Here is a 143035-nt window from a genome sequence, read left to right on the forward strand (position 1 = left end):
TGCAGGGCCTCACGGTAAGCAGAGGGAACAGCACCTGCAGAGCCCACGTGGAGCACTCGCCATCCCAGGAATGAGAGTGAAGTGTAAGATGGCCCAGCAGCAGGGAATCTCCCCTGGACTAGTGGAAGGCACATAGAGCTCCCTTCTCCTCCCTGTTCACTTCCTAAAGGCTTTCAAAATGTTGCATTTTTAAAATTGTGTGAGTGTCAGTGTCCTCAGAGGCCAGAGAGGGCAGCCACAGATCCTTGGAACAGGAGTTGTAGGCAATTCTGAGCTGCTTGACATGGGCCTGAGAACCTACCTCAGGTCCTCTGCAAAAGCAGTGTGGGCCCTTAACTGCTGAGCTGGCTCTCGGTCTCTTAAACCTTTCTCCTACCTATGAAATGAGGACCACACGCATCATTACGGCACTGAAAGGTCCCTGTAACTTGACCTGGAGTGACGTCACTGTGCTTGTTCTTTTACCAACCCCCCCTCCCTGGAATTTCATTTTAAACAGTGAAAATGTTTTGTCTGTGACCTTTTGTGTAGTCAAAGAGTGTTCTCTGAGGGCTCTGTCCCTGGCACTTTAGACATGATTGCCATGATTCATAACCCCAGGCGGCTCCTGGAAGTGGCAGAAAGGATCACAATCCTCAGAGCCACAGGGAGGAATAACACTCGCAACACTCCTTAGAAGTGAGCTCTCAGCTGTGATGCGGGTTTGAATTGTGCAGGACATAAACAGTGTTAGTACTGGGGGGGGGGGTTCTGTCTGTCTGTCTGTCCTTGTGTTCATGTGTCATATCTGTGTAGTGTGTGTGTCTGTCTGTCTGTCTGTCTGTCTGTCTTTGTGTTCATGTGTGATGTCTGTGTAGTATGTGTGTGTCTCTGCATGTGTCTGTGTGTCTGTGTGTCTGTGTTTGTGTCGTGTGCGTGTGTGTGTGTGTGTGTGTGTGTGTGTGTGTGTGTGTGTATCTGTGTGTCTGTCTGTCTCTCTCTCTCACTGTGTATATGTGTCATGTCTGTGTCTGTGTAGTCTCTCTGTCTCTCTCTCTGTCTCTGTGTGTTTGTCTGTGTGTGTGTGTGTGTGTGTGTGTGTGTGTGTGTGTGTGTATGTTCTGCTCATGTCTGCTGAGACCCACAGGTGAGGCCCATCTCAATAGCCCTCCCCTGCTGACACAGAGGCTGAAGACCAGGCTCGGGCGGAAGAAACAGTTTACAAAGGACCCCATGAGGATGCAAAACATGTTTCTCCAAATACACCATAGGAACTGACCCTGGCAGGTCCAGAAGTCTGACACTAAGCTTTGTCCCATTCCCACACATCGGCCACCTCTCACTGCTTTTATCCCATATGGCACACTTCCTGTTTGTTTTTGAGACAGGGTCTCAAATAGCTCAGGACTAGTCTCCTTTACACATAGTTGAGGGTCCCTGAACTCCTGATCCTCCTGCCTCCACCTCCCAAGTGCCCCCAGGCTTAGGCAATGCTCCAGATTGAACCCTGGGCCTTGCGTATGCTAGGCAATCTCTCTACCAACGGAGCCACATGCCCAGGCTCTCCGCCTCCCCACCCTAGCACACTGAGTCTTTCTTGGTTTGCAAACTCCAGCATGTTTGCCATTTCCCCTGTTTAGAATGCCCGCTCCTCCCCTGAAGACCTCCCAACTGCAAGACCCACTCAGCTGTGACCTCCCTCCCTGACTGCTCTGCACACCCCCAGTACTATGTTCACACTCCTGTCACAGGCCCATCACAGTCCCATTGCCCATCCTGAGCCAGAAAAGCGATGATGCTTAGAGGTTGGGAATTCAAAATCTGGAGTCAGGCAAACTAGATTCAATTCCTGGATCTGCCTTTCCCAAGTTCTGTGCCCTGGCTAATTTGAGTCTTGAGTTCTTCATCTGTAGAAGGCAGCTATAATACCAGATACTTCCTAGAACCACAGTGACAAAGGGAACTGATATGAGGGAAGGGCCTAGGCCAATAAGCAGCCAGTCAACAGCAGCTGTTGTATCGGCCATTTCTGTCCATGTTGGCTCTTTTCCTAGGTTTGGAGCTTTCTGAGGAGCCAGCAACCACATCTGGTTTGCTGCTGCATCTCAGCCTGGTGCTCAGTAAATACATAAAGGGAATGGCTCGGCTGTTGGTCTCTAGTGACACTGTGCCCTGCCTCTGAACCCTATGCACCATGGGAGTTCTTCTCTGTCCATGTCATGTTGATGTCTGACTGCTTCCCAAGTGTCCTTACTAAGTCCATCTTTATCATTGCATGCTCAGAAAGACCCTAGCTTTTATGGCCGTTTCCTGGCATCTCAGCTCATCCACCTCCATCGTGGAAGTCGTGAGGACCTTCTCTATGAAAATGAACACAGGGTATGAACAGCATTTAGCCCTGCACAGTGCTGGTATTTCCATGGTGGGTTTTCTGAGGTGATTCTATTTATTTATTTTTGAGGCAGGGCTTCATGTAGCCCAGGCTGGCCCCCAACTTCCTAGGTAGCCAAAGATGATGCCTGGTCCTTGTGTCTTGACCTCCAAAGAAGGATGACAGGCCTGTACAACCATAATACTTGGCTCTGTGTGTGTGTGTGTGTGTGTGTGTGTGTGTGTGTGTGTGTGTGTGTGTGTGTGTGTCTCCCATCTGTTCTGATGTCAAAGGTTTTGTTCACCTAAGTCTCATCAGTGCTCTGCCCTAAACAGGACATCTGTATCAACCCTCTTCCAAGGTCCTGGGAACACTGTAGGAAAGGAAGCAGAAAGAATGTAAAAGCCAGAAGACGGGAGTAGAGCCATGAAATGCTGTCTTCTGGACACACATAGCCATCTCACTCACGAACTCACAGCGGCTACGGTTACCTGCACAAACCAAGCCAATCTAGCCAGGTGTGGTGGTGCACACCTTTAATGCTAGCACTTAGGAGGCAGAGGCAGACTGGTCTCTGAGTTCGAGGCCAGCCTGGTCTGCAGATCAAGTTCAAGGACAGCCAGGGCTACACAGAGGAACCCTGTCTTGAAAAACAAACAACAGCAAAATATCAAGCCAGCCAGCATTCCAGCCTGGGGTGGGGATGTCAGTGGGATGTCACTAGGCTCCATGCCTAGCAGAAGAGATATTGAAAAATTGATGGTTTATAAAGAAGGGAGATGGTTTTTATCTTTCTTTGGGGTGCAGCCACTGATAGGTTGCCTATGCTCTGTTGAGTGATTCTACACAGCATGTACACACAGGCAACATGCATAGTCCTAGGCGGTTATTAAGAAAACAAAAGGACATGAAATAAAAGAAAATGTAGGGGAAAATGGAAGTATGGGGGACCGAGATCTGAGGTGAGTGGAAGAGGAATTTGAGGTAGTTATGAGCAAGATATATTGTGTACGCATACCAAGTAGACAAAGAATACATTTTAAACATTCATAAAAATGGGTCGGTGTAGCCTCTCAGTTAGGATGCTGCCTGCACCTGATGGGCTTTCAGGCAGTCTATATTCTCTCTCCCCTCATCTGGCTTTTCCTTTGAAGGAAGGTTCCTCTGCCCTGCGTGTCTTGTTTGTGCTTGGGACATATTTCTTTCCTTTGATATCTTTCCTGCAAATGCTGAACATATTTGTGGCTTGGGAAAATGGAGATCTCAGAATGACTCCCTGGAGAGAGTGTGTGCAGGGCTTACTCCTTGCCCTTCGCAGTGGCAACACAACTGGGACGGGATTTTGGGGAGAGCTGGCACCCACCTGGCCCAACAGGTAAGAATAGACTTTGAAGCAGGAGCAGCTTCAGTGACACGCCTGCTGGGGTCCGTGCTGTCTTGAAAGAAGTCTTGTTCTCTTTATTGTTGGTGATGAGACCTGGTGGGAGACACAAGGGAGTCCTCCAGGGCTATCTGTGCATAAGAAATTTAGTCACCTCCCACCACACAAATATTATCCCAGAGCTGCGGTGTGTCACTAACCTGCAGCTAACAAATGCAGTATGGTGGCTTGTTGCGGGAGGGAGAGGGGTGTGGGGAGCTTCGGAATTTATCGGCTTCAGGATTTATCTTTTTTTTTTTTTTTTTTTAACTAGAATGAATCTTCCCAGGAAATTTGCACGAGTTTATTTTGAAAAAAAAAAAAAAAAAAAAACCAGAATCTGCCTTTTCTAAACACATATCAACTGATGATAGAGGGATGGGAGGCCACATCTGCAGGAGGTGACTGGGTTGCAGAAAAAGGCCTGGAACCCAGGGAGTGCCTCCAAGGAGGTTCCTAGCCTATATAGAGACTGGCTGCACTGGGGATGTGGGGGCGGGAACACCCTGGAACAGAGGAGATGGGTAACCAGGAGAGTCTAGGACAGAGACTTGGAGAAGAGCTGGAGGAAGTGCTGGAGAAAATAAAGTGATGATTCAAGAAGATGGGTGAGTGTGTGTGTGTGTGTGTGTGTGTGTGTGTGTGTGTATGCGGGCATGTGTGTGTATGCGTGCATGTGTGTGTATGTGTGTGTGCGCGTGCGTGTGTGTGTGTGTATGCGTGCATGTGTGTGTATGTGTGTGTGCGCGCATGCATGCGTGTGTGTGTGTGTGTGTGTGTGTGTGTGTGTGCGCGCGCGCGCGCGCGTGTGTTGTATAACATGGTCTCACAGCTTAGGCTGACTTACAGCTCTCCTGCCTCTGGCTCCCAAGCACTGAGAACACAGGCTCGCACCACCATGCCCTGTCGTCTTCCCAATTTTCACTCGGAACACCCAACAACCTGGGAAATCCCTCAGTTCAAAGCAAACCAGCACTGGTGGTCATAGTCCCAGAAGTGAAAAGGAGGAGAAGGAAGGAGGCCCCTCGTCAAAGCAAAAGTAGACCAGGCTCCCCCAGGTACCTCCCCAGAAGAGTGCAACAGTCCTAGAGAACTCCGGCCCCCACCGTTGGCGCCCTGCCCACTACAAGCTTACTCTTAGAGAAGCACCCATGGGACCCTCCTTCAGGCTACCCAGGCTCCTGCAGTCCCGGTGTGGAATGGCTTCCTGTTCCTTCCAGAGGAGATGCTGCGACAAGTTCTGAATCTCCTGGCAGAATCCTCAGGCTCCCATCACTGCTCTACTTGTAGATGCTGTGGGGACTTGCGGGACTTTCTTGCTGCTGCTTGGAGCATAGCTCTTTGTAGAGGCTTTGGCAATTATGGACTGGGTGTCCAGCGGGTCTTACCACCTCCCCCCACCCCTTTTAGAGAATTCCTATCCTATAATATGTAGTCCCGGCGGAACTGTCAGTCATTGTGCCATCTCCTCCCAAGTCCCCAGGGATGGGTGTGTGTCCCAGACTGGGCTAGCTATAATATCATGTCCTTCAGACACTATGATTTGTTCAATGGAGGGTGTGAGCCCAAACGCTGGGCTTCTCTGCTGGATCTAAGAGGGAAAATTGTTACTCTTCCTTTCGAAGCAGTGAAGACAAAGCTTGGGAAAGCTGCCTTCCATCTTTCCAGAAAGGCAGAGAAACATTTGCTGTAGGAAAGGAGGACAAAAGGAAACAAAACTAAGAGAAGACAGAGAAGAAAGGAGGGGCATTTGTTTGAGACTCTTGATCCTGCAGCTAGCCCAGTGCTTGCAGCTAGTCCTGCGTGACATTTTCTTTTCTTTTCTTTCTTTCTTTTTTTTGTTTTTGATAAGTTGGAAAATAACTTTATTTGCTCTGAGGAGCAGGCCAGCGCCCCCTCAGAACTTCTGAAACTGCTTCTTGGTGCCAGCAGCCTTGGTGACCTTGAGCACATTGAATCAAACAGTCTTGCTCAGGGGCCTGCACTCTCCCACGGTGACGATGTCGCTGATCTGCACATCCCTGAAACAGGGGGACAGGTGCACAGACATGTTCCTGTGGAGCTTTTCAAAGCGATTGTACTTCCGGATGTAATGGAGGTAGTCCCGGCCGATGACAATGGTCCTCTGCATCTTCATCTTTGGCGTGACATTTTCTTACATGAGGATTTTCACATTGCTTTTCTGCTTCTTTCAGCGGGTATTGAGTTTCTATACCTTGCGACTGGAAGACTTCCTAACTACATAATGTCTTTATCTACAAAAAAGTGATCCAATGCCCTTGCAGGACCATCGGAGGGATGAAGTGAGGTCATGGATGCAAGGCAGACTTCAAAAGGGAAAAACACTACACACAGCTGTTGTGTGTAGCTGGTGGGAACACAAAAATGACACAGAGAAAGTGGAAACAGTTTGAGAGTTCCTCGAGCAATCAAATATGAAGTTATTCCATGACTCAGCAGGGCTACTGCTGAGTGCAGCCATGCATCGCTTAATGACAGGGACGCACTGACAGAAGTGAATTGCTGGGCTTTGTCACTTCTGTACCGGAATCACAAAATATCCTTAGGCAAACCCAGATAGCATGGTCTACCATATGGCCAGACTTCGTGGAACCAACTTAGCCTGACTCATTGTCACACTGTGTGTGGCTGTATGTCACCCAGAGAAGTGAAGATATATGTCCAGATGAGAACTTGTCCCCAGACATCTGTGGCAGCATTGTTCACCGTAAGCCAGAGTGGAAACACCCCAAAGAGCACCCTTCACCTGCAGAATGCATAGACACTGTGGTGTCGTCACCCAGCGGAATGCCGTCTGTGACAAACAGAAACAAAATGTGGACACTGCTATGTCAAGCATGGATGTCGGAGACATTACTGAATGGGAGAAGCCAGACAGAGAGGCCACATTCTGGATGATTCCATTTACATGAAATGCCCAGAACATGAAAATCCGCAGAGACAGATTAGTGGTTGCCAGGGGCTGGGATGAGGCAACTAGTGGCTTATGGGTACAGGGATTCTTCGGGGGATGATGACGACATTATGAAATTAGTGGTCATGGTGACACAACTACTCAAATATGGTTGAACTATATGGTAGAATACACGGCATGTGTTTCGATCAAAATTGCAGATAAATGTGAGCGTCCTCCATGTAGAGTTGGTAGGTGCCATGGTACTGCTAATCAACTCAAACCCCAGCTCCCATAAAAGCCCTCGTAGTCTTGGAATCCACATCACGAATTTCTCACATACCCACTGCTGACTTGTGTGATGTGACTAATTCTTAATGGGCTGCGGCAATGGCTCAGTCTGTAAGGTGTCTGCCACACAAGCCTGAGGACCTACTTCAGATCCCCACCATCAACATAGAAGCTGGACATGGTGGAGCACGTCAGTAACCTTAGCACTTGGAAGGTAGAGACAGCAGGATCCTGGGAGCTGGCTATCCAGTCAGTCTAGCTTAGCTGGTTCAGAGAGAGAGAGATCCTATCTCAAAAAATATAATGGCGATGGGCAGGAAAGATGGCTCAGGAGTTAAGAGTGCATTATGTTCTTCCAGAGGACATGGGTTTAGCTCCCAGCATTCATGTCAGGTGGCTCACAACCACCTGTATACAGACCCAGGGGCCCCAGTGCCTCCATGGGTACCTGCACTCACATGGGCATACCCACATAGAGACATACACACATACACATATTTTTAAAAAACTTTTTATTGGTTCTTCGTGAATTTCACATCATGCTCCCTAATCCCATTCATCTCCCCCTCCCCTCGTACCCACCCTCCACCATTGCAACCTCCACCCACAATGGAGAAAGAAATATCACCATGGAAACTGTAGAGTGTCACAGTGTGTCCCACAGTATACTCTTTTGTCTACAGTTTTTTTGCTTGCAAATGTTCATTGCAAAGAGTCACTAGTCTGGTACGAGGGCCCTGGCTTCTGCTACACGATCAATACTGAATCTTCACTGGGACTCCTCTCAGATGTCCTGTTGTTGCCCTGTGTCATGGAGATCCTGTAGTTTTGGATCTGAAGGACCAGCCCCTTCATGCACTCCAACAGTTCATCGATGGGGCAGATGTTGGAGTGGACCAACTCAAAGCCCTGGATCTGCACATGAGAGGTATCTGAGCTGGTCAGCCTGCATGCTTTCCCACTCCCACTCCCACACCACTAGAGTGAGACCTCCAGCATGGTCCCAGATGGCCCATCCAATGCCACAGCCATCAAGAGGTGGGGCCAGCTCTCCCACTGTCATGATTTAGGGCTGGCTTACCCATGCCCACACCATTAGGGCCAGTTCCACTGTGCTGCCCAGGCAAAGTGCAGGGCCTGATCTCTGCTCTCCTGAGTGTTGCAGTAGTCTAGGACCCGGGACAGCTCTCCTGCTCTTACACCTTCAGGGTGACTCACCTGCAACCTTTGCAACCCCTGCAACCCGGGTCAGCTCTTCCCTGATGCCCAGGTAAGGTGTGGGGCTCATTATCCTGAGTGCTGCAGTACATGAGGGGTAGGAACAGCTCTCCTGCACTCATGACCTCAGGACCAGCTCTCCTGCCTGCCATATGTGACAAGGGGTGAAGAAGGGGCCATCTCTCTCTCACCCATGTCACTGAATAGGCAGACAAGTGATGGGGGCAGCTCTCACACATCACACCCTTGGGGTCTGCTCACCAGGGTGAGGTCTACTGTACTGCCCAGGCAAGGGACAGGGCCCACCCTCCCAAGTGCTGCAGCTGGTGAGGGTCAGGGCCAGCTCTCCTGCTCTCATGACCCCAGGGCCAGGTTTCCCACCTCTACAGGTGACAAGGGGGAGAAAGGAGGAAGGTGTCTCTCCATCATCTATGCCACCATATGGGAGAAGAGTGGGAGGGTCAGCTCTCCTATGCTCATACCCTCAGGGCCAACTCACCTGCAACTCCTGCCACCAGGGCCAACTCTACTGTGCTTCCTGGGTAATGGCCAACCACTCTCCCAAGTACTCCAACTGACTAGAGGTAGGTCAGCTCTCCTGATTTCACAACCACAGGGCCAGTTCTCCCATGATGCTCAGACAAGGGGTAGAGCCAGTTCTGCACAGCCACCAGACATCAACATGGCCTCCCAGACAGCAGCCCATACCGGGGATGTCTGCCTGGCCTTTGGTAGTAACAGACCCCTGCTGTTTCAGGGCCATGGACCCACATGTGGCTTCTGGTGGCAGCACAGGCCAGGACCCCACCATGGTCTCAGGAGGTGTTTCTAGCTCCTCACATCAGGCTGCTCCTCACTACCCTCAAGCCTCCAATTCTGCCTTTCTTCATTGTGTCCACACCCTTCCGTGTCTCTTTGTTTTCCATTTTTCCACCAATTACTTGCTCTTCTTAGTGGCACCCAAGGTCTCTAAGTGTCTAGGAGTGGTCTTAGGAGTGCTATGCCCCACTAGTGCATTATAGCACTTGGCAGATGTCCTCTCAGGCATGGTCTGCACTCACAGGCACTCCCTAGTGCATGACTGGTGGCCGTCTCAGGCTAGCTCCCTATCTGGCTTCCATGGCTCCCAGACTGGTGGCTATCTCAGCTTACTGCTTGCTTTCACCCAGGTTGGATGGGGGTAGTATCTGTCTTGGGCCCACAGTCCCAGGCAGAGTTCATCTCATCTCTGGTCCACTCCCTCCTACCCTCAGCCTGTCGGGACTGGTGTCATCTCAGGCTTACTTTTTTCAAGGAGTGTTAGGCTACTAATCATCCAGATGGTCCCAGGTCAGAACACTAAGCATAGACATAGCCTCTCCCGCCTCTGCCACCTACTGACACGTGGCACAGCAGCCATACCTGCAATGCCTCTATAAGCAGGCACACATAATATTTTTAAATAATAAAATATAATGGAGGTAGATCAAGGAAGATTCTCGAAGTTGCCTTCTGGCTCCACAGGTGCATGTGCACATGCAAGCGTGTGCACAGACATATACAAAAATAAAGTGCCATAGTGAAGGGTTATGGATGTGGCCCAGTGGCAGAGCACTTGCCCAGCATGCTTGAGACCCTCAGTTCGGTTCCCAGCACCACAAAGCAAATGGAAAAGAATGCTAAATAACAGTCGATGACAATCACCTAAACATTAAAGCAGACACTACAAGGGTCAAATTGTTACCAGCAAGCCCCCAGTATTTTTCCCCTGTGAGGCCAACCAGAGTCACACGCATCCCAAGGCAGATCCTGCTTCCTCCAGCCCACACCTGCCGGAGTCTTTGTCCTATCCTGGCAGATGACAAAGGGAGGAAAGAGGCAAAGAGAGAGAGAGACATTGGTTCTTTTGATCTACTGGCTCTTTTAGAAGAGCAAGAAAGCCTGTCCCTTTATCATGCCCTCTTTTCTGAGACTTGACCCTGAGGGTGAGAACACTGGTGCGTTGCCTTCCAGACTCAGACCTGCGTCTCTTCTCCCTTTCCTTCTCTCCTCCACTCCTTTGGGTTTTTTTTTTTTTTTAATCTACCCTCTTCTTACCTCTCCTCTTCTCTCCTCCTTTTCTTTCCCCCTCTCCCTCCCTCCCTCCTTCTTTCTCTCCCTCTTTTTCTTTCTGTTTCCCCTACACACTCCCCCAGGATAAAAAAAAAAAAAAAAAAAAAAACAGTTTCCTCAGCCTTTGTAAATGGTGGACCTTCCCAACGTAGCCTCCAGAATCTTCCCTGAATGTCCGTCCTTCTGGGAAGGCCTCCCCATCTCTCCATGACACCCTCCCTCTGGGCTCCTCCACATCTTTTGTACTCATCCTTCCACTGCCCTCTTCTGCTCCTGAAGACAAGGGGTTAAGTGCCCTTACAAACCAAGGACACTTGAGGGGGGAGGGAAGGGAGGGTCAACAATTGTCGTTTAAAATTTCTGTGAAATACAGTGAAGACCAGGGGAGAAAGAGATTCTCACACGTCTGCAGACCTGTACAGTAGCCTTGGAAAAGCTGTTCTGTGAAAGTCAGGGGTTCTCTACTCTAATTTCCCCCCACCCACTGGCTACCCTGCTAGCTTCCTCTGCTGCCGCCCTTCTAGGAAGGCCAGCCACCACACCCACAGACTGTAGCCCAAAACCTGATTAAAAGCTCAGGCAATAAACGCGCATTGGAGTTAACTGTTCATGATTACAAGGGCTGGGGAGTAGTGCCTGGGTTCCAAAGAGAAGCTTCGTGAACCGTCAGACGTGGCCCCGGGTCCCCCTGGCAACTTTGGAATTGTTCAGGTTTGGAGGCTGGGGCTGTGGAAGTTGGAGATAGTTTCTATTTATTCCAGGGTCCCAAGAAACACTGTAGCCTTGACATTTTTAAGCCCAGGAAACAGAGAGATGAAAGTATACCAAAAATGATTGTTAGGGGAGGGAATCCATCCAACTTGTCCAAAGATCTGTCACAGAGTGGCCCTCGGTCATCTTGGGGTTTCCCTATGGTCTTTACAAGGTTCTTCCCAGCCCCCCAAATGAACACCATATCTCTCTTTTCCTGGACGAACCCTAATTTGGATGGGGATGGAAGAGAGGCAGGTGCCGCTCTGGCTAGGTGGCTGGCTCCCAGAAGCCGTCGTCTATCGTGACCCTGAGGTTAGATGGGGCTTGGAGTGGAAGAGGGCGACACAGAGAGGGCAGCAGCCTGCCGCCAGCCCAGGTGGCAGAGGGGCCGAGACTGGCGGGGAGCCAGAGCCGCCGCGGTGTCCGCCCCTCCCCGCCACCGGAGCCCTCCCACTTCCTCTGAGCCGCTGTCAGGGAGCTAGAGCCGGGAGCAGTGTAGGCTCCGGACGCCGCGGCGCGCAGACTGTGGCTGTCGCTCTGGCTCTCAGCCCCGCGACCACCACGACACCCACCGCCGCGCTGCGGGCCATGGACCTGCCCAGGGGCCTTCTGGTGGCCTGGACCCTCAGCCTCTGGCCAGGTACGTGTCCCCCTCGCCTCTTTTTGCTTCCGGGAGCCCCTCCCTAGTCCTCCAGGACCTTCGCTCCAGCTGTGAGGAGAGAGATGCGAAGCCCCTCCCTTGGCAGTACTTGGGGCACAGGTCTGCCGGGAACCAGCTGCTGCTAAATGGTCCCGCCAACACAGCAAAGGAGGGGGGTGTGCCTAGAAAACTCTTTCTAGGACTTTGGTGTGTTTGGGAAGAGGGGACTCGGGTTGCTGGAATCACTTAACACTAAGTTCCCACGTGTCCATCCGGACATCCCTCCATAGCCGAGAGCCCAAGTCTAGAGAGGGGGATCATGCCGAGCGAGTGTGACCTGAGCGAGTGTGGCCCTCTTGCCACCCGAGGAGGAGCATCTTGAAGTCTAGAGAGCCAGAGTGTGACGGCCCCTGAGACCTGGGAGCCCTAAGAGGTCCCGAGTCCCTCCAGTTTGTCTGCTAGGCGTTGGCAAGCCCTCTTCAGCCCAACCACAGGCAGTGGGCACAATCCCTCAGCCCAGAACCGGTGAGAATGATACTTAACAGTTGTGTAGGGACAGAGCAGCGTCCCCAGCTCGCGCTCGGAATTATGCAATAATCCAGTAATTCGGGAGAAGCCGCCACCATCACTGAAACGCGCGCCACTGCTTAATGCGCTCCAGGTGTGGGGGCGCAGCGGGAACCTCGGCACCCGCCGGGAGGAAAGAGAGGCGAGTCTTTGGACTCTCAGTCTGGGATATCCCGGCTCAGGCCTCCACGCGGCCGGTGCCCAGCACAGCATCAGCCAACCCGCACTTCTCAGCGTGCGGCTAGCGAAAGTTTTCCTGGCCCCTTCACAGCGTGGCAGAATGCTCCAGGCAGAGCCAGAGTCTCTGGAACCAACTGGCCGGGTACCGGCGGCCGGCCTTGACTCTCTTTCTGAGTGGCCCCTGCTCTAGCTGAGATCCATAGGAGAGGATAGAGGCGGTGACAACTGGACAGGTGCCCTGAGGTAGTGCAAGAGGAGACCCACCGCTACCAAGCTGTGGTCCCTTATTCCAGTCTGGGGACACATGTATGCCCTCCTGTCTTTTGCTGCTTCTGGGATCGCCTGCAGATGAAAGGCCTGTTGAAACTAGCTGTTTTTTTTTTCCCCCTGATCTCAGAGTCACAGTTGGAAACAAACATTCCTGCATGGGGTTTGGGGTTGGGGGAGGGGCAGGGGAAGCGTTACTGCCAGATCAGAAGCTTCCAGAAAGCTCCAGGCATACCCATTGGAGGTACACTTAAGCAGAGAAGGAACTGTCTGCAGTCACTAGAGATCCAGCCACAGGAAGATGAAAAAATAATCCTGGGTGGCTCCAGACAGGTGTCCCCAGAAAATGGCGACAGTCTAAGCATCCCCAAGCTGAGAGCAAGAGTTTGGAATCTGGCTCTGCACAGAGAACCTTGTGAGCTCCCTAAAAGTTGTTTTGTCATGGGGGACAATGGAGGCAGAATTCTGGGTTGTGGAGGCCCAGTGATTGAGGCTTGACGCACAGTGGGGCTCCATCAGTGGTTACTAATGTTGGTTCAACTGAAGGGGGAGGAGCCCTGAGGAATGGGGGCGCTGAAGGACTTCTCAAGACAGGATTTGTGACTCATTGCTCCCTTTATATGGAGAAAACCATTTCTGCGTTGTGTCTGGTCAGTTTGGGTTTTTTGAAATATGGGACTCATTAAACGTATCAGTCGATGTTAGCTGGGCATCTGCTCGCAAGAAGACAGAGGGCTCACGTGTCGGTTGGGCCTGCTGAGAAAGATAAGTAAAGGTGTAAGGAACTGAGCAGAGCAAATGTGTGCGCGTGTGTGCGCGTGTGTGTGTTCTGACAGGAGAGATTCAGTGTCCAGCAGACAAGCAAGGGAGGCTTCCTGGAGGAGGAATTGGATCCCCCAAAAAGCGTAGTCAGTGGGAGGGATATGACACTGTTCATATTTCTAGGGACTAAAGAAGAAAAGGGTGACAATGTGCCTGTGTGGGGGGTGCTGTTTGAGTGTGTGGGTTCTTGTGGGGAGAATGTGTGTATTTGGGTGTGAGAGTGTGGTGTTTTAGAAAGTGAAAAACCCAAATGTTTGATTTTACCAATAAAGACTCAGGAGCCAGATGCTGGGGTGAAAACCTGCCAGCTCAGAAAAGCAGAGAAAGCACCCCACTGACCTTCCTACTCAGCTCATGTCCCAGAGGGAAAGGCCATAAGCTAAAAGCCAAAGAGCTTGCTAGCTCAAAGCTCAGAAGCCTCTTCTTCTTATTCACACTGTCTTAAAATACTCTTCAACTCAAAGTGCCCCCTACTCTTTAATCCCTGTCAGCTGGTTTCTTGCTCTGTCTCTTGACCTAGGCTTGACTTTATCAAATCCTATGCACAGAAAGCTCTTGCATTAAAGGTGTGTGCTAGGGCTGAGCCACACCATAATCACCTGTTTACAATAAACAGAAAGTTCTTGGATTAAAGGTGTGTGTTAGGGCTCAGCCACACCAAATAAGAAATAGGATTTTATAGTTCACAATTTCGAGGTTCACAATGGGATCAAACATCCTGCCACAGGTGTGTGTGTGTGTGTGTGTGTGTGTGTGTGTGTGTGTGTGTGTGTAAGCATGTGCATGCACAGATGAGTGCGGAGGCCTTAGAACGGTTTCAGATGTTGTTCCAATATTATCCACCATTGTGAGACTGTCCCTCACTGACCTGGGACTTGCCAAGTAGGCCAGGCTAGCTGACCTCCATGAGCCCGAGGCCTGCCTGTCTCCACCTCCTCAGAACTAGGATTGCAAATGCAGGCCATAACACCAGTTTTCATTTTAAAAGCATAAAGGTGCCTGGCTAGTCTGGATTTGTGTACCGGAAGAGTTTGAGGGATCCCTGGGTCATTTCCCTGACCCTGGCACATAATTGACTTTGGTCTCTTACCTGTCAATCATACGGGATGGACGGGAGACATAAACAAGGCAAATCAGACAGTGTGGCCATGAAGACCCCAGAGTCCTGCTGTCCAGAATCAACCTGGACCCTGTATGTAGTTAGGCCTTACTGCTCATGACATATCGCTACCTGTGCCTCAGTTTCCTCTTCTACAAAGCGGGGATAGTAACAGAATTTGTAAAGACTGAAGAAGCAATTTTCCTAGTGTTTGGCCAGTGCCTCCATATTAAGCCAGCTTCCTCTCTAGCCCCTACTTCGTAGGTCACGACTCTGACCATTAAGTAAAGACCTAAAGTTGCTCAGAAGCAGCGCCCTCAAGCTCACGTCCACAACAGAAGTCCAGGGAGGTGTACTGGAGGCTCAGAGACATAAGTACCAGGACCCTAAGTAAACCAAGACACCCTCCCTCCCACTCCTCCCAGCAAAGGCCTGTCCCTAAGTCTTGGTCTCAGGACAGTCTGAAGGACTTAGTATTTGGGAGTGAGGTTGTCCTAATCGATTTGCTCTTGGTGAAGGCAGTTCTTTGTTGTTAGGGAGGGGAAGGACAGGCACACTTCTGTGTGATCCGCCTCAACAAGAAAACCAGGTGGCGTGCCAGCTCTGTGGCTATCAGAGACTGAAAAGGCTTGACTCCCTGCTCTCCAGACCCTCTCTTTCTGCTTAGCTGTCATACCTGTGGCCCCCCAAAGAAGAGATGAGAATCCCACCCTTCTTCTGGTTCCCAGCCACACAAGTACCCCTCAAGGAGCTCACTCAGCTCTCCCCTCCCACTTGCCCTCCCTGAATCTCGCTTTCTTCCTTTGAGGAGCAGACCCACCCTCCCCACCCCCCCACACACACTTTTATCTTCCCCATCCCAGTACATAGTCCCAGTGTCCTGTCCCTGTTGCTTGGACTAAAACTATACTCTGAGCTGATTGGCTTGGCTCTTGCTGTGTGGGCTGGAGTTCATTTGGGGAGTTTGAGGAACTCTCTTTCCTCTCCACAATACCCAATTTGGGGTATTAACTGTCTCTCCGCAAGCTTCAAGTTATTTTTAAGAGTCAAAGTTGGTCACTCCAGTGTAGCTTTAAGGGGAGCTGGGAAGAGGCTCATTTGGTAAAATGCTTGCCATGCAAGTCTGAGGACCCGAGTTCAGCACCTCAAAACCCGTGTTAAAAAAAAAAAAAAAAAAAAAAAAGCCAAGCACAGTAGGGCATGCCTGTTATCTCAGTGCTGGGAAGGCAGAGGCAGAGATCCCTGGGGTAAGCTGAATCTGAGAGCTCCACCTTCAGTGAGAGAGTTAGCCCCCGAAAAGTAAGGTAGCATGTGATTACATGACAGCTGACCTTGACCCACACATGAACATGTGTACACAACACACACACCATTGTCACAGACATGACATCTGTCCTGTCCACTTAATGTCCAGTCTGTCCCTAGCCTTTTTACCCCTATACCGAAGACTGTCACCAAGGAGACACAGCCTTGTGAAGTTACCTTCTCCCAAAGAGATTGTGAGCTCCAGAGACACCCACACACCCTTAGCATGGAGTGCCTGCTGTAGGGCGCACTGGTTAAAATGGGGACAGTCCCAGCACCAACATGTCCATCCTCATCACTCCCGTTCCCAGCCAAATGCCCAGAAGTTTGTCAGCGGCGAGGGAACAAAGCAGAAAGAGAGACTGGAGTCACCTATAAACTAAACGTCCGCAGGGACTTTTTGTAGGGTGTCCTTAAGACCTAAGTTAGAACATGTGTGAAATCTCACCTGCAGGGGGCAGTGCGTGCAGCCCCGTCCTGCCCCGCCCTGCTGCCTCTCATCTCTTTCACTGGAACATTAACTCTTTGTTATTTACAGAGCAATAACAGCCAGGATGTGCATGGGCTGGGAGCCAGACTGCCCAGATTCTGACCCCCTTTAGGTGGGTGAGCCTGGGCGGGACCCCGAGGGCATCATCTCCTGAAATGTAAAATGAAGAGAATAACCACTTCTCAGGCTGATGTTCTGGTTAGTGGCCCATATGCGATTCATCCATGTTCATTGTACCAAACGGTCCTGGGCAGCTCGTAAGCCTCCATCCATGCATGCACATGTACACATACACATAAAAATAAGTAAGTAAATAAAAATGTAATTAAGGGGGCTGGAGAGACGCCCCAGTGCTTAAGAGCTGCTCTTGGGTAAGAAACACATTTAGTTCCCAGTACCTACATTGGGAGGCTCACTACAAACTCTGACTCCAGCTCTGGGGGAATCCAGCGCCCTCTTCTGGCCTCCTCAGGCGCTGCACTCACATGCGCAAGCACACGCTCAGACTTACACATGTAAACATAATTAAAAATAAAATCTATAATTCTTGAATTTTTAAAAGATTTTTTTTTCTACTTGTGCACATATGCACCAGGCATGCTCGGCTCTGAGAAGTGGCTTCATGCCTCTATTTTTTATACTTGTTCAGGGCAAAAGCAGCTTAGACTCACATCTCTCCACATCCGTCCACTGTCTGAATACTAAAGAGCCATTCTAGGGTCTACATTCACCCTGACTCCCCAGGGTCCTGAGGACAGACCCCCTGAAGTTCTCAGGGCTCTGAAGACACATGCCGCAGGCCCATCTGAGCCAAAATAGGCCTTCACCATTTGGCACAGTTTCTTTCCTATTTTGATATCTTGCCTGTTCTTATGGGTATGGGTGTTCTGCATGCATGTACTACTGTGTGCCATATATGTGCCTTGAGCCAAAGGAACTAAGGGCCAGTGGTGGGCCTCAGGTAAAGCAGGGGATGTGCTGGCCATGGTCCAGCCCTTTAGCATCCTAGTCTGACAGGCCCTTCCCTAGCTACTGCCTGTGATGGAGAGAGCCTGATGCTCTAGGGAGGAAATTTTCAGCCAGGGCCTTGGATGCCGCTGCTCTAAAGTAGGCAGAGATTTTTTTTCCCCTCGTGGCATGTGGGGCAAGTTACATGAGTTACCATAGCAACACACTCCAGGATGCCAAACAGAATGATACAGGGAAGGTGTTTCTGCCTCTGCATTAGCGACTGACAGCTAGCTCTCTTCCCCAGCATCACCCAGCTAAGCCAGCCCTCCAGGACCCCCGAGACTGATTTCCAGGGCTCAGCTGCTCTTTGTGGGAAGGTTGCAAATGGATTCCCACTCCCAACAGCCTGAACAGAGCATTGCATATGTTTCTATCGTCTCTCAGGAGATGCGATGTGTCTCAGATGGATGGGAGAACTGAGATGCAATGGTTGAGAGGCCCCCCAGGACTTTCCCAGGATCACATGGGGACCAGACCAGGTCTTCTAGCCAAGGGTGAGATTTAGAACCTAATTAGCTGCACCTACCAGGAGAACTTAACAAAGTACACTACTTCATCCCAAGGACGGAGGCTTGTAGGTTTTCTGTATTTGTGGTAGGCAGGCAGTATAAGGCTACTCAAATGCCTCTCTGTAGACAGTTGAGGGGTATCTGTAGACTGCTGAGGTGTTCTCTGTACATCACTGGTGGTTCTCTGAAGACTACTTGGAGTTTTTTTGTAGACTGCTGGGGGTGGTCTGTAGACCACTAGGGGGGGGTCTCTGTAGATAACTAGGGAGGTCTCTGTAGATCACAGGGTTTTTCCTGTAGACCATGCGGTTCTCTGTAGACTATTGAGGATTCTCTGTAGATCACTGGGGGTCTCTGTAGGTCACGGGGGGGGCTCTCTGTAGACCTCTCTCAGTCTTCACCGCCCTCTTTCTCTGTCTTGTGCATTCCAAGCCCCTCACTATTTCCTCCTTCCAGGAAAGGAACCACAAAATCATCTTTATTTCCTCTCCACTTTCTGGAATTGCTCTTTTGCCCCCATCCACCCAGACCTCTCTCTCAATAGCAGAAAGCAAGCAAGCAAACAAACAAACAAACAAACCATGCTAAAATCTAAACTGAATCTGTCTGGTTCTGACCTTTAAGCCTTTACAGGCTGCCCACTGCTATTGGGTTATATGCAGACTATCAAATCCAGCCAGGTGCTGCATGATCAGCCTACACTCAGGACTCAACCCTAGCAGGAACACATGCGTGGGCACCTCACCACCCTCCAGCACACCTGCTGCCTCAGGATCCCGTGTTATGGTCCCCTGTGCCTTGCTCCCTTTCTCCCAGCTGTCTCTTGCATATTCTCAGGCCTCTTAAAAGCCTCCCCTAATCCCTGAAGACACAGTCTGGGGGCCCCACTTGTGTGATCCCAAGGCTAGAGCTTACTTACCACAGAGCATTCCAACTGCCTGGGCATCTTCTCTTGCTGCCTTGAAAGCACAACAGTGGTAGAAGGCACAACTCTGATTGCCTGTATCCCCAGCTTTTGCACAGTGCTACCATAGCATGCACCCAGTGATGCAGGGCAAAAGAAGAGCTATCTATCCCTCCACGAAAAAACTGAAAGATAGCTGGACAGATAGCTAGCTGGCTTTGTCACCAGAGAGCTTCTGGTTTCGTGGGAGTGAGCACACTTTGGTATAAATGACCATGATACAGTGAAAGATGTAAAAAAGGCTAAACGGGAACTTCAGATACAGGACTCAGGTTTCAGAGGCAAGAGGCAGACTGCGGTGAGCACCGGTCCACAAGCAGAAAAGGTGGGTGCTAGATGTGCAGCTGGGCAAACTCTTTAGTGTCCAGTCAGCAGGATGCTGGGTAATGCGCTGTGAGCAGCCATAGGGATGGAAAGGCCAGCTAAGGTCCCTGAGAAAGGACCTAAACGCCGACTAGGACACTTGGGTTGGTAGATGGAAGTCACAGAAGGGATCTGAGGGAGGGAAGGTAGACAGATGCTCTAATCTGTGTTTCCGGAAGCTTCCTGAGGGGGGTGGGTAGGGGGAAACTGATACCATAGGAAAGCGACAAGAAGGTAAAAGTGTAGGATGCCCACTGCCGTGACCCAGACAAGAAAACCAGAGCCTGAGATGAGGATGGGTGAAATGAAAGAGAAGTGAGGCCAGGAGATGATGTCTTATGGGGCTGGGTCCTAAGAGAAGGGACAGTGCAGGTGGCAAAGGGTCAGGGTCGCTGGGCTGTCTATGGAGGGTATGAGAGGAAAGGAGGTTCAAACAGGGGATCTTGGGTCAGCTCTGGGCTTGGTGGCCCTTGTGAGGTGGATGGAGGGGCACTTAGGGCCAGGGCAGCTAGAAGCTCAGAAGCTGGTAGGACCAATGTTTGAACTGGGATCCATCACACAGCTGGCCTCAGAGGCCTACAGACTGAGGCTGTTCTACATCACAGAGACTCTGCCCTCCATCCCCCTCCCAGGCCACAAGCAGTGATTCATGCCCCAAACTTAAAGAGAACTCCAATTCTGGTTTTTAAAGAGCAGAAGAAACCATTGAAAGAGCCAGGCCAGACCGCAAGCCAATCATCAGCCTTGGAATGTGCTTGCTGCTGATGGTGAAGCCAGCCAGGAACAGAGGCACTGGCAGACCTCGGAACAGGCCCTGCCCATCATCCCAAACAGGACCAAATTGACCTCCCAGATGTTCTCCGGTCTTTTCAGAATGGGCCGGCCTGAGTTCGATCCCACGCATCTTAAACCCAGCCCCTCACGCCACCTCTGCCCCCAGAGCCTGGTCCTGCATCACCCTGAACCTGTCACCCTGAACCTGAAGCCTCTCTTCAAGTTTTCATGCTCTGATCAATACAGAGGACTAAGGCTAGGAGGCAGGCAGAGCCTGGGGGCCTACCATGACGAGGCCTTGGGGAAGGAAGTCCCCATGGCTTGTGGTAATGGGTGTCTAACAGGTCTCCCTGACTTTTCTGTTGGCTTTAAGGCTTCTTTGCCTTACAACCAAGAGAATGCTGCTAGGTCAGATTGGGCCATGCCACAAACCCCGAAAGGACCCCTGCTTTTCTGACTCCATCTTCAGCTAGTCCCAGGGTCCCACTGCCCCAGACACCTTCCCCAAAGCATCAAACCATCTTGCCCAACCTCCAGCACATTCTTCTTGCTCTGGGCTCTCTAGTAGTTCCTGCCAGCCAGCACCCTCTTTTCCTCAGACCTGACTCTACTCTACCTGATACATAGGGAGCCATGTTTGACAGTGTCTCTGTTCCTGTCCCATCTCTGCTGATCACTCACCAGGACTGTGTGAAGTATTAGAGTTAGCCTAACAGAGCCTGTTGAAGCCAACTCTGAATGCTGTTGAGGCCAGGACTCCAGACCTCTGTTCACTTTTAAAGTAAACACCTGGCCTTCCTGTTTCTAAAAGCCCCTTGGAGTCTCTGCTGCTGACTTCTGACATCACTTCCTAGGCCTCAGTTCTGACTATAGCGCCTTGGAAGGAAGAAATTGACAACAGGGACTCGAGTGTGTGCACGTGTGCGTGCGTGCACATGTGTGGGTGCACATGTGCATGTGTGTGTGTGTGCGCGTGCACGTGTGTGTGTGTGTGTGTGTGTGTGTGTGTGTGTGTGTGTGTGTAAGTCTGTGTCTGTGTTTGCAGGTACATGTGCAGATATACACAGAGGCCAGAAGAGAAAGCCTTAGGTGTTACTTCTTGGGTGCCACCCACCTTGTTTGTTTGAGATAGGCTCTTTATTTGGCTTGGAACTTGCTGGAAGCTGAAGCTGACTGGCCAGTAAGCCTCATATTTCCACCTGACTCCATATCTTTAGCACCAGGATCACAAATACACACTCCAGCTGTGGTGGTTTGAATAGGTTTGGCCCCCACAGATTCATGTGTTTAAAAGCTTGGCCCATGGGGAGTGGCACTATTAGGAGGTGTGGCCTTGTCGGAGTAGGTGTGGCCTTGTTGAAGGAAGTGTGTCACTATGGGGGTGGTCTTTGAGGTCTCTTGCTCAAGCTCTGCCCAGTGAGGAACAGTCGCCTTCTGCTGCCTTGGGATTGAGATGCAGAACTCTCAGCTCCTGTTCCCGCACCATGTGTGCCTGCACGTTGCCACGCTTCTCACTGTGATGATAATGGAATGAGCCTCTGAAAACTGTAGGACAGCCCCAATTAAATGTCTGCCTTTATAAGAGTTGCCTTGGTCATCACAACAGTAAAACCTAAATAAGACACAGTCATATCTATTTTTTTTTTTTTTTAATTTCAAGGATCAAACTCAGGTCTTCATGCTTGGGAACACATTACCGGCTGAGCTATCACCCAGCCCTGGGAACTCTATTTCAACATAGCTCCCTCTAGCACCAGGGAGCAGGCTAGACTTTGATCTTGCTCACATTCATGAGAAATACTGGGTCCCAGATGCTCCCATGAGGCTCAGCAGTGAGACCTTCACAGAGTCTGAGCATCCAAGACAGGTGGCCCACCCTTGCTTTGCTCCAATGTCAAGATGCTCACTACTCTCCGGGCAGTTCTCTGTTTCCTAATGACAACAGATGGTCCATGGAAAAGTGCAGAGGAAAATAGAGATAATTTTGCTATCCTAAAAAGCTGACTATTCCTAGCACTCAGGAGGCAGAGGCAGGTGGATCTCTGAGTTTGAGGCCAAACTGGTCTACAGAACAAGTATTAGGACAGCCAAGGCTGTTATACAGAGAAACCCTGTCTCAAAAAAAAAACAAACAAACAAACAAACAAACAAACAAACAAAAAACACCTAACTTATGCCCAAACTCAGGAGGACTTCCACATGAGCCTCAAGGAGCCATCCTCAAAGTTTCCCATTCCCCAGCGAGCAAGCCAGTGGCATCTAGTGGATCTATGTTGAGCCCTATGCAGCCAGAGAATGTTCTGCGTGGGTGTGGGCATCCACTGCAGGGCGAGCCTCCTGTCTTGAAAGGGAAGGGCCCCCCACAACTCCTTTTTTTAGCTGACATTCAAAGAACCAGAACTGGGTGGCCCGGCAGTTCTCTGGGCCCTTGTTACCCTCCTTGCCCTTGTCCAAGGGAAAGCCCTGCCACAAATTGCACGTCCCCGGCTCTGCCCTGCTGTTTGCCCGGCTCTGCCCACTTCCCCGGCTGAGGCTAATCTGGGATACACTTATCTCTTTATTTACACACCCAAGGCAAAATGAGACCCAAGCCCAGGAGCTGGAAACCAAACCAATCTCTTAGAGCTAGAAGGATGCCAGAAAGGAGGAACACGGGACAGCTGCTGAGGCCAGATACTGTACCACTGACATCTGTGCAAACAGCACCTCAGCAGCTGTGCTGTACCATGACCCCAGGAGAGAAGAGATAAGTGAGCATGCCTGGATTTCTCCAAACCTTATGCCAGGGCACCTAGTCCAGCATGTACCTATTCCAGGAGAAGAAACTGGGGCCCAGGAAGAAGAGATCAGCCCCCAATTGCAGCACAAGCTAGAAGCCTCACTGCGATTGGAGCTAAGATTTCAGGGGCCGAATTCAGCACCCCAGGCTTCTCTCTTCCCTGAGACTGTAGCTATCACAGTACTGTTAACCTCTATTGGCAGGTTAGTGTCAGGTTAGTGTCTCACACTTGTGTGTGTGTGTGTGTGTGTGTGTCTGTCTGTCTGTCTGTCTGTCTTTCATAAGTGTACCGTGACCACATGTTGTATGCTAAGCATTGTCCTAGGTGCTAAGGATACAGAAGAAAAGACAAAGTCTCTTTCAGTGTTGTGCTGACGTGTTTATCGGTTGCTTTTGTCTCTTGGGATGAAGTAAAGGGAATTGGTGTGTGTGTGTGTGTGTGTGTGTGTGTGTGTGTGTGTGTGTACACAAGCGCACAGATGAGGATGACAGTAGGGTGCATGCATGCATGCATGGCACATGTGTGGAATCATGTGGAGGACAACCTTGGATGTCAGCCCTCAGGCACCTTCTACCCTGTTTGAAACAGGATCTCTAATGGGCCCAGAACTTGGCTAGCTGGCCTACAAGTTTGCAGGTCTCTGCCTCCCATAACAGCGCCTGGCTTTTTAACATGAGTTCTGTGCCTCTGAACTCAGGTGCCCACGTTTATGAGGCAGATGCTTTGTTGTGTGAGCCTTCTCCCCAGCCCTGGGGTGGAGAGTCCTTGGGTGAAGCAGGTGCCAATTACGCTGGTATAAATCTTCCAGTCCTGGCCAGTTTGAAAACTACCAAGACATCACTGTGAGCTTGAATACGACCAGCTCTTGTGAGGGCTCTCCAGCACACACTGGTCCCCTCCCTTGTGGGACTCAAACCACCTGCAATTGTTTTTGACTGTTGAAGGAAGGAAAGAAGATGCTATGAGGTGGAAGAACAGTTCTTCATAAGACGGTCAAACAATCTCAGAGGCTTGACATTTAAACTCGGTGTTGAGAAGGAGCCCCCAGCCGAGTAAATAGCCTTTGGAAAAGGGCCGGCTGATGGCTCAGTTAGTGAAGTGCTTGCTAGGGGAGTGGCTGAGTTAGTGAGGTGCTTGCTAGGAGGATGGCTCAGTTAATGAGGTGCTTGCTAGGGGAGTGGCTCAGTTAGTGAGGTGCTTGCTAGGGGAGTGGCTCAGTTAGTGAGGTGCTTGCTAGGGGAGTGGCTGAGTTAGTGAGGTGCTTGCTAGGGGAGTGGCTCAGTTAGTGAGGTGCTTGCTAGGGGAGTGGCTCAGTTAGTGAGGTGCTTGCTAGGGGAGTGGCTGAGTTAGTGAGGTGCTTGCTAGGGGAGTGGCTCAGTTAGTGAGGTGCTTGCTAGGGGAATGGCTCAGTTAGTGAGGTGCTTGCTAGGGGAGTGGCTCAGTTAGTGAGGTGCTTGCTAGGGGAATGGCTCAGTTAGTGAGGTGCTTGCTAGGGGAGTGGCTCAGTTAGTGAGGTGCTTGCTAGGGGAGTGGCTCAGTTAGTGAGGTGCTTGCTAGGGGAGTGGCTCAGTTAGTGAGGTGCTTGCTAGGGGAGTGGCTCAGTTAGTGAGGTGCTTGCTGGGGGAGTGGCTCAGTTAGTGAGGTGCTTGCTAGGGGAGTGCTCAGTTAGTGAGGTGCTTGCTAGGGGAAATGGCTCAGTTAGTGAGGTGCTTGCTAGGGGAATGGCTCAGTTAGTGAGGTGCTTGCTAGGGGAGTGGCTCAGTTAGTGAGGTCTTGCTAGGGGAGTGGCTCATTAGTGAGGTGCTTGCTAGGGGAGTGGCTCAGTTAGTGAGGTGCTTGCTAGGGGAGTGGCTCAGTTAGTGAGGTGCTTGCTGGGGGAGTGGCTCAGTTAGTGAGGTGCTTGCTAGGAGGACTGCTCTGTAAATGCTTGCTGTGGGGGCTGGAAGTGGCTCAGTTAGTGGAATGTTACCTTACGACTAGGAGGGCTTCAGTTTGATTTCTACCACCCATGTAAAGAAGTCAGAGGGTGTGGGCACACACTTGTAACCCCAGTTCTGGGCAATCGGTGACAGGTGGATCCCCAGGGCTTGCCTGCCAGCAGTCTAGCGTACTTGGTTAATGAACTCTTAAGTCAGTGAGAAACCCTGTCTCAGAAAACAAGGTGTACAGCATCCTGAGGAACAAAACTTCCAGACATGGACCCTGGAACGGTGATGCACAGCTCTCTCATTATTCATGAGACAGAGTGTTCAGACACCTGCTGTGTCTCTTCCCACATGCTGGACACTCAAATGGAGACAGGTCCATATAGAGCCAGGGGGCATGCCGCTGTCATCTCAGCCTTCCAGGAGCCAGGCTTTGCTTCTTCCTGCTGGCATGCTCAGGGATGCTGACTGCCAGAAGCATCAGAGGGTGTGGCCTGGGGACCTGCTGCTTCCTAGATGAGATAATGTCCCTGTGAGAACCCTCTAGAGCCAGGAGTGTGCTCACACAAGGTGCAGAGAGGCAACGCCTTTCCAAGGAAGCACGCCCCCTCAGCTTCACCCCTTCTTCCTCCCTTCAACAGTCTTCTTTAAGCCCCACCCCTTTCCCAGAACTTAACTGGGAGAAGTCATTTCTCCCTCCTGAGGAGCATGCCCTGACCTTGTTCCAACCCCTTGACTGTGTTCACACATATGCACACAGCCCACTTTCTATTAGAGCGGTACTCTGCACCTGCCTGAGGGAGGAAGCCTATGCAAGCCGTACCCAAAGACAAGAGAATGAAGAAGGGGAGGAGGAAGAGGAAATAAGGGATGGTGAGAAAAGGTGTGCTGTGGTTGGCTATTGACACTAACGTCGGGAGAAATATAAAGTTAGGTAGATCCCTTGGTGTGGCCTTCAAAGGGGAAAGCCAGGGTAATGCAGAGTTAGCAGAGGCAGGAGGTCCCTAAGAGCGTTGTTAGCTAAAGGAACGTGGCACTGCTCTCCATAGAATAAGAGAATGTGAGGTGGGCTTTGTAAGAACAGACAGGGGCTCCAGGCTCTCTGCTGGCAAGTTCCAAGTCTGGTCAAGTCTACTCTATAGAGCAGAAGGCCTGTGGTAGGAAGGGAACCTGCTGCCACAAAGCCATCACCCTACCTGACAGGTCAGTACCTTCCTGACTTCACTGCACCCTGTGACTCCAACAGCAGACAAGCCAGGCTAGGTGCTGAGGTGGGGGAGCAGTTCACCTTTGCCAGGAGCCCCAAGGCTGAGGGACACTTGTGTCAGACTCAAGTGCAAGCAGGAAAGGAAAGAACACCCCTGGAGAGTCCTGAGAGGAAAGCACCCATTTGCCCACAGAACTGACTGCTCCCAGGGCTGGTCTGCAAGCTTGCATCTCTGATGAGGACAGAGGAGCACACAGACTCAGGACATCAGGACCAGAAGTGGTTAGCCTGGTAGGAGACTGATGCCCAGAGAGAGCTAACACCTTGTTCAGGACCGCACAGCCAGGAAGCAACAGATGCATGGAAGAGACCAGGTCTCCTTACACACAGCCTAGCTCTTCCCCATAGCATATTCAGCTCCTAAGAAGGACAGACCCATTCTGTACCATGCGCCCTTCTCTCAGCCCCTTAACGAGCTGTTTCAGAGTTGGACCACTGCTGGGCCTTTGACTTTGGCTCTCCAGCCATCACTGCTTCCCACCCTCTCTGGATGCTCACATTCCCAGGAGAAGCCAGGGAAGGGACTCTCTAGCCACTCCAGCACCACACAGTCGTGTCCCGAGGGGTAATCGTAGGCAGTTTGGAATCTCGAGAGTTCTGACGGAAGCTGTGCAACGGTGGTTTGTTGCTGTGATGGAATTACTCAAGAAAAACAACTTAAGGAAAGAACTTGTAGTTCACAATGTGAGGATACAGTCTGTCATGATGGCAAAAGACTGAAGCAACTGGTCCGGTTGTACCCACAGTCAGGAGGTGGGGCGTGAAGAACGCTGGCGCTCACCTCGCTTTCCCCTCTTCACTTGGTTCAGAATGCCAGCCTAGGGAACGGCAACGCCAGCATTCAGGGTGTTGTCCTATCTCTGTTACCCTAATCTCGATAATCCTTATGTTCAGAGATTTGGCTCCAAGGTGACCCTGCATCCCACCAGGTCAGCAATCAGTATGAACCGTTACAGTGATGCTCTGCTTTCTCACTCTGGGACTCGCTGAGGTTTAGTAGCACCATCCAGCTCTGGGGTGAAGGCTAGGCTTTCTGTGGAAAGATGACCACACTCCCTTGTCACCCACCAAAGGCCTCCATCCTTCTGGTAGTCTGATGTGTCCAGAAGCTCCAGTCTGTCGCCAAGTCTCCACAGTGCAAACAAGCAGAGGGAGAGCCAACCCTGCATAGTCAGAGTTATGAACTGATGGTTTCCCTTTGGCTTGGGAATGCAAAACATTATCATTTCTGCCTGGAGATTTCCCTTCCCAGATGTGTTCAGCCAGCGCTCAGATGAGCTCGCATTCTTCCTGGCTGCCTGGTCTCCAGTTCTCAATTGTTTGCAGATTCAAGGCAGATGCTCGTGTGCTGACAACTGGGAGTTGACTATGTGTCTACCCCCAGAGAACCACAGACATGTGTGGGGCTGTGCCCACAATGTGGGACTGAATCCTCTCCTGTCACAGCACCTGGGGCCCAGGGAAGCAGAGATGTTCCTCAGACACACGGCCAAATTGCAGCAAAGCTGCGACTAGAACTCATATGACCCCACCCTACCAACACTTCTCTTGGCATCTTCAGACTCTTCTGACTTACAAACAAGTCTGTTGGCCCACTCGGCATGGCTGGGGACTCGGGCGACCTTGCGTCTTACGCAGGCAAGCATCCCTCCTCCCCAGAATGGGCCCCAAGCAGGTATTTTTCTGAAGTGAAGATCTGTAGGAAAAGTCACACCAAAGAAGTGATAGAGAGTAAGGAGGAGAGTTGGCTCTGCTCGGTAAAGCACTTGCCTCACACACATGAGGACCCGGGTTTGAATCCCCAGAAGCTGTGTGAAAAGCCAGGGGTGGCAGATGCTGTGTGTTTGTAATCCCAGTGAATGCAAGATGGGGAGGTGGAGACAGGTTGGTGCACAGAGCGACTGTAGCCTCCTGGTGGAGTTTCAGGCCAATGAGAGACTCTGTATCAAACCAAAGATAGAAGGCAGCTACAAAACAACATACATGACCTCCACATGCACTGACACATATATGTACACACACACATACACATACATTCATATATACATACATACATATACATGTATGTACACGCATGAAGAAAGGCTGGTGACTTTGAGGAAATAGCTCACAAAGAGCTTTCCAAGAATCCTCGCATTCTACGGACGCATCTCAGATCTGGCAGGAGGAAGAGGCACCACTCCCTGCCCTCACTATAGACATCAGCCTCTGCTGCTGAACCCTGTGCAGTAAGCGCTCCACCACCAGCTGAGCCAGTCCTGACCTCTCTGAGACTGTGGGCACCCTCCTGTAAGATCCCTGGGAAGCTATTTGGGAGAGTGAGGGGAGATGGTGAAGACTAGTGCATCACCGTGTGAACATTTGACACACATTCCTTGAGCTACCATGGAGCTACCAGTGTCACGTGGGCCATCTCCCTCAGCCCTGGAGAACTGACAGGAGGCAGTAGCTCCACGTCAGTCTTCACTAAGTGAGTCTGAGAACTGATCTCCCCGCTGACACTCAAGCTCGAGTCTGCGGTTCTGATCTCTCGGAACCAGCTGGTCATTTTCAAAAGCTAAGCAAGAATGTGGGGAAACAGAGCAGCCATCAGCCACAGAGTGAGAGCCATCAAGGAATTGTGGGTTCCCCCTATGTCACCAAACTTGGAGCAAAAGAGTGGCACCTTGCCCAGCCCACCTCCCGGCATCTCTACAGCCAGCCTATTGATTCCCATTCAAAATGACTTCTTGTTTTGTTTGTATCTGAGGTCAATAATCCCTGAGGAGGGTTGTATCTGCTCCCACATCACCACCGGGGAAAGAAAGCCATGGATTCTAGAACAATCAGAGATTAGCAAGAGCCAAGGTCAGAGGGACAGGCTCAATGTCATTTTTTAGGAAATCCACCCTCTGGTTAGTTTGGCTAGAGCAGGTCCACACAGTGACTGGATTCCGGTAACTTAAATGTCTCTTTCCAGTGGCCAAGCTTTTTTATTCCTCTCTTCCCCATGCAGACTGGGTGAGTGAGGGGGAGGCCCAGCCAGTTCTAGACAGAATTCCATGAAGGACACTGTGCTCTGACCCCAGGGTAAGACCTGATGTACAGAGAGAGATCCCCTTTTCTAGAAAGAGCCTTCTTGCTCCTCAGCCCTCCAGGTCTGGCCCTTAAAGAGGGCGACCCTACCCCAGGTCCCCAAGTTCTTTGATCCCCAAGCTCACTTGCTAAGCTCGTTCCACAGACTAACCTCAGAAAGATGCTGGGGCCCATTTCACAGGGCTGGTGAGAAACCAAGGCTTTCAATGTGGACGTAATGGCTGTTGCCAGCATCCTGGTCTCTAGCTTTTCTGTCAGCCACTATGTGTATACAAGACCTTGCCCCGGGGCGCTGAGACTCCAGCAGTGAGAGTAAAGGTCCTTCATTCAAACTGTAGCTCCCTAAAATGGGGTCTTTGCCTCCCGCGTTGAGGCCACACCTTTCCCATCAGACTATGGATTCTCCCACAGAGGCTAGTCAATCACCTCCCACAAGGGCTCCTCAAAGACTAGGGCCTCTCTGGGGCAGCCAGAGGGACCAGACACACCCCTAGGCAGTGCCTGCACCCTCCAGACTCACCTGTTTCTCTCCTCTGCTCCCACTCAGGATTCACGGACACTTTCAACATGGATACCAGGACTCCCCGGGTCATTGCTGGACCCAGTGCTGCCTTCTTTGGCTACACAGTACAGCAGCACGATATCAGTGGCAAGAAATGGTGAGTGAAAGCTGGGGTCACCTAGCCTAGCACTGTGTCGTACCACTGCCCTCCTTCCTACCCCTGGCCTGCCAGCTGCCCAGCCCGCCTGATTCCTGTGACTCCACTCTCCATCCCAGCAGGTCAAAATCTGGTAGGCTCTACACACAAGACCTGAGCAACCAATGAATGGCATAGGCTCTTCCATTGTCTCATCGGTGAAATGAGACATGCAGAAATCCCTTTTCAAGGTTATATGACCAAAGAGAGCAGGCACTGGGAGCTGCTGATAAGGCATCCTCAGAACTTTGGTGTCTGAACTGTGAAATGGTACCTCTGCCCTCATCCGCTTGGAGAGTGGCTGGGCTGTCTGCCGCTGGGTGTGAGGTTGTGCACAAGGTGCAGAGACAGCAGGGTGGGGCCAGAAAGAAGAAGAAAGTGGGGGTGGAGAGAAAGCCAGCCATAGCCCAGGACCCCCAGGTGAGGCAACAAAGGGGAAGCTTCAACTTCTAAGTTTTTAATAATTTTTGTTAAAAAACAGCTTTTTTGATCATATAATGTGTCAAGTGTACAAATCAATGGCAATTTTAGTAAATTTACTGGGTTACCAGGCCATGCCTAGAGGTCAGTGTTAGGACATTTCCATCGCCCCAGAGCATATTACACACACACACACACACACACACACACACACACACACACACACACACACACACACGCTGGCACAGTTCAACCCAGTTATTCCCATGTCGGGTTCAGCTGATAGGCTCTCAGAGCCTTCCCATGAGTACTGGCCACAGATGCTCCATGCCTGCTGACCCCAGCAAATCTGCTGACCCCTGCCTGCCCTTCCACCTCTGACCTTTCTACTCTCCTCCCCTTCTTCTGCTCAACACTCTCTCTAAATGGCACCATTCCCTGTAGCCACCCCACCCCACCCCCCAACCCCCACCGTGACTCCTCTCCTGCACCCCTGCTGTCTCTACCTCCACTTATCCTTGCTCCCTTCCATCCTCCTCCTCCACTACTACCTCTTGCTCTTCCTCTGCCTCAGTCCTCCCTTTTCCTCCCTCCCTCTTCCTCCTCCTCTTCATTCTTTCTTCCCCCCTCTTCCTTCTCCTTCATCCTCTTCCTCCTCCCAGCCCTCGTCCTATTTTTCCTCCTCCATACCCCTGTCCCCCCTCCCTCTTCCCTCTCCCTCCTCCTCTTCTTCCTTCCCTCTTCCCTTCCCCTACATTTCATTGTGTTTCTTCCCTCTTTGTCTTGCTCATCCTTCTGTTTAGGTCTAGCTGACACCGTGGTGTGATTATCTTGGGTGTAGAGCCCAGTGAACTTTTCCATCCATCTGCAGACAATCAGCTCCCAGTGTAGATGTAGACCGCACAGGTACCCAAAAGGCTCTTTTTTACCCCTCCCCAGTCAGTGGCCCTCCAGACAGGCCATGATTCTGACTCCTGTCACTATAGATTCATTAAGCCAGATTTCGTGCGTGCGTGCATGCATCTCTCTCTCTCTCTCTCTCTCTCTCTCTCTCTCTCTCTCTCTCTCTCTCTCTCTCTCTCTGTGTGTGTGTGTGTGTGTGTGTGCGCGCGCGCACGCGTGTGCGTGCGCGCGCACGCGATTCTGCAAGCACTCCTTTCCACCTGGGTTTTTAGGTTCAACCCCGTGTCTGTGCAGTTTGTCACACTGTCCTGAGTATTCCGCTTCATGCCTTTCATTGTAGAATTCCACTGTATCACTATGTCACTCACGATTTATTCTGCGACTGATGGATACTGGAACTGTTCCCCGATTTGGGCTACTCTAGTGGGGCCATTGCTCTCCTCCTTCTGCTGTTAGCCATGCATTTTGATGGCCATTCATCATCCTTTTGCTGGGCATGCACAGCTGGCTTAAATTGCAGAGGTAAAGCATGGGCATATGATTGACGTTATGAGGATCTGTTAAACGTTCCCTCCCCCACCAAAAGTGGCTTACTATTTAAACTGTCTCGTAAAATAAGAGCACCCCAGTCATCCCCCAGCCTCAGTAGCACAGGACATTACCGTTTCAGTTTTAGCCATCCCAGCTGCACGTGGTGCTGGTGTAGCTAGAATCCTCTGTTCTCTGTTTACTAATGGCTTCGAACAACTGTCTGTAAAGTCGGTGGATTCCCTGACGTTGTATCTAGTGAGGTTTCTGGTCAGGTCTTGTGCCCCTTTGAAGTATGGAGTGTGTGTGTGCATGTGTGTGTGTGTGTGTGTGCATGTGTGTGTGTGTGTGTGTGTGTGGTGTATGCATGTGTGTTCAGGTACACTTGCCACTACTTGTGCATGTGGAAAGCAGAAGGCAGCATCAAATGCCTTTCTCTGTTGCTCCCCACCTTATTTTTTTTTAAATACAGTCTCTTATTGAACCACAGCTCACCCTTTCAGCTAGGCTGACCTCCCAGTGAGCCCCTATCTCCATTCCCCAAGGCTGGTGGTACAGATAAAAGCTAGGTATATAGTTGACATCAGGAGGCTGCCAAGTATCTGCCATGTGCCTGGCTTTTACACGGGTGCTGGGGCTTTGAACTCAGGCCCTCACACTTGCACAGGAAACACTTCACCCACTGAGCCATCTCCCTAGCCTTTTGCCCATCTTAAGGACCGTTATGTGCATCTTTTACTATTGATTCACAGGACTTTTAAAAAACACATCACACACACAAACCCCATGTCAGAAAGATTGCAAATACTTTTTCCTGTTGTGTGGCTTGCCTCCTCAATGTCTCTTTATAAATCGAAGCTTTTGATCTTTTTGTTTTATTTTATTTGTATGCAGATATTTGTTTTTAATTTTTCTTTATTGAGAATTTCACCCACGTATACAATGAAATGTGATCACGTGGGGTGTGTATGAGCACACGTGTGTGTTGGGACAGTCTTGGATGGCCTTTGCTGGCCTGGAGCTCGTGTAACCCAAACTGCCCTCTTGCCTCCACCTTCTGACCAGCTTCTGGGATTACATCACATTCAGCTTAAGTTGTACACTTATCACCCATCTCTTGGTTAGTTCTTTTCATATTCCTCACTTAGGAAATCTATGCATTTCCTCACATTTTTATCATCACCTCTGCTTTATTGGAGAAGTTGTTCTCTCATTTATATCGCTAATTACATCACTAATTGGTTTTTGCATAAGCTGTGAGCTAAAGACAAAACATGAGTTTTTGTTTTTGTTGGTGGTGTTGGTGGTGGTGGTGGTGGTGCTGCTGCTGCTGCTGCTGCTGCTCCTGCTGCTGCTGCTGCTGCTGCTGCTGCTGTTGTTGTTTTGCTGCCAGGATTGATCTGGTAGCATCTGTGGAAAGTTCATTTTCTCCACTGAACTCCATTGTCACCTTTGTCAACCATTACATGACCACACACCTGCAGGTCAGTTGCTTACCTCACTTCTGTTCCATTTAGCTCTTTATCAAACTTGTATCAGTAAGAAAGCAGCTTTGGTCTGGGGCTGGGAATTTGGCTCAGCTAATATAACACTTCCCTACTGTGCACAAAGCGCTGGCTTCAGTCCCAAGCACCACAGAAACCGGGAGTGATGGTGCACACTGTAATCCTAGTGTTCCAGGAGGGAGATCCAGGAGGATCAGGAAATCAAGGGCATCATAAGCTATGTAGCAAGTTTGAGGCCATCCTGGGCAGTGCACGACAATCTCAAGAAATAAATTTTGTAGTCAGGCCTGTGAGTTCTCTGTATTTATTCATTTTGGGCACCATACTTCATTATGTTTTAAACCCTATGTCCTTCCTTCTACCAACTTTCCTCCAATCACATTCACTGATATTTTGATTATAGTAATACTAAATGTATAGATGCATTTGAGAATAAATGAAATCATAATAATAGCAAGTGTCCTGGTCCCCTAATTTATTTAGCTTTACATTTTTTCTCACAGTTTTCAATTTAAAGTCTTGACCATCTTTAGTTACACTACTTCCTACACATTTGTATTTCATGCTGCTGGAAATGAGACGTTTCCATTTTGTCTTCTAGTCTTGCTGCTACAGAGGAATGCAACTGATCTCTGTACAGATTTTATCTCACACTATATTGGATCTTTTATCACTTTTATAGCTTGCTTAGCTTGCTAGTGGGTTCTTTTACAAATTAGTTATTGTTATTATTACTATTATTATTATCATCATCATTATTATTATTGTGTGAGCGCGCGCGCGCGCGCGTGTGTGTGTGTGTGTGTGTGTGTGTGTGTGTGTGTGATAGGAGACATGCCACACCTGTGTACAGAGGTCAGAAGACAATTTTGGGGAGTCAGTTCTTTCCTTTCACTTTTATGTGGTTCTGGGCATCTGGCTTAAGCCAACAGCCTTGTGTGGCAAGCATCTTCGCCCAGTGAGTCATTTCACCCTATCCTGGCCTGTGGTTCTTTGAGGGTTTCTAAAAAGTCAGGTCATCTCATATTATCATGCTTTGTTTCTTCTTCCCAGTCTTCTACTTCTGGCTATTTTCTGTCTTATTGCAGTGCCTAGAGCTGTCAGTTTAAGGCTGGTTAGACAAAGTGACACCAAACAGTCTTAGTTTTTTCTTTTTCTTTTTTTCTTTCTTTCTTTATTGGTTGGTTGGTTGGTTGGTTGGTTTTTAAAACACAGATTCTCTGTGACACCTTGGCCGTCCTGGAACCCACTCTGTAGACCAGGCTGGCCTTGAACTCACAGAGATCCACCTGCCACTGCCTCCCGAATACTGGGATTAAAAGCCTGCACCTCTACACCCAGCCTGTTCAGCTTTCTGTTAAGTGTTTTGTTTTGTGTGTGATTAGCTCAACATGGCTGTATTGTTCTCATGTATACAAAGTCATTGTTTCTATTCGGTGGCTTTGTTTGGGGTGAGGACTCTCTCTGAGCTGCTTATGCCACGTTTCTGGGCGATGTGCTAAAATCTCCAGCTATTGCTGGGAACTCCCCATTTAGTTCCATCAGCTTTGCTTTATATCAAAGTTGTTAACTAGGTACGTGTGTTAATTCATTGCTAGGTACAGATACCAATTTAGCATTGCAGCCTAATATTCTATTTTCATTTGGTTGCTGTGACTCTAACCAAAGGCAACCTAGGGAGGAAAGAATTTGCTGGCCATGCTTCCAGGTCAAGGTCTATCAGAGGGGAGTCGGGACAAGAACCTGAAGGCAGGACACAGCATCACCTCTGACCTGGGGACTCAGGCACAACCAAGCAAAAACAGTGAAAACCCATGGGATAATGCTGCTTGGTACCCATTCTCAGGCTCAAGCCCAGCTAGCTTTCCCATACAGGTGAGAACCACCGGCCCAGGGAATAGTGCCACTCACAGTGGAGTGGGCCCGCCCACATCAGTTAACAATCAGGACAAACACCTCCCAAGATGCTGCCACAGGTCAGTCAGTGTGACCTGGCAATCCCCCTGTTGAGATTCTTCTATCAGATGATTCTGAACTGTGTGTGACAAATTGACAGTTAAAGTTGACTAGGGCACCTAATAAATCTTATGTTATATATTAATACTTTATATTGGAAGTACTCTATATTTATTACATATATGTGTGTGTATATATATATATATATGTCTGGACTACTGTGGCACAATAGCCCACAGTAAATTCTTGGGTACTCTTTTTTTTTTTAATCTTCTTGCATCCAACCTTTCTATATCCTCACTTCTTTTGAAGATTTATTTTTATCTTTAATTATGCATATATGTCTGTGTGGGGGTATATACACATGAGTGCAATTGCCTGCAGAGCTAGAAGAGGGCATTGGGTTCCCTGTAGCTGGAGCTGCAGGCAGTTGTAAGACTCCCGGTGTGGATTTGGGAACCAAACTCAGGTCCTTTGCAAGAGCAGTGTGTGCTCATAACCACTGAGTCATGTCTTCAGCCTGCTGTGTCCTTATATTTAAAGCATTCCTTTTCTAAATGATCCATTCTGATAAGCTTTGCCTTTTGATTGGATAATTCTCATTGATAAATCTTGCTGCCTTGTTGTTGTTGTTGTTGTTTGAGACAGGGTTTCTCTGTGTAGCCTTGGCTGTCCTGGACTTGCTTTGTAGACCAGGCTGGTCTCGAACTCACAGCGATCCGCCTGCCTCTGCCTCCCGAGTTCTGGGATTAAAGGTGTGCGCCACCACGCCCAGCTGATAAACCTTGCCTTTTAGTTGGACATTTAACGTAAGAACATAGCTGAACTGATAACATAGTCTCTTCAAGGGGCATGCCTGCTGTCTAATGGCTTCTTCTTCCTCTTCCTCCTCCCCCTCCTCCCTCTCCTCCTCCTCCTCCTCCTCCTCTTCTTCTCCTTCTTCTTCTCTGCTTTTTCTTGTTCCTGTTATTTGTTGTCCTATTGTTTCCAGTGCTGGGGACTCATCCAAGGTCTCATCAAGTGTCTCATGTATGCAAGGCAGGACTCTGCCACTGAGCTACTCCCCTGGCTTTACACAGCTCTTCTTTCACATAGATTTTACAGTTCAACCTAGAAATTAAAGTGTGCATTAATGATTCACTATGGTCTATTTTTAAAATTACATTTATTTGTTTGTTTGGGAGAGGTTACTAAAGCAGGCATGTGAAGGTCAGAGCTCAACTAGTTCATCTAATATAACTTCTGTCATATCTTAATATTTTATGTCATAATTATATAACTACATATGGGTTTTGTTTTGTTTCTTGGTTTTGGAGACAGGGTTTCTCTGTGTAGCCTTGGCTGTCCTGGACTCACTTTGTAGGCTAGGCTGGCTTCAAACTCATAGAGATCTGCCTGCCTCTGCCTCCTTGAGTGCTGGGATCACAGGCGTGCGCCACTGTGCCTGGCTGCTAGACATAATTTTAATTGGGAGTTGTTTTCTTTCCTTCCCCCATGTAGGCTCCAGGGGTGGAGCTCAGGTTGTCAGGCTTGGCAGCACTGAGCCATCTCACAGACTCAAGATCTCCCGTTTTTGTCACTGACTTTTACTTCTGCATAGTTATAAATTCCACAAGGCCTTTAAACTGCTGGCCTCCCTATCTGGTGACTCACATAATTGTCTTCATATAATTCTGTGCCTGCGTTTGCTATAATTTTCTTTATAGAAAATAGAAGACAACAGCTTTAGTATGTCTTATCTTTAAGCTGTTAGACTTGGTGTTTTTTCATCTTGGAGCCTGCAGAAGAGCACCAAGCATTCCTTTTTGTCCTGGACTCACTTTGTAGACCAGACTGACCTCAAACTCACAGAGACCGCCTGCCTCTGCCTCCCTAAATGCTGGGATTACAGGCGTGTGCCACTGGTGCCTGGTCACTAAGCATTCTTAACCACTGAGCTATCCCTCCAGCTGTCCAGTATGCTTTGTCTTTACGAGGTATAATGTTGAGGGGCTGAGGAGATAGCTCGGTTGATAAACCTCCTGTTGTGCAAGCACAAGAAACCAAGTGTGCACCCCCAGCACACACACTAAAAGCTGGCCATGATGGTAAATGCCTGTAATCCTAGTGCTGAGGAGGCAGAGACAGGATCCCTGCAGCTCATCGGTAAAGCCATGCGTTCAGTCCCTAACACTACATAAACTGGCTATGGTGGCACCAGCTGCAACCTCAGCACCCAAGAGGCAGAGGCAAGAGGATCAGAAGTTCAAGGTTGTCCTGGCTGCGTAATCTGCGGACAGCCTGGGCTACAGAAAAACCAAGTCTCAAAAAAGAAAAAACTGGGTTGAATGGACTTTTTCAAGCTATAACTTATTTTGACCAATATTTGTTAAACATCTGTTAATAAATCTGCAGGCTCTGCACAGTATTGGAATGCTAAAAGCATGGTTTCACTCTGGTAAGCCTTAACCCCATTGAGGAGACAATGACTCAGTGATTTAAAAAACAATGCAAGACAAAAGATGACCTGGCAGGATTTATACCCCATCTTTGTGGGGTCACTTTCTCCATTGCAACTCTCTGGAGGCCTTTCCTGTCCTGGAATGACCTTTCCCTCCCTGGGCCTTCCCTCTGACATATCGCTTCCAAGATAACAAGGAACAAGGGAGCCTTTCACCCCCCCCCATGTCTCCTGTCCCCCATGAGATACCAGAGTCCCATCCGTGCAGCCCGAGAGCAGGCAGCACAGCATCTTGCTCAAGGCGGAAGCTCGGCCAGGTTCTAAAAGCAGGGAGCCTCGGCCAGGGTCCCTGGGAGGTCTTTGAATAGCAGCTGCCACCGAGGAGGTCAGGAGATGTATGTGTCTAAAGTTACAGACTTGACTTCTCAGATGCTTTTGCTGATCTGAGCATGGCCCAAAGCCTTGTGGGAAGGAGTGTGTACCTTAGGCGGGATGGGCAGGGCCACACCCACTGGAGCCCCTAGACCTGGACTTATTTACAGCCACTACCGAGAGAGGCAACCTTGGGAACTCAGCCTTGGGAACTACATGTGAGGTGGACCACAGTACCCTGAGCCTTTCAGGGAGTCCTGTCCCCAGTGATAGGAACCTCATTCATTATCCTGTTTAATTATTCCCTATGTTAGCGGCTTGTCTTGTTACTGTGACACTATACCTGAGGAAAACAACTTAAGGGAGGGATCAAGCATTTGTTTTGGCTCACAGTTTGAAGACACAGTCCAGCATAGCAGGGGAGGCATGGCATCAGAGACGGCTGGCCCATTGCATCTGGTCAGAAAGCTGAGTGGCAAATGCTGCAGCTCAGGTCAATTTTTGCTGTTAGTGCAGTAGGTGAGAGGAGGTCCCAGCCCGTGGAATGGTGCCACCCACACTGAGGGTGGGTCTTGCCGCCTCCATTAACCTAGTCTATCTAGATAATCCCTCATAGACTCGCCCAGAGCTTTGTTGCCATGGTGATTCTAACCCATAGCAAAGTGGCAAGAACGACTGACCTTCACATTCCTGTCTCTGCTTCTTCCTGTCACCCTGCAGGTAGCTTTCTGGGGGTCTTATCACAGAGAAGACCCCTGGGTATTGATCGTGGGGTGAGAGGCTGATGGCAGTGTCACTTGAGGGGGACACTGGCTGGTCACTATGCCCGCCTCTGTGGCAGGTGTAGATGTGGCTGTATGCTAGGGAGGTGCCTCAAAGCAGGGTCAAGAGAGGGTCTGAAGCACAAAGCTCTCCCACTTGGAGACAGGCCTTGGAAGATGAGGCTCCTTTCACTCATGTGTCAAGTGGGGCTGGACCATCCCCCACTCCATCTGGGAGCGTTGGGCAAGGTTAGAGCGCTGCAAGTGCGCATGCGTTTCTTAATCAGCAAAGCAGGAAGGGACTTGCAGCTGGAGGCAGAGAACCCTGAGATCAAGACAGTGGCTGAGGGTTGCGGGGCTCCTCGGCATCCAGCCCTTGGCACAGCTCATGCCCGCCGCAGGCTATGTCTCCCCGGGTCAGACCCAGGGGATCTGTGTCACACACTCTCCAGGTGTCTCCAGCAGAGACAGGCCTCTAGGGTTCACCAGAGGGGGGGATGTGTGGCTCCCAGTGTGGCCCACCCACTGCGAACACCCACAGGAAAGCCATCTTGCTGGAGCTTTGTGGGGTCTCAGGGGCACAGGACCCTGACTGAGAGGTAGAGGGCACAGGCCTGGTGGGGTAGCCAGTGCTTTTCACTCCTAGTCCTTCACCTTTTTTTGCCCACCGTGCCTGACTTAGAACCCTCCACGGGCTCTGCCGAGCACCGAGGGATGCCGTGGCCATCTTGAACCGTTTCTGACATGCTTCTGTCTCAGCAACAACAACACTCACAGGCACACAGAAAGGAAAGGGAAAACAAATTCCTCTGGGGCTGAGTGTCCTACCCCTCCAACCCCCCCCCCCAACCCCGCTCCTTAAGCCCTTGTGTGTTTTCAGAGAAATTCAATCCACATGACTTGAGAGTGCGTTTACATTGAAGTGATTAAGACCATTTGATGTCCCCAAGCTCCAGTGTCGGCTTGCAGGAGGCTTTGACTGCATCCTCTGGAGCAGGAAGCCTCCTGATGCTCAGAAGAAAGAGAGCTGGGCCCCATAAGGTCCCAGTTTGTTCTTGAAGCTCTGCCCCTGGCCAGAGAAACCCCAGCTCTCTACAAGGCAGAACACTCTGCTAAAGGAGACGCTGTTAGGGCTATGTGGACTTCCATGACACAAGGCTATGGTAAGCTGCCTGGGTGCGTGTATTAGTTACGTTTTCAGTGCTAGGACGAAACAGCTAGCAAACCAATCGGAGCAGGGGGTGGGGGTGGGTGATTATCTAGATTCCCAGTGAGAGGGGAAAGTCCATCATGGTACAGAGGGCATGGTGGCAGGGGTGTGAGGCAGCTAGTCACAGTGCATCTGCAATCAGGGAGCAGAAAGCGATGAACACAGGTGCTCAGCTGTCTGGGGTCCCAGCCCATGACATGGTGCAGGCCATATTTGGGGGGCAGGGGGGAAGGTTATTCCCTCCTCAGGCAAAACTTTCTGGAAAGATCCTCATAGACACACGGAGAGACTGGTTTCCATTGCAACTCTAAATCCCAGCAGGTTAACAGTCAAGACTAACAATTGTGGTGCAGGTGCAGAGAATCAGGCAACCTAAAGGTGAAGTGAGCTTGCCCCCACTTTACAGGAGAGGCAACAGAGGACACAGCCGGTGTCAGAAGGAGCGGAGGTGGGGGTAGGGGGAGCCCAGATCTCCCCAGGCATGGTCCTGCCTAGGCCCAAAGGGACACAACAGAAGCAGCTCCGCCCCGAGCCTAGCCCAAGTCCTACATCTGCCTTCCCCTGTCCTGAGTTCCACTCCTGGCTTTTGGGAGCCAGAGCTGGCGATTCTAGTACTGAGAAGATGCAGGAGGAGCAGGAGCCAAGCCCAGCTAGGAAGAGGAAGGCATGCTCACAGAACACAGATTCCAGTTCACAGGTACCTAGAGAGGGCCACACGAAAGGCCCTGGGGTTCCTATGAAGGAATCAGTTCCCAACACGGCAGGGAAGGGCTGTAGAAGAATCAGAGGAAGATGGTAAAGGTGGGATTTTCACGTCAAAACCTCCTTCTGTCCGCTCTGCCTCAATCCTCCTTCCCCTCCCTGTCTCTCCAGCTTCCTCCCTCACTTTCCCCAGCTCCCTTCTCCTTCCCACCTTCCTCCTTCCTCTTCCTCTCTCTCCTCCTCCCCCTCTTTCTCCTCCTTTTGCCTTCCTCACTTTCCTTCACCCCATTCTCTCTACCATCCTCTCTCTCCCCTCCCTCCCTCCCTCTGTCCCCCCTCCCCTTCTTTTCTCCCTCACTCAAATCCCTATTGAGATGGGACAGAGGCTACCAAGCAAGAAGAGGTGACCTTGCTCCCACCCCTACCCCCTGCTCTCCTAGGAAGCCCTCAGTATCTCAACAGCTCAACTTGTATCTTAAGGACAGGGAGGGAAGGTGCCTAGGCCGAGCTCCCCAGAGCCTCAGACATTTCCTGGGTGAGGACAGCATGCAGTGAGCATGTCCGCCCTAGCTCCTGAGTAACGAGACAGAGACCTCCTGTACTTATTATAAGCTAAAAATACTATAGCAGGGCAGATACTGAGCTATTCTAACCCTACTATACTGGCTTGGCCTACTTCCCAGCCACATGGTCTATTACCTGCCGTCTTAGTCTTGCTCTGGCACCCCCTTCATTATCCACGTCCTCACGGCGACTCCCCATGGTCCCCACCTGAGAGCCTCTCCCTAGGGTCAGAAGTCCAGCCTTAACTCTCCTGCCCAGCTACTGGCTTTTCAGCTCTTTATTAACCAATCAGAGAGTGATAGAGAACAATTTTTACACAACATTGAGACAGGAGATGCTTCGTAAAAATGACAATGCCAAAGCCGGGACGGCAACCAGATCTCTGGGTACAGAAATCAGCATTCAAATACACAGTGCACAAAACCAACCTCCAACAGTCTTCCAGAAGCATGGCATCACATGGTGGTCCTGAGACGGCAAAGGCTGGAGTTACACATGTCTGGCAAGCAGGTCATTAACCTCCTCTGCTTAGTTCTTGTTGTGAACTTGCTACAACCAGGGCTGGAGAGATATCTCAGTGGTTAAGAGTGCTCCCTCCATGTTCCCAGCACCCACATGAGGCAGCTCACAACCAACTGTAACTCCGATTCCACGGGCTCTGGCACTCTCTAGCCTCTACCAACACAAACTCACGCAGCCTCACTTGGCATGACGGCTCACGCCTGTAGCCTCTGCACTCAGGAGCTCAGGAAGTGAAGGCAGGGAGATAAAAAGATCACTCTTGGCTATCTGGCAAGGACCACTTGGGCCACATGAAATGCTTCCCTTCTCACCTCATCACCTCCCACGCCATGAGTCTTGAACATGTCACAGCCATTTTCTGTACCACAGTCTCTTCATCCAACAAAGGGGCCCAGGGATGCAGATCCTGGCGCATCCTTTGGAGGGAGGAGGAGGAGGAGAATGCCTGTCACAGAGCAATAACTGAGAGTTTGTCTCCCATTCCATTCCTTCCCTGCGGGAAGAGAGAGGAGCCTCGAGGAAAGGGCACTTGAATGGCTGCTTGGGCCAAATGACAAATCTGGTCTTCAGTCTGGTCCTCCTTCCTCGGTGACGACCAGCCTGGAGAAGGCTTGACCTTTCTGCTGTAGAAATCTCACTGAGGAACACTCTCATCTTTGTTCCCAATTCAGGCCCCCAGAGCGGGCTCCCAGCCCCACAGTGCAGAAATGTCCTCCGCTATTTTCCCTTGGAACAAAAAAAAAAAAAAAATCCACACCCTGGCTCATTCTGGTTAGAGAATAAATCATGACAGAAGCATAGCTGGTGGGTAGGATGACTTCCACTGCATGAGGGCCAGAGAGAAGGAGGGGGATGGGGGGACCATATTCTAGGGAAATGCTGGCTTAGGCCCCAGGCCAAGCCACCAGGCAGGCCCTGGCATGGCAGGCAGGCAGGCAGGCGGGCGAGGCAGGCGAGAGGGGATTGTGGGAGGCTCAGAGAGGGGAGTAGAAAGCCAGGCAGTTGTCCTGGTTGCTGGCGCTCGAAGCACCTTATGCTCCCAACTGATAGAAAGCAGCCTTGAGAGGAGCCATGGGGAGGCAGGAGCAGGGGTTGGGGTGGGGCCTGCCAGCCCCAGAACCCAGTGCAAACTCAAGGGCACTGTGGAGATGTGAGGCACAGCCAGTAAGCATCTCTCAAGACTCTTTGTGGCCCCCAAGTCATTTCTTTCTGCATTCTCCTTTTATTTATTTATGTTTTTAATTCCAAATCAATGCCAGAAAGTGCCAGGACTTGAAAAGTATGAGTGATGGCCCAGGTAGCTAACACTTCACACAGAGACAAGAGCTGGAGCCAAGAGCATGCCTTACAGCCAGGGAAATTTTCTTAGTGCTGAACTCCAAGAGGCGGGATGCCAAACAGTATGTTTCAAGGGTAAGAAGACACGGCCTTGGGAGTGGAAACACTGAAAGAAAAGCCTCCTGGTTACTAACCCCCAAGAAAGAAAATAAACTGGCTTTGGCCAGTTCAGGAAAGTCAGGGAGAACTGCCAAGTCAGCATCTTCTTGGCCTGCCTCTTCCCACCCTCTACCCTCTCTCCCCAGCCCTGCACAGTGGCCTGCAGCCTCCTCACACTACCCCCTTCTCCAAAGCCAACACATCCATTCTGTGACTCCCAACGTCCTTCCTAAGTCCAGTGCAAGGGAGGCAAAGGGAGCGTCTCACCGGAGGGAGCGAGTAAGCTCAGTCTGAAACCCACGTCATCTTCAAAGCCGAGTTGTACAGTTTCAAGGCTGGTACACTTGGCCCTCCATGTCTGTGAGTCCTGAATCCACAAATTCAATAAATTATAGATTGAACATACTATATATAAAAAATGTGTCTGTATTGAGCATGTCCAGGTTGTTCTCTTATCAGTTAGTCTCTAAATAATATATTATAGTGACCATTTAAACAGCTACCTGATTGGTTAAATAAACAGAATGAGCTAATTGGTGACAAAGCTATAATATAAATGCAGGTTTATTGGAAAAGGCACAGGAGGGGGAAGAGAAAAGGGAGTGCACGCTGGGGGTGGGGGAAGGGAAGGAGAGAGGGTAGGGAGGTGGGGAAAAGGGGGGCCTGGAACCAAACTGTCTGCTTTATATAGTGAATCTCTGGGAGAGGGGAAGCCCTGCCCCTAGGTAGAGGGCAGGCCATGCCAGCCACGCCCTGCAGCAGGACCTAACACTTGTATTGAATTGGAGGTTAAAAGTATCTTAGAGGTGGCTTAAAGTATATGAAGTGGTGTGTGTGGGTTCTGTGCAAATGCTGAGCCATTGTGTGTGAGTGTCTGTGTATTGTATACACACATATTACGGATGTGCGTGCCCCTGTGCATACACTTGCAGAGATAGAGGACCTGGTGTTCCTGCTCTCTCTCTCTCTCTCTGTCTCTGTCTCTCTGTCTCTGTCTCTCTGTCTCTGTCTCTCTGTCTCTGTCTCTGTCTCTCTGTCTCTGTGTCTCTGTCTCTCTCTCTCTCTCTCTCTCTCTCTCTCTCTCTCTCTCTCTCTCTCTCTCTCTCTCTCTCTCTCTCTCTCTCTCCCCTTCACTCTGTAGAGTCACGGCCTCTCATTGAACCTGGAGCTAAGCTAGCAGCCAGCAAGTTCCAGCCACTCTCCTGATTCAGCTCCCACGGGACATAGACTGGGGATACAGGGACACATGGCCACAACCAGCTTTTCACTCAGGTCCCAAGGCTTGTGCAGCACTCCTACCATTGAGCCATCTTGCCAGGCCCCATCTTGAGCCATTTTATGTAGGGATTTGAGTAGCTGGAGATTTTAGTGTCTATGGAGTTCCGGAACTAGTTTTCCATGGACACTAAGGGATGGCTATAGTCATTTTGAGGATGGGGTTGTCCTGGGTGACCTGGAACTCATAGAGACCCACCTGCCTCTGCCTTCGGAGGGTCTAGGATTAAAGGTGTGCGCCACCACACCACACCTCATAGTCAGTTTTTATGGCCCCTTACAACTTTAACTGCATCTATCCTAAGGAACACTAGAGGGCGCAGGTTGGCCTGCTCTACCCAATTCTGTGGGCTTGCCATAGGTGTGACTGCCCAGCAGCGTGAACTTCCCATCAGCAGTCTGCACCACAAGAAAATTAAAAACAAAAAAATAAAGCAAAGCAAACAAACAAACCTGGTCTTTCATTGACAATCAGAAAGCAGCCACATTTTCAAAGGTTGTATACAGTTAGAAAAACATACCAATGTGCTATAAATGACTCTCACTAATCTTAGCTATGATCAACCCCTATTAACCTAACCAGGGTTTTCCCCAGGCTTAGATAGAATGCTTCCTTTTAACTATCCGTGACTGCAACATGACCAGGATCTTGAGATTTCAAGCTGTTTCCAATGCTTCTCCCCACCCACCACCCCCACCTCAACTTCATGCCTGATTCCAACATGACCAGTGGTACCATATTTGTTTCTGGACTGAGCAGGTTGTGGTGGTGTCTCTGTAGCTTACTCTTGAGTTCTTAAATCTATGCCTAACCTCTGGGATATTTCTCTACTGGTCCAACCGCCATGAGTCAGTCTGAAGCAGTAACACAGAGCCACCTTGAAAGGGCGTTGTAAGAAAAACAAATGAAGGGTGGCTGTGAGCCCCAAGGGTAAGGCTGGTCTTTGCAGCTTCAGCGCCAGACTCAGGCCCACAGAAAGGAGTCAGAAGGGCGAAGATGGTTCTAGAAGTCTGAGTGAAGATCTGTATTAAATCTCAGGGAAGCAGAAAGCATCTTAGATGGGATTCTGGGACCATGGCCCCTGTATGAGAGAAGCTGAGACCCCCTTTCCACACCAAGTGGGGAAGGATAGCCCTTGTGAAGCCAGGCGAGCTGGTAGGTAAGGGGGGAGCAGTAGCCTGGCCCTCACCAGACAGCACAGCCTACGACTGCAGCTCCCTTCTTCCTTGTCCTCTAACCCTTCTCAGCTCACAGACTCTAGAATGCAATATGGGGGTGTTTTCAAACATGTAATGACAGAGTTTACAGTGGCTCCTAAGTGTACAGCCTTTTTGTTTCTTTGGAGTGCCTCGAAATAAGAACAAGTCTGTAAGAATGGCCACTTTGGGGGGGGGGGTGTCTGGAAAGATTGCTCAGCATTTAACAGCACTTGTTCTTACAGAAAGTCAGGGTTTGTTTTCTAGCACCCACATGGCAGCTCATAACCATCTATAACTCCAGTCCCAGGGAATCCAACACCCTTTTCTGGCTTCCATGGGCACAAAGCACTCAAGCGCTAACACACGCATGCAAGCAAACACACTCCTATACATAAACTAAATGATTTTTAAAAAGAGAATATTGATTCATCGTGATCCTGAGGGAGAAAAGGAAGAGAACCTGAGTTTTGAGGCAGACAGAAAGCATTTTGAAGGACACTTCACAGCCGGCGGCCCCTGCTATGACACTGCACTGGGCTGGCAGCTGTCCTGTACCCCCTCTGCCTCCCAAGGTGGGACCAGGAGAGATGGAGGAGACCTAAGAAACTTCAGAATAGGAACACTGTCCCTCTCTTCCACGAGGTTATTGTGAACGAGGGGTGACGCTTAGGGGATAGAGAGCTTGCCTTGCACACAGGAAGCCCTGGGTTTCATCCCCAGAACCACAAAGGCTGGCTGTGGTGGCATGTGCCTGTAATTCCAGCACTTGGAGGTTGAGACAGGAGGACTGAGTTCAAGGTCAGCTTCCGCCATGCAGGCAGTTCAAGGTCAGCCTGAACTACATGAAAGTTCAATGGAGGGGGGGGGAGAATAGAGACATGCTGTCACGGGACTTTGTGAGAACTAAGTAAACCCCAGGGGAAGCCCCCTTAGCATAAATCCCCACATAGGAGCTGGTCGTACAGCCACTGCCTATGGCCTCTTTCTATGGAGGGCTTTGAGGACGGATGGAAGGGAGAGCTCCAGTGGCCCAATCAGTTGGCATGCTGCACTTAGGTGAAAACAGATGAATTCATGCCCTTGTTTTTGGCTAATTTTGAGGTCAAGACAGTGCAGGAGATGAACTCTGGGGCTTGCTTATGCTATGCCAATGCTCCACCACTGGGTGCCCCCCCCCACCGTGTTAATAACTCCTGCCTTTTATGCCCAGATTCAATATTTCCAAGCCTGGTGAGTACCCCTGAGGTAATACAGGCCAAGGACTCCCTGAGCCCTGCAGAGCACAATCACCTGCTGAAGTGGACTAACACTTGGGTTTCTCAGTGAATTACCAGGGGTGTGCCTGAGATTTCCACTTGTAACCATCCCAAGATGAGTCTAGGGGCTCCTAAGACCCTGGAGGATAGGTCTGTGGTGTGAGAGACTGAGGTAACCCTGGTAGGGTGCCTTTAATGCTGAGTCCAAGTACATGACTAATGGTAGGAATACAGCCTTCAACTCTCCCCAGGGCCCCACCACCACCACCAAAAGCAGGTTGGGACAGCCCCAGTCAGGACAGTGTGGCACCTGTCAGTGCATGTAGGCAAAGGATAGATAGCTATGAATGAGACCAAACACAAAACCATAATCTTGATTAAAACACCTAGATTTTGTTTTTGTTGTTATGTTGTTGTGATGGTTTGGTTATGCCGTTCTTGAAAGCAAACTTTGTAGATGACAGTGCGGTTTGTTTGTTTGTTTGTTTGTTTGTTTGTTCATTGCAAGATCTAAACCCTGGGCCTGACCAGATATGGAGAAGTGCTTTGGCTAGAGTTATTTGGACTTGTGAAGGGAGAAGGGGTGGGCGGGACTGTCAGCGAGGCTGGGCGAGAAGCGTCAGGAAGGATCCCTATGAGTGCCTCAGCTCTGAGGAAGGCAGGGATGTCTGTCGCTCTGGTCCATCCTGGCACAGCCTTTACGGGAGACACATGTTAGAAGTCCCACAGATAGGCACTTGCACCTGGACCTGGGAGTCACACCACTCTTCCCCATGGACCCAGACCTCCATCCCTAGGTGACACTATTTGGGGATGAATTGTCTAATGGCCAAACAGGAGCTGTCCCTCTGTGCCTCTGCCTAGGTCCTGTTGCTGCATGACCCTGCATTATCCTCTGTTCAGTCTCACAGTACCCTGCACACAGGACCTGAAGCCTATCCAAGTCCCCCATTTCACAGATGAGGGATGCAGGCCAGGAGAAGGATTCTCCGCGAGTTGTTTAGCCCAAATGGGAGAGACCACCATTAACCACAAGCACCCTACTGGGCCCAGGGACAATAGCATGTCTTTCCTTCTGCCTACAAATCCCACCAGGGACATTGAGTGTCCCAAGTGCCTCTGTCTCTGCCAGATGTGTGGCTGGAGGAGGTCCTAACATTTGTGAACTTGCCCCCATTCTCCCTGGCCAGGGACACCCCGAAAAGGGCTGTTGGAGTGCACTGTGCACCCATCTAAACAGTCGTCACCTGCATGGAAGGCAGCAGGAACTTCAGAGGGTCCTTCCCGACAGCCAGGCAGTGGCTGGGGAGTCAGCCGGCAGACAAGCCGCACGTCCCACTGAGAAACACCTGTCTGAACAACCACGATGCTCAGGTTTCATTTCAAAGGAAAAGATTAGTTACAGAATGGAAAGGGGGAAAAAAGTCTCCAAGTGTGGCTTGGACAAATAAGCCAGAGATTATCAAGCCTTCTGGAGAGAGAAGGGAGGGTTTGTACATGTGGTGCTCAGCCTTTCCGTCGGGGAGAACAAGACCTGAGGCACACAAAGGATGCGCAGGGAACAGAGTTTGTGTGCAAAACCACATTCGTCGGGAAGCTTTATCCCAAGAAGCAAAGAGGACTCAGCTCGGCATGACAGTGTGATTGCCTCCTTCATCTGCCCATCCACTTATTCAGAAGTTACCAAGCTTAGACAGCTCAAAGTACCTTGACCAACTCTGGTTTAAAAGTGGATGGAAGGCTCTGCTTCCTGGAGGGAGGCCAGTTATCTGAAGGAAAGAGAAGGTGCTCATGAGACATGAGCAAAGCATCACGGGAATTACACCCCAGAGATCAGGGAGGGCTTTCTGAGGAAGGGGCGTTGCGAGTGGATGGAGTGAGGACAGTCAGAGGGCTTCAGGTGGGAGACTACACACGCAGAGCAGAGTGTGACATGCTGAGCCACAGATGTGTGCCCAGCACGGGTGTGAGCCAGAGAGGTGCTGAAAGGCTCGCGCCCTTGCGCCGTGGCACAAAGCAGGCGTCCTTTCCCCTTCAACTGGGTCGAGAACCTTCCTTGCAGCTGCGTTCCCTCATTCATTCCCTCTTCTGTCCTAAGTGCTTCTGGAGTTGAGGAAGAAAATGGTGGGCAGAGGTAAACTCACAGACTGTGAGGTCATCAGAAAGGAAGGTGCAGGTGTTAAGACTGGACACCAAGATGCAAAAAGCCACCTCCATAGTCAGTCTTCAGAATGACATCATACCCGCTGGTGTCATGTCTACCCATTCCACTGGGGCATCAGAGATCCTGCCTTGATTATTAATGACAACAGCTTGTACAATTAAAAAAAACTCCCTTGAGCATCTATCAGCAGATGTACCACCAATATAAAAATATAACAGTGTTTAACCACTATGAAGAACTGGGCTGGACCTTATTCTCCATCCATACCTGATGTTCCCTGGAAGGCTGAGAGAGCAGTAACAAGGCCTTTTGGCCTCAGATGACACTGACCCTTCTCACTCACCCCTCCTTCTCCACTGCCACACACCCTCTGTCTACACCCTGGCAAAGTGGCATGTGTTTCATGTTTGCAATTTGGAGTCAGAGACAGGTGGTTATCAGGGGTTCCAGCCAGCCTAGCCTAATTGGCAAGCTCCAGGTCCCAAAGAGAGACCCTGTCCCAAAAAACAAAGTGAATGACACCTGGAAGTTGACCTCTGTCTTCTATGTATATGCAAAACATACAGAGAGAGAGAGAGAGAGAGAGAGAGAGAGAGAGAGAGCATGGAATTGGCTCATGTGATTATGGAGACCCGCCATTTCTGAGACCAGTGGAGCACATGGCAGCATTCCAATCTCACTCACAAACCCAAGAGCCAAAGAAAGCTGATCTCTCTGCTCACACCTGAGGACAGAGGCATTCGGTGTCCAAATTCAAAGGCAGTCCAGCAGGAAGGTACTGCCAGTTGGGGGCCAATCTCTCAGTCTTATCAGGCCTTCGGCAGATTGAACAAAACCCACCCACGTCATAGAAGACAGTCTGCTCCCCTCAAGCTACAGGATCCACTCAGGTTTGATTGTTTGTCATGTACAAGGACACCCTCGCAGGGACACCTGGATAGTGTGTGGCTGGATATCTAGGCTCTCCCTGCCAGTCACACTGACACATAACATTAATTCTCACAATAGATGTGTTTGTTTAAGACCCACGCAGAGGATTCTGATCTCTCCCGAGAGTTTTATGGAGTCAGGGAGAGTAAGGGACGTGCTGGCAGAGTGGCCTTATTCATTTCCCCGGCTGCTAGGAGTCCAGGCTTTGCCAGGTGTCTGGGCCAAGGTGGGCATAAACCCCTGCTGCTGGCCCCAGGAGAACTACAGTGCTGACTTAGCTCTTCTAGTGGCCCAGGGTAGGCTTTTCCTGCGTGCGCGCGCGTGCACACACGCACACACACACACACACACACACACACACAGTCCTGAGCCCTCCCATGCCACAGGCTCTCTGCTTGCTGTGCTCAGCACTTCCCCCACTCCATCTTGAATACATTAGCTACCAGGCTCACACTGGATGGAAGCGGTTACATTTTCCATAAAAGCAGAGAGAGAGAGAGAGAGAGAGAGAGAGAGAGAGAGAGAGAGAGAGAGAGAGAGAGCCTCACTGAAGGAGGACTCCCTTTCATTCCCTAGATGGGTGCACTCTCACACAACACCATGCTTTTATCTGATGTCAGAAAGGCAAAGCAAAGGCAAGAAACGGACAGATGGGCCAGGTGTGGCTTTGAGGTCCGAGGCAGTGGAGAAAGGACCAAAAGATCCAAATGATGAAGGGGTGGATGCAGAGAGGAGAAAAGCCAGGGCCTCATGGAGAAGTGCGCCCACTGGCGTTATGGAGGGCAGCCCCTGTCCACACTCTGAGCTGCTAAAGTCTTCACGGTGCGGAAGGGACCCCGAACCTGAAGTCCCAGCTCTCAAACTGCCCCCAGACAGACTTCCAATGTGTACAAACTGACTTTGTAACCAAAACCATGTGTCCGTACGCCCGCGTACACATGACTCGTTAAAGTTGACTGGGCCGTCACTGATTGTTACTGAGGTTCCTGGGATAGAAGGGGCAAGCACTGCAAATGTACCACCAATGGCCAGACAGGATCTCAGTCTACAGTCTGCCCTTCTCACACAGTCCCTACCAGCCTCTAGACTTGGGGTCTCCAGCAGAGGGGGGGGCCCTCTACTGGAATTTCTCTTCTGCTTTCTTAGAGATCCAGCAGCCATTTGTGCTCACAGGCTCTGGGTCCACCATCTGTGTGGGAGCTGAGCTGCTCACACCTGCCTTGGCAGACACAGGCAATAAAACTCCTGGCTGGGTTTAGGGCCCGGCCCGTGCCTGCCAGGTTTCTACCCTCCGCGACTTGGGTGAAGCCCAGACGCAGGACACTGGACCTTAATATAGCTTTGACTCTGCCTGTCCTTGTCCCTGGCACTCAGTCCATTCTTGCTCGGGGTTCTGGGTGCCTCTTCCAAGACTGTCGGGGAAGTTTCCTTCCAGCTCGTGTAGTCTCAACACCCATTACCAGGTACCCAGAAACATCTGGAGTGCAGGGTTCTCTCTCAAGGGGTTGTTGCAAACAGGACATACATAAGACAAAGGGCTTTCTGTTCTCCTGAGACTAGCTGGAGAACAGTTCCAGGTGTTGCGTTAAACAACAGAGGAGAGCAGGCGGGATGGCTCAGAAGGTACAGGCAGTTATCACACAACCTGACTACTTGAGTTTAATCCCTGGGACCCACATGATGGAAGGAGAAAAGCAGCTCCTGCAAACTGTCCTCTGACCTCCACATGTGCACCATGGCATGTGTATGTGTAAACGTACATACATATACACAGACACAGAGGGGGGTGGGTAATTTTTTTAAAGCAAGAAATAATGCATATGATGTTAATAATAGTCTATCCCCCACCTGAGCTGGGCCAGGAATCTGCTCCTCGCTGCTATGTTTCTCACAGTATAGTAATATGGTGGAAGATATGCATATGTGCATGTATGCAGACACACATACATGCATATGGAAGCCAGAGGAAAACCTCAGCTTTTGTTCCTCAGCCACCATCCATCTTGTTTTCTTTAAGGCAGGGTCTCTCACTGGCTGGAGTTTGCCAAACAACCGAAAAGAGGTTGGGCTGAGCTCCCAGGGATCCATCCACCTATCTCGGCCCTCCAAGTACCTGGGTTACAAACACACACCACCATGCGGGGGTTCTAAGAAGCACAGTCAGGCCTCCTGCTCCAGAGGCAAATGCTCTTGACGAGTAAGCTACATCCACAGCCTGAGCTAAACAGGTGTCAGAAAGCATCCTGTGGAGTCTTGCAAGAGAGAGAGAGGCTATGAGGCGAGATGTCAGGAGGGAAGCCTACAGGCCAGACACACATACACACACAAAACCAACAACAACAAAAAACCTTTACCCACGTCCTGCTGGGAACTCAGGAACCCAGGCTGTTGGCATAGGCCTCCTTATAGGGTGGCCACCAGAGGAAAGGATCCTACAGGCCCACAGCTACAGTGCTCCCCACCAGCCCCACTTCAGCTAAAGCACTCCTGCCATCACTTCCCTAGGAAGAATGCTGGGCGCCCACAGCTGGTGACGCACAGCCCTCAGCCATGGGAGGCGCATGCTTGCCACAACCTTTTGGTTTCCCGTGCTGTCTGATGCCTATACCAGAAGATATTGAGTATCTAGCACAGACAGCCCCTCGAGCTCCGAGGTTGCGTATGGCTATATAAAGTTGAGGCCACAGGGGGTGGTGGGGCTGCCAGACCCCGGGAGCAATTTGGCTGTTCTAGGCGATGACGTGGACTTTTTCTCAAAGCTTCAGCAGTTAGCCCCTCAAAGCAAGCCTCAATCATCCCCTCTAAACCTCAACCCTACCAGGCACACGTCATGCCCAGACTCCAGGGTGAGAGGAGGTAGCCCAGTCTCCCTCTTTGGCAAGACATTTGGGGCAGCGCAGAGGAAGCTGTCCCGTGAGCCCTGCAGTCCCAAACCTACCACAAACTGAATCCCAGGCAGCTTCTCTCTCAGGGCCTCTCATTTCTGTATCTGTATTATGGGGACAGTAAACCTTGCTTGCTCCCCAAGAAAGTGCTGAGAACCCCCAGAGAAATGAGGTCTGGGAGAGTAGAGATGGGGTACAGGGGCCACTCTTGTTCTTTGAGAAGCACAAAGTTGCTATAGATCTCTTTGGCCTTGAGGACTTAGTGAATTTACATGTTACTCCATCTTCGCCAGTGCCAGGATGCATGCATGACCAGCCTCCAGGGGCCACCAGTCTTGAAGCATAGCTTACCCAAGTACAGTACAGGCCCCCTTCTATATCTCAGTGTCTCTTAGCAGTGGTGAGACAGTGAGAGGTTGGCAGTAAGGCAGCAGTTGACCCCATTTCACAGGCAGGAAAAACAAGGTTTGGTTGGTTAAATTTCTCCAGACCAAGCAGCAAGCTGGTAACAGGGCCAGGATGGGGACCCAGCTCTGGGTCCCATCAACTAAGTTCCCGTCCACTACCAGGACCCTCCAAGTACCCTTGGACCTCAGTGTCCCACTTGGAAGTGGGGAATGTGGTGAGGAGCTCACCTGGAGCAGGCTGGGAGTGAGTTCTAGAAGACACGTGGATACGGCTGTTCCAGAAAATGACAGTGGCTGTCCTAATCTAGAGCATGCTATGGCGGGTCCTCCTTGAAGTTGAGGCACTCAATCTAGAAAGCCCTCCTCCTCCCCCCCCTCTGAGAGAATGAAGCAGCCTTGCCTATGCAATCTGTCCCAGAATTAAGTAGCCAAAAGTCGTCTAGACAAACAGATTTTATAAGCCCAATTAACCCCTGCCAGTCAGGCACAGGCACACCTAATAAGGGGCTATTTTTAGAGGCTGTCATTATCCGGCTCCCTGGAGAGAAAGCTCGACTCTTGTTTCACAGACATTTCCGTTCTAACAAAGTTCTGTCAAGCCCCACTTCAGCCTGGCATCTTTTCCTGGCAGCCCAGAGGTGGAGCGTCTGGCCACGAGGAGCCGCTGCTGTCTTGTGCAGTCAGAGCCCCAGAAGCAGTGTATCGCCTACACCATTCCTGTCTATTCTGCGGCTCTCAGAATCTGGCAGCTTCACTGTGTTGTGTGTGTGTGTGTGTGTGTGTGTGTGTGTGTGTGTGTGTGTGTGTGTGTGTGTGTGTGTATTCCTATTTATGGGCACTCAAGCACTCATGCATATGTGTAGAGGCTAGAGATCAACCCTGGTGCTTTTCCCAGAAACCATCTACATTGGTTTTTGGAGGCAGTCTCTCACTGGCTTGGAACTTGCCAATTAGGCTAGACTGACTAGTCCCTGAGCCCCAGAGAGTCACTCATCTCTACCACCCCACCCCAGTGCTGGGGTCACTCCCTCAGCTTCTCCCATAGACCACTCCTCCATGGCAACAACACTTACAGGTCTTCACCTCTGTATCCCCACACCCGGCACCAAGTCCCCCCAACTTGCCGCTGGAATGCCAGCTTCCCTTATCAGGGAACTCCTCTCCACCTCCTCTGGCACTGAGGCCAGCCTCCCCAGCCACTTGGCTCCTCCTCTTTCTCTTTACAGGTTGGTTGTTGGTGCCCCCCTGGAAACCAATGGCCATCAGAAGACAGGAGATGTGTACAAGTGCCCAGTAACCCAGGGCAACTGCACCAAGCTCAACCTGGGTAAGCAGCCACTGGGGCTCTACTTAGCAGGTACAGAGCAGGACCCTGGGGCACACCCATATTCTCAGTCACTCGTCATCTCAGCTCTTGTTACATACAGAGCAGACTCTACATATGCAGCTGCCTGCCTCTTCCTAGCTGTCCTGTGGGTGTATCGCTGTGCTCACACTGCAAGCAAGGAAGCTAAGCTGAGGAGGTGCCTCAATCAGCCCAGTACTTGCCTTGCAAGCTTGAGAACCCAAGTTCAAATTTAAAATCCACATTAAGACAAAACAAAACAAAGCAAAACGCCAGGCACAGTGGTACACATTTGTAATCCCAGTGACAGGGAGGCTGAGGTGGGCAAATTGTTAGGGCTTGCTGGCTAGCCAGCCTAGCATACCTGACAAGGTCCAGCCAGTGAGAGGCCCCTGTCTCAGAAAGATAGGCAGTGCGTGAGGGAAGACTGACCTCTATATGGACACATACATTTTAAAAAAAGAGACAGACAGACAGACAGAAGCAGAGACAGACAGACAGACAGAGAACCTGAGGCCTGAGAGATGAGACAACTTTCCCTCAGTCACACAGCTTGCCGCTCCTCAGGGACTGGTCCGGATTTAAAGCCAGCCCTCCAGTGTCCCACGCTGTTCCTAACTCATCCACTACCCATGTGCTCAGGGCTCTCTGTCTCCTCAGAACAGATGAGCTCATGTTGCTGATCTTGAAACAAAAGCAACAGCAACTAGACCTATGTATTGTCAGCAGCGTCCATGGAGCTAGGCATTTCTGCCGATTCGATCCCCACCCTACAAGAGTGAGTTTGGACCATCCAACAGACAAGGCAGTGACAACATGAGGACACAAGAGGACATGCCCAGGACCACCTGTCTATAAGCAGCATGCTAGGATCCAAACCACTCAGCATGGCCACCCTGCAACCACTGTGCAGTGATGTGTCCACATGGAGTCTTCTCTTCATTGAAGTTTTCTCCAGCCTGTACTAGAGCCGAGACCAAGAGAGATGCTGGACACACACACACACACACACACACACACACACACACACACACGGACACACACACACACACACACACACACACACACACACACACACCACTCCTTTAAACACTTCCATCTTCTCCTAAAAGGCAGAGAGACAGTGGTTGCCTCTGCCCACAATAAGGAGAAAAATCCTACATGGGCCACAGAGCCACAATTCTTGGGCCTTTCCTGGAAGACTGGCCTTCCCAGGCCTTTTCCTCCTCCCCAGCAGGATGCGCTGCCCTAGAAACTCACAGGAGGATCCAAGGAGGAGGGACCAGGGAGGGCAGCCCGCCCACAAGAGGAGATAGCTGTAGTTCTAGAGATAAGTAGATGGAGAGAGAGGCCAGCATCCAAAAGAAATCCCAAAGTTGTCACTGGTGCCACCAGTGTCTGTCACACGATGCCAGATGCTCCATGAACCACATGGGCAAAGAATCAAAACCCAGCACTGCCTGCGCTTCAGCGAGAGCACAGGAAAGGAGTCTGTTTGGTGGCTTAAGTCCCCCAATGTCCCCTCCCTGAGGCACAGGCTAACAAAGCAGGCCCAGGGGAGCCTTCCCCACAGCTGTGCAGTCCCCACTGTGTGTCCTTGGGAAATTCCCATTTCTCTCTGAGGCGTAAAGGCGCAGAGTCTATTCTATGTCTGATCTGCACTCTTAGAGGTCACTGAGTAGCCAGCGGGTGGGAATGTGGCTTCATTTGCAGTGTGCTCCCCTAGCGTGCACAAACCCTGGCTTCCACGGCCAGCACCTAACAGCTGAGCCAATGCATCTGTAACCCTAGCACTTGTGAGATAGAAGCAGAAAGATCAGAAGTGCAGGGCCATCCTTGGCTACACAGTGATTTCTAGGCCAATCTGGGCTACATGAGACCCTACCCAAAAACAAACAAACAAACAAACAAAAAGCAATCAAACAAACAAAACACCAGAGAGAAGCAACACAAGAATAAACAAAACACCTGAAAGTAGCAGGAGAGAAGAAAGGAGCTAACAGCTCCCTGGCCTCCACCCCCAGTGCAGGCTGTTGTGGCAGTATAGCTGTCATGGTCACCTCCGTTGTTCTGGCCCTGGCCTGCCCCCAGCCTTGCTGACCAGTCCTCTGGAAACCAGGCCACCCTCCACACATCAGTCTCCAACACAGAACAATGCAGACTCTAGAGCTGCAGACTCCCAAAGTCCACAGAGGGGGACACGGGTCTACAGCAGCTCAGAACGGACACGCTCCAGCCTTTCCACTCCTTGCCTCCTAAGTCCATGTGTGTGCGCACGTGTGCACCTACACACGCATACACAAATACACACATACACAAGTACACACATACACAAGTACACACACACACAAGTACACACATACACACATGAGCACACACACACATCCATCAATGTGCATGCACACACACTTTGCTTCTGGGGAATCCAAGCTCTTTTCCATCCCTTCAGTGTCCTGAAAAGATAACCTAGAGAACTGTCATTCTGCCATTGCCCCACGGTTTCAGACCTGCCACAGAATCACCTGTCCCCACCACAGCTGGCTGAGGCCACGAGCTGCACAGGCTCCCTATGAGGGACCCTCAGCACATGGCAGGTGGGCAGGTGGGTACCTGCCGTGGTATGGCCAGGGTGTAGTCAGCTGACTGGAGAAGACAGAGCTCTGGACAAGGTGACGGCTGTGCTGTGGGCTTGTTGTGTGACCTTGTACAGTTACTCACACTCTGTGGCCTTCAGTGCGCTCATCTCCCAGAAAGCTGTGAGGAAGGTATCGATGGGGACGTGACTAAGGAAGATCTGTGTTGCCCTCTCAGGCGAGCGAGCAGGTGTGGGCTCACCTCAAGTGACCTGCTTGCAGCATGCTCTGGGCAGACCAAACCAAAGGGGGGTGTAGGTTGAGCATCGCCCCTCTGCTCCAGGCAGGGTCACTCTGTCCAATGTGTCTGAGAGGAAGGACAACATGCGCCTCGGCCTGAGCCTTGCCACCAACCCCAAGGACAACAGCTTCCTGGTAAGAGGATCAGCCCCACAGCTGTCCCCAGCCTGTCTGCCTGCACAGACCCACTGCACTGGCTGTGGAGAGGCCCAGCCAAACAGTCCCTCTCACATGCTTCTGCACGCATCCTCTGCATGCATGTCCCTTCTACCCTCCGGACCAATAGGGACCCATCCGGCATGGGGGTGGGTCTTTCAGTTGGCCCCACCCTTTATTTCAGTGATAGACCAGGATGGTAAAAGGATTGAGTCGTCTTGCGTCTGTACCTGGGGAGTAACACAGAAGCCGGGCTCCCTTCTCGGTGGCCTTGCCTCCCAGCGAAAGTCATCTTTGGCTCTTAGCCAAGGGCCTGACACAGTGGCTTTGGCAGCAAATTTCACACAGTGGAAGCATTCTTTTTCTTCCTCTCCTAGTAAAGCCTAGAGATTTGCCCAGTAGAGGGCCTTTGCATACAAAAGCCAGCCTCGAGACTCTTGGAAGGGCCACTCCTACAAATGAAAGGCTTCCTTGGGTCCCACGGGGATCTGTGGAGTGGACAAGTAGAGGGAGGAAGAGCCACCATCCTAGATCAGAAGATGGAGAAGGGGACAGAGATCCGGGTTCTACCGCTCCCCACTACACCTGAAGCCAACCAAGGGCACTGCGGCAAGAGAGAGTTCAGTCAGACTCAGAGACCTCCCATGCTAGCAGTGCCGGCACTCAGATAAAGAAGTCAGACTTGAGTCCTGGAGGGTGGGGGCGGGGCTTGGCCCTGTCTGAAGCCCTGTGACTGGGCTCTGTGCTGTGCCGGTTCACAGGCCTGCAGCCCTCTCTGGTCTCACGAGTGTGGAAGCTCCTACTACACCACCGGCATGTGTTCAAGAGTCAACGCCAACTTCAAGTTCTCCAAGACGGTGGCTCCAGCACTTCAGAGTGAGTACCTTCGAGTACCTTCCAGCCTGAAGGCTCTGCCTGCACGGGGCAATCCAGGAAGGAGGGTTAGGACTCTGCTCACCGCTACCGTGTACCTAGAAAGCTTGCATGTAGATTCTGTGACTGCTTCCGCCCTCTGGGATGATCTGAGAGGAGTCACTTCCAGCTGGTTCCCTGTATGAGGTCCTTGTCCCGGGCTGCCCCTCTCCCACAGTATGACAGTTGATAACAAGTTCACTCTAAATGTGAAAACCGTCCAGGTGTCCGTGTAGGTTCCCAGTAGAATCCCGAGCATGGAGGAGGTTGCCAAGCCACCACGTACAACAGGCCAGGCTGGGGCAGCATTCACTTAGACTATAGTGTGAATGGTGTTCCTTGACATCCTGGAATGAAGAAAGGCCGTTGAGTGGAGAGCCGAGGAGAACAGAAATAACCTGCATGATGGTTACACCAAGTCATCTGTCCTGGGCAGCTTGCCCAGAGCCTCATGGACACAAGACCTCCCCCTCCCTCCCAAGCAAACGTGGGGAACTAGAAGCCTAGACTACTTGGCTTGGAGCCTCAGTGTTTAAGCCTCCGGATTAAACACTCTCAGCAAGCAGCTGTTGCCTCTTTATGGAGGGCAGGGGATTAGCACCTCTGGCTCAGGCAGCCTCCCCTCAACAGAGGAAGGAAAGGGCAAACAAGCCAGAGAGCTGTCCTCTATAGGGTGGGGAGCCATGGGGTCCATTCACACAGTATCCCTAAAGGCAGCTGCAGGACACAGGGGAAGGTCAGGGCACTTGTGGAGTTTCTCAGGGGGTGGGTCACCACAGCGCTGACACTGTCGCCTACTGCTGGCTGAGATGCTGCCAGCTGGCCTCCCCTGTGGTGGACCCTTCCTCCCATGGCCCAGGGTGTCACTCCCTTAGGACTTGGCAAGTGAAGATACCAGAGGGGCTTGGAAAAGGCTGAGGGGCGGGGGGCTTCCCAAATAGAACATTCAGCCATGTTATACACATGCGCATACACACACACACACACACACACACACACACACACACACACACACACACACATCAAAAGCCCACAGATCTATAAATAGGTTCTTTCCAAGGTATCTTTTTTTAAATTAATTTATTAGATTGATTGATTAACTGGCTGAGTAATTTTTTGTTTGGGTTTAGTTGTTGGTTTTGGTTTTGGTTTTGGTTTTGGTTTTTAAAGACAGGGTCTCTCTACATACTCCTAGCTGTCCTAGAACTTACTATGAAGACCAGGCTGGTCTCGAACCCACAGAATTTGACCTTTCACTGCCTCCAGATTAAAGGTGTATACCACCACACCCAGCAAGATTTATTTATCTTTATTCTATGTGTATAAATGTTATGCCTGCATGCAAGAATGTGTCCGTGTACCATGTACATGCCTGGTACCCATAGAGGCCAAAGATGGCATTGAATCTCCTGGAATTGGAGTTAAAGATGGTGTAAGTCAGTATGTAGGTGCTGGGAACTGAACCCGGACTCTCTGCAACAGCAACAAATGCTTTTAACCACTAAGCCGTTTCTCCAGCCCTCTCCCAACAAGCTGTCTTTAACAAAACAATGAAATTAAAAGAGAAATCAAAATAATATATCGGTGAGCCTCACCTGTTAGTAAGAGACTGAGACTGTTTTGAAATACAAAGTTGATGGCTTTGCAAAGGAAAGATACCCCAGGTTGACCTATGCCCCTAGAGAGAAAGTGAGACAGAGACAAAGAGACAGACAGACAGAAACAGAGAGAGACAGAGAGAGAGAGAACAGACTGGGCACAGTGTCACACACCTGTAATCCCAGCCTTGGGGAAGTAGAGGCAGGAGGATCAGAAATTCCAAGGTTATCCTCAGCTAACAAGCTGATTCCAGGCCAGCCTAGGCTACATGAATAGATGACGCCTTATCTTTAAAAAAAAAAAAGAGGAGTGGGACAGTAAAAATTGGATCAGCTAAGACTTACTGCTCTTTAGAAACATCTTCTCGTTAACCCTTAATGGTAACTCTTAGTTACCATGCCACTCTTAAAATCCAGGAAACCAGGAGCAGCAAAGTGACTGCCCTTGGGTCGCACAGCCAGTCAGTGGCAAGGCCAGGAGTCACAGGCTGATGCCAGAGTGCACATCCCTTTCTTTCCGTGACGACTCCCCCGTAAAACATGAAACCCACTCACCCCAGGTTGCTAGTGGAAGATGCCATCGGCCCATGGTGGTGAAGCAAATTGCCCTAAGGTCTTGGTTCCAGCAGAGGCAGCGGCCTGGGAAGCGCTGATCAGTTGGCAACCATCAGTCTCTGGTGGGGAGCGGAGTAATTTCAGCTATAATGCAGAACCGGAATGTCCTAGCTGCCTTGCTCTTGTGGCTCAGATAAATGGCTAGCCTGAGGATAAATCTCCACGCGGAGGATGACAGGCATTAGCAGTCACTCTTCACTGGTCTTGGGAAGATCACTCCGAATATGAGAGACTTGGGGCTGAGGACATGGCTCAGCTCGGGAAGTGCTTGCCGTGCAAGCCTGAGGCCTCAGTCTCCAGGACCCATGACAAAGCCAGACATGGCGGGCTGGAGAGATGGCTCAGCAGTTAAGAGCATAGACTGCTGTTCTAGAGGTCCTGAGTTCAATTCCCAGTACCCACATGGTGGCTCACAGCCATCTATAATGTGATCTGGTGCCCTCTTCTGGCCTAAAGGTGTACTAGCGGGCAGAAAACTGTATACGTAATAAATACATAAATAAACAAACAAATAAATAAATAAATCTTAAAAAAAATAAAAAAGCCAGACATGGCGATACTCAGAATCCCACCACTGGGGAAGCCAAGACAGGACAGATGCCTGGGGCTTCCTGCCAGCCCATCTAGCTTACAATAATAAAAACAAGAAAAAATGAGCTTTAGGCCCCAAGGAGAGACCCAGTAGAAAAAGAAATAAGGTGAACAGCTCCTGAGAAATGACTCTCGAGGCTGACCTCTGACCTCAATATGCACACACATACTCGCCCACACACACCAACATATAAACACAAAAGAAAGGTCTCTTTAAGTGAGTAAGAATGTTGGAGGTTTATGGACACTGGTTCCTTGATGGCCCTGACTGTATCTCTACTTCCAGGGTGCCAGACCTACATGGACATCGTCATTGTCCTGGATGGCTCCAACAGCATCTACCCGTGGGTGGAGGTCCAACACTTCCTTATCAATATCCTGAAGAAGTTCTACATTGGCCCTGGTCAGATCCAGGTGAGTGTCTCCAGGGCTCGCCTCTACTGAGCAAGATTCCCTAATCGCCACAGCCTGAGTGACCCTATAGCACTGGAAAGCATCTTCCCACCAAAGGGTAGGAGCTGGCAAGGTCAGTCAGCACTGGGACCTGCTGCCTCAGATGCCCACTTCTGGTGGACACAGCAAGGGTGTCTTCAGGGGTAGACGCCACTTATGAGGATGACCAGCCAGAGAGTCAGAAGTCAGGGAAAAAAGAAAGGACACATAAGGGGGTGCAGAGAAGCAGGGGAGACTCAAGCATGTGGACCCCTGAGGAGAAATGACTTGGAATAGACCTCAGCTGCCAGTGCAGCTGTGACACACTGACGGATAAGGGAGCACTGTTCCCTAGTGTTCTGTCTGGACCAGGACCAAAAGACAGGCATGCCAAAATAGCAGGTGTTGTTGACTCTAAAATTCTTTCTATGCCAGAGAAGTGACCCATTTTCCAGAATGAATCCGTGCAAAAATGTCAGGCTTGGCCGTGTGTGTGTTTGTAATCCCAGTGCTGGGAGAGAGAGGCCAGTAAATTTGGCCTAACTGGCGAGCACCAGATCAGAGACAGGCCCTGTCTCAAAGGAGGTGATGGCAGTCCTGAAAATGACACCTGAGAGTTTCCTCCACCCTCTCCAATATCACACATACACATATACGATAGTACACACACACACACACACACACACACACACACACACACTCCACATACCCCACATACATATACCACAAATAACACACATATACAACAAACACCACACACACACACACACACACATGCACGCACGCATACACACACACACAAAGGTTTTTTTTTTTTATAAGAAAATTTCTAACAGGTAGGGTTGTTAAAAACGGAACTCTTACAGTGATAAGCCCTCTCCCACCAGAAGACCATCTTTTGGAGCATTGGGGTAAGGACCCAGCATTCGAAGGATTCCTGGGCCCAGTAAACTTGGTGAGCCCACCCAGCACTAGTTCATGTCACGGAGTCCCTGATACCGGTCTCTAGGGCTTGGTGTTTATTTCGAAGCCAATAGTAATAAAGCATTATCCACCTTAAAAACACTAGACCTCTTCTCAGACTCCTCACTGTAGAGCAGTGGCTTCTCAACCTGTGGATTTCTACTCTCTGGGGGGTCAAATGGCTCTTTCAGAGGGGTTGCATATCAGATATCCTGCATGTCAGATATTTGCATTACCAGCCAGGTGTGGTGGCGCACACCTTTCATCCCAGCACTTGGGAAGCAGAGGCAGGCGGATCGTTGTGAGTTCAAGGTCAGCCTGGTCTACAAAGTGAGTCCAGGACAGCCAAGGTTACACAGAGAGACCCTGTCTCGAAAAACCCGAAGACAAAAACAAAAACAAAAGCAGGTGTTTGCATTACCATTCACAACAGTAGCAAAGTTACAGTTAGGAGGTAGCAATGAAAATAATCTTGTGGTTGGGGGGTCGCCCCAACATGAGGGTATTAAAGGGTCGCAGCGTTGGAAAGGTTGAGAGCCACTGCTACATAGTTTGGCCAGCAGCAGTGTGGTCCTCCCCACACAGTGCTCCTAACAAATTGTGACATGTGGGGATAAAGGTCGGGGTTGGAAGTGGGGTGCAGGGATATATGTGCATGTGTTTGTGTAGATCTGTACATATAAGCGTGTGTGTGTGTGTGTGTGTGTGTGTGTGTGTGTGTGTGTGTGTGTGTGTAGGCCAGAGGTTGCTGTTGGGTATCTTCTTCAATTGTTCTCTGTATTTTTTTGAGGCTGGGTCTCTCACTGGTTTGACTAGGCTGACTGGCTAAAGAGCGCCAGGGATCCACCAGTTCCTGCCCCTGCAGATAGTTCCACACGTAGCTTTTACATGGCCTCTGGGATCTGAACCCTCCACCTGCACGGCAAGCCCTTTACCAACTAACCCATGCCCCCACCCCCAGCCCTGGCCTTGGTGGTTTAGATCTCTAGTCTGTGTTCACTCTCCATCTTATTAAGGAAGACATTTAACCTAATGGGCCTTCCCTTTCATCACCAAGTCCCTTGCTTTGTGTGCCCCCAGTTTGTCCTATCAAATCATCTGTTTATTCTCAGAGCAGCCTGTGTCCCTTGGGCCATGGTGTCCTCTGGGAAGAGTGACTCCTCACAGAGGGGCACCCTCACAGGTGGAGGTCTGAGCTTCAGGGTTCTGCCGCCCTCTGCTCTGCTCTGCAGGTGGGGATAGTCCAGTATGGAGAAGACGCAGTCCACGAGTTCCATCTCAACGACTACAGGTCTGTAAAAGATGTGGTGGAAGCTGCCAGCCACATCGAGCAGAGAGGAGGAACGGAGACCCGCACGGCGTTTGGCATTGAGTTTGCACGGTAAAGCGTGTGTGTGTGTGTGTGTGTGTGTGTGTGTGTGTGTGTGTGAGAGAGAGAGAGAGAGAGAGATACATATACTCAGCTACTCAGTTCTCTCTTGGGTCCTCTCACCTGGTTATCATCTGGTGTCAGCTAGAACAACTGTCATCTGAGAGTTCACCTAGGCTAGACGTACAAGACAGCACACTCATGTCGCCATCAACAAGAGCACAGTGGGGACTGGTGACCCAAGTACCCAACCGTGGCCATCTGGCTTGGTTTTCTGGTGTTATTAGAGTGGTCTCTCAGCTCTTGTCTTCCTGAAGGAGAGAATGTGACCCTACCTCTTCAGATATGATTGGCAGCTGATGACCAGCCCATACCCCCCAAGTGTCTGATCTCATGGGTCTGGATAGGACCCAAGCATCAAAAAAAAAAAAATGCTTAAACCTCCCACCAAGAGATTCTAATGTGCAGCTGGGTTTCTGAGGCACTGAAACCCACTCAGGGTTTGCCCACCCAGGATCTCCCTCCTCCCTGCCCTTCTGCCTACCAAAACAGCAGGGCTGGGGCACCAGAAGGCCTCACACTTCTTAAATGCAGCAGATCCAGAGCGGGGGGAATGGCTCAGTTGGTAAAGTACCACACCAGCATGAGGACTGAGTTCAGATCTCTAGCAGCCACAGGGCACTGGCTGCACGCCTGTAGCCCCGGTGCTTGGGAAATCGAGACAGGCAGATTCTAGCAGCTACTGACAAGCTAGCCTTGCTGAGTCTGTGAGCGTCATGTTTAACATGTGACTCTGTCTCAAAAAGATAACGTGGAAAATGATCAGCTTGTGTCAACCTCTGGCTTCTGTACGCAAATGTTCACTCACACACACCAACTTTGTACACACTCGCACATACACATGCACATGCATGCCCAAGGCCCAGCTGAGCAAATGGTGGACGATCTTGAGCTGTTGGAGTCCCTACAGGGTGCCTACAGCCTCAGTTGTGGCTTCCGTGGCTGCCCCCTAGAGAAAGGACATTATTAGGCTGTCCCATCCCCACAGTCCTCTTCTGACCCACCCTTGCGTCTGCTTCCAGCTCAGAAGCTTTCCAGAAAGGTGGAAGAAAAGGAGCCAAAAAAGTGATGATTGTCATCACGGACGGGGAATCCCACGACAGCCCAGACCTGGAGAAGGTGATCCGGCAAAGCGAGAAGGACAACGTGACCAGATACGCTGTGGCCGTAAGTCCTGCCCCTGCCTGGGGGTGGCTGGCTACCATCAGAGGCTCTGCCCTCACACCCCCAGAGACTGCCGCAAGCTGCTACCCAGCAAAGGCACAAGCTGTGCCTTTCTCTGAATAACAAGTTGAGCATGCAGGAGGCCCTGGGTTCCATCCTCAGCACTGTATAAAACCAGGGGTGGTGGGGCACACCTGCAATACCAGCACTAGGAAAGTCAAGGCAGGAAGAGCAGCTGCACAGAGAGTTGTTTGTTTGTTGTTTTGATTTGGGTTGGGTTTTTTGGAGACAAGGTTTCTCTGTGTAGCCTTGGCTGTCCTGGACTCACTTTGTAGACCAGGCTGGCCTCGAACTCACAGCAATCCACCAGCCTCTGCCTCCCAAGTGCTGGGGTTAAAGGCATGTGCCACCACACCCAGCTGCATGGAGAGTTCTTGAGCCAGCCATCTTGACGTTGTACACATGGATGCAGAAATATGTGGCGTTGTATTTTCCTTCTTTTCCCAGGGAGTTTCAAAAACATAGAAAATACCCCCAACCCTCCCAGATTCCAGAGCCCCAGCTAATCTGACGGGTCTTATCTGGGACCCCCCCCAAAGAATATCTGTTTCAAAATGCCAGTGGCACCTTGAGAACGGAACATGGCTGCAGCCGCCTTGGGGTTCTTGGGGTCACGGGGCCTGCGGGCATGTGGAGAAGTCAGTACTATGTCCTGATTTGTCGTCCCTGCCCCTGTTCTCTGGCAGGTCTTGGGCTATTACAACCGCAGGGGAATCAACCCAGAAACTTTTCTAAGTGAAATCAAATACATCGCCAGCGACCCTGACGACAAGCACTTCTTCAAGGTCACAGATGAGGCTGCCCTGAAGGACATTGTTGATGCCCTCGGGGACAGGATCTTCAGCTTGGAAGGTGACTGGCTCATGGGCTTATACCTTGGTCCAAGGACTATAATTTCACAGAGCACAGTGGCTTAGCAGAAACCATTGCTTCACCCAAACTGTACTGGGCACCACCCTGTTGGATCTGAGTGGGCTGGGTTTTCTGAGACTCTGTCTGACTGCTGAGGACATTTCGAAGGGGAGGGGGACTGAATTAGAGTTGCCAGACTCAGAAAGCATATAATAGAAGTGCTTATGACAGACTCTTACACTGAAAACTTATGCATTGTTTCTCCAAGATCAGATTTCACTGGGCGCCCTCTATTTTATGTGTCAAGCTCTGTGTGAACCTAGCAGGCTTGGCTCCGTTCTCTGATACAGGCCCTACACACCACAGGTTCTCACTCTACCATTTCTGTGTAAATCAAAACCATTGTTTGAGACTGGGGCTGTAGCTCAGTTGGGAGAGTGCTTACCTAACACACATGAAGCCCCCCCCCCCAGTTTCAAGCACCAGCATTGCATAAGCCCAGGAAAGCACAGGGGTGCTTGCCTGTGACCCCCAGTACTCAGGGAGCAGTGGCAGGAGTTGCAGAATAAGATCATCCTCAGCCACATAGTGAGCCGGGATTATATGAAAGTTGTTGTTCAAGAAACAACACCGTGATTCAATTCCCCCGGTAGAGCAGCATCTGGGAGAGCCCCGCAAAGAATCCCGTTTGCAGAGACCTTGTTCTTGCCGTGTGTTTCTGTGACTTTCGTAATGGGGCTCTCGGCATCTGTGGGGACTATGGAAAGAGATGATGGGCGACGAGCATCCCAGAGCCTGAGAGGTCTGCAATGTGTTGACCCCACCCTGGAACTAGCTCAGACAGTGAGACCGATGGGTCCCCTCCCTCCTTCTTCCCTCAAATGGTCACCTTCGGCGATGAGAATGTGGTCTTGATGGACTTATTCAAGGGTCCCTCTGTGGGGTGGGCTTTCAGCACATGTGGCCTTTCTTGTGTGAATCCACAGTGGTGACAAGCCTTAGGGACCAGCAACCAAATCCTTTGACCAATGGAAACGAGCAGCAGAAATAATGCTTCTCTCCTAAAAAAACATGGGAATTTCACACATTTTCATTTGACACCCCCCACCCCACTACACACACATTCTAACAGTCATTTGTAGTGCACGTGTTCTGCAACATGGCTTATTCCAGGCTCTTTGCAGAACTGAGTAACTGTGCAAGTGCACACAGGCACATACACCCCACACACAGAGGCAGGCACACACACGCACACACACACACACAGCCACATACATGCTTGCACATACTTACACGCATGTGCACACACAGACAACACACAAATGCACACACACTTCAATAGTCACACACAATAACAAGGATATGATGAGGCAGTGCGGGCCTCAGGGTGCCTTTCAGAAAAGAACCCCAGTTCCCAAGATGCTTGAGAAAACAGGACCCGAGGGCTAACCAGCCATGCACACAGCTAACGCTGTCTCCTTCCTGTTTTAGGCACCAACAAGAACGAAACCTCATTTGGGCTGGAGATGTCACAGACGGGCTTTTCCTCACATGTGGTAGAGGTACAGGACCCTCTCCTTCCTTCTCCCTCCCCTCTCTTTCTTACTCATCCAGGTCTGTCTGTCATTCCAACTTCTATGGTTCTTTTGCCTCTTTCTTGCTGTCTCTTAGCCTCCTAGAATCTTCTAAGGACTGGAATGAGGGAAGTTAAAGTCTTCAACTTCTTTCTATTGTCTCCTGCTTGCTTCCGAAGCTAGCTCACTATACATGTTAAACACACCCACCTGCCCACCTGCAAGCAGCAGAGTCCCTCCCGCGGCAAAACCATTCAGTCCATACAATCCCGTGCAAAAGTCAGGTCAAGTGTAAAGACCAACAACAAGTACTTGATAGCACCAGGATGCAAGGTGACGTGTGCAAGCTGGGGCAGGGAAGATGTGTGCAGGTTCCAGCTCCACCGGGCGGCTTGCAAAGCCCATCTCTCTTCAGACTCTGCATTGGACTACACCAGTCCCACAAAGAAAAGGCTACAGGTGTCACTAGCAATGTGGTGTGAGGGGCCATGATCACCTGAGGCTTGGCGCAGAAGGGAGCCTGAAACCTCACAGAGGGACAAAGTCAGTGTTTTTGGAAACATTTAATGAAGTGTCAAGCCCTGGGAGTTCCATGTAGGGAAGTATGCCAGCCCCAAGTGTCCAGATATGCTGCAGACGGCAGATGTCCTGTGTGTGTGTGTGTGTGTGTGTGTGTGTGTGTGTGTGTGTGTGCGCGCGCGCGCTTGTGCATGTGTGTGTGCATGTTTGTTTGTGCATGTGTGCATGCGTGTGTGCACGTGTGGTATGTGCGTGCATGCATGTGTGCATGGGTGCGTGCGCGCGCGCGCGCGTGTGTGTGTGTGTGTGTGTGTGTGTGTGTGTGTGTTTACACTGTCTAGGCTGGCACTATATGATTTTCCAAAAGAGGCCTGCAGGCCCTCTGTCATCCCACCACATCCTCTGAAACCTTCTATGATGTGAGTAGGGCAGGGCTCCCACATCTTGCATGTAAAGAATGGATTCACAGCAAGGTTAGGCAAGCTGAGCCTAAAGCGAAGTGATAAAGGACTGTGTGAGCCCTTCCTCCTGTGGCCAGCAGCTGCTCCAAGAGAGGGACTCCCAGGGTGTCTGAGTCAGATAGCCCAGATTGAAAAGGGGGGCTCTTGTACACAACAAGCAGCGAGCAAGATTCTGGGAAATGCAGCTTATGCTCAGATTTTTCCAGGCCGTATCTGTACACTGTCAAGTCCAGTGCTCTGAATGCGACAAGATGAGAGTGTGATTGTCGCATTGTCCAAGCAGCCCCGACCAGGTGTGCAGCACTTTTCCCAGAGGTCCCTGCACCTCACTTCATGCTCAAGAGAGCACTTTGAGGTCTTCAGGTGGCTGGATCCACCAGTCTTTTTAGTGCCTTCTTGCTACTAGGATACAGGAGGCGCTGGGGTGTAGCTGACCCCTCCCATACCCCGGGAGATAGGAACTTATATTTGCGTGAGGTCAGGCAGCCAGTCCCCTGTTGTGCTGTCCATGGAGACAGGACAAGAGTGAGGACCAACACCATTTAAAAAGGCAGGCATGGGCCAGGCAGTGGTGGTGCACACCTTTAATCCCAGCACTTAGGAGGCAGAGGCAGGCAGATCCCTGTGAGTTAGAGACCAGCCTGGTCTACAAAGCAAGACCAGGACAGTGAAGGCTACACAGAGAAAACCCTGGCTCAGAAAAAAAAAAAAAAGCTAGGCATGGCTGCATATGTGTGTAACTACAGCACTGGGAAAGAGAGGTAGGTAGGTCACAAGAGGTCACTAGTCAGCATTCCTAGCCAAAATGATAGACTTCCAGGTCAGTGAGCGAGCCCTGCCTCAAGGCAGTGCATGGCAGAGGAATACACTGGATATCCTTCTCTGGCCTCCAAATGCACATGCACAGACACATGCATGCACTCCTGCATACCCACATGATGCACCCACCACACAGAAAAGGGCAGAGGGGAAAGCAGCACAGCAAGAAAATGCAACTGCATGAAATGTGGAGGGCCATTGATTAAAAGCAGCTGAAGTGCCAAAAGCAATCAGAAATGACTCTTGCCATCCAAAGTCAGCTTGAGAACTATCAAAACAGCAGGATGGAAAGAAGCACGGCTGTCTCCTGGGAAACCCTGAACAAGCCCAGGAAGCCATCCCTGAAGCTCCGGTTAAGACTATGTGTATGCACGTGCCAGGCATGTGCATCCAGTGCCTATCATGGCAGTGTACCATCCTGTGTTGTCAGACACTGTGGGTGAGAGCTAAGGTGCCATTTTAGGGGACAGCAGTCAGTCCCCTGACTGTGGAGGAAGCCTCTGAACTAGTAAGTTCATACTCCTCTCTCTAATACTGTGCCTATATGTTCCTAAGAGCCAGAGGGGGCACAAAAAGAAATAGAGGCTAAGATGTGTCTTGAAGACTCAGGGAGCTCAGACTGAGCCCTAGCAGAGACCTTGCTGCATGGTCAGTGCCTGCGGGACCCGTGGGTATCCCAGCCACATGGAGGGGAGGCGGTGGGCAGGGATTGTCAGGATCTCAGAGCCCCGGCCTGTTCTTTGATGAGTCAGTCAGTCATGACTGCCCTGTGAAGTCCATACATATGCTCCCCAAATTTCTGCTCCCCAATTCAGAGGGAACTCCATATCCTCTATCACCCCTGACTGCCTGGGTCTTGTTTTTGTGTCAATCACCTGACAGGTGTGTAAAGAGAGGATCGATACATCTGAACCTGAGACTCTAGAATTATAAAAAAGCAAACCTTCTAAATCTAGAGGAATGGTGCTATGGTGGGCTGCCAGGCCCTGGCCCAGCTGTGGGGTTTCTATTTTAGAGAAGAGGGTTTTCCAGAGCCAGGGCCGCTGATGTCATGATTGCAAACCATCCTGTCCCAGGAAGCCAGTGCCTCTGCTCTCAGAGTCAGCCAGGTTGCTATAGGGACTGGGTACCAGGTCTTGAGGGTCAGCCAGGCTGCTCTGTGTTAGGTTTGGAAAAGAATGTCGAGGCCACCCACCAGGAATTACAGTAGCCCTAATGAGTGGTAAACTAAGCCCCTGACAGCTAGGGAACCTAACTGCATGGGTATGCCAGGAAACTTCCAGATGGCATCCCCACATCCAGATGGAGACTAGACTCAAGTCTAGGACTTCAAGCTCTTGGAGGAAGGCCTAGAAAATTATAAACAGTTGACACCCACTTGTGGGAGGTCCTAGAGAATTCTTCCTACCCAGGGTTCTATGGGAGGAGCACCCTTTGACCCCTGCAGTAACACCCTACCCCCACCCTGAACTAAGATGGCCAAGAATGTTTCCAGATACTGCCAGGTTGTCACCCTGGGGGACAGAGCCACCCTCCGTCAAGAGCCAGGCGCCTTTACATTCTCTGGAATGGTCCTTACAGTTAAGGCCACCTAAGTGGAGACACATGGGGCTGTGTCATGGAAGCTCAGTGGCCCCATAAATCTAGGGTGGCTAAGAGGGCCCATAAATCAGGGGATCCCAACAAGCCAAGGAAGAAACATGGGGCACCAGATGCCAGTCTTCCCCAGATGACTGACTCGCTGTCACTTCCTAGCTGGGCCACATGCCTGGCATCCCCAACCTAAATGCTGGCCCTTTGCCAGTGGATCTTCTAGACTTATTTTTTTTCATCAGATTTGGGAAGTCTGGAGGCCCCTCATCTGGGAAAAGGCTGTAATGCAGGGAGATTTGTTTGGATGACCTTCCTAGTACACCTGTCCCCAATAAGGCCATTTGGGGAAAGGTCTTCCATTGAGAACTCTGTAGCCAGGGTACCATGGCATAGGTAAGATGGGGGCTCCCTTGCTCCTTGCTCCTTGCTCCTGAGGTCTAAGGTAGTTCTCAAACTCCGCTCATGGAGAGCGGAAAGGGCCTCTCAACAGAATCAAGCGCTGGGTGGAGCTGGCCTTTCCCAGCACACCAGAGGTCCCCACTGTCAGCAAAGGCACAAGCACCTCTTCAAAAGTCTCCAGAAGCCAAGGAGTCTAGCACACAGCCACAAAGTTGAACTCAGCAAAGAGACAGAAACAAAGGAAGGCCCTCCTCTCCAAGGGGCCCAGGTAGGAAACCAGAAACAGAGGCCACACTGAGCTTTGGGAAACCAGTGGAGACTTTCCTCTCTGCCTCACCCACCCCCTGGCTAAAGACTCAACCCTGCCTCTGACTTGCTGTGTGGCTTTGGGAAAGCTGCTGCCTGTCTCTGAACCTCAAGTTCAGATAAGGAACAATCTGCCCCATCACAAGGCCCCTGCGGGCTCCCATGGGACTGAATGAGAAAGTGCTCCAGAAGAGAGGAATGTTGGCAGCGGCCATGGATGACAGGAATTTGAGTTCCGGACCTCAGCCTTGGCTCTTGCCCACTGTCGGTGCTTTCCAGCTGCGTGGAGCAGGGAGCTAATTAGAAAGCCTGACTTTTGAGAGCATATATAGGGGGAGGAGGTCTCCTTCAGTCACAGACATAGGGGAGGAGAGAAGGGGAGAAATGGGAGAGAGGGAAGAATGGGAGGAAACAGGGGAAGGGCTAACAATCGAGATGTAATTTCAATAAATTAATAAAAAAAAAATAAATATTAAAAAAAAAAAAGAAGAAAGCCTGACTTTGAACTTGGCTGAGCCAGGGCAAGCTCTCCCCAGGACAGCTTATTTATAGTCTCAATAGCATTCCACAGAGGAAGTTCTCCCTCCAGAGAACGGGACTTTTCAACTGCTGTGCAAGATCAACTTGCCGCTTTAAAATGGCAAGCAAACTTTGAACCCAGCCACCAGCTTGGCTCATGGAGGGCTGTGGGGTGAGGTGGTGGGGTGGGTAGGGGCCTTACCTGCTGCTGGCAGAGTGCTTGCCTAGCACAAATCAGGACCAGAGTTATATCCCTAGCGCAAGAGTGCACGCATACACGCATACACGCATACACACATGTACATACACACGCATGCATGTGGGGGGGGGGTGATTTCATAGAGTCCAGGCTAGCCTCAAAGTCACTATGTAGCCAAGGATAAACTGGTTTTAGATTGCTCTGCTTCCACCTCCATAGTGCTGGAATTACAGGCATGCACCAAAGTGCCCATTTTATAAGGTGCTGAGGGTGGAACATGGGGCTTTGTGCATGCCAGGCTCTACCAGCTGAGCCACACCCTGTGTACAGTGAAGCCAGAGAGCAGCTCCAGATGGATGTCCACATTTTTTTGTGTGTGTTTGTTTGTTTGGTTTGGTTTTTGGTTTTGAGGCAGAGTCTGCCACTAGCCTGGAGCTCACGAAGTAGGCTAGGCTGGCTGGTCAGGAAGCCTGGACCACCCACCCACCTGCTTCTGCCTCCCCATCGCTGAGCCTGTGGCACATGCCACCACGCTCAGCTCTTTTTCACACAAGCCCTAAGGACTGAACGCAGGTCCTTGGGCTTGCAAAGCAATCACTTTACTGCCTGAGCCATCTTCCCGGACCCTTAAACAAGAAGAAGCCCTTTTAGTAAAAGAAAATGAAAGCCCAAAGTTAAGATACAAAGTAGCTGGCCCTGCCCCTGCCCCTGCCCCTGCCCCCGATCTCTCAAGTGGAGGGGGCTCTGATGTCCAGGGCTTGTTGCTGCTTTCCTGTGACTGCTAGTCATGAGGGTTGTACACAGTAGGCATGGGGAGGGTACAGGGACCCTTTTCTCAAGAAATAACCAGATAACGGGTAGGGCAAGACACCCTCCAGTGAGGAAGCAAACTCATGGCCCTGGCTTATCTGCCCAACCCGGCTTGATCCACTCTGCTTCCACTCTACCAAACAGCTGTCAGTTCCTAGAAAGTGAACCTCGGCCTTCACTCTGACTTGGGGGGGGGGGGGCTTTGCTTGGTCACTATAGAGGAGGTCACCTGTGGACAGCAAAGCTTGAAAGAGTATGGGGGTCGATAGGTAACAAAAGACAGTTTAAAAGCCCAAGGAAATGCGGAGAGTTTGTCCTGGGTTTGGGTTTTATTTCTAGAATGTTCCTTTTTCTGTTTTTAAATCCGTGCCCCAGAGATCAGCTTGACCCATTTCGTGCTTAGGATGGGATGAGGCGCAACAGTCTCTCTGAGGCTTGTTGATATGGCAAGAGCCCCAGTTGGAAGCTGGGTTTCTATGTCATCACCTCTGGCAAAAGTACCCAGGGTTGCTAGTGGTACCTCAAAGGTTGTAAGACCCTCGGGGTGTCTTCGGTAAGCGGTCTCTAGAAACAGGGTCTGATGCCGTGTTCTCTCCTGGTGCCAGGATGGGACCCTGCTGGGAGCCGTAGGAGCCTATGACTGGAACGGGGCTGTGCTGAAGGAGACAAGTGCAGGCAAGGTGATTCCTCACCGTGAGTCCTACCTTAAGGAGTTCCCCGAGGAACTGAAGAACCACGCTGCATACCTAGGTGAGGCCCATGGGAGGGGGGCTGGCGAGGAGGGTGAGGAGAGCCCCCACATCCAGGGGGCACATCTGTGCCTATTGACCATTCCAGGCCTAGCTACAAGGGTGGCTTCCCCTAGCTGCAGCCCACATCCCATGCCAGCTTCTGAAGACATAGAATAAATGACAGACAGTTCCCATAGCATAAGCAGGCTTCAGTGGAAGCTTCTAGGCTCTCCGTCAGTTGTCAGGGTCCTTAAAGGCTCAGGCCTGGGCTGGAGCTACATCACACTGGGCCTGCCTCCCCTAGGGCAAAATGCAAGTCTGGTCAATACCTACTCTTCCTTTTATTAAATAATTCTTTATACATACATATATAAATATATATATATGTATATGCATACATACACACATATATATACATAAACACATGTGTGTGTGTGTGTGTGTGTATTGCACAGGGCCTTCACAGGTCAATCACACGCCCCCACTGAGCCACGCCTCCAAGCTCTTTTTATTTATCCTTGTGCACAAGGGAAACAGAACTCACTCTTCAGGCCTGGTTGAGGCCCATGTCAAAACCTGGTAAGGCCTACTGAGCACCTAGCACCAGAGACCAGCCTGGTTCTTCCTTCTGCAGGGTACACGGTGACATCAGTCGTGTCCTCCAAGCAGGGGCGAGTGTATGTGGCCGGAGCTCCCAGGTTCAACCATACGGGCAAAGTCATTCTTTTCACCATGCACAACAACCGGAGCCTCACCATCCACCAGGCTCTTCGGGGCGAGCAGGTAATGGAGGGCAGGCTGCAGAGGGCAGGCTGCAGAGGGCAGGCTGCAGAGGACAGGCTGCAGAGGGCAAGCTGCAGAGGACAGGCTGCAGAGGACAGGCTGCAGAGGACAGGCTGCAGAGGACAGGCTGCAGAGGGCAGGGTGTGGGCGAAGATTATGGCCTGACCTAGGAAGGATGAGTAGAGGGGCTTTTCCCTCTCAGCAAGAAGGTCCCACATCCACATGCGCATGCGCGCGCGCACACACACATCCGTCATGTAGGGGGCACACATGCAATTCTCTCTGTGGCTGAAGGTGCCTGCAAAAGCAGTTACCACCCTAAATAGCCATAGAACCTGCACTGTCCCCTCCCCTCAAAATCAGGCTGATTCCTGAACTACATCAGGTAATTTCTTCCCTCCATCTTATAGACTGCTTGCCTCTAGAGGACTAGGTGACCTCTGCTGCTGCTACCCAGTCCCATCAGCCCCTGCCTTGTGTGCACTGGAATAGAGGATATAGGCTGCATGTGTGTGGAGCTGCCTGACCTGGGATTCTGCTGTTCCTGGGGTACCCTGAAAGGACAGTTAAGAGCTGCTTTGTTTGTGTCATCCCTTCCCCCCACAGTGAGACCCACAGGGACACCAGCTTCCTTCCTTTTCCTGGAAGTAAAGCTTACTGCAGATGCCACTGTCTCATTTGGCATGTGGCTAACACCAGACTGTGTGGTAGGCTGTGCTGGATGGTTATGATGCCAATATAAAAAAGGCTCTGGTGGGTGAGCCCTGGTGGCAGGAACAAAATTAATCAGGGCAGCAGCCAAGGAAGCTGCAGTCCTGGGAAGCAGCACCGTTTCTCTGAAACCTGAGAGCAGGTTCCTGAGCAGATCAGGTTAAGAACTCAGGATCTTGCATTATGTCACCTCTTGACTCCCTAGCAGCCCCTAGACCAGGCCTTGGCATCTCCTCACTGACAGCATCCTCTGTTACCTTGGACCTGGGCATCTCCTCACTGACAGCATCCCCTGGTACCTTGGACCTGGGCATCTCCTCACTGACAGCATCCCCTGGTACCCTGGACCCAAGCTAAGCCCCACCCAGGTCCTGACTTGCCTTCCCTCATTACTTGGAGCCTGAGGACAGGCTCGTCCTACATCTCCTCCTGCCCATAGCCTGTCACCAGCGGACACACTCCTCTCATTTCAACCTCAACACTAACTACAGAGAGTCACAATTCTGCCACTCCTCTTCCAGGCCAATGGGTCACTAGTACGCCTCCTTGTGATCACATTGGCAAACTCTGCCCCACCCCCGCCTCCATCCTGCTCCACTCCATTCCACCACCCACCTTCACTCTAACCCCCCTCCATCCCCTTAGCCCCATCCCCAACCTTCCCACCCAGCCCCATCCAGCCCCACCCAGCCCCACCCGGCTCCAACCCGCTCTAGCCCACTCAGGGCCAGCTCCTTAAGGAGACAAGGCCAGACCTGGGAGCTGCAGGGAACTCACTGGTAATTAATGACTCTTTCCTGCCCGGCTCCAAATAAGGGATCATAGTGTTGAAGGCAGCAAAGCTAAGTCGATTCCATGTGGATTATTGTGTCCCACACAGCTGAAGCCACAGATTCACAGATTTCACTGACGTTTCCTGTCTGCCCTATAGCTACTTTCTGGAGACACCTCTCTCTCTCTCTCTCTCTCTCTCTCCCTCCCTCCCTCCCTCCCTCCCTCTCTCTCTTCCCCGCCACAGCCAAAGCTCATTATTCCTTTTCCCTTCTGTCTGTCTGTATTTGTATCTTCCTCCTTAAAGTTGTTTTGTTTTGGCTTGGTTTTGAGACAGGATCTAATGTAGCCCAGGATGGCCTTAAACTCACTATACACCTGAGGATGGCCTTGAACTCCGGATCCTCCGGATCCTCCTGCCCCCATGCACCACCACACCTGGTTTATGCGGTGCTGAAATTCAGACCTGGGCCTTCAGCATCCTAGGCAAGCACTCTACCAACTGAGCGGAATCCACAGCTAGCGTTAAAGTTTTCAGACTTAAGAATAGACTTTTGGGGCTGGAGAGATGGCTCAGAGGTTAAGAGCACTGGCTGCTCTTCCAAAGGTCCTGAGTTCAACTCCCACCAACCACATGGTGGCTCACAACCATCCATAATGAGATCTGGTGCTCTCTTCTGGCGGGCAGGTGTACATGCAGGCAGAGCACTGTATACATAATAAATAAATAAATATTTTTTTAAAAAAAGAATAGACTTCTGAGCCGGGCATTTAATCCTAGCACTCAGGAGACAGAGGCTGGTGGGTCATTGTGAGTTCGAGGCCAGCCTGGTCTATAAAGTGAGTCCAGGATAGCCAAAGCTACACAGAGAAACCCTCTATTGAAAATAAAGCCAAAGGGGGAAAAAAAATCAAAAAACCTGGTGACCCAGCTCCATCCCTCTCCCATCCGTGTGCCGCAGATAGGCTCCTACTTTGGGAGTGAGATCACCTCGGTGGACATCAATGACGACAGAGTGACAGATGTCCTGCTGGTGGGCGCCCCCATGTACTTCAGTGAGGGTCGAGAGCGAGGCAAGGTGTACGTGTACAACCTGAGACAGGTACTGTGGTCAGGAGGGGCCGGGCAGCTGTGCAGGGCATCAGTCCTGTTCTGACTTGGTCAACCTCAAGGAAACCTCCCAGGGTTCCAGGATGGCCAGCACCACCTGCTGGAGCCAACTGGGAGAGACAGGCGCCTCTCTGCCCTGACCTCCACTCTTGTCACCGGAGGGTCTCTGAGTGGAGGCAGAGGGAGTCAAGATCTCAGAGCCTGTACCCAGCCTCACGAGCCTCTTCCCGGCCTGGTTTTGCAGAACCGGTTTGTTTATAACGGCACTCTGAAGGATTCCCACAGCTACCAGAACGCCCGGTTCGGGTCGTGCATCGCCTCGGTTCAAGACCTCAACCAGGATTCCTACAATGACGTGGTGGTGGGAGCCCCTCTGGAAGACAGCCACAGAGGGGCCATCTACGTCTTCCATGGCTTCCAAAGCAGCATCGTGAGGAAGCCCATGCAGGTGGGGTCTCTGTGGAGGCCGGGTAGAGCAGAAAGCGGGGGGGGGGGGGGGGGGGGGGGGGGGGGGCGTCTGTGCGGCACCGGGCACTCCTGTGGTTCAGTCTCCTTTTATGCAGTCCTGCAGGAAGGATCCTGTCCGTCCTTGCTGTGCCAACCTCAAATAGAAATACAGACGTGGGCACACTGTATATCCATGTCCCATCCTATGTATAGGAATACATTCCATCCTCTCAAAAGTCCAATGAAAATCCCAGGCACCCAGCACCGTCACCCCAGCGGGAACCCTGAGGTAGAAAGCTCCCGCCAGGGTTCCATTTTTACTACAAATAAACCTATCACATCTCAGCCTCTCACCCACCATAACTTTCGCTTTTTAAAAAGAATTATATTTTATTTTATGTGTATGGATGTTTTGCCTGCACAAGTGTGTTTGCAGTGCCCAAGGAGGCCAGGAAAGAGCACTGGAGCCCCTGAAACTGGAGTGATGGGCCATTGTGAGTTGACACTGGGGCACACGGAACCAAACCCAGCTCCTCTGCAAGGGCACCTCGTGTCTCTCTTTTTTTTTTTTTTTTTAAGATTTATTTATTTTATGTATTAACGATGCCTGCACGTATGTACGGTATACCATGGAAGTCAAAAGAAGGTGACAGGCTCCCTACAACTGAAGTTAGAAACGGTTGTGAACTGCCACGTCAGTGCTGGGAATCAAGCCTGGGTCCCCTGTAAGAGCTACAAGAACTCTTACTCACTAAGCGGTCCCTCCAACACTATTTTCTTTTTCCTTTCTTTTTATTTATTTATTTTTATTTTTTTATTTTTTTTCAGATTGACCTTGTGGCCCTTGCTGGCCTCAAACTCACAGAGATCCACCTACAACCTCTGTCCACTACACAGACAAACACACACACAGACACACACACACACACACACACAGACATGCACACACACATGCAGACACACATAGAGACACACGCATGCACACACACGCACGCGCGCACACACACACACACACCTCTCACACATACATGTCTGCTCATTTTGTTTTGAGAAGCACCGCTAAGATTAACCAGAGCCATCTGCATGACCGTGGGAGCTACATGTTAGAGCCTGGTGGTTCTGCAGTGAGTCCACAATGAGTCTCTCTCTCCCAAAATCTATCAATAGATAAAAGTGCAACAGTAGAGGATAGCCTCCCCCTCCTCGTGCCCCTCCCCTGCCTGATCGCTAATAGAGCCCAGTGCAGGTAACTACAGTTGTGAGCTAATGATCTAAAGAATTTTGTCTCATCTAGAGAATTTGCCTGCACACTTTATTAGCGAAATAGTCTAATAACCAGGGTTAGAGATGCCAGTGGGTTTGTTATCTGTCAGGTGGCACACATGGACATTGAACAAGTACTTTATTTTATTTTTTATGGTAATGAGGATCAAAGTTAGGGCCTTGTGCCTTCCAGGCAAGCACTCTACCACTTAGCTACACCGTCAAGCCCTTGGTTTTTCGAGGCAAGGTCTTGCTGTGTAGCCCATGCTGGTCTTGAACTCATGGTCCTATTTCCACCTCTCAAGTACTGGGATTGTAAATGTGAGCCACCAAACCTTGTTGAGGAATATTCGGAGACATCATATTTTCACCTAAAGCAGTGACTTTAAAGGTAGGAGTTTGCCAGCTGCCTTGCCAGCAGGTTCTCAGAGCTCAGGTTGACTCTGTCCCTCCTAGAGCTAACCTGGGCTCACAGTACACAAACTTTTTCTCTCCTCTCCCTGCAGAGAATCGCAGCCTCAGAACTGGCTCCCGGTCTGCAGCATTTCGGCTGCAGTATCCACGGACAACTGGACCTCAATGAGGACGGGCTCGTGGATCTAGCAGTGGGCGCCCTGGGCAACGCGGTGGTTCTATGGTGGGTTCCCCTGCTTCCCCTAACCGGAGGGTTCTCCTGAGGGCTACCTGAATAGAGTGTGTCAAAGTTCTGCTTCAGGGTCTTGCCTCTTGGTTCTAACTACTGTCATTAAAATGAACCCTGAGCCTCTCCCAGCCCTTGTGTTCTGGGAGCCCTAATCTATTCTTAGTAAAGTCTTAGGACTGGAGACTACTTTCTGCCCCCAGCCCCAGAATTTTTCCTATGTTCTGGTCCCTGCAGCATCTCTTCCACTCCTGGCTACTTAGAGGGAGCATCGCAGGGGACCCCTTCCCAAAGGCATTTTTCCTCCCCTCCAGTGCCAGAGAATAGATGTGGAATATAGGGTTTTCTTTCTTCCAGCCCCCCTGACCTCATCTCCTTTTTGTGTGTGACTCCACATCAGTGTTTTAGAAAAGCCTGTGTATTTTCTTGTGCACTGCTACTTTAAGAATATAGACCTTGGGCTGGAGAGATGGCTCAGTGGTTAAGAGTGCTGCCTGCTCTTCCAAAGGTCCTGAGTTCGATTCCCAGGAACCACATGGTAGTTCACAACCATCTGTAATGTCTGTAATGTAATCTGATGCCCTCTCCTGGCCTGCAGGTGTGCATGCAGACAGAACATTGTATACATAATAATAAATAAATAAATCTTGAAAAAAAAGAAAAAGAATATAGACCTGGTTACCATGAAACTCGCTGTGTAGACCAGGCTGGCCTAGAACTCACAGAAATCTACTTGTCTCTGCTAAGATAAAAGGCATTCTACCATGCCCAGCTGGCTGGAGCTTTTTAAGTATGTGCTGATGAGATCAACTTCATCATTTAGGTTTTTGCATTAACTTAAAATTTGAAGAAGAGGGCTAGAGAGATGGCTCAGAGGTCAAGAGCATGAACTGCTCTTCCAGAGGTTTTGAGTTCAATTCCCGGCAACCATATGGTGGCTCACAACCATCTATAATGATATCTAATGCCCTCTTCTGGCCTGCAGGTGTACATGCAGGTAGATCACTGTATACATAAAAATAAATAAATCTTTTTTTTTTTAATTTGAAGAAAAAAAACTCAGCCAACTTTCCATCATCTTAACACTGACACTCTCAGCTTCCTGTTGAACTTGCAGTCTTTTCCCCTCAATTGTGCTCCATGAACCAACCACTCAGCCTCACTCCAGGGCTCATTAGAGTCTGTGCCAACTGACTGCATGCAGATCTGTGGTACAGCAAGGTATCTGCAGGAGGTAGTGGTGCATGCAATTAACACTTGAGAGACACTTTAGAGCTCGCTCTTGTCTCCCTCACTTTAGTGTGACCTAGGGTACAGCCTTAGCCTGGGATTTCTTTTTTGTTTGTTTGTTTGTTTGTTGTATATTAACTCCCTGTGAAGCTGAGGATGACTTTGAACTTCTGGTCTGCCCAGCTCCATCTCTCCGTCACACCTTGTGTATGAGGTACTGGGAATCAAACCCAGAGCTTCATGTCTTCATGTGTGCTGGGCAAGCACTCTACCCTCTACACCTGGCATGGGTTTTCTTTTCCTTTCCTTTTTTTTTTTTTTTTTTTTTTTTTTTTTCCTTTGCTTTGCTCAACTGTTCCTTCCTGACCTGGGCCAACAGGTTGTTTTTCAGTGATGGGTCCTGAGAGAGAGAGGCAGGGCATGAGAAGATGAGGAAACAGATAAGTTTGGGACCAGGCAGTCTTGCACAAGCTGTGTCTTAATATGAAGCAAGCTTACTTAGAGGCACAGTGTGTTCAGGGGAGAAATGGGACAGAGTCAGCAGAAACAGTCACACAAGGGGATGGACTCAGCAGGAAGCTAACCAAGCAATGATGCACACAGGGTACGCATGGTATCTCAAGCGCATCAGTGCCCATAGCATCCTCAGGACTGGTAACTCCAGCCTCTTCAGAGGGAAAAGCCAAGTTCCCAAGAACCGAAACCCTAACTCCTTCAAGCTCCGGCCTCAGTCCCAGCCTGGCTTTGGCAAGGCCACAGAGCTATGCTCCTTCTGCACTTTGCTAAAAGCCTCTGAGCAAGCTCCGGATGGGTCCAGCTCTCAACACTTCCTTTCTTCTCTTTAATTTTTACTTCATGAATGTTTTATCTGCATGTGCAGACAGTTGCCCATAAAGGCCAGGAGAGGGTGTCAGATCCCCTGGAACAGTAGTTCCAAGCGGTTGTGGGCTGCTACATATGCTGGTACTGGGAATTCAGACCCAGGTCCTCTGAAAGTGCAGCCAGTCTTAACCCCTGAGCCATCCTCCTAGCCTCCCTCTTTCTGGCTGCTTTAAATATATCTTGGACCTGATATGAAAGGTAAAGGGAAGTCAATAGTCTTCAGCAGGAGCAACCCTGAGGAAAAGACGAACAGGCTGCCCCAGAGCCCTGAAGCTGCTGAGCCCCATCCACCAGCTCTCATTGGCCAATCAATCCTGTAGCTTCCGGAACTTTCTCTGTCCCATACACCACACCCTCTAAGGGGATTTTACAGAGTCCATTCTCATCTGGGTCTGTACCTCTACCCCAGCGTCCCAGACAGGCAGTCAGAACTCCAGCCCTGCCCCGGCTCACCTGCCTTTTATTTCCAGGGCCCGCCCCGTGGTTCAGATCAACGCCAGCCTCCACTTTGAGCCATCCAAGATCAACATCTTCCACAAGGACTGCAAGCGCAATGGCAGAGACGCCACCTGTCTGGCTGCCTTCCTCTGCTTCGTGCCTATCTTCCTGGCACCCCACTTCCAAACAGCAACCGTCGGTAAACCAGCCTCCTTGGGCCGTCAGCTGAGCTCCAATCTCTCTGTGGGCTTTGTGATTGTTCTAGTTCTCCCCAAACGGGTGCTAAGTACCAGGCCACATCCAGAGGCACCTTTGATGCCTGCTGGATTCTACTCTGATGCTCTCCTTCCAAGGGATTCCTGGCAGGACAAGAGTGGTAGTGGGCAGAGCTGATGGGAAAGGCCAGGGACAGAGGAACATCCCTTGTTTGTGTTTTGAGCGGGATGAGAAAGGCAGACAGTACACTACAGAGAAAAGGCCAAGAGTCAGCCAGACTCAGAGAGCCAAGCTGAAGCCAGCAATGGGGAGCTGGGGACCAGAGGCTAGGCACGTGGGCCACAGTTGCCACCCAGCAGGGCCATGAGCTTGGGATGGGTCCTCTCCTTTTACGTCAGACTGGATTCAGGCACCCACTCCCTGGACCAGGCAGCCTGGAAGTGACTGGTGCAATATAGACCACAGGTAGTGTCCCTTTCAGTGATAAGGCAAAAAAAAAAAAAAAAAAAAAAAAACAGACAAAGAAGAGACCAGTGTACAGGATGGGTGTGAGGGAGATAAGAGAACACATGCCAGCCTAGTGGCTGCACACTTTTCTTGGATGTCCCATCTATGACAGGACAAAAATTCAAGGATACGGACACCAGTGGGCTGCATGGGGTTCAGAGGACACTGTGCCTATTTCTGAACCGTCAGATTTTTGGAAGCTAAAGGGAGAAAGGCTGAGGGCCTTGAGCCACAGAATAAAGACATGACACTGAGGAGCACCCATAGCATGAGTGAAGCTCCCAGGAGAAGTTCCTAAAGGCCCAGAGCACTGCTGTGCGGCATGGTGTCAGAGGGAGAGCTGAGGAGGTCGTGTGTGAGTGGGAATGAGCAACACTGGCCTCATCCCAGTCCCTCTCCATTTCACAAGGCCTGCTTCCCTCTAGCATTCTCCCTCCTGCCACTCTCACACGTTTCCTCCTTCTCTTTGCTTCTTCTTCCTTACCTATCTCATGCTCCCAATACGGAAGCTGTCAGATGCCAGCTGCCTGTGAGAGATGAGGCCAGCCAAGAGATAAACAGGTGAACAGTCTAGGATGAGGATGAAGACCCAGCTTGGTTTTGTCCTCTCCCCTCTTCCAGGCATCAGGTACAACGCCACCATGGACGAGAGGCGGTACATGCCGCGGGCACATCTGGACGAGGGTGGAGACCAGTTCACCAACAGGGCTGTCCTTCTCTCCTCTGGCCAGGAGCACTGTCAAAGGATCAACTTCCACGTCCTGGTGAGCAAGCCCTAAGCCTTACAAAAAGGGTACAGAGTGGAAGGGACACCTGCAGGAGAAGCGAGAGCAGCCCCATGGGTGCCAACCCAGATCTGAGCTCCCAGGGGATAGCCAGGTAGCAAGCATGTCCGACCTTGGCCAGTACCCCTCCTCAGGCCTCAGGTAGAAATCCTCATGGCTATACTGCCCACCATACCACAAATCCCTGTCTTTCCAGATGGTCACTCAGGGAAGTGAGTTCATCTGGGAAGATGAAGGGGAGAGTGGACCACCACCCATGGCTAGGAAGGGCAGAATAGCGAGGTGGTAGACTGGATAATGCAGCAGAGGCGTGGGCACATGGCCAGTGGTATCCCAAGCGAGGTGGTGGTCTGGTGCCCATCACTGAATGAGAAAGAGGTTTTCCATGTGTGTGCTGAGCACATTTCTAGCTGACGCACAGGTGCTTTTAGGCAGCTTGAGTGCCCCAGTCATTTGTCATCCATAGTTAGGACAAACTGAATCTCCTTGCCTTGTTCACATGTTCATTCATTCATTCACTCATTCATTCATTCACTCAACATTATAAGGCCATATCCCAATGGTTGGGCTACACTCAGAGGTTTCTAGACTATTCCTTGCTGGGAAAAGAAAGTCAGGCAAACAGGTGGGTTTTTATCTGGGCATGTTAGTACATGCCTGTCGTCCCAGCACTCAGCAGGCTGAGGCAGGAAGCTTGTGTTTGGGTCCAGGCTGGGCTATAAGGTGAAACAAAAACAAAACAAAGAGAAAAAAAACCAGTTAAGTACCTTCAGTGCCATGGGCAAGGCTGATGAAACAAATCTGAAGGGGGGAGGAAGGTGCCTGCCAGGCTTCCTAGAGAACGAAAAGCATCTGAGCTACCAGACTTGAGCCTTGAAGAAAAGACAGGACTATGGTGAAACTTCAGGACACCAAACTGGCATAGGCTTTTCTACCTGGCACACACTTTTCACCTGCAGACCTCGGCAGGAGCCATTGTCCACTTGGGGGCTTACCCTGAGGTCCACAGGCTGCTGCCCTCCCAGCTTAGAGGGCGGGACTTCTATGCGCTCTCTCCTCTCTGAACTCTGCCCTCCTCTCCCCACAGGACACTGCCGACTACGTGAAGCCAGTGACCTTCTCTGTGGAGTACTCCCTGGAGGACCCTGACTATGGCCCAATACTAGACAATGGCTGGCCCACTACCCTCAGAGTGTCGGTGCGTCCTGCCCCTCTGCCACACGCCCACTCCAGACCTTTGGGAACCCTTCCCTCACCCTCCTGCCTCTTGTCCCCAGAGACCCACAGCTAGGACAAGCCTCCTTTGGGCAGTTCCCATGTCCTCTGCACAGGGAAGCACTGAGGGGACATGAGGAAACACAGTGGCCCAGAACAGACCCGTGACCTCTGGTTCTCGCCTCCCCCATTTTCAGAAGAGGACTCAGTGGCTTTGAGTTTGCTCTTGTGTTTGTTGAGTGACTTAATTCAGTGATGGGCTCTCCCTGCCTACTACTTCAAAGCAAAGCCTTCTCTTTGCCAGGGGCAGTAACCCTGCCCCTCGATATCTTCTGGCCTCCAGCTCTAGGGGCACTTGGATCCTCTGTTAATAACTTGGGGTGCTTGTTCCCTGAAGAGTCCACTCAAGAAGGTCTCTCCATTTCTGTCTTAAGTGGGTTGGGAGAGCAGGCGGGATTTAGAGAAGGCGGCATTGGATCCTAAGCATTAGAAAAAGGGCTTAATTACGTCAAGGCCACTCAGAAACCTAGAGCTTCTGAGGCACCCAAGCAAAGTCCTGGCCACAGCCTCAAAGTCACTCAAGTGCTTGCTTGGATTTCTCCAGCTCTGTGATAGGACTATAGCGTCTGCAGCAGGTTTGGACTGACCCACCCACACTCCCACAGCCCCTTCCACCCTGCACAGCCCCTCCCACCCTGCACAGCCCCTCCCACCCTGCACAGCCCCTCCCATCCTCCACAGCCCCTCCCATCCTCCACAGCCCCTCCCACCCTGCACACCCTTCCAGCCCTCCCCACAACAGCCATCTTCCCTCAGCCCCTCCCAGCCTCCTGCCAAGCTGGTCCCTTGTCCCTTTCCTCCTTTGTGAGTCACTGGGCTTGAGTGGGGGGAGAGGCGGGGCGGGCGGGGAAGCTGTCTGTTCCCAATCACTGGCTTGCCGAACACTGTAATTACAAAGCCTGTATGGCAAGGGAATGAGTGCACGCTGCTTACCCATGAAGCCTGTGAGGCAGATTCACATGCAGTCCCCCATGCCAGGGCCCTGATGCCCCCAGCATCCTAAAGCCAGGTAGAGATGGAGGACACGAGCCACCCTAGATAGTGGTCAGGGAACTTCCTGCCGGAGGTGGCTTTGGGCTTGGTTTTAAAGGACAAACTAAACCCAGGGCTGCAAATCTGGCGGTGAGGGTACCTGCTTTAACGCCTGGAGAGCTGGCTGTGTCTCCAGGGTAGGGGAGTGAGAGAAAACGAGGTAAAGGTGAAAGACAGAGCCAGAAAGAGTCATGAGTGTGTTTTGGCAGTACCACCTGAATCCTGGGATTACCGGACTAGACCTAGTATGTGGGACGCTGAGGGGTGGAGGATGTGGCTTCGTTGATTGAGTGCTTGCCTGGCACGCTCAGCGCCCTGGGTTCCCTCTCCGGCATGGCATAAACTGTGTAACAGCACCCGCCTGCAATCCCAGCACTCAAGAGGTGAAGGCAAGAGGCCCAGACGTTCAAGGTCATTGTCAGCTACATAGCAAATTCAAGACCAGCTGAGACTGCATAGCACTCTGTGTTGAGCCAATCTGTGACACGGGTTGCAGTAGCCACGTCCCCCCATCACCTGGCTAGAACTTCTGGGGATTGGCTCGGCCCTCCGCAAGTTTCCCAAATGGCTGACTGGAGACTTGAGCCACCAGGGCCCTGGCCTGGGCTTAGTGAAGTGTATACAGTGTCTTTGTAGACTGGATCCCTTTAATAACGTGTCTAAACTGAGGGCCCAGTCTGTCTTAAGAAGAGCTAAGAGACCAGGTCCTCCTGTCCCCGCCCTGACATAAACTCCACCGCTCCACCACCAAGACTGCATCCGTGCTAATGGCCTTGACTGCCACTGATGCACTGAGCCTGGGCTTCAGTACCCAGGCCCTACCCACAGGGCACACCCCCATGCTACACACACACACACACACACACACACACACACACACACACACACACACACACAAGGCAAGCTTCTGAACTGTATGTTAGGGTTCTGAATGCATGGTGCTATATCCAACCTTCCAGACAACACCCCAGGCCCCTCCCTCGGGCCCAAGAGCTTCTAGGTCCTAGTGACCCCTCCTCTGAGACCTTAGGCAAGCCAATGGCATCCTCATCCCTCCCAAGTGTTGCAGCCACTTCCCTGGTGTCTCTGCCTCTAGCCTGGCCTCTCCCAGTCCATCCTCCCATCTCCCTCAGCCTGCTTATCTAGCAGGGCTCCTGTTAAGGCACAAGGGATGACCCAAGGCCATGCAGGAACTGACGGCTGTGTGTCTTTTCCTCTGCTCTGCCTGGCCTCTCTCTGCATGGCGCTGAACTGTGGAGTCATGTCCCTACATTCTTCAGCCTCAGAACCTTTGGAATATCCCAGCCTTCTCTTGGATTTCCCACTCCTCCCTCCTCCCGCTGCATCCAGCCCGCTGGGTCGTGCTTCAGAGCTCTGACCCACTGTCACCACCTTGACATTTCCTCCAAATGCCCACAGACCCAAAGACCTAATCCTCCTCCTGCCTCTTCTGGTCCCAGTGTTTCTGCTTCTTTGCACATTTCACCCTACCGCGGTTTGTCCGCATGTCAGTCAGCCCCACAATCTGAGAGCAGAGGCTGCATCTCTCTCAGCCTACGTCTCCAATATTACGCTCCTTATACACAACAGATGGGCAGTTCCTGTTGACTGGAACTGTGCTGCTGGGTGAGGGAGCCTGTGCTGCCAGCCTGGCTGAGCTCTCTCTCTCTCTCAGAGCCCTGTCTGGCGTGTAGTGACAAAGGCTGGGGGGGGCGGGGGAATGCTGGATTCTAGCATTAGGGGCCATGGTCCTCTCTCCAGGCACCCACACTGGCTCTCCTTGCAGGTGCCCTTCTGGAACGGCTGTAATGAGGATGAGCACTGTGTCCCTGACCTTGTACTGGATGCTCGGAGTGACCTGCCCACTGCCTTGTGAGTGACTCCTTGACCCATACGCCTTGACGCCTCTCTGCTGATGGCCTAGACTGCCCTGGTGCAGCCGTTTCACAGGCAGCATGGTTCTGATACTCATAGAGCCTGAGATTCTAACTCCCTCAGGCAAGTCCCCTCTCCTCTGCTAGCCTCAGTTGCTCTGTTGAAATGAGCATCGAGACGGGGTTTCTCTGTGTGAATTCTGGCTGTCCTGGACTCACTTTGTAGATCAGGCTGGCTTTGAACTCACAACGTTTGAGAATGGAATTCTTCCACTGGAGCTCAAGCTACTAAGCAGATAGGACTAGAGCCAGGGAGCCAGAGATGTAGCTCAGTGGATAGAGTGCTTGCCTAGCAGGCACAAAGCCCTAGGTTCAAGCCCAAATACAGCATAAAGCACAGGTGATGGCCCATACACGGTGATGGCACTCAGGGAAGTGATCAGAAATCCAAGGCATCCTTGGGAGCTGGTCTACACAAAACCCTCTCAGAAATGGGGGAGGGGAGCTCAGGTGTGATAGCACACACTTTTAATCCCAGCACTTGAGAGATACGAGCTCTCTGTGAGCTCCAGGCCAGCCAGAATAAGATGAGACCTTGTCAAAAAAAAAAAAAGAGGGGGGGCTGCGCAGATGGCTCAGTGGCTATACTTCCAGAGGACCCAGGTTCAATTTCCAGTATATAAATAGGGGCTCACAAACATCTATGACTCTAGTCCCAGGGGATATGATGCCATCTTCTGGCCTCCATGGGCACAAGGCATTCACAGGGGATGCAGATATACATGCAGGCAAAATACATAGAAGTGAATTTAAAAACAAACAAGCAAAGAACAAGAGGAAGCCATAGAAAGCAGAGACAGATGACCCAGAGTCCACCAGCTGAACACCAGGGCTTTCTTTTGTTGTTGTTGTTGTTGGGGTTTTGTTTTGTTTTGTTGGTTTGTTTTGGTTTTTTGAGACAGGGTTTTGGCTGTCTTGGACTCACTTTGTAGACCCAGCTGGCCTCAAACTCACAGTGATCCACCTGCCTCTGCCCCGCGAAGTGCTGGGGTTAAAGGCTTGTGCCATCACACTCAGCTTTCTCGTTCCTCTTATGGAAAGATCCCAGTGCCGGTGAGATAGATGGTTCAGCAGGTACAGATGCTTCTGATCATCTGAGTTTGAGCCCTGGGACTCACATGGTAAAAAAAGAAAACCAACTCCCACAAATTGTCCTCCGACCTCCACACGTCATGGCTGCACACAGCCCCCACAATCCCCTGGAGGAGACAGACTAGCACACCAGGCAACTAGGGTGTCGTGCTCATGAGCACATATTTTTGACTTAGAGAATGAACTTTACAATAATTTTTGTTTAACTGTTATGCAACCAGATAAAATGTAAATAATAGGATGCAGACACCCAACCCAAAGAGCACATCCAACCAGTACAGAAGGATAAAGAAATAAATCTTCTACCTGTCTAGGGAAGTAGTCAAGATTTAGTGCTGAGCTTCCCAGCAGCCAAACCCAAAAGGGAAGTGAAGAGATCAGCCGTGACTAACGAGGTGAAAGGAGAGAGCTGAGCTCAGAGGCAGGTGCAGCCCGTGACTGGAGAGCACATGGTGGGCTGGAAGCACGACCCTCTTTGCAGGCCCCTCTGTCCACCTCCTTCCCTCGGTGGCTGGGTGGCTGTTCCCAAAGGCAGTAGCTAGCCAGGCTCCCCAATCTCACGTCTCTATGCCAATCCTGAGGCTCAGCTCCGCCCCTTCACCCACCCACCCCCACATCTCACCTGCCTGAGAGCTGGCAGCCTCTTCCCGCCACAGGGAGTACTGCCAACGGGTGCTAAGGAGGCCCGCACAGGACTGCTCCAACTACACACTGTCCTTCGACACCACGGTCTTCATCATCGAGAGCACGCGTCGCCGCGTGGCAGTGGAGGCCACGCTGGAGAACAGAGGAGAGAATGCATACAGCACCGTCCTCAACATCTCACAGTCAGAGAACCTGCAGTTTGCCAGCCTCATCCAGAAGGTAGGGCCTCCGCTGCTCACCCAGCAGACCAAGGCCAAGGGCCGAGGAGTAAAGGAGGTACTGACCGAGCTGTGTCCTGCGCCTCCTCTGGGGGGTTCTCAGTGGGTAGTCTACACGTAGGCTACTTGGAAAGCTCCTTCTGGACCTCAGCATGCATCCAGAGCTCGGGATCATGGGTATCAGGGAGTCGGCATCTTTTGAGACAAAGAAGCTGCCACTCTGCTTAGGAGCGGGCATGTGTGTGCCACCAAAGCACTCATGCCTACAAGGATCAGACCCCCATTCCTCCTACCTCCTTGACTCCCAGTATACCTTGTTCATTCATATCTGCATCGTCTGCATACTCTGTGGGCCCGCCTGGGGTTCCCTCCACTTGTGTGCTGCTCCCTCACAATCCTCTGCTTCACGCTGACACTAAATACACGTTCAACACAGAATCCTTGGGAGGAAGTGGCAGTATGGCCGGGGAGGGGGTTATCTCCATTTTACAAGGGAAGACTGAGGCATGGAGAGAGCTGAGGTGGCTGACGAGGACCACAACAGCTAGTTAGTGAGTGCGAAGTCCATAGCAGTCACCCCTCTGGACTGTATTTCATGACAGAGCTCTGAGGAGCATCAGCTCTTTGCATGTCTTTTCCCAAGGAGGCCCTCCGCCATACATTGCTCCCTGGCACCTGTGTATTCTCTAAGGATGACATAACAGGCAGACAGTTCCAACACTGAAGACTTGCGTCGCAAGCACGGGGCCCTGAATCCGGTCCCCAGAGCTCACATGTGAAAATCAGGCACTTGTAGCTCCAGCACTGGGGAGGTGGAGACGGGAGGATGCCTGGGGCCAAATTAGCTCCATGCCAAAGAGAAACCCTGACTGAAAAGACGAGGCGGATGGCTCCCAAGAGATGATTCACAAGGTTGTCTTCTGGCTACCACAAGCATGCGCACGCACATACGCCTGCCACTCATGCACTCACATACCCACATGAGGAAAATCTCAAACTTTCTGAGGACATGTCCCTGTCTCAGACACATCTTCCCTGGCATTCCTCCAAGCTGGGCAGCACATAAGTGACTAGAAGTCCCTAAACTCACAGCGATCTGCCTGCCGCTGCCTCCCAGGTGCTGGGATTTAAAGCGTGTGCCACCACCGCCTGGGCCAAGTCTAATTTCTTATAGCACCCAGGACCAGCATCCCAGGGGTGGCAGTACGCATCATTGGCTGGGCACTCACACATCAATCACTAATGAAAAAAAGGGACTGCAGACATGCCTACAAGCTGATCCTACGGACACATCTTCTCTACAGAATAGTCTCTTCCCAGATGACTCTAGCCTGTGTCGAGTCGACATAAAACTAGGCGGCACACCAGCACATGCACTACTGTGCAGACCCGTGCCCAGGTTGCACATGACGCACACTCGTGCTCACATGTGGGTATGACAGGCATAGATGAGTGCCTGCATCTGATTCTGAATCAAGCCCTGCCTCAGAGGGATCATCGCAGAGCTGTGGGGAGAGCCCCGCCACTGGCTGTTTTTCTGGGCCACAAATAATATCCATTACTTTTCTCTTTGCTGTGATCCAGCCCTGGACAAAAGCAACTTAAAGGAGGAGGAGGAGGTTACTTTGGCTCACGGTTTAATGGTACCGTCATCCACCATGGCAGGCTGACGGGGGTGGGGGATGGGGCGGGAGGATGAATGCTAGAGTTCAGCCTGTTTTCTCCTTTTATATCCAGTCTGAGACCCTAGAACATGGAATAGTGCTGTCCACACAGCATTGCTGGAGACCAGGCAATATAATTCCAAGGCTTCAGGGTTTCCCTTGGGTGGGTGGGGGTGTGGGGTGCTGCATGGCCACTCAGAGGGCCTCAGGATCTGAGGAGACAGGGAGATCAGAGCCTGGGGAGTGGCTTCCAACCTTTAAGTGGACCAAATGTCCATCCCAGCCTAGCCACTGTCCACAGCCTGTGTGAGGTGTAGACTTCAGAGACCCTCTTGCAGCTAGCCAATTCCCCAGCCACAAGGGGACAATCAGTGAACACCCAAGCACTTACCGACCAACCTGGCCTTCGAGCAAGGCCCTGTCCTGTGAGACCTCATGCCTGTAGTGTGAACCAACTATGCCTGGCCTCAGCCTCGGGGGAAAGTGGCATTCCAGATGTTTAATTCCCATGGCCGGTGGTGAGGTGGGCTCTGGGGTGGGGCAAAAGGCTGGCTGTGGTGAGCTTGTAGACCCAGGACTGGAGCCTTCCTGATCACTGCCTTGCCCATGCCAGGATGATTCAGACAACAGCATCGAGTGCGTGAACGAGGAGAGGCGGCTACACAAGAAAGTCTGCAACGTCAGCTACCCCTTCTTCAGGGCCAAGGCCAAGGTAGAGTCTGGGGGGGGTGGGCAGCAGGGAAGGACAGAAACTGGGACCCAGAGAACAGGGAGCAAACAGAGGCCTAGGGAACAGGAGGAGGTGTGGGGGTGCTTCTAAGTATAGTTTCTTGCTGGGCCTGTAGCTCAGTTTAATAGAGCACCTGTCTAGCATGCACGAAGTCCTGTACAGGTGGGGCACACCTGCAACTCCAGCACTCATGAGGTGGAGACAGATGGTTAGAGTTTAAGTCTACCTTCAGCTACACAGCAACTTTGAGGCCATCCTGGGCTACGAGACACTGTCTCAAAAAAAGGGAGAGAGGAACATCCCCGGAGGGAACTGCTGTCTTTACACCCATGGTGGTTGGAAGTTCTACAGCACCCTCCCCCTCCCTCCCTCCCTGTCTCCCTCTGTGGGGTTGCTGGGGGTGGTAAGGCAAAAGCAGACCAGAACCGGCACACCTCCAGTGCCCCCACTCTTCTCCACAGGTGGCTTTCCGACTGGACTTCGAGTTCAGCAAGTCTGTGTTTCTGCACCATCTTCAGATCCAGCTGGGTGCCGGCAGGTCAGGCCTGCTCCCCACCACACACACACACACACACACACACACACACACACACACATCCTGTGCTCCCCTATTGCCACTGGATCCCACCAGCAAACCTGTTCCCTGACCCAAGCTTAGCGGAGGGGCCCGAGGGACTGCACCCCTACTATCCTGAGGCTTACTAGCTGTCCCTTAACCTGTAGAGAGAGCTTTAGGCAGCAGCCAGTTAGAAGCTCTTCAGGCCTAGCAGTCCACAGAGCGTCCCCTCACAGCCAGCAGAGACTGTGTGGGGCCCCCGACAACACAGCACGCAAACAGGACAACAGGGAGCTGGACCCTTAACCCCACTGCTCATCCGAGGCCCCTCCTGTCCTGGTTGCCTCGCTCTGTATTCGTTACTTCCTTGTTGCTGTAACAAAACGCCTGACACAGGGAACTAAAGGGAAGCAAAGGGGGAGGGGCTTGAGGAAGTATTATGGGGGCTGTGCTTCAGGCAGCTGGTCCCATGGCATCTGCAGCCAGGATGCAGAGGTTAAGTCTGTGCTCAGCTCTTTTTATTCAGTCTGAGAGCCCAGCCCAGGGGATGGCGCCGCCCACATTCAAGGTGGGTCTTCCCACCTCAGTTAAGCCAGTCTAGACAGAGGTGACTGTCCATCTTGTCTGGCCAATGTTAATATGAACCACCACACTCGCCTTGAGCACTGCGCCATTTTTAAGAGAACTTTTCTTCCGCTGTGTGATTTGTATATCTATCCCTCAGGCCTCTTGAAGGTGGCTTGCCCCAGGTTGACTCCTGAATCTCCCTGGGCCAGTTTCCTTTCTCACAGAATCCCTTCTATGTGAGACGGAGGGAGAGAGGGAGGGAGGACAGGCTGGTTTCTGTCTGGTCAGGAGCCAAAATCCTTCTCTTAGAGGTAAACCTCCAGGCAAACTGAATATTAGTGTTTTCGTCCCGAGTCACAGGTGGGCTGGGGAACCCCGGACACAGCCAGTGTTGGCCACAAGCTATCCTTAAACAAACCCTACACATCCACAGACACCTCACTTGACACACAGCTGAGTTTGTGAAGGGTCTCGGTATGTTGAACCCTCCTGGCTCCTCCCTGGGGCAGAACGCCCTCTTCTCATGGAGAGTGGACACACTTGCACAGCAGTGGTCACGGGATGGGCAAGAAAGAGGCATGGATGCCAGTCTCTTTCTGGGGACCCCTTTTCTAGCCCCACTTGTTATCCTGGAGAGTAGACCTTAGCTGACATACAAGCTGAAATTGAGAGTTTGACCTCTGTGGGTACCTGCCTGGCATTTGAACACTCACTGTTAAATGAAAGTACTATGCTCCCTCCAGGGGGCTCTAAGCAGCACCCATTGGCTTCTCCTGGCACAGTTACCCATTGTCTTTCAGAGGAACGGGGATCAGTGAGGCCCCCCACAGTGAACCCCACGATTCTTCCCAGGGCAGAGTAGGTAGCTGTCCTCAAGGGTCATCTTTCTCCCCACCTCTAGCCCTTCCTCATCTTCAGCGCAGCAGCTGGGAGGCTTATCAAGAAGGTGGCACAGCCAGGCAGTGACTATAAACTACCCAAAGGCCTCCCTGGTGGCTTGGCCACAGAGAGAGCTGGCACCCATCCCCACCTACTGGCTCAACCTCTGGGAGACACCTCAGCTTTCCTTGACAGCCTGATCATAACCCAGCAGCCTCAAAAGCCAGCACATCTTCCCTTTAGTTTCTAGAGTCCCTGTGCCAGTGTCCTCTCTGATCCCAACTTCCCTTGTAGTGACAGTCACGAGCAGGACAGCACCATAGATGACAACATGGCCCTCCTTCGATTCCACCTCAAATATGAAGCGGATGTCCTCTTTACCAGGTGGGTTAGCTATGTATCTGAGAAGGGGAGATGGGGGGTAGGAGCAGAAGAGGATGGAAGTGGACTGAGCTAGCAGGGATAAGCATGAAGGTGGGCAATAAGATAAGTGAAAACCAGAGCTCTTCAAAGTCTATCTGGCAGGCCGGAGAGCTGGCTTGGTGGTTAGGAGCACATGCTGGTCTTCTGGAGGACCTAGGTTCAGTTCCCGGTACCCACAATCAGATGGCTCACAGCCACCGGTACTCTGGTCCCAGCAGATCTGATATCCTCTTCTGAATTCTGTAGGCACTGCATTCACATAAGCACACACAGACAGACGCATGTGTACACGTACTTTAAAATAAAAATAAATCTCTATTTTTAGATCAATCTGGGTGGGGCCCATGAAGCGGCTCTAGCAACCTGAGTCCAATTCCTAGAAGCAGAGGCAGGAGAATCATCTAGAAACCCATGGGCTACCTAGCCTGGAGTATACAGTACCGCAGAAACGGGTACAGCAGAAGGCCAGACCTAACTCCCAAAAGTCTGGGGAGTAGTAGAGTGCTGGCCAAGCATGCGTAAATCCCCATTCCATCTATAGCACCATATAAACCAGACATAACCATAATCCCAGCCTCAGATCCCAACATACTAGGGGTGAAGGCAAGAGCATCAGAAGTTCAGGGTATCCTTAGCTACATAGGGATCCAGCCTGTGCTACATGAGACTCTGTCTCCAATTTAAGAAAAAAAAAAAAAAAAAAAGGAAGGATGGATGGAAGAGAGGAAGGGATGGAGGAAGGAGGGCGAGAGGCAGGGAGAGAAGGCGGGAGGGGGGGTACTTAATCTGTTCTGATTACCACTGCACCAGCAATCTCCAACAGCATCACTTGTTACTGAGAAGGAACTCAGGGCCCAGGCCAGACTGTACTTGACCTTTCACTCCCTCTTAGAGGAGCTTATCCACTGGAAGTCCCCAGCCACCAGCAACAGAGAAAAGAGGCCATAACAGAAGCATGAGATGGTAGGGCGCCAGAAGGCAAGACTGGAAAAAAAAAAAAAAAAAGCAAAAAAGCAAAAAAACCCAAAAAACAAAAACAAAACCGTGCGGTGAACGGAGAGAGGCACTCACAGGGCAGACAGCAGTCTCTGCCCCAGCACTCATTTCCTCCAAGACTCTGAATCCTCAACACAGCGCCCCTAGCGGCTGCATAAGACACAGGGTCCCGGGAAGCGGACAGAAGCCTGTTCCTCTGGTCCGCTTTGACTCTGCCCATACACGGTTTTTCCTTCGCCTCTGCAGGAGCAGCAGCCTGAGCCACTACGAAGTCAAAACCAACAGCTCCCTGGAGAGATATGACGGCTTTGGGCCTCCCTTCAACTGTGTTTTCAAGGTAAGGCTGGAGGGCACCTGGGAATGAGTGAAGAGGCAGAACTGAGAAGCCCACGCCCATTCGTTAGAATCTAGATCACTGCAGGCCGGAGCTCAGCCTCGGCTCTGCCACCAGCTCGCTGTACGGCTTGTAGAAAATTACTTCCCCTCTCTGGGCTTCATCTGAAAGACATCCAGGCTAGAATGGATTATTAGCATGTACCAAAAAGATTTTAAGAGAGGGGCAGTGGTGGCGCAGACCTTTAATCCCAGCACTCAGAAGGCAGAGGCAGACCGATCTCTGAGTCTGAGGAAAGTCTGGTCTACAGAGCTAGTCTAGGGCTACACAGAGAAACCCTATCTTGGATAACCAAATTAAATTAAATTAAATATAAAGGCTGCCTCTAATCCCAGCACTTGGGAGGCAGAGGCAAGCAGATTGCTGTGAGTTTGAGGCCACCCTGGTCTACAAAGCAAGTCCAGGTCGAAAACAAAACAAAATTAAATATAACAAACAGCAGTTTAAACATCCAAGGATTACTTTTCTCAAAAACAAAAACAAAACTGGAGTCGTTCAAGAATTTTAACAACATTGCAGACAGGAGATGGCCAGCTTCATCTCTGAGCCCAAGATGGCTGCAGCTTTACCCATCACACTTTCAGCAGGCTGCAAGGAAACCGAGAGGAGCTGGCTCCTTCCTGCTAAGATGCTTCCCTGGGGGATGCCATCTCACAGCTACCTCTACTGTCCACAGCCCGGTGTGTAGCTGTGAGGGAAGCTGGGAGAGCTGGCTTTTGACTCTTGCTTCTGTCACTAAGTGAGGAAGCAGAATAACAGCAAAGAAGCAGCTGAGCAGCCTCTGCCACAGAGTACTCCAGGTTTCCCTCACCCCTCAAAACAGCATCCGCTTCTCTGAAGCTGTGTGAGGGCTGGAGTAGGTTGATGGCTAGAAACAGGGCTTCACCCTGAGACCCTCATGGTTTGCCTTGCTCAAGGCCACACAGCTAACGGGGGAGGGGGCTCAGAGCCCTACACCTCAGCCTCCAAGACCCCAAACGTGGTCCCAGCAGGAAGACAACACATACTCACTTAGACACCCGTCCCTGATTAGTGACCGCAGCACGTCCACTCCTGGTCTCCACCACCTAGTCTTCCCCCTGACAAGAAGACTCTGTGGTCCAGCCTTGGTGCCCTCAGAACACATTCCAGGGTCACAGGACCCATCCTTTCAGTGCTGGCTTGCTCCCATAATGCAAACACGCGGGGCCTGCTGAGGCCTGTCCTCAGGGCTGTCTGGTCCCTGTCCCTCTGGCTGCAGGTACAGAACCTAGGCCTTTTCCCCATCCACGGGGTGATGATGAAGATCACCGTACCCATCGCCACCAGGGGTGGCAACCGCCTGCTGATGCTGCGGGAATTCTTCACGGACCAGGTAGCTGTGTTCCCTAAGGACCAACTAGGGAGAGAAGGAAACAGCAAACCCCTAAGCAACGCCCCTCCATCAAGGTGTTCCCTGGGTATGGGGTCTGTCTGGGTGGAGGAAGAAAAAGAGGATCTGGGGGTGAGGCTCAGGGTTGTGTGTATGTGTGTGTATGTACACCCTCCATGCAGGTCAATACATCCTGTAACATCTGGGGGAACAGCACAGAGTACCGGAGTGCCCCAACTGAAGAAGACCTGAGCCATGCCCCACAGAGGGTAAGTGTCTCCAAACCAAGAGCCAAACGGTGAGGTCAGAGTGCCTCCCCCCTTCCAGGGGCTTCTCTCTTAGCCAAGCATGTACCAATAAGAGTTTAATGAGGAGTGAGTGGCCATCAGTGAGATGGCCCATGGGATAAAGTACCGTGTCACCAAGCTGACCACTTGTGCACCATCCCTGGAACAGACACACACACATGTGTCTTTTAAAATGTAACTTAGAAACATATTATTGATCTGGAGTTGGGAAGAAGGGTTTATCAGGAGTGTTAAGAGGGCAGGAGAGGGAAACAGTGTGTGACTATGAGCCAATATGTTGTGTACATGCTGTAAAGGTCATAATGAAACCCAGTGTAATACATAGCTTATGCATGCTAGTGATATAGCTCAGGCTGTCCAGGGACTCACGGTGTACACTAGGCTGACCTCAAACTCACTAGGCTGCCTCTGCCTCCCAAGTGCTGGAATTAAAGAAGGGGGCGGAAAGAGGGACTGAATTCCTATGCGTGCTCAGCGCTCTGTTCAATGCCTTATCTCTCATTTCTCGAGACAAATTTCTTATGTGAAGCACGTGTGTGTGTGTGTGTGTGTGTGTGTGTGTAGGTGTACATGTACTATGGCACCCAGGTGGAGGTCAGAGGACAGCTTTCCATTATGTGGATCCCAGGGTTCAAACCCAGGTCATCAGATTTGGCCACTGAGCAATCCTGCCAGCCCCCCACACAGCAGTTTTGAAGCTGAGCTTCACCCACGATTTGACCTTGGTAGCTTTGGGAGGGCACAAGACCACCTCAGAAATAACTTTACCCTAATAAAGTCCAACTGCTCCAAGACTGTCCATCCACCTTTGTCACTTTTCCCACACAATCTTTACAAGTTGCTTTTGTCGTATCACTCTGGCTCCGGCCACAGGGCAGTGGCGGCAGAATGGATGGCAGGGCCGTCAGAATTAGCTTGATCCTGACTTTAAAGGATATGGCACTTGCTCTGGGTATTGCGTGAGTGTACACATGGATGGAGAGAGGCTCAATGACTGATTGGTTGGTTGGTTAAGATGCTCTTGGAAGTCTGCATCAGGAAGTCTGCCTCCTTGCATTACTTTTCTGCATCTACCATGGTGACAGTGTCATTTATCTTCTCACCTGCAGATACGGCAATAATGCCAAATCCTTACTGTTGAGTTCTGTTCCTGGGACACTCACTGGTCATTATGCACAGCTTCAAAAGGAACTTCAAATATAGCCCTCCTTGATTTGTCTCTCACGGGTCCCTCACGTTCTCACACACATCTCCATCCTTGTTCTGGTCATGTGCTTCCCTCTCCCAGTTGGTCCAGCCTTGGGTCTGTCTGATGGCCCAACCTCCTGCTCACATTCTAGGTCACAGGCCTTGTCCCCCCAAGCTCCCTGGTTACCCTGGCAACTCTCTTCCAGAATCACAGCAATTCCGACGTGGTCTTCATCGTCTGCAATGTGAGGCTGGCCCCTAACCAGGAGATCGGCTTCTACCTGGTGGGGAACTTGTGGCTGAGGTCCCTGAAAGCAGTAAGTTAGACCCCCCCGCCCCCATCCAGCAGGGCTGAAAGAAAGGGAGGAGGAGGCTGTGGGGAGCCTCCAACTGGGGCTACCTGGGAGGGACAAGGCTCCCAGAGCTGCCTCTGAGGAGACCCTGGTTGTAAAGCTCAAGTACAGGTCGATGAAGATCACAGTCAACGCGGCCTTGCAGAGACAGTTTCACAGCCCCTTCATCTTCCGAGAGGAGGACCCCAGCCGCCAGGTGAGCCCCAGGGAGCTCTCCTCTCTGGAAATGGGGTGGTGGGGAGAGACCAAGGTGGGATCTGGAAGATACTCTCTGTGAACGCATGAGGACCTGAGTTCCATGCCCAAAATCCAGAAAAAAAAAGCCAAGTGTGGCGGTTTGTAACCCTAGCATTCGGGCAGTAAAGACAGTTCACCAGCTAGTCTAGCTCCAGGCCAATGCGACACTGTCTTGTTTTGTTTTGGTTTTTCAAGACAGGGTCTGTCTGTGTAGCCTTGGCTGTCCTGGACTCACTTTATAGACCAGACTGTCCTCGAACTCACAGTGATCCGCCTGCCTCTGCCTCCCGAGTGTTGGGATTAAAGGGGCGCGACACCACGCCCGGCCTCAAGACACTGTCTTAAAAAGCATGCATGCACACACACAAACGCATGCACACACACAGGCATACATGCCCTAGCGTTGCACACGTGCCTGGAGCCTCAGCTCTAGTGTAGTGTCAGCAATACTGGATGGGGTGGGAGTGGGGGTTGAGGCTTCAGTGCTGGGCTCCTTTTTAACTACAAAAAATCACATAAGCCCAGATTACCTTGACTTCAAGGTAGTGGAAAGGAGGTGAGTGAGACTCAGGGGAGATAGCCGTAGCCTGTCTTAACCAAGCTGAGTCTTAAGAGAAAAACCAGGTCTTGTGGCAACAAAGCAGCTGGGCATAGGACTTTGCTGCCCCCCACTGGCCATATCTCAGAAATGCTCACCTGAGCTGTAGGCTCTTGTCCCCTCACTAACACATCTAGGGGGAGAAGCTAGATTACAAACAGGCAAGATTATTAAGGGGACGAGGGAGGTGCAGGGAGGGGAAATGGCTTTAGCAAAGGGACACCATCAGACCCAATTTCAATGAGGTGCAGCCTTCTAGGCACAGGCAATCAGGCGCCAAACCTAGAAGCTGTGCTCAGTTCTCCTACGGAACTGTGGAAAGTGAGGCCTCCAGGGTAGAGTTAGTTCCACATCCTGGAGGTCTGGCCCACCCGGGGGCCCCAGCCTAAGCCCTGTGTCCCCTGCCACCTCTGCCTCCCCGAGGGAGTGGGCACTAGCGGCCTCCTTTGCATCCATGTGTTCATGCATTCTGCATCTGATGGGCATCCATCCCTCTTCCTATGGCTTAGACAGTGGAGCACAGTGGCAATCGACCAGGAGGGCAGTGCAGGAAACACAATGGCACTGAGGGAAGGAGAGGCACAGTGTGTCCAGGAACAACATTCTGGAGACGGCCCTGTGAAGTAAATCTTCAAAGTCGTGTCAGTTTTCAAGAAAGTGCACACACACACCCTTAACCATGCCTCTCCCCACATTAGTGCGTATGCTTGTTTTTGTTTGTTTTTGTTTTTGTTTTTGTTTTTGTTTTGAGACAGGGTTTCTCTATGTAGCCCTGGCTGTCCTGGAACTCACTCTGTAAACTGGCTGGCCTTGAACTCAAAGATCCTCTTGCCTCTGTCTCCTGAGTGCTGGGATTAAAAGCATGTATCACCACCACCAAGCTGTCTTTTAGGTGAACTTTCTTCCCAGCCCAAGGGTGCCCTCCCCCCCACAAAAAAAATCTGAAGAGTACAAAGGAAGACAGAAGTAGGAGCAAAGTCACAAACATGTGAGTGCCACCTTACTGGAGAAATTCACCAGGCTACTAGTGGCTCCCATGGCACCAACATAACTCTTGGGGGCTCCTCCTTCATTTGAAAAAAAAAAAGCATTTTTTAAAATAACTGTTGGTATGAAGAGGAGTGAAAATAATCCAGGCTGAACTATGTTTTTTTTTTTAACATTTATTTTTCTGTTTAAGAATATGTATGTGGCTGGGCGTGGTGGCCCACACCTTTAACCCCAGCACTCGGGAGACAGAGGCAAGCGAATCACTGAATTTGAGGCCAGTCTGGTCTACAAAGTGAGTCAAGGACAGCCAAGGCTAAAAGAAAAAAGAATGTGTGTGTGTGTGTTCATGTGTGTATATGTTCACACACATGTGTAAAGGTGCTTGTAGAAGCTAGAAGTGGATACCAGATGCCCTGGAGTTGGAGTTACAAGTGGTTGTGACCTGCCCAAAGCAGGTGCTACGAACCAAACTTGGGTCCTCTGCAAGAGCAGTATGCACTTTTAACAGCTATCTCTCAGGCCCAGCTTTTTTCTTTTTCTTTTGTTTGTTTGTTTGAGACAAGTTCTACGTAGTCCTGTCTGTCCTGGAACTCGCTATGTAAACACCACACTGGCCCAAACTCTGCTTCCTTAAGTGCTAGGGTTAAAGGTGTGCACCACCATGTCCGTATTTTTTTTTTTTTTCCTTCCTGTAAATTAAAAGCACTTGAGGGCTTGGTGTGTAGCTCAGTTGGTGGCCTGCTTGCCTAACACACACAAATTCTTAGGTTCAACCCTCAGGATCACGTACATCAAGAGTGGCGGTACACATGTTAATGTCAGCACCTAGGAGGTGGAGACAGAAGGATCCGGAATTCAAGGTCCAGGGCTAGGGAGATGGCTGTTTGTAAAGTGTTTGCCCCACAAGCATTTCGTATGTAAAGCAGCTGGTCAGAGCATGGACACATGTAAACTCACAGCTGGGAAATCAGAGACTGGAGCTTACTGGCCAGGCAGTCTAGCCAAGTCAGCCAGCTCCAGGCTCAGTGAGAGAGCCAGTCTCAAGCCTGTCCTGGTGGAAAGTGACCAAGGAAGACACCCAATGTCAGACTCTTCCCCGTACATGTACGCATGTATATGCACACTCACACACATACACCCATATGTGTGCACTCACACACCCACCCAATAACAAATGATGTTTACAAAGCAGTTCAACGATAACAAGTAAAGAAAAAGGGTTCATGACTTCAAAAGAGAGCAAGGTAGGCACAGAGGAGGGAGTAGGAGAGGAAAAGGAGGGCGGCAATATAATTTTAATTTTAAAAAATTTTTAATTTTTGTTAAAGGTAGCTCAAGATCATCCCTGGTTACATAGCAAGTTTGGGGTCAGTGTGACCCTGCCAAAAAGAAAGAAAAAAAAAGGAAGGAAGGAAGGAAGGGAGGGAGGAAGGAACAGACAATTGAAACAGCTCCCCAGGCTTCCTGTGCACAATCCTGAGTTTCCCAAGTGTCCCTGGGGCTCAGAAACCACACCTGCAACAGATCAACCCTAGGACATTTGGCAGAATGAGGAGCTGCCAGGAGGGCTGACAAAGATTAGCTTGTATGTAGGAGAATCGGGGGGAGGGGGTGGAGCAGACAGCTAATGCCAAAGGGAGCATGGCTCATGAGCCCATACCCCCCTCCCGTTCACCCCGTTAGAGGCCACTGGGCAAAACTAGCTGTTCTGAGACCTTGGCCAGCTGTTCTACTTGTCCCTCCCCACATCTCCCAGAAGAACAGGTGCAGCCCCTCCTGCAGGTGTGCCACCTTCTACCCTGGGCTGCCACCCAAGCCCTGCAGCGATGACAGTATCGCCCTGGCCCTCCCCCCTTGCAGGTCATCTTTGAGATCTCCAAGCAAGAAGACTGGCAGGTCCCCATCTGGATCATCGTGGGAAGCACGCTTGGGGGTCTCTTGCTGCTGGCCCTACTGGTCCTGGCACTGTGGAAGGTGAGGCTCCTGAAGGTAGGGACAGGGACAATACCCCCGTCTGACCTCAAAGTCCTAGGCCCTGTGCTTCTTGTTCCATTCTATCCCTAGGGGCTGGCACTGCCCAGCCTGCTCCAACTGCTTGCCTGTTCCTATGACGCCGTGCCCCTTCCACAGTAGGCAACACTAGTCAGGGCTCGCAGAGGCTACCCACAATACCTTCCAGGCTTGTAGGGTTCCTCTTACCAGAAAAAATAAAACTAGTATTCAGCAATAAAATTGCACAAAATCTTCATCTGTAAACTTCTGGCTAAGAACTCGGGGCTCAATCTCTGTCTGCTTCAGATGAAGTAGGGGAGCTCCAGAGAGGGGTGTTAACTAGAGCTTGGTGACCCAGTTTGACTTCTTGTCTCCTGTCCTAGACTCCACCCATCTGTCTCCAGTTCGGGAGTAGGGGTACTAAGAGTGAGCTGGGGGTATCTAGGGATGGTAGCTTCTTAGGGAGCAAATATGAGGGGCTAGTAGGGGAACAGCAGGAAGTGACACAGCATTGCCTACTCTGTCCACTCCTAAGACTTTCCTCCTTTGCCTTCCTACAGCTTGGGTTCTTTAAAAGCGCCAAACGCAAGAGGGAGCCTGGACTGGGCCCCATCCCCAAAGAGCTGGAGTGAGGGTCCAGTGAGAGCTTCAAGTAGATGGGGGCCAGACACCAGTCCAGGGGTGTGCAGGCCCAGGCCTGTGGCCCCACAGAACCAGAGTGAAGAGGACACCTGTGGACTTTGCATTGAGCTCATCTCTGGAGCGATGGCAACTGATCCCTGTGGGATGGACCTCAAGCCTGTGTTCCAAGCAACTTCTCTACTAGAGGTTGAAATAACCTCCAGTACAGATCCCTATGGACTTAAAGGGACTCCTCCAAGACCCACCAGAAGCCACCAGGGAATCTGCTGCCCCAACACTAAGGTGCTAGGATTTTGTTGTCTTGCCCACTTGAAGAGGAAGCGGGCAAATAGAAGGCCACTGTGCACACTCCATCTGGATCTCTAGTTTCAGGACTCCATGGCCTGGCAGCATGAACTCCCCACCTCTCACCCTTGCACTCGGTTCCCAAGCCACAGCCATCCTTTCTCCACAGACAGACCCCAAAGTTCTCCATGAGCGAACCAGAGTTGTGTGGCTTGAAGTGACAGCTGCAGGCCAGCGGGGAAAACAGACATCTGGGGACTGTGCCAGATGGACAGGTGGGAGCCAGGATGTTGAGTACCTCTCAAACATCAGACAGCAGCCAAGCTCTCCAGCAGGAACCACCACCCACACACTCCCCTCTTGCCTCCCCTGCAGCTCCTCCCAGCTGTTTTGGTTGCTAGGCAACACATGTGAATGGTATATATCCATGGCTCTCCATACTCACTTGTCTTACAGCTGCAGCTTGTCCCTGGCACAAATGCACTGCAGTAGGGAGCCTCTTTTCCTTGCATCAGTGCCTCCCAACACACACACACCTCTCACCCACCCTGTCCCTTGTATCACACACACACACACACACCTCCCACCCACCAATGTGTGAGAGAAGGGCTCCAGTGGGGCACTGTGGAGGAACCCTCTTGGCATGCACTGAACAAAGCCCATGCAAGGCCCCTCAGAACGTTAAACCTCAGAGGCAGACAGACATCTCACCCACCAGCTCTTGGGACAAGCCCTAAGGACAAGGGGCATGCTGGGTGCCCAGCAGAGTAATTTATGCCTTAACCCTTTTGTTGAGATGGAAATGGACATATCCAAGTCATCTGTTCCCCTGTGCAATACAACCTTTACCGTCAGAAATATATTTAAGAAAATGTTCTAAAACGTGTTTTAAAAGTCATTCCACTCTGTGACAGAGCAAGGCTGCACTTGAGGAGGAAAGGGGGGAGGGCATCTGCTGGTATCTCAGCGTTGGGGACAGTCTTGTCCATTGTGTAGCCATCTCTCTCCCAAGACCTACATAGCCTCTCTTGCTGTGATGTCTTTGTGTCTTGGCAGTGGTGCTTTACTTCTCTCACCACCATCACCCACCCTATCTTTGGCCAGATACTTTCCCCCTGGTCCCCCCAGGCTGGGCCTTTAGTGTTGACCCATCCCACCCCAATGCTGACTCGTTCCTCTTTAGAGAGGCTACTCTCCAACCAAAGCATCTCCATGTATTCTCATGCCATTCGCTTTTCACAATCCTAGCAAATAATTTAGAAAGTATTTGGGGTTTTTTGAGAGAGAGAGAGAGAGAGAGAGAGAGAGAGAGAGAGAGAGAGAGAGAGAGAGAGAGAGAGAGAGAGAATTTGTGTGTGTGTGTGTATGCATGCACAAGTACCCAAGTTCAGAAGAGGGCACTGGAGCCATTCTTCACAGCAAAATCAAGACTCCAGCCAGGAATGCTATCTCCCCAGCTTCAGAAAGGCTAAACTGAAAGCCAAAGGTAAACCAGTGAAATTAGACCCTGGACTCCTAAGCCCATACCCCTCTAACAAGTATCGGTGGTCACCCTATGAGTGTGCACACTAGTGAAGAGAGTAAACAAATCCACACTCCGAAACACATTACCTGACTCAACATGTCTTCTCTCTCCAACACTGTCAGATCTCATGAGTGCTGCGATGGAAAACCTGATGTCAACAGGTTGGCATATTTTTGGAAACTGACACCTGTACTATGACGTTAAATGGCTCCAGTCACAACCTCTGGATTCAAAAGCAGACAGCCTCAGGATTCCCATTGTGGCCATGTCCCCTGCCTACCCTCAGACCAACTAAACAGCCAAAAGGCAGATGAATCAGGCCCACTTGTACCTCCTTGGCCTTAAGCCTTTATACTCTTTTTCTTAGTTCTACCTTCCGGAATCTGTCCTTTTTTAAAAATTTATTTATTAAATATGTATACAGTGCTCTGCCTGCATGTGCACCTGTAGGCCAGAAGAGGGCATCAGGTCACACTACAGATGGTTGTGAACCACCATGTGGTTGCTGGGAATTGAACTTGGGACCTTTGAAAGAGCAGGCAGCGCCCTTAGCCACTGAGCCATCTCTCCAGCCCCTGAATCTGTTTATTCTTAAGCAGAAAAGTCCAACCCTGGCCGCAAAGAGCACCTGCACTTCAGTGGGAGCAAAGCCTCATCTAGGAGGCAAGGGCCATGGTCCCTGGGGATTCTGATCCAACGTCGCAGGGATGGGCCAGGGCATCACCTGGTTATCAAAGCCTTTGTGGGTGGCTTATGCTCAGCTGAGCTCCAAGTGGACATGACAGACAGCAAAGCAGGGGATGGGGGAGTTCAGCACAAACAGGTGGCTTTCTGTGAAGAATACTGTGACTGTTTCATGCTCAAGGTTGGTCTCATTAATGCAACCCTAGCCTAATCTGGAATGTCCTGTGGTTATTACAGACCATCTTAAGGGTTGTTTGAGGTAGATTTCACTCCAAGGTCCTGGGAACCCCTGTGACACTGAAAGGGGTTGGGCTCATCTGCTATGACCTGGCGGTGAGATGACAGCCATCATTAGAGCGACACTCCTTCAAGTGCAACCTCAAGTCAACAATGAAATTCCCTTATAATGACACGGCAACAAAACACCTAACATTGTGAAGTGAAGGCAGGAGGATCATCATGTCAAGGTTACCCTTATTTACAAAGCAATGCAAGGAGGACCAGAAATTGAAAGAAGGTAGGTTTAAAACCAGCCTGGGCTGTATAAAACCCTGTCTCAAAATGAAACACTGAAGCCAGGCATAGTGGTGCACGCCTTTAATCGCAGACCTCCATAGGTAGAGGCAGGTGGATCTTTCGTCAGTTCAGGCCTGGGCTACAGAACAAGTTCTGAGACACCCAAAATTATGTAGTGAGACCATACCTAAGTGTGTGTGAGAGAGAGGAGAGAGAGAGAAGAGAGAGAGAGAGAGAGAGAGAGAGAGAGGAGAGAGAGAGAGAGAGAGGAGAGAGAGAGAGGAGAGAGAGAGAGAGAATGTGTTAAGCAAAAAAAAAAAAAAGGAAACACTGTAGCTCTAAGTATGAGTTAATAACTATATTCTAGCTGCTAATTCATTATAATTATTTGCAGTCAGGGGTGGGTGACACACACCTGTACTCCTGGCACTTTGGAGGCTGAGGCCTCAAGTTCAAGACCATCCTAAACAACACATTGAAACCATCTCAAGTTGTTTTTGTTTTTTGTTTTGGAAACATTGATCATATAGCTTGGGGGTAAAGTACTTACCAAGTACATTCAAGGCCCAAATGCAATTCTTCAATACACACACACACAATCAGATGAAGTTGACAGAAAATAAAACTAACCTAAAATACAGAGAAACCCTGTCTCGAAAAATAAAAACCTAAAAATGGTTCTTTGAAGGAAGACCATTACATGTCCAACATGAACAACACTCTAGTTTGTGTTGTGTTCCTGTGATCATTGGATGTGTAAATAAGTCTGCAGTAAAATCAAGTATGGCTGCAACACCAAATTACCATGGCTGCTGTTGGGGTGGGGCATAGAGCTGTCAGGATGTCTGAGATCTCAGCTTGTTGCCTGGAGAGGAAACAGCTACAAGCAGCTGAGAAGCCAAGGGGCAAGACATGCCAATGGGGTGGCCTGAAAACATGCCCGTCATGATGGAGAAAACCCTGAGAAGATGCAGAAGTAGAGGGTCAGCCCTGGGTAGACTTGGGGAGAAACTCTCGTAATGTTCTGGGGAGTGGGTACCATTTAGCCCCTTTCCTGGCATGATGAGTCACTGGCAATTTCATCTACCAGACAAGGGATAGCAGGTCTCTCCCTCGTTAAGACACCTCTGTAGTTAGTGGGTCCCTATTGGAGGAGAAAAGTCCATCTACTATGACGTATGAGCACACCACACTTTAACATAGACAGACTGGAGGGTCCAGCTCTATCTAACCCTGTCCCAAAGTGAGACTTTATGACCTGAGTTTTGTGTCACACTGTGGTCCTCTAGAGCAGGTACTGCAGTTGACCCTAGTCCTGTCATGTCAGTACACAAATGTTACCTGGAACAAAAATGAAAAAAGAAAGAAAAAAAACCATGCTCTGAATTCTCAAAGCTGTCTGGATTCTTTAGCCTAGTGGCATAGCACACCACCATAGAAGCATCACAGAAAGCATCAGGGGACTCACAGTTCCACAGGTCAAGAGACACGGAGGTCACTTCCAACCCTGACAGTCTTTGTGACCAGGGATGAAGTCATTTCTGGGCCTGAATCCTCAATTACAAAATGAAGGGCTGTTGGGACTGGAGAGATGGCTCAGCAGTTAGGAGTACTTACTGTTCTTCCAGAAGACCCAGGTTCAATTCCCAGTATCCACATGACAGCTCATAACTGTTTGTAATACCCTCATACAGATATACATGCTGGCAAAACACCAATGCACATAAAATTATTTTTTTAAAAAATGAAAGTGGCCAGACTAGTGGCACATGCCTTTAATTCTAGCACTTGAGAGGTAGAGGCAGATGGATCTGTGAGTTCAAGACCAGCCTGGTCTACAAAGTGAGTTCCAGGACCAGGATACACAGAGCATTCACACACACACACACACACACACAGACAAACATACACACGAAAAGAAAATGATCTTTTCAGATCTCCATAGGCTAGGATGGCCACCCCAAATCTAAGTCGGAGCCTCTAACATATTAACATTTAGCAAGTATATATATATAAAATTATAATAAATGCAATATATGTGTTATGCCTAAGAGAGACAGGGAGAGGAGAGGGATGAGGAAGAAGAGGCAGAAGAGGTAAAGGAGGAAGAAAGAGGAAAAAGAAAAAGGAACGAAGGAAGGAGGAGGAAAGAAGGAAGGAGGAGGAGGAGGAGGAGGAGGAGGAAGAAGAAGAAGAAGAAGAAGAAGAAGAAGAAGAAGAAGAAGAAGAAGCAGCAGCAGCAGCAGCAGCAGCAGCAGCAGCAGCAGCAGCAGCAGCAGCAGGGCCTAATGGCACAGACCTGCTATTCCAGCTACTCTGGAGACTGAGTCAGGACAACCTAGTAAGACCATCACAAATAAAAAGCAAAAAGCTGGAAATATGGCTCAATGATAACCTTGCCTACAAGCATGAGACCCTGGGTTCAATACCCAATCCTGAAAAAGTAAAGAAATTATAAAGCAAGTTTTTAAAACTTCTGTATATAAGGACATTTTATGACTACACTAAAGGATGTTATCTGTGGTTGGGGGAAAAGGACTCGTAACTGAGCCAGGTATGCTGTGTTATGTATCTATAATCCCAGTCTTCAGAATGCAGAGGCAGGAGAATGGAGCTATGTAAGAAGGCCCTATTTCAAATACAGAAGCGGAGCACCAGAGAGATGGCTCAATTGGTTAAGAGCTCTTGCTGCTCTCGCAGAGAACTGGGATTTGGTTCCCAGCATCCACACTAGGCAGTGCACCATCACCTGTAATTCCAGCTCCAGACGATCTGGCACTCTTATGCAGTCCACGGACACACACACTAATGTGCGCATACCCATATACATACACATAATTAAAAATAAGTACTTTTTAAAAAGTAGGGCTGGGGATGTGGCTCAACCAGGTGCTTGCCTAGCATGCATTATAGCTGGGATTCAATCCACAGCACGCACAAACTGACCAGATGCGGTGGCATATACCTTACCATCTCACTGAGTAACAGCTCAAGGTCATCCTCAGCCACTCTGAGTTTGAGACCAACTGGGGCTACCTGAGACTCTACAAGAGTTGTGGAGGGAAAAGATTAGAATTACAAACACATCTTTCTAAATGAACCCATTAATTCAATACTAGAAAAAAAAATGGTTTTGTTTTGTTTTTTTATTCAAGACAAGGTTTCTCTGTGTAGGCCTGGCTGTCCAGCAACTCACTCTGTAGACAAAGCTGGACTTGAACTCACAGAGATCTGCCTGCCTCTATCTCCTAAGTGCTGGGTTTAAAGGCATGTGCCACCACCACCCAGCTAAAATGATACTTATTTAAGAGTTATTTTATGTATATGAGTGTCTTGCCTACATGTATATGTGTACTATGCATTCCTGGTACCTTTGGAGGCCAGGCTTTGGGTCACCTGAAAATAAAAGTACTAAGGTTTATGAGCCACCATGTGGGTCCAGAAACCAAATACAGGTGCTCTGCAGGATCAGCATGTGCTTGAAACTGATGAGCCTTCTCTCCAGCCCCAACAAAATCTTTAGAGGTCACTGAAATGGCTCAGCAGGTAAAGGAAGACGCCAGGCGGCAAGCCTAACAACCTGAGTTGGATCCCTGGCGCTCACCTGGTGGAGTAAAGAGAACCAGCTCCTCTTGCAAGCCATCCTGCTTTCACACACAATAAACAACTGTGAAACAGTTTATATTTAACACATAAAATGACATCAAAGTTCATGTGGAAAAATAAGCATGTGACAATGGAAAAGCTGCCTGTCCCTCCCATTCACACACACACACACACACACACACACACACACACACACACACACACACACACAGACACACACAGAGAGAGAGAGAGAGAGAGAGAGAGAGAGATGAAGAGATACAGCCTATCTAAAACCATTTGGCATTTATCTGCCAGGCATTCTGTCACTGGATCAGCCCCGCACACATTAGATAATATTATTGTCCCAATTCACAAAACCTCCCAAACGGCCACAGCAGAAGTGAGTCCTCAGAGCTGCCTGTGCTTCCAGATCAGCAAGCAGAAGAGGAGCCAAGAAGACCCAATTGTATTGTGGGGATTTGTAATTCATATCTATGGAAAACATTTCCTTGGTTAGTTGGATACTTGTATCGAATTAAATTCCCGGTAGGTTAAAATTTAAACCAGGGAGCTGGAGAGATGGCTCAGCCATGCTCCTGCAGTAAACCTGGGTTTAGTTCCCAGCACCCACACTAGATGGCTCACGACCATCTGTAACTCCAGTTGCAGGGGATTCAATACCTTTTCTGGGCCTCCTTGGGCACCTATATGAACATGGTACACATAATTTGCACAGGCACACACACATACACATAAAAACTCAAGAAGTCAGTTTCTCTTAAAAATTTAAACCAAAGAAAATGAGGAAGTAGAAAAGCCATAAAAGCTTATGTATTTCAAACAGAGAAAATATACATTAAAAAGATGTTCTGATCTTGGAATAAAGACAGCCTGACAGGCAGGTTACAAATCCCAGAATCCACTAAAAACAAAACAAAATAAAAAACTAAGGTAAGTTTGACAACATAAAAATGTAAATTTTGGGCCAGTAATATGGCTCAGTAGGTAAGGACATTTGCCTCCAAGGCCCCTGACCTGAGCTCCACCTTCACATGGCAGAAAAGAGATTAACTGACTTCTGAAAGTTCCTCTCTGACCTAACACACACACACACTTTCTAAATGTAAAGTTCTGATGTAACTTTTTCAAAAAATAACTGAGTAAGAAAATTCCTTTTAAACTTCCACAAATTTTACAATAAACACTAAGTAAATGGCCATTGCCCAAACACTAAGAAAACACAAATGTTAAAGGAGCACACATAAAAATCAACCGAAACTGCTCTTCATTAGTCATCCTGGCAAAAACTACCTGAAGTAATACCTGGTGTCTATCAATACAGGAACAGGAGAGAGGGCAATTTAACAATCTGTCTGAGTATAGACATTTAAGACAGAAGATCCAAAGCTAGCAATGAGCTTATTATGTGGCTCTAAATCACGTAGATGTTCATTAGAATATTGAAAATGTAAATGATCACCAATACAAATCTAGGTACAGACTTTAAGACCATCCATAGAAGTGCTTTGAAGTTATAGCCTTTAAATGAATATATATATATATGAAACATGTTTGATACATTAAATAATAAGCATGAAACCCATCCAAATTTTCAAGTGAAAAGAAATGATATGCCAGGCAGTGGTGGCGCACGCCTTTAATCCCAGCACTTGGGAGGCAGAAGCAAGTGGATGGATCTCTGTGAGCTCGAGGCTACCCTGGTCTACAAACTGAGTCCAGGACAACCAAGGCTAACCCTGTCTCAGAAAAAAACAAGCAAACAAACAAACAAAAAAAGAGATACATAAGTGCTCAGAAACACATGGGAAGCTACTCAAAAACTGTTTTGTAAGTCAGGGGCACACTTATAATCCCAGCACTCTGGGAGACAGGCAGGCAAATCTCTGCGAGTTTGAAACCAGCCTGGTCTACAAAGTAGTCCAGGACAGCCAAGGCTACCCAGAGAAACCCTGTCTAGAAAAACCGAGGCGGGGGGGGGGGGGGAACCCCAAGTGTTATAATGACTGTCTCTACAGAGTCCAAATGGGACATGGGAGAGCTTGGCTTTACTATTTAGGCTTTTCTTAATATAGGATTTTTTTTTCCCCATTCACACAAATAACTTCAACAACCCTTTTAAAAGGAACTCAACGAAAGATCTCACACCGAACAATAAAGACACAAACTTCAAGATACTTTTTTCAAACATTTACTGAACACAACACCATTTTTCCTTTTACACAGCAAAGTTGTTAGTTTCAAATTAGCTGAGCCATTAGGACTGTCAATTGCCATGAAATCAAAAGTGATCCTACATGTCAAACTCAAATAGAAGACATCATGCAATATACAAGTCACTGATAGGCCTCGGTGCAGTCAGCACGGTTACTATGCTTATTAAAGTCACATAAATGGTTTGACAAGAGTGCACGATAGAACGACATCACTGGCTCATAGTAAACCACGGTGAATTACTAGACTACAGCTATGTAGTGCCTCTGCACCGAGGACTGCAGGCTGCGGTGAACATTACAAAGGACAGGGTCTTGCCAATAGGTTAAGGCCAGACTTTCCTCCCCAGCTATGTACCTCTGAAAAGACTGGTTAGGAAAGCTTAGAGGGAGGGGTCCCCTCATCTTTTCTCCTTTACCAATTACTGAGCAACAACATAAAAGGCCATGCACACGTTTTACAATACCTGATAAGAAATAGATACAAAGACTGTCTGCTTCCTCATCTAGCAGGCCTGCATCTTCATGCCTTCATTTCTGATGAGGGTACTCATCCCATGACTCGCCCCTAAAGGAAAGCTGTCAGTAATTTAGAAGTACTCACCCCTGTGCACACGTCAAAGATATACTCCCCACAACCATCAAGCCACTGTCCCTTCCCGACACGTTAACACAAAGGCGCACTCCACAAACCTAGGACTAGAGACCACACTTACTTCACGTCTGTAAAAGTCAACGTATCAGCACTGTTACTGTAGGATTTGTTCCTGATCTCAGAGTTGGAGAGTGGCTGCTAAGGAAGCCCCCTCAGTGTATGTACATAGTGAAGGGCTGTCAGATGACATCCAGAATAGAGCTGAGCACTTTCAAAGTGGGTGTGGGCACAGCTTAGAATCTGGACTAGTATCAGTTCACAGAGCAAAATGCAGAGTTGTGGGTTTTACTCCTGCTATTGTTGCAATAAGTGTGAGAAGGGTGCGCTTCTGCGAGCGCTGACATCTGGGTAGCTGATTTTTACAACTGCCATGAGGTATAGGTACATACTTTCATCCACATACTCATGAGGCCAGCCACTGGCTGCTTCTCATCCAGCAAAGTACAAACAACTCAGTCCTTTGGCTTTGCTATTCCAAGAATAAGCAGCTCCTCTGCTTGAATTGTCCAAAGCGACCTGAGGCACTGCAGCAATTACAACAAAGAACTGTTCTCTGGAACTTAGATTTTCAAAAACATTTGCCTAATACAGTGCTGCCTTTAGTTTACATCAAACAATGCTGCCATGGCTTAAGTTCTCACAATCACTATTTATCAACTATTAATATAATGAGATCAAAACCCCTCTCAGAAACTAGCAAAACCAAAGCTTGGCAGATGGGCCACTCTTTGGCTTATGTGTTTAAAGCTCTCACAGCAGAGAACCTCCAGATGGTTGGGCTGTGAGAGCAATCAGGGTGGACTGTGAAAAGCCAGTGTCAGAGTCACTGTACCCTTTCTTCAGCAAGTAAGATGGGTTTGCTGCCCAGACTGGGGTTAGTTACTAAAGTGTTCAACTCCTAACTGCATGAAAAATGAAAAGTGCCCTCCTGCACTCCTGGCTCATTCAAACATGTGACAATTTACACGACAGAAGTGTTCTGGGGAAATCATTAACACTGCCAAGGAAGAGTTACAATTCAAAGGATGATTCTATCAATAACAAATATCAAACCACAGACATGGCTGCAACAGAAGACAGCCCAGTGAGCTAGCTACAGAGCTACCACCTTTCACACCTACTTATTTTTCTTTAAAAACAAAGCTTATAGAACATTTGGCTGAGCTTATTTTCAAAGAATTCTACAAAAAACAAATAATGGAAAAACCAGGCATGAAGATCACTTCTTCCAATAATGGTTTTATACAGGTGTTCCACAATGTACATCTGGAGTGACGGTACAGACAGCAAGAGTGCAGCATGTGCAACTACACAGTAAACAAACCTAGCAGGTTTACCACCAGCGTGGTTCAGTTCACTCCACCCTAGCCAGCACTATCTTCCCTCCTTCACGAGCTGTCCTTAAATTCTATGTCTGGATATGCACATCTTATTAGTCTCATATATAAATAATGTCTGGAACAGTGTTGGTCCTGGGTAGTGAAGGGGAAAAAATGTTTTTAAAACATGCAGCATTATCTGATATTTTAGGTTTGGGTGCTTAAAAACCATATACATTTTAAAATGGAACCAACAGAACACTAAGTATCACAGTTACTCCTCACTGTCCTCATCGGTGCTCATAGTCTGAAAAGGAAAGTCCTGACCTGAGCCTGGAAAGCGCAGGGCTGACTCACCTTGTGCAGTATGTCCTATCTTCCATGCCACTGTGAGCTGCCAGAGCCAAGGTGAGACAGTTATCTCTGAGTCACATCAGGAGGTTCAAGCTCAGAAGTTCCCAAATTAGGGTCATTCCCACACCTCCCTTTAAGCCATCAGAAAAGCCATCCTTGTAAACTCTTAAGAAAATAGAAATCTATTACCATGAAAGAATTCACCACCAAAACATTCCTAACTAAAGCAAACACACACACACACACACACACACACACACACACACACACACACACACACACACACACGCGCGAAGCACAACTACAGCAACTGTGTCTTAAACCCTTGGAGCAGGAGACTTTTCAAGTCTCCTTTCCTACTCTCCCAACTATTTCATGTTGTGGGGTATCTCTGTTTAAGGCCCTAGGTGCTGGTTTTGGCTTGGTTGCTTTATACCGATCCACCGGCAACCGTTCTACACTTTAGAAGCTATATCCACAACAGGTAAAATGTTTGTGAAATCTTACAGGTTGTTTAAAGTTTGTTTCTGATGTTGTATCATGACAATGCTTTTCACTAAAGGAAAACAAGAAGCTGTGGGTCTCCACTTACGGTACCATGCACTAGGGGTAGCTCAGGCATTCATTTGGCACTAGAGAAAATTACAGAAACAACTAGTTTTACTTTCATCATCATTTCCAGCATCAACAGAAGCTGGTGCTCCTTCAACTTGAATGTCTGTGATGCTTAAGAGAAAAACCACAGAATACTCTTGAGAGTTAAAATGTTGCTGATAAAAGAAAACAAAAAACAAAGATCTCGGCACCATATCCTATGGTAGAAAGTCTACAGCTGAGATATACCTTTCATGTGGCATTGACAATCATTTTCCTCATCAAATACTTAATTTCCTATACCCTACTCCTGGCTTTCCTACATCTTAAAATGGACTAAGTAAAAAAACATCAGAAGTGTGTCCTCATTTCTTTTCATCTTACACCTAATTAGGGAGACAGAAATGCCCTCTGGGAAGGCAGTTTCCAAATTTTAAAGATACAACACAAGAAAGGGCTAGAAGAGGACAAAATATAATGTCTAGCTAGACTATGACAATGATTCATAATACAGCGTGCTCCTTATTTAGGTCTGTGAGCCAAATCAAATGCATGACTGCAATTTAGATCCATCATTACAACAGAAACTGGGAGACTTCCAGCCTAAGGGTGAAATCTAGCAATGTCCACAAGGTTGGGCTAAGATCACCAGTACAAAACACTACCCATCAGAATGCGATGGTCTCCATGAATTCATCTTTTCAACAATAACTGCACATAATTTTCAATTAATCAGTAGCTAAGTGTTTCAAGTCCTCCTGATATAAAATATGCTGTATCACTCTGCACATACAGGGAGAGTGAGAACCATCCAGGCAGGGCTCCAGCATCTCCAATGCTCTCAGTGATCAGTTCATTTTCTTCATGAAATCCGCAAAACTGCTGCACGGATGGCATGCTGACATCAGCTTAACAGGAATACTTTTGTAGGCAGCTGTTTAAAACATCATCAATTTTAAGTCACAAATGCTCCCTATTACACAAAATCTCTTACATTCATTCCTTTAAAAAAGAAAAAGAAACAAACAAATGTCCAAACACCTTCCAGTTACACCTGAACAGCGCTGCTCTGTTTAGTGTCCTGAAATCAATACCATGTAAGAAAAAAGTCAAACAGAACCCAGGACAATGGCTAAAGGATAGTGGAAAGAAAAGAAGAATGTACCAACACAAAATTCTACTGTCTGTGATTAAAGTCCTTTACTTTTTAGCACCACATTAAACGATTTTACACATCCAGTCACTTAATGAAATCCAACAAACTCTTCAAGAGTCCGGGGGATCTGGTCTTGGTAGTTAATGTCATTAGCCCGAACTGCTCGGGCAGCCAGGCACTTGAGGCTCATCTTCATTTGAGTTTTAAGTAGTATTTCAGACACTCCAGTTGTACTTTTGTCTAATGGAGTCTTATTCTGCTTGTTTGTCATGTCAGTGTGAGCGCCAGCCTCCACAAGGCTGATGATGATGGAGTGCAAGGTCAGAAAGTCACTGATGGGCCTGTTGTACTGGACGATAATGTGGAGGGCACTGTTGCCTTCATTGTCCACGGCATTCACCTCCGCGCCACAGTCCAGCAGGAGCTTTGTGACCAGTGCATTGGGAAAGCTGCAGACATCGTTGGTGTGGAAATCATCAACTGGTGTGTTCGAGTTGACAGCTAGGTGTAGCAAAGTGAACCCTTCCCGTGTTCTGGGGTCCAGGTGAATCAGGTTGTAGATCTGCTTGTTAATTCTGCACTGGTCTTCTTCGCTACACTGTGTCTTGGTGGAAATGCACACCAGGTACAGAAAGGTGTAGAGGTTGCACTCATAGTTGTCCATAGCACTATGGACATCAGCATCCGAGATATTTTTAACTCTGTTCATGCTCTGCTCTATTTCCAAAACACTGCACCTCAGAACGCATTCTATGTCTGGGGCCTTCACAGCTTCGTTGAGGTGTATCATCTGTGAGAAGACTTGAGCAAACCGAAGCAGATCCTTGTGGGTGTTCCTATTACCTTTCTGCCTGAGGTGCAGGGCATGAAGCCACAACTTGATGCACTGCTCGAACTCCATGTTATCAGCATAGACAGCCCCTCTGTAAATGATGGGGTGGGAAACATCAATGTTGTCAGCACCTAAAATCCGTTCCCGAACGATAAGGCCCTCCATGTGAAGAGCATCTCTGTCTTGCCGAATGGCCTCCAGTTCCTGGGGGTTCCTACACTCAGTTCTGTTCCCGTAAGCATGGATGGGTGGAAGAACCTCTTTTTCAAGAACAGTGTCACCATCCTGAAACCTCTCCAACATGGCTAAATATAAGTAGTGGTAGGTCTTCATGATGTCATAGTTCTCACGGTCATTTGCAAAGGAGGCACCCAAGAGCTCCAAGGCTTCAATGCGGCTTCTGCGATCACAATCAGCATGAGAGAGCAAGAGTTCTACAACATCAGCTTTACAGCTTTCGGCAGCCACCTTCAACGGTGTCATCCCATGGCCGTTCACCACTATTGCAGCTCGCCATTTTATCAGCTCTTTCACAATGTCAATGTGACCAGCTTCGGCTGCAAAGTGCAATGCTGTGGCTCCACAGTGTGCTTTGGCATTGGGATCAGCACGTTGTTCTAAAAGGTATCTGACCACATCAGTGTGCCCCTTATATGCTGCGATCATTAGGCAGGTGTTGTCATACTTGTTGGCAATGCTGATGTTGGCATTATTTTCGACCAAATATTTCACAATGTCCAGTCTGCCATCGAAGCATGCTGCCCGCAATGGGGTTGAGTTAGTGACTGTGGTGTGGTTCACATTGGCTCCATGGCTGACTAGAAGTTTAACGACTTCAAAATGTCCGGCTCCTGCAGCACACCAAAGAGCAGTGGCACCATCAATGACATACCTACACACAGAAAGAACAGTCCGTCAGACAATGGGTTCATGGGCCCTGACATGTTTTAAAGGGTACATTCACAGGCACTAATCAAAAATCCACTCTCTCAAACATTAATAAAGTATCAGTTTGGGTAAAAATGAAAACAAGTAAGCCAGGTGCGGTGGCACACACCTTCAATCCCAACACTCAGGAGACAAATGCAGGCAGATCTTTGTGAGTTCAAGGCCAGCCTGGTCTATAAAGCAAGTCCAGGACAGCCAAGGCTACACAGAGAAACTCTGTCTTGAAAAACCAAACCAGGGGCTGGAGAGATGGCTCAGTGGTTAAGAGCACTGTCTGCTCTTCCAGGGGTCATGAGTTCAATTCCCAGCAACCACATGGTAACTCACAACCATCTATAATGTGATCTGATGTCCTCCTCTGTCTGCAGATGTACATGCAGACAGAGCACTGTATACATAATAATAAATAAATAAATCTTAAAAAAAAAAAAACAACCAAATCAAAAACCAAGTAATTTCAGCAAAGCACTTTACTAGTACAGGATCAATAAAAGTATTGCCATTGTTATTTTAAAGTATATTTTTTTAATCTGAAGAATACTCTCTTCTGCCAACAATACACTCCAGAAAACACAAAAGGCTAGGAAGATTGGCTCTGTGGGGAAAATAAAAGCTGTGCAAGCATGAGGGCCTGAGTTCCTGTCGCCAGAACACACTTAGTGCCAAGAGTGGCAAGTGCCTATTATCTCAGTGTTACTACTGTGAAATGGGAGGTGGAGACAGGAGAATGCCCAGAAGCTAAAGGGCCAGCACGTCAGGTGTAGGCACCATCTGACAAAGTAAACTGTATCAGGGAGGTAGACGAGGACCAATACCCAGGTGCACACAGCTCTAAAACCAAAAGCAAATGCAGAAGAATGTCTGGTGATCTATATGGGGTTCACCAAAGGCATGCTGACTTTTCAGCGCACAGTATGACTTGCCTCTCAGTAGACCAGAGACCCTCCAGGGGCCAGTTTTCCCATTTAAGGAAACAGCTCCAGTTTCTACATAGTTTCTGTTAGATGCAGCTTTAGGGAAAATAAATAAATAAAGAGCAGATGACAGCAACCCTATGACAGTGGTTCTCAACCTATGGGTCACAACCCCTTTGGCAACCCCCTATCTCCAAAAATATTTGCATTATGATTCATAACAGCAGCAAACTACAGTTATTAAGTAGCAACGAAGCTGGGCATGGTGGTGCACACCTTTAATCCCAGCACTCGGGAGGCAGAGGCAGGCAGATCTTTCTGAGTTCCAGCCCAGCCTCGTCTACAAAGCGAGTCCAGGACAGCCAGAACTACAAGAGAAACCCTGTCTTGGCTTGGGGGGGCAGGGGAGAGCAGCAACGAATATACTTTTATAGTTGGGGGTCACCACACCATGAGGTTCACAGTGTTAGAAAGGTTGAGAACCATGGCTCTAAGATTACCTGAGCTACAGCATCAAGAAAGAACAATCACTGAGCCATACTGCTTTCCTTTGGGAAAGGTACTGGATGGCAGGACGCACATGGAGACTTACTAAGCAAATATGCTCACCATGTAAATATAATGCTGCATAAAAATGTGTTTGAGCATGCTATGTCCCAAATGAAAAGATAAGATGTGTGTGTACTGTGTGTCTGAATATATATATATATATTCATTCCTGAAGCAAATCATTACGGGGCAGCAACAGCAGGAAATAAGCAGCATTTGAGAAACTACTCAGGAACCTCTCTGACTGGACACTGTGGACACAGTGTCAGTGAGCCTTTGTTACTCTACAAAGTTAGTAACTTGGGCTGGAGAAATGGCTTAGCTGTTGGGAGCACTGACTGTTCTTCCAGAGGACCAAGGTTCAATTCCCAGCACCCACATGCAGCTCACACCTGTCTGAAACTTACAGTTCCAACTGAAATCCTCACATAGTCATACACACAAGCAAAACACTGATGCACACAAAATAAATAAATTTTTAAAAAAATTATTAGCTCTACAAAGTTAGGCTCTTCTGACAAGTCCAACCTTTCCCACTTTCCCCTGTCTCCTTTTCCTAATTTTAATCCTACTGATAATAGTTTCATGGACCTAAAAAGATTTTTGCTAAAGATATTTAGAATTACTGTGCTAAAACCAGTAAGTATACCTGATAGCATTAGGGCAGAATGATAACCAAGTAATTATTCCCTAGGACAATTAAGCACACCAAGAATTTATTAATGAGCTTCTCGCTGCATACCTTATGTTTTGACACAGATCAAATTACAACCCCCACAAATTAAGAGTACAACTCCCATAATGCCTCTCCAAAAGTCAGGTGTTACCAACGCAACTAGGGCACCTCCCTGCCTCTTCAAAATTACAGTGCTTATGAAAGAGGCTTAGCTCTTGGCAGTGGCAGGCTGACCTGCTGTTCTGCCTTCTACCATGTGGAAAGACAGCATTCTTCTCTGTAGAATTCAGCCCTTGCCAGACAACCAAACTTCCCTTCATCGGCTGTCCAGTCTTCATGATATGGGAAATAAATTTCCACTCTTAAGAATCACCCAGTCTTATTTTGTTAACAGCAGCACAAAATGTGTATGTGTGTGCACGTCCTGCAGATGTGCGGCAGCATCTGAAGTGACAGAACAACTTGAGTGAGTAGGTTCTCTCCTTCCAACAGGCGGGTCCCAGGAATGGAACCTAGACAATCAGGTCTGGCCACTGTGATTTTTAGTGGCTGAGCCAACCCACCGGTCCTCCATTTATTTTGATACAATGTGTTAACACCAGTCTGAAACAGTCCTTTTGAAATCAAAACAAATGTTGCTGTACTGTTTCTTTGCAGTTGATACTTTTTATGATATTCAAAGACCTTTTGATGTATCTGGTACTCAGTAAACCTATTAGTTACATATCTGCCAGATGGGCATGATAACAGTATCTACCTCATAGGGCTATTGGCAGGTTACCGTGAAGATTGAGTTGTTATTGCATACTAAGTAGTCACAATAGTACTAGAGACACTGAAACATTTTGTATGGATTTGGTGTATTTGAGCTATTTTTCTTTAAAGTCAGTTGTATTCCTTTAAATCTATAAAGCTTAGTCATAACTACAAACCTTGTAGAATCCATAAGCTTTTAAAAATGTAAATGTATACTTACTGTATGCAAATACCACAGGATGCAGGAGGAAGTCAGAGGACAATCTGTGGGAATTGGTTCTCTCTCCTTCTATGTGGGTTCTGCAAATTAAATGTGGCAACAAGTGCCTTCATCCCTGAGCCATGCCCGCAGCTATGAATCTCAGGTATACCTCTATGGACTCACATTTCCATCACTCTAACTGTTCTCCGTGTGCCTCTTCCCAGTCAGTTCCTCCCTAGATCACTTGCCTGCAATGTGAATTTCAATTAATGAAACCACGAAGCGCACTCCTTCCTATGTGTTGTTTCCCACTATCTGTATCTGTGAGATTCTTCCGTGTAGTTAGGTGTATCTGCAAGTTCTTTTTGAATGCTACCTAGTATTTTGTTGTCTGAGAACTCTACAGTTTACGTATCCATTGTCCTCTCAATGGACATTTGGGTTTCCAGGGGTTGACTTTTATGACTAGTTATTCTACACATTCCTTTTTGGTTTTGTTTCTTTGAGACATTAGTCTCAGAATGTAGTCTTTTTTAGGCGCTAATCACCCAGATCCTCTGGAAGATCAGTCAATGATCCTAATGACTAAGCCATCTTTCTAGGCCCTAATAGTTTAAATTTTATGCATGTGTGAGTTAAAACAAAGACTGATTTTCGCTCATACTGATTGTTAATTGCCCCAGCACTGTTTATTTAGAAAGTGTGCCTCCTACCTGAGTTTCACTGGAGTTTTTCTTTCCTTTCATGGTGCTGGGGACTTGAACCCAGGGTGCCATGCTCCTAGGCAAGCATTCTACCACTGAACTAACATTCCCAGTCCCTCTGGAGCCATTTTCTTTAGCCAGTGACTCCATGTATGAGTTTACTTCTGGAATGTTCTCCTGATACATTATTTTATCCTTGTATCAGTGACATAATTAATTATTAGTTTCTTACTTTCCCTTCAAAATTATCTTAGTTACTTTCCTACATACTAGAGTTAGCCAGACATACGTGCCTATGCACATGTAGCCTGATAGGGGTATGGTTTGGGTAAGAGCAAATGTAGAGAGAGAATGTATACAACTTATACTCAGAGACTACTGAGACTTCTAAACCATGAACTTGGAGTATTTCTGTTTGTTTTGTTACCTTCTGTTTATCTCAAAGATACTTTGTAATTTTCAGTACAGAAATACATTATTTCATTTGGTTTACTACTACAGTGATTATTTTATAATAGTATTGCAAATGGCATGTTGTGACAATGAAAAAATTTTTAATTGAACTCTACATATTAAGTGAAAATTTAAATACACTAATTTTAAATTAGAATGAATTTTAATTAGACAATTATTGGTATTGCTCATCTAACATTTACTGACTCCTCTGAACTCCTTTTTTCTTTTGGTACTTTTTCTACAATAGGTTAGCCTAGAAATTGCTGGCCTTAAACTGTCAACCCTTCTGCTTCAACCTCTTGAGTATTGGGATTACAAGCATGTACCATCAGCTCAGTGGTTAAGAGCACTGCTTGCTCTTCCAAAGGACCCAGGTTCAATACCCAGACAGCTACATGGCAGCTCACAACTGTCTGTAACTCCAAGATCTGACCAACGCACATAAAATAAAAAATTAAATAAAAATGTTTTTAAAAAAAAAAAAAGCATGCACCATCATACCTAGTCCTGATTAATTCCTTGGTTTACAAACAAATAGTGAAAATAAGAGTAGTATTTTAAGCTGGGTATGGCAGCATATCCCTAAACCAGAGTCTGAAGCAGGAAGATCCTAAGTCTAAGGCCAGCCTTTACTGTACAGAGAGTCAGTATTATCCTTCTTCCCTTAAAAAAAAAAAAAAAAAAAAAAAATGCCATGCATGGTGGCACATGTCTTTAATCCCAATACTCAGGAGGCAGAGGCAGGCAGATCACTGTGAGTTCAGGGCCAGTCTGGTCCACAAAGCTAGTCCAGCACAGCCAGGGCTACACAAAGAAACCCTGTCTCAAGAAACCAAAAAATAAAATAAAATAAATAATAATAAAAATAATTATTTTGTATTTCATCTTTGAGACAGGGTCTCACTATGTAGCTGCTATCTGGTCCGGAGCTTATTATGTTCCAGGACCCAATTGGCCCCTCTCTGTATCTCTCAAGTGAGAAAAGGTAACTTATTTTAATTGCTAGTATTAAAAATAATCATAAAGGACCAATTTTAATGTAACACTTCTTTTGTGTGGGGGGTTTCAAGACACACTCAGTTTATGCAACACTTCATAAGATATAAATAGCCTATATTCGTATTCCTAGCGTATAGCAATTTCATATTTTAAAACCAAACACAGGGCCCAAGAATGCAGCTCAGTTGTAGAGTGTCTGCAGAACATGTGCAAGGCCCTAATTTAACTTCTAGCACCAGCCAGGAGTGGTGGCGCACGCCTTTAATCCCAGCACTCGGGAGGCAGAGGAAGGTGATCACTGTGAATTCGAGGCCAGCCTGGTCTACAAAGCGAATTCAGGACAGCTAAGGCTACACAGAGAAACCCTGTCTTGAAAAAAACTTTTAGCACCAACAAACAACTTCCTAGTACTCACACACTCACACCAGTACAAAGACACACTGTAACTAGCCATGTTAATATCAACGTCTAGAACTATGCATTTGCTTTTTATTACATTATTATATTTATTTCCAAGTTGGGTGAAGGTGTCTGTGTTCCCTATATTTAAGCACTACATGAGTACAGGTATCCATAAAGGCCAGAACAAGATATCCGTTCCCTTGGAGCTGAGTTAAAAGTGGTTTAGCCACTTCATGTAGATTCTGGGAACCAAATCTGGGTTCTGGGGAAGAGCAGTATAAACTCTTAACAGCTAAGCCATCTCTCCAGCTCCATCTTTTAAGCATTAGGAAATGAAACAAAAAGCAATTAGAATATTTTCTAGATAGGAATTTTCCCAAAATCCATGGTGAAAATCAAATTTCAAATACGTATGCACCTCACTTTAATTTTTTAAAAAAGATTATTAAGGTAGTGGCACACACCTTTAATCCCAGCACTTGGGAGGTAGAGACAGGCCAATCTCTGTGAGTTCGAGGGCAACCTGGCCTACAGAGCAAGTTCCAGGACAGCCAGAGATACACAGAGAAACCCTGTCTTGAAAATAATAATAGCAATAATATCTTTTGTTTTGTTTTGTGAGACAGAGTCTCACTAGGTAGCTTTGTTTGTGCTGGAACTCACCATATACACCAGGCTGGCCTCGAACTGAGCAGAGAATCCTTCTGCCTCTACCTCTGGAGTGCTGAGACTAAAGGCACGGTCCAGCATGCCCAGTATTATTATTAAATTTTAATTTTCAGTGTATATATGCAAACCCATGCATATCATGACATGAATGTAGAAATGAGAGGACAACTTGCAAGAACTGGCTCTCTCCTTCCACCTTGTTCATTCCAAGGATTAAACTCAGGGCTCTGGCTTGGTGGTAAGCACGCTTCCCCACGAAGCCATATTGCAGCCCTTCACTTTTTATAACAGAAAGTACTTGATCACTTTACCATTCTTGCTGGTATAGTCCAGGAACATCTATTTTTTCCTTTATTCATATAGAAATGTGACAGGGACTATAGAACAGCTCCAATCACCTACTCTTTTGTGTATTGCTTTACATGTGCATGCGTGTATGGTGTGCGTGTATGTATGTATGTATGCTCTTACTGAGCCAACTAAAATCCAAATATCTTCTCACAAAAAAGTGTCTATGTGCATGTGTATATATGCACATGTATGTGTAAGTTATAAAGCCCTAAAACAAAAATATCATTTTTTGTTTGTCTGTTTTGCTTTTTCTTTTCTTTTTCACCTGTCAACTCCAGTGTTCACATCCTAGGCCATAACAAAATAATCTCAAATATTACTCCAAAAAGTATGGACAAGGATTCAAATTATTGACATGAGGCTTAATCCAAGTAGTGGTCACTTTCCTGAGAACAAAATAAAAAGCTAGGAGCTAGAGAGACGGCTCAGTAAGAACACGAACAACTCTTCAGAGGCCCAGAGTTCAGGTCTCAGAAGCCACACTGGGCAGCTCAGAACAATCTGGGCACCTTCACTCACGTGTGTACATACCTCAAACATAATACAAAATAAATCTTTTTTAAAATTAATAATAATAAGCTAGCTGGGGGCTGGAGCAATGTCTCAGAAGTTAAGAGCAAAGGCTGTTCTTCCAAAGTCCCTGAGTTCAATTCCCAGCAACCAGATGGTGGTTCACAACCATCTATAATGACATCCGGTGCCCTCTTCTGGTATGCAGGTGTACATGCAGGCAAAACACTGTACACATAATAAAAAATTGGGGGGGCGGTTTGAGACAGGGTCTCTCTGTGTAGCCTTGGCTGTCCTGGACTCGCTTTATAGAGCAGGCTGGCCTCGAACTCACCTGCCTCTGCCTCCCAAGTGCTGGGATTAAAGGCGTGCGCCACCACGCCCGGCCTAATAAATAAATCTTTAAGGGAAAAAAAAAAAAAAAACTAAGCACAATGGCGCATGCCTGTAATCCCAGCACTCAGGGAAGCAGAGGAAGAAAATAATAATAAACTAGACTTTGATGCATGAGCTTCATGTTGTTACCAGCACTCAAGCTAACAGGCTCTAAATGTCTGAAATTAGTGTAGTAAGAAACCATCACATAAGCTGGGTGTGGTGGCGCACGCCTTTAATCCCAGCACTCGGGAGGCAGAGGCAGGCAGATCGCTGTGAGTTCGAGGCCAGCCTGGTCTACAAAGTGAGTCCGGGACAGTAAGGCTACACAGAGAAACCCTAAAAACCATAAAAACAAAACAAAAAAGAAACCATCACATGTGTAATCACCATCTTTTTCTGGTTCTCAAATGTCAAAATCTCTGAGATAACACAGAGAAACCTTGTCTCGAAAAACAACAAATGAGTAAACTGCAAAATCATCCCAGAGACTTGTAGACCAGCTGAGATGTGGTCATGAACTCAATCCTTCTTTCTTATTAATTAGTAAACTTGTCAAAATAAACCTTCATTTCCTGCTCCACAAAATATGACTCAGGATTGGACCTATTACAGGGATTTAAAAAATAAAATACCAGGTTGGGTGTTGGTGGTGCACCCCTTTAATCTCACTACTCAGGAGGCAGAGGCAGGAGGATCCCTGTGAGTTCAAGGCCAGCCTGGTCTACAGTGAAGTCCAGGACAGCCAAGGCTACACAGAGAAACCCTGTCTCAAAAAACAAACAAACACAAAAAAGAAATAAAATACCAAGATACTTTAATACAGCAGTTCACAGCTATAACAATCCACAGGCTAAGTAGACATAGTTTCCAGAAGCCTCCTGCAAAACTGCAAATGGTTGCAGTTTTACCAGTCTTGATTAAAGTTTGATATGAACATCAAAACCTGATTGCTGCATCTTCTCAGTACACTCCACTCTCTGAAGTCTCTCCACCCTCTCAGTATTTCATGCTCTTTTAATTGTCCCAGCTTGGATCTCTTCTTGCAATAGCACTGAAACATTGAAGTACACCAGACTCATGTCTCCTCTTCGTGTCTCATTCTTCTTTTTTTTTTAAAGATTTATTTATTTTGTATACAGTATGCATCAAATCACATTATAGATGGTTGTGAGCCACCATGTGGTTGCTGGGAATTGAACTCAGGACCTCTGGAAGAGCAGTCTGTGCTCTTAACCACTGAGCCATCTCTCCAGCCCCATGTTTCTCACTAGTCTTTAAAGTCCAGCTCTAATACTACCTCCTCTGTGAAGCCCTGATTCTCCACCACCACAGGGCTGAGTACTTCCTCTTCCTCTGTTCTCCCTCAGCAGGCTCAAGGACTCCTACAAGCCTAAAAGGCAGGGCATCTGCAACTACTAACCCTTGATGCTCCGCTCCCTTCGCCCGAAACTGTCAGCCTCTACAGTGGGACAATCTCATATGTCTCTGAATATAGATCCCTACCAAAAGCTTAGCACACAGTAGGTATCTGACAACTGTGTGCTTTAGAACTCCTTAATCTCACTAGTTTGTGCAGAATGCTGAGCAAGATATTCAGGTACACAGGCTCAAAACTGCATTTCCAATTGCTTCAGTAGTTAGAGGAGAGGTGCTTGGTTTTTGTTTTTGTTTTTTGAAACAAGGTCTATGTAGCTCTAGCTGGCCTGGAACTCACTTTATATACCAAACTGACCCCAAATTTACATAATTTTCTTACCTCTCAATGTTGGGATAAAAGGTGTGCATCATCACACCTATCATCAGGTTCTTTTAATTATCACCTCAAAATAGCTTTCACTTTGATGATCCAAGAAGACAGCATTAAACAGAGCCTTCTAAATTCTATTTTTTTTTTTTTTTTTTTTTTTTTTAAGGCAGGGTTTCTCTGTGTAGCCTTGGCTGTTCTGGACTCAGCCTGACCTCAAACTCATGTGGACCCACTTGCCTCTGCTTCCCTGAGTGCTGGGATTAAAGGTGTGTGGCTGTGGCAGGGATTCATTCCTAACCTAATGCATACAGGTGTTTACATAATGGGGCCATCCAGCCTCACTCCTCTAGGTGCAAGATTATGAGATGCTGGAAACTTCCAGGACACAGAAACCAAAGGGGAAAAACAAACATGAATCAGGTTATCATCTTTCTCAACCCACCTTCCTACTATCTACAGTAGCACCAAAGATAAGCCATGATCCAGAGCTGGCGTTTCATTAGAATACTACAGTTCAACTCGGTTTCCTCTCATTAAAAACAGAACCAAAAGTTTTTATTGAGAGGAGAAGAAAAAAAAACAAGGCAGCCAGACACCATGGTGCTCTTCTGTAATCCCAGCACTCCTGGAGGCAGAGGCAGGTGGATCTCTGTGAGTTGAGGCCAGCCTGGCCTACAAAGCGAATCCAGGACAGCCAAGGCTACACAGAGAAACCCTGTCTCAGGGAAGGAAAAAAAAAAAATTAAAATTAAAAAAAAAAAAACAAACCTTTAAAGCCCACAGCTATAATCCCAGCATTTAGGAAGCTGAAGCAGGAGGCTAGGCCCAGGCAGCCTGGGATATGGAGCAAGACCTGCTTTTGAAAACCAGAAATAAGCCGGGCACAGTGGCTCATCCTTTAATCCCAGCACTCCCGTGGCAGAGACAGGCGGATCGCTGAGTTTGGGGCCAGCCTGGTCCACAAAGTGAGTCCAGAACAGCCAAGGCTACACAGAGAAACCCTGTCTCAAAAAAAAAAAAAAAAAAAAAAAAAAAAAAAAAAGCCAGAAATAGCAAAAATAAATAGATGACAGATAGGTATGATATGATATATGATAGACAGACAGATAGAAAAACCAATATAATCAACAAAGCAAAATTCAGGCAGCTGTACGGTGCCAATCACTCAGCACAGGAACAAAACAAACAAACAAAAAAAAAAAAAGATAACGCCAAACAAGGTGTCTCTGTTATCTTGCCCTCCCCCAAATACGTACATTTAACCTCAAAGGATAAAACCTGACTAGAACAATAATCATTTTTGGACGATAGTGTTTGTGAAGCCTTCCCGCCACATCACCCTGTAAAATGTAATTTAGCAACGGCATAACTTCTACCCCAGGTCCAGAGCCACCTGTGCAGCCAAAAATACCGGTCAATAATATGGGATGGTCAGGATCGTGTCTAGAGATGCCCACTTGGATGATGAACTCGTTCTTGGGTCTTATTTTCACCAAAAGCCCCACAGATCTTCTTGAGGCTCTCGATCCGACCACACGGGGTATTAAAAAAAAAAAAAAAATACAGAGGTTAAATAAAACAATTTTAACTACTGATCTCGTTAATTTCCGACCTTGGTTACAACACCAGTGCTGACAGAAAGGTATAAAAACCTAGATGGGCAGCCACCACTCTGACACTGTGTTCGCTGACTAATGGAGACTATAGATCTCAAGACCCAGGGTGTGGCTACCACCTACAGGGGGAATAGGGTAAGAGCCGGGAAGAAAAGACAGCAAAACGTAGCCTTGGAAGATGAGGTGGGCATCAGTGATGCTGAGGGGTATACGAGAAGGCAGAAGGGAGTCCACACAAGAAGAGTGGGTGAGGGAGGGGAGGAGGAGGAGGAGGATCCAGGACTTGGGAAGGCTGGAGGTGGGATGTACCTACCCGTCGAAGCGCACGGTGCCAGTCTGCTGGGTCTGCACACGGTAGTGTTCTAACAGCAAGCGCACCACCTTGGCGTGCCCATTGCGGGCTGCGATGATGAGGGGTGTGGAGCGCTGTCCCCCCTGCTGGCTGACATAGCCCAGCAGGTAGCGGATATCGCTTTCCGACCGGTTAAGGAGCAAGGCAGCCAGAGTGAGCACCTTGCCCTCGCTGGCCGCCTTGTACACATAGCCAGCCAGGCCCTCCATGGCCGCCGCCAACTCCAACACCCGTTTGGTCGCCACCGCTGCTGCTGCCTTGCGCCCCCGGAGGCCGCGTCCGCCAGCACTTCAGACCCGGGCCCTCACAGCCCATTCAACAGGGCGCCGCCGCCGCCGCGCCTAAGGCAGCAGCGCGACCCAGCAAGGGCGGAGACCCAGAGGTGGCCGAAAGCCGCCGGGGTGCACAACTGTGACCCGGCCCGGGCGGGGAGGAAGACGATCAGGGCCGCCCCCGAGGCCCCAGGCACCGGCCCTGGGCCGAGGGGATCTCCATGGCGGCCGCCGCCCCGGGCCTCAGGCAGCCTCCTTCCTGCCGGCTGCGACAGGCGCGCGCCCGAGCTACGGGTCGCCGCTGGGGTCTCGAGAGGCCGGCGCGCGCCCCGGTTGGCGGGCGATGTGCACGACTGCCCCGCGCCCCGGGATGGAGGAGGGTCCCGAACGGCCTCCGCTTCGCCCCCTCGCCGCAGGGAAGCCGCGAGCGCTCGCCCACCGGCAATCGGAAGAGTCGGGTGGCGAGGAGGGCCGCCGCGAGCCGCGCGTGGGTGTTCGCGGGACGCTCCCGCACCACCGGTACCGGAACTTAGCGCAGGAGGAAGACAGCCTCCACAGACCGTGCCGAAGGGAGGGAGGGAAGGCGGGAGTGGGAGGGACGTTTAAGTAGGACTCTCTTCCTAAACCGACCGGCGGGCAAACGAGGCTTTCCTAAAGAAAGGTTCCGCTGTGTGTAGTTAGCCGAGCCCTGATTTAGGCTTGAAAGTCCCTAGTGCCCTTGACGCAAGGAGCCATCTCCGCACACCCATAGGACCCTGGGATACTTAGTCGAGAGTGGGGGTTGGAGAGAAGGCTACTGAACCTACGGGATGGATAGAGAGCACACCCAGTTTTATGAGTAATAGTGTGGGATACTGTCTGCCTGGGATGCGCGCGGGGGCGGCGCGGGGGGGGGGGGGGGGACACACAAGGAAAGGGTAAGAGCACCCAAAAGATCTGCTTTTGAATAAGGGCTGTATGTCTTGGAGATTCCGAGGGCGTGAGAGCACTGAAAAGAAACTGAAAGCCTGACCAGAGTTCCCAGGAAAGGTGGATTAAGTTTGCAAGATAAAGAACTAGGAGGAAGCAGTCATAACCAGATTGAACCAGTGTGTGGTCCTGACCATGCAGAACGTCCGTTGTCTCACAGGCGTCACAGAATTGTTAGGATTTGAAAAGAGCATTTATCCCAAGAATGCTATTGGCCATCCAAGTACCAGGCTTTGCTTAACACCAGGGATTTCTTGGTATGGGCCGGTCAGTTCTTTCCTGAGGCTTGTGTGGTTGTGTGGAGGAAAGCGGACAAATACACGGTGTTACAGCTGTTGGATTCACATCACTGCCATTTGCCGTGAAACAGGGATGTGGGTGTGGGCTAAGAGACCTCCATGACAGGTGACCAGAACAGAGGCTAGGATCCTGAGCGGAGGACAGATGGTGAGCTTAGGAGCAGAAAGCAGTGCAGCTGCTGGCTGTAGGAAGACTTCTAAAGGATTAAGTCAGCAGGATGCAAGTCATGTGGGCCCAGTGACCTATGCAAACGGTTCGCTTTACACTGTGGTGACATTTGGAGAGTTTAAATAGGAAAACGACAAGATAGTGCTTTTTTTTTAAACATCACGTTGCATGCCGCCTGATGTGTGAAAAGCATTACCTCAGGAAGCAAGAGTTTAGAAGCACAAAGGCCAGTAAGGCAAAGCTGGGGTTACAGGTAGTGGAGAACCGGCCACTTCTCAAATTCTCTCCTACAGCACAACTTTACAGATCCCTATGCAAATGTTGGGCTTGTTTCTCCCCTTACAATAGTAAACAAAAACAGCCTGAGAAATATGTTTTGTTTGGTTTTCAAGACAGAGTTTCTCTGTGTAGCCTTGGCTGTCCTGGACTTGCTTTGTAGACTAGGCAGGCCTCGAACTCACATCGATCCTCCTGCCTCTGCCTCCTGAGTGCTGGGATTAAAGGTGTGTGCCACCACACCTGGCTTGAGATTTCACTTTTTTTTTTTTTTAAGATTATTTAATGTATGTGAGCGCTATGTCTGCATGTATACCTGCATGGCTTTTAAAAGGAGGATCAGATCCCATTAAAGATGGTTGTGAGCCATCATATGGTTATTGCAAATGAATCCAGAGCCTCTGGGAGAGCAGCCAGTCCCTGATGATGAGATCCCTAAGGCTAACATCTCTGAAATAGCTGGTGGGAAGGTAGAGGACACTGGCTTGTTTTGCACTGGGGCTTCAGGTTGTAAGAAAATCAAAATTTTGACAGGCTGTGCCAGTTAGTTGTGTTGGGAGGGAGGGGTGTTGGTTTTCTGTTTGTTTGATTTGCATTGTGTTTTGTTTTATGGTCAACTTGACCCAAGTCATCTGGGAAGGCAGAACCTCAGTTGGAAAAAAAAAAATGCCTCCATCGAATTGTCCATAGAGAAGTTTGTAAGATGTTTTCTTGATTGCTGATGTGGGTAGGACTCAGCCCACTGCAGGTAGTGCCACCCCTGGGCAGGCGGTCCCGGGGTGAGCCACCACTGGGCAGGCGGTCCTGGGTGAGCCATGGGTAGCAAGCCAATCAGTATTGTTCCTTCATAATCTGGCTTCAGTTCTTGCCTCCAGGTCCCTGCCTTGAATTCTTGCCGTAGTTTCCATCAGGGAGGGACTGGGACCTGGAAGTGTTTGCCAAACAAACCCTTTCCTCCTCACGCTGCTTTTGCTCACAGTGATTATCACCGCAACAGAGAAACAAGCTAGAACAGCGGGCTTAGCGCTGCATCTCAGAAGTACCTTCTGTGACTCTAGAACACACAATTCTCCTCTCCTCCTCTCTTGTCCTCTCCTCTCCTCCTTTTTCTTCTCCTCCCCTCTCCTCTCCCACCATCCCTCTCTCAAACTCACAACCTGGGCAACAAACTAGCAGCCATGAAAGCGTGCCTGCCTCTCAAGTAAAGGCCACTTCACGGCCCTTTGGCCCTGCAGCACCCTTACATGCTTTTGACACCTAATTAGGTGAAGAAAATCATTTTAAAGTCTTGCCACAGGCCCCCTTGATCTGATTTTGTTTTCTACGGGAGACCTGGCTCATTCCAATATCCACTCTGAGACTTCCTTCTTCCTTTACGTACCCTCCTTAACTCAGTTTGGTACTGTAACAAGACCAGGAGTGATCCAGGAGAGGGGGTCCTGGAGCTGCACTAGGAAGGCTCCCCCCCCCCCCCCCCACCCCCGCCCCAGGCAGGAAAAGCTTCTGCTCCGACAGGCCCTGGTCAGGAGTCCTAAACCACTTAAACAGTTCAGGGCTCTGGGCTCCTATGGTTACTCAGCGGCCATCCATCCACTGCTGGAGACGATTTGGTTGCCTCTGTTTACCTGGCCTCGGAGTGTGACATTTCTGTGGTCAGGCTGTGCAAATCTGGAGAGAGGATGTGTAAACAGGATAAGGCTGCATAGCCAAAGGCCAGAGTCCAGAAATAGTTCCTGTGCTTCGGAGCTCTCACCCTCTCCCTAGATAGAAAGCCACGGAGCAACTGAAAACAGAAAAATACAAGCAGTTACATACTCGCTGGTCCGCTAGTGGCAGTGAGGCTGATGCTTTCTCTCTGGACAAAAGCTAGCCTTTGCCAGCCCTTTGCTTCCAAAAGAGTATGGCTCTGCCTGCCACGGAGCAGACAGTCCTTTCTCCATATTAGGCTGCCCCAGTTCTGAAGCAATGGGGGTTCCTCGGGTTTTTATAGAAAAAAAAAATCTCACATCATTTTCAAACACCCATAAAGATACTCATTTTAATCCTGTGGTCTCCTCTTGGTATCGAAGAAGAGAAATGGATTCCCATATCTGCAAGCTGACTGTGGCAAGTTTCACTTACGAAATGGGGTTTAGAGCATTCCTTTCGGGACTGTGTGATGAAGACATGCAGGCTCCTTGGCCACGTCTGGTCCCATGGAGGGGATGTCTGTCAACATATGTGTTCTTCCTTTCTCTCACCCTGGCATGCATCCTTCCACTGTGCCATTATCCTCCTCAAAAGAGGAATGCCCACAGTGTGTGCATTGACTGTAGCTGCAGGAGTGTATCTGTCTCTAAGAGCACCACCACGTACAGGGCTGGAGGCAGGTGGGCAGAGGGCTCGTTCACAAGGCTTCAGAGCTAAGCATAGCAGCTTATGCCTATGAACACAGCACTTAGAAAACTGGGGCGGGAGAATTAGCTAGCCTCCTGAGCGTGAAGCTAGTCTGAACTGATTCTGTTGAGAGAGAGTGTGTGTGTATTCAGATATGGCCAACAAAGCTACAGAAGGAAAACATCAGAAAGTAGAGTAACCAAGAAATGACTGCTGAGGGCTGGAGAGATGGCTCAGTGGTTAAGAGCACAGCCTGCTCTTCCAAAGGACCTGGGTTCAATTCCCAGCCCCCACATGGCAGCTCACAACTGTCTCTAACTCCAAAAATCTGACACCCTCACACCAACACACATAAATTAAAATTAAATAAAATATTAAAAAAAAAAAAAGAAATGACTGCTGAGTACCATGTTAGCCCAGGGTCACAGGACGAGCTGCCCATCGCTTTTGTCTCCCTCTGCTCCTGAGTCCTGGTTTTTCTCTGAAAACCAGAGCTAGTTATGGGCAACACTGAGGCAGTGGAGAGATGGCAGCCAGCTCAGCGCTGCCCGAGTGCAATCAGGAAACCAGACTGATGGGTGAGGCTGCTGTAGTCAAGCAGCCAGGTGTCCAGGATTATAATGATGACAGTGACAATAATAAGCTCTCACTGAATGCGTCTCTGTGCCAGGGTCATAGTGGCCACTTCACACAGGCTGGTTGAGTTACACACGCTACGTAAGCGCAGACTATTATTTGCATCCTAGCACCGAGGAACTCAAGAAGAACCTGTGGAGCAGCCTGCCTGTGACCTCCTAACTAGAAAGTTCTAGAAAGCCAGGGTTTCGATCTGACTCTGATTCCTCCCTAATCTTCTTTATCTCCTCTCATTAGCCCCATCCAGTCAGCTCTGGATTTAGTTGCCTAAGGCTTCCTGAGGTCCTAGCCACCCCACCTGGCCAGGACATCAGTTACCTTATCTGTACATTTAATACTTCTAGAGGAGGGCTCAAAGAAGCCTGAATGCCCACCACGCCCCATCATCACCACATGCTCCAGACACTTCCCATCCCCCCACCCCCAGAAATACAGGTCCAGATTTAAGCACTTGTCTCCTGCTAGAGATCTTCCTAAATTTTCCCTGAGCCACACCACTTCTTGACCCCCTTACCTCTTCCTGATTAAAGCTTGTGTCTGCACAGCACCCCCACAGTCGTGAGAACACCCACTCACCCACCTAGCACAACTTCATCTCAGCCCTCCTAACTGCCCTCCGGAGCTGGGCTGGTACCAGCAGAATCACACCCTGGGATCCACTGTGTTGAAACCCCAGTGCCATCACTTACTAGCTGCGTGATGTTGGGCAAACCGTCTCAACATCATGGTTTCCCTCTGTATGAAATGAGGGTAGCAGCAGCACCTGCCTGTCGGCCTAGAAGGCTGAGCAAAGCAAACACTACTGTTTTTATTATCTCGCTGAGTCTTTCCCCCAAACCCTGTGGGAATAAGAAGAGCAAGTCTGTTCTTTTCATCTTCGAAAATGAGTTTAAACCGCATGACCTCTAGGCTGTCTTCCAGCTCTACCTAGCTATGATTCTGCCATGAATCAGTTATTTAAGGCACTGTCTTTGCTCCTTATGCTGTGACGATCTCAAAAGACCCAGCCCTTTTTCCCACAGGGCCGTGTGTATAATCGGCCTTCCTGTCAGATCAATGTTAACATATAACAATAGTCCCTGCCTGGGCCAGGCAGTGGGAAGAGCAAATGAGGAAACTTCTAAATAGCACTTAGCACAGTGCCTGGCATTGAGTGAGCCAATAAACCATAGTTACTGTTAGGCATCTTATAATAGCATGCCCCAAGCCTATCATTAAAAACACGACTCACCAGGCATAGCGATGCCTATAATCCCAGCACTTGAGAGGCTGAGGTGGGAGGGTGGCCTGGGCAACAGAGCAAGACCCAATCAAAAAAAAAAAAAAAAGGAGCGTGGACTCCAGACATACTTCCCGTGACCTCGAAACAAGTTAACTACCCTATGCCTCAATTTCCCCATCTATAAGACAAACATGACGACCCCGCATAGCCACTTATGATTACATGGGTCCAGTGAGCCCACATAAGAAGGGTAGAGAGAGCTGCTCCTGGCCTAGGCTTGGCATGTTTAAGTGACTGGCTATCATTTACAGATGAGGCCCCACACTCACTAACATCAAATAGCATCCTCAAGCTGAGTGAAGCTGGGATCCAACCCAAAGGCAGCTGGCCCCAGATCTTGTTTTCATACAAGGGTACACAGGGGCGCCTTAGGGTCCACGCACGCTTTAGCAGGATTCTGGATACAGCCTTTCAGATCTTCCTACTAGCAAGGAACCTTCTCCAGTGTGGAGATCTGGGAAGATCTGCATAGAGACCTCTGAGGTGGGAGGACCACAGGACCCTAAAGTCCCACCAAAAGAGAAGTAGGCTTCTGCTCTCTGGTGTTTGGCCACATAGCTTGAGCATTCATGGGGCAAGCCTTGGTCCCACAGTCCAGAAACAGAGCAGCACCCACACCTGCCTTCCATCCTGAAACCTAAGGCAAAATCCTTAGTATGCACCTTAATGTCACCTTGGAACTGGGCCCCAGCTCCTCAACAGAAATGGGCCCTGGCCTCCAGGCCTTTTCCATTTCTGAGGGATGAGTCATCCCAGCAGACGAGACCAGACAGACTCTTATCAGCAGAAGGAAGAACTGAGAGGCAGATCCAGAGTTTTTTTTTTTTTTTTTTTTTTTTTTAAAAAGCAAAGCAAGCCTGTGTAAGATCTGGCCTGGACTCACAGGTGCTGGGGCTGCAAGGTGGCAGTAGAAGCAAGCAAGGGAAGAGAGCCTCCTACTTAACCCTTAACCCGGGGAGTGTGATATCTGTTGACTAATTTATCTTTCAGGCAGCCAGTCTCATTGATATCCACATGGATCCAACTGTGATGGCAAAGGGAAAATGCTAGTGATGTTACAGGTTAAGATCTGCAAAGACTTTTGTAAAAACAATAAACTGTCAGTTCCAGTTGCTTTTTAAAATCATTTGCTTCTCAGGTAAAGTCCTTGTTACCAAATCCAACAACCTGCGTCAGGATCCACGTGGTGGAAGGCTCTAGAACAGATTCCTACAAGGTTTTTTTTTTTTTCTTGACCTCCACATTTGTGCCAAACACACACATTCACACAAATAAAGACATGTTTTTAGAAAAAAGTGTTTTTTCTGAGTCGGGCACGGTAGTGCACTCAGGAGGCAGAGGCAGGCAGATCTCTGTGAGTTCGAGGCCAGCCTGGTCTACAAAGAGAGCTCCAGGGCAGCTGGGGCTACTACACAGAGAAACCTTGTCTCACAAAAAAAAAAAAAAAAAAAAAAAGAAGTTTTTGCTTTTCTCTTACAAAATAGCATGTGTTTACTGACAAATACTGAGAAGAATGTGCTTGTTGAGAAATGCTGAAGAAAATGTTCAAATGTAATTTTTTAAAAAATTCCAAATGTGTATAAAAAATTCTACCAGAAGCTGGAAGAGTTTCCATAAGTTGCCAGCTAGTCTTTCCCCCACCCCCTGCCACCCCTAAACTCTTACACATATTAACTACATTTAACAGAACTGGCACTCAGTGGCTAGCTTCGTCCAGGTGAAACAATCTAAAATCACCAGGGAAGAAAGTCTCTGTGAGGAACTGTCCAGACCAAGTTGGCCTGCGAGCCTGTCTCTGGGGGAATACTTGTAACTAAGCAAACTGAAGGAGGAAGAGAGACTTCAGGTGCCAGCAGCACCTCTTCTTGGGGAGCACTGGGCATTTCACGTGTTCTCTCAGCCCCTCACTGAGCCTGTGACCTGCTGCTTCTGCTGCCCTGACTGCCCGGCGATGATGGACCATAACCTGGAATTTTGAGCTAAAAATAAATCCTTTATCCCCTAAATCACTTTTGTCAGTGTGTTTTATGGCAGCTACAGGAGGAAAGGAAACAAAGAGGAAACCGTACTAAAAAAAGATACATGCAGAAAGAATTTTGTATCCTTTCTTCATTTAGCAAATCCCTGTATTTTCAATGTTGCCAAACAGCTGGAAGTAGCCAGATTGGTTGCTGTTTCCTATCTTTTCTTTAAACAACCTGCTAGCTTAGGGGAGATGGGTTCTTCCTCCACCTCTCCAGGACTAGGGCTAACAGACCAGGTATATGTGGTGGGGCTCAAACCCAGGACCTGCGCAAGCTGGGTACCCCTCCAACTGAGCCACATTTCAGCTCCAGGAACATCATTTTTACTTACATTTAAATAAGTCTCTAGATGTACATAAATGTATGAGTGTTTTGCTTGTATATATTTCTGTGCACCATGTACATCCCTGGTGCCCGTGAGGTCAGAAGAGCATGTCAGAAGCCCTGGAAGAGACGTTAGGGATGGTTGGGAGGCACCGTGTGGGTGCTGGGAATCAAACTCAGTCTTCGGCAAGAGCAGCCCGTGCTCTCAAGTTCAGAGCCATCTCTCCAGCCCTTTCTGTACATTTTCCTGATCTGGTTATATCTCAAGAATAAATGTCTAGTGATGGATTTGCCAGCTCAAAGTGTTAAGTGTTCTTGTTCGTTTTCCTTCCAGTGACAGGATGTCACTGTGCTACCTAGGTTGGCCTCACAGTCCTGAGAGCAAGTGACTCTCCTGCCTCCCCCTACCAAGCAGCTAGTACCACAGTCACATGCTGCCATCAGGTTTGTATATTTTTTGAGTTATACTAGTATGTTTAATCCATGGTTTCATTTGCCATCAGTTCAGCTGTTTTCAAGACAGAGTTTCTCTCTGTAGCCCTGGCTGTCCTGGAATTTACTGTGCAGACCACGCTGGCCTTGAACTCACAGAGAGCTGTCTGCCTCTGCATCCTAAGTGCTGGATTAACGGTGTGTATCATCATGCCAGGCAGTTTTCTTTCAGGAGAGACCACACTCTGTTTGTTTGTTTGTTTGTTTGTTTAGCCTTGACTGTCCTGAATGCACTTTGTAGACCAGGCTGGTCTTGAACTCACGGAGTTCTGCCTGTCTCTGCCTCCCTGAGTGCTGGGATCACAGGTGTGGGCCACCACACCCAGCTCACACATACTTTTTATTGCAATATATCATTTCAATTATTCAATCTTATTGTTGTTCCAATCTCTTACTGTGCCTAATGTTAAAACATTTTAGAGTTGTTCATTTTGTATGTTTGTTTTGCCTGCATGCATGTATGTGCACCACATGTGTGCCTGGTGGTCGAGGAGGTAAGAAGAGGGCACTGGATCACTGGAACTGGAGTTATGGATGGTTGTGAGCCACCATGTAGTGCTGGAAATCAGACTCAGTCCTCTGCAAGAGCGCTCAGTGCTCTTAACCAGTGGGCCATCGCTCCAGCCCACTGTGCCTAATTTGTGAATAAGTTTTGTCATAGGGACATATGTAGCTGAGTCAGGCCTTGGTACTGTTTGGAGCTGTCCTTAGGAGACTTGGAATATGTTCTCTATGGATAAGGGGACCTGTGTGCTCACAGATGACCTATTACCCAAAAGACGCACTCAGTTCATACTCCTGCCCACAGAGTGTGAGAACACACCTGTTGCACGGCACCATCCTTGAAGCCAAACAGCTGTTGTCTCTGGGGGAGATCCACCTGCTTGTGCTGCCTTGCAAAGGCTTATCCCAGTCGGGCTTGTTGACAGTTTTTCCAGCCACCATACCACCTGCTAGATGCACTTCTTCCCTAATTGCTTGTGGCCTCAGGGAGGGGCTAGATTATATAGGCCAGAAAGATTAAATGTGGAGGTGGGGGTGGGAGTGGGGAGGGCTCTCCATCTATGTAGCTATGGGAAAGCCAGCATCCTTGATGAGGAAACAAGTTTCTATACAGGCTTTTGGGGAGAGGGAGCACCCACACTCCTGTAAGTAATCCCTTACCTATGCTTTTCTTTTTTTCTCTTTCTTTTTCTTTTTCTTTTCTTTCTTTTTGTTTTGTTTTGTTTTGAGACAGGGTTTCTCTGTTACACAGAGCCCCAACTGTCCTGGACTCTCTTTGTAGACCAGGCTGGTCTCGAACTCACAATGATCCACCTGCCTCTGCCTCCCAAGTGCGAGAATTAAAGGCGTGTGCCACCACCACCTGGCTTAGAGTTTTGTTTGTTTGTTTGCAATGACACTTTTCTCTGTGTTCCTGTCACCTGGCACTTTATATTGCCTGTGCAACACAAATAGCACATAAGTCTGGCTGCTATTTTTGCTCCTTTTCACCTTTGTTCTAGAACTTTCCTTCTGTATTGTCTGTGAAACTGGCAAGGGAGAGCCCGAGCACCTCCCCTGTCCCGTGCCAATACTTTAGAGACTTCAGAGGAGTGGCCAGCCCCTGCAGTGCTTTGAGCTTCCCCAACACTCACAGCTTGTTTGGGGACTATGTTCCTGGGTGGTTTTACAGGCATCACAATGTACTCACACATGCACCATAGGTGGTTTCTGTGCACGTACATGGCACACTGTTTACAGTAGACTTACAAATGATGGTAAATGGCAGCATGGTCAACGGACAGACCGTCATTCTTATCACAGTCAGGCAGTACACGCTGTATGGCATTGTGTGTGTTGACATTGATTATTCTTTGTTTTTGTTGTATTTTATTCATTAACTGTTTGAGACAGGGTTTCTCTGTGTAGTCCTGGCTATCATGGACTCACTTTATAGACCAGGCTGTCCTAGAACTCACATCGATTCACCTGCCTCTGCCTCCAGGGTGCTGGGATTAAAGGTGTGTGCCACACGCCCAGCTATTCATTAACTTATGTTGAGTCGGGGCCTCACTATGTAGTTTGGCTGTCCTAGAATTCAACCTGTAAACTAGGCTAGTCTCACCCTTACAGAGATCCACCTGCCTCTGCCTCCTGAGAGCCGGGATCAAAGACATGCACCACCATGCCCTGCTTTATTAAAAAAAAAAAAAAAAAAAAAAAAAGATAGCTGGGCATAGTGGCGCATGCCTTTAATCCCAGCACTCGGGAGGCAGAAGCAGGTGGATCGCTGTTAGTTCGAGGCCAGCCTGGTCTACAAAGTAAGGCCAAGACAGCCAAGGCTAACACAAAAACCCTGTCTTGAAAACCAAAAAAAAAAAAAAAGATTTTTGTTGTTTGTACATGTGTGTGTGTGTAATACCTGCCTGCCTGCACACCTGCCACAACACAAGTTTGGCAATCAAAGGACGCCTTTAAGGAGTCAGTTTTCTTTTTCTATCATGCGGGAACCTGCAGTTAAACTCAGGCCCTCAGGCTTGGTGGCAGATGCTGTATCCACAGAGCCCTCTCACCACACCCTTTTTTTTTTTTTTTTTAAAGACAAAGTCTGACTATGTGTCCTGGGCTAACCTTCAACTCGTGATCTCCCCGCTTCACTCAGCCCCTCTAGTCCTGCCACGGCAGCATGGACCACCATGCCTAGCTGCGTGCTGTGCATTTTAAACTGTAGCGCAGCAGGTTTGCTCATGCTAACTGCACAAATCCACAAATCACTGGTGCAGAGGCAGGTGTGACATCACTCACTGAGTAATTTTACAGATCCATTTTCTTCTGATGGGACCATGCATAAGATGTGAATCCAACTGTTAACCACACGTGCACTGAAAATAACCATAATCTTTACTGATGACAAAGTTACCATGTGTTTACATCTGAGTTTCAGAATTAAAGCAAAGAATATGTTTCAGTTAGAAGTAGGGGTGCCCCCCCCCCATTCAGGTCTTCCAAAGAGCACCAAGAAAATCTGTTGACTGAGCAAAATCTGAACACCTACTTTAGTGGTGACAGTGGGTGGGGCCTGATGTACAGATGGCTACAGGGAGGCGAACACCCTCTGGCGGGCCCTGCAGTGTGCCAGACAGTGAGCTTCCTACCTCTTTTTTCACTGGTCACAGAACCTACAGAAGGTGAGTCTGAAGAATACTGTTCCACAATGTTAGCTACAACCCCCCCCCCCCCTTGAGACAGGGTTTCTCTGTGCAGCCTGGCTGTGCTGGAACTCACTCTCAAAGGGGGAGGGGACTGGTACAGAGAGGAGAAAGAGAGAGAGTCTTCTAATAGAAGGCCCAAGTGTCTGAGTAAATAAAGGAGCCTATTACACCCACCAACTGGGAGACTAGTGCTGTGAAGATGTCAGTCTCCCCTCCGCCCCTGCTGATACAAAGCACTCCTGCTCAGAAGTCCCTTTCCTGCCTCCTTGTAGAAATGGACAAGCCCAGTAGGGTTTATATGGACCACAGGGACCCAAGTACCAAAGGAGGAGCTCAAGGAGGAGCAAGAAGCGCACAGTGAAGATGGAAGGAACACTCATCAGGATGGATTGGAAAGCCACCGCCGCTAAAACTGTGTTGGTACAAGGATAAGTCACAACCATAGAAGAGAGAGAGAGACAGGAAAGTCTGGAAACAAGCCAGACATGTGATCTGCCAATCCATGACCAAAGCCTTGTTAAAATACAGATGAGAAAAGTCTGTCTGTCTGTCTGTCTGTCTGTCTGTCTCTCTCTCTCTCTCTGTCTGTCTGTCTGTCTCTCTCTCTCTCTCCCTCTTCCTCTTTCCCCTCTCTCCTTCCCTCCCCCCCAGTGACTTGGAGAGATGGCTCAGTGCATAAGAGCTCTTGTTGACAAGAATTTGGCTCTCAACACACACATCAGAACCTGAGTTCATTTCCTAGCACCTACATGTGTGTGTGTGTGTGCAGGGGACTG

General features: G+C 49.4%; 2 protein-coding genes and 1 non-coding gene across 3 annotated transcripts; 1 reads left to right on the forward strand and 2 right to left on the reverse strand.

Moving 5' to 3' along the window:
- Window positions 1-9488: 9488 nt before the first annotated feature.
- On the reverse strand, window positions 9489-9616 carry LOC127198817 (small nucleolar RNA SNORA17). Its single transcript, XR_007831863.1, has one exon. It is a non-coding gene; the product is annotated as a small nucleolar RNA SNORA17 (small nucleolar RNA).
- A 1912-nt stretch (window positions 9617-11528) lies between these two features.
- Window positions 11529-104231, forward strand: Itga11 (integrin subunit alpha 11). Its single transcript, XM_051156624.1, has 30 exons — window positions 11529-11677; window positions 29623-29734; window positions 54437-54537; window positions 57472-57563; window positions 58346-58460; window positions 61587-61714; window positions 63928-64076; window positions 65147-65291; window positions 66035-66200; window positions 67692-67762; window positions 74005-74149; window positions 74765-74913; window positions 77358-77498; window positions 77751-77954; window positions 79723-79853; window positions 82439-82605; window positions 83751-83893; window positions 85002-85112; window positions 88008-88093; window positions 89904-90111; window positions 92388-92486; window positions 92966-93042; window positions 94801-94890; window positions 96172-96262; window positions 97560-97673; window positions 97853-97939; window positions 99373-99483; window positions 99620-99715; window positions 103205-103318; window positions 103897-104231. Exons 1-30 carry the CDS (start codon window positions 11626-11628, stop codon window positions 103966-103968), a joined length of 3567 nt encoding a protein of 1188 aa, XP_051012581.1. The 5' UTR covers window positions 11529-11625; the 3' UTR covers window positions 103969-104231.
- A 10972-nt stretch (window positions 104232-115203) lies between these two features.
- Window positions 115204-130505, reverse strand: Fem1b (fem-1 homolog B). The gene is made up of 2 exons (XM_051156625.1): window positions 129908-130505; window positions 115204-118609 (listed from the first exon to the last, which is right to left on the reverse strand). Exons 1-2 carry the CDS (start codon window positions 130153-130155, stop codon window positions 116974-116976), a joined length of 1884 nt encoding a protein of 627 aa, XP_051012582.1. The 5' UTR covers window positions 130156-130505; the 3' UTR covers window positions 115204-116973.
- Between the last annotated feature and the right edge of the window lie 12530 nt (window positions 130506-143035).

The sequence above is a fragment of the Acomys russatus genome, chromosome 14, assembly GCF_903995435.1.
Source record: "Acomys russatus chromosome 14, mAcoRus1.1, whole genome shotgun sequence".
Taxonomy (NCBI): domain Eukaryota; kingdom Metazoa; phylum Chordata; class Mammalia; order Rodentia; family Muridae; genus Acomys; species Acomys russatus.

What these genes read in the sequence shown, in the direction of transcription:
- Itga11 (XM_051156624.1), top strand. Translation starts at nt 11,626, where the DNA reads ATGGACCTGCCCAGGGGCCTTCTGGTGGCCTGGACCCTCAGCCTCTGG. An exon ending in AGTGACCTGCCCACTGCCTT is followed by an intron (nt 88,094 to 89,903) that starts GTGAGTGACTCC and finishes TTCCCGCCACAG; the next exon opens with GGAGTACTGCCAACGGGTGC. An exon ending in ATCCAGCTGGGTGCCGGCAG is followed by an intron (nt 93,043 to 94,800) that starts GTCAGGCCTGCT and finishes CTTCCCTTGTAG; the next exon opens with TGACAGTCACGAGCAGGACA.
- Fem1b (XM_051156625.1), bottom strand. Translation starts at nt 130,155, where the DNA reads ATGGAGGGCCTGGCTGGCTATGTGTACAAGGCGGCCAGCGAGGGCAAG. An exon ending in GGCACCGTGCGCTTCGACGG is followed by an intron (nt 118,610 to 129,907) that starts GTAGGTACATCC and finishes TTCTGTGTGTAG; the next exon opens with GTATGTCATTGATGGTGCCA.